The 144,179-nt window shown below is 37.3% G+C and overlaps 1 protein-coding gene and 1 long non-coding RNA gene across 2 annotated transcripts; one reads left to right on the top strand and one right to left on the bottom strand.

The window, feature by feature from the left end:
* Positions 1–33,933: 33,933 nt before the first annotated feature.
* Positions 33,934–53,497, bottom strand: LOC126649621 (uncharacterized). Its single transcript, XR_007631091.1, has 3 exons — positions 53,336–53,497; positions 42,009–42,140; positions 33,934–34,041 (listed from the first exon to the last, which is right to left on the bottom strand). It is a non-coding gene; the product is annotated as an uncharacterized LOC126649621 (long non-coding RNA).
* Positions 53,498–56,166: 2,669 nt separating this feature from the next.
* TRPC6 (transient receptor potential cation channel subfamily C member 6) lies at positions 56,167–143,478 on the top strand. Its single transcript, XM_050333942.1, has 12 exons — positions 56,167–56,309; positions 107,305–108,079; positions 114,893–115,078; positions 116,643–116,807; positions 121,020–121,233; positions 123,066–123,293; positions 126,236–126,500; positions 127,287–127,482; positions 128,848–129,051; positions 135,694–135,777; positions 138,165–138,240; positions 140,129–143,478. Exons 1-12 carry the CDS (start codon positions 56,167–56,169, stop codon positions 140,278–140,280), a joined length of 2,688 nt encoding a protein of 895 aa, XP_050189899.1. The 3' UTR covers positions 140,281–143,478.
* The last annotated feature ends 701 nt before the right edge of the window (positions 143,479–144,179 follow it).

Genomic DNA, 144,179 nt, shown 5'->3' with positions numbered 1-144,179 from the left:
GATTTCTTTTTGGAGTTCAGATATGGACTTGTTTTTCAGGAGTTCAAAAAAGCTTGTAGTTTGTGTCATTAGGAACTATACTTGTCCAGTATTTTATAATGAAGTAATTGTATCTATTACAATAACCTTATAGTTATAATTATATATTTAAATATAATTATGACTATAAATCAGGCTAAAGGTCCATTCAAAGCTGAAGACTCCACATTGCAGCTAAAGTTTCTCATAAACAAATTGACCGTTATACAATTTGGTGTATAGTGGAATCTTATACTTCCATCAGAAGTACTTTAGTCGCAGCTGCAATTGCAGCTCCTAGAGTAAGTTTAGGTCCTTCTCTAGTAGTTTTGTGCTGGTTTTTCAATCTGTTCTAATTTGCAAAGTAATAAGTATTTTCTCTAGAAGCTATGGACCCTGAATAAAAAAATTCAGTCCATAATAGCATATACTTATTTTTCTTAGGATGTAGTTGCACTGATTTTTTTTTTCCCAACAGGAAAAATGTTGAAGAAAACCTGTACCTCTCCAATAACTTCATCTTTTTTCTATGCTGAACACCAGTTAATCACACTCCTCAGCTTTTTTTATATAGCAGATTGCTGGTTCAAGCAGTGGCATAGTTAAAAAATAATCCTAGTAGCAGAGAAATCATAGAATCATAGACTGCTTTGGGTTGGAAGGGACCTTAAAGATCATCTAGTTACAGCCCCCTGCCATGGGCAGGATCACCTTCCACTGGACCACCTTGCTCAAAATAGGCAATTCAGACCTTTGTAACTAAAATGAAAAGACAACATTTGTAACCAAGATACAAAAAAATCCCCATAAAACCATAAAAAACCCCACACTCAAAAAAAGAAAAAAGAAATTCCAGTTTATTGTGAGTGCTGCTAATCATTTACTCAACAAAACTATAAGTGTTCCAAAATAACTGATGGTAGCCAGCTGCTGTTCCTCAGCTAATTGCTGAGTTAATGTACAGGCGATCAGGCAGCCTGTGATGGTGTAGAGCAGGAAAAGAGTGAAGGAAAAAGCTTTCCAGGCAGCTGTTTTTAGCAATCACTAACTTACTCTTACTGCCATGTGTAGGCAGAGTCCGCCTGCCTGTAACTCACTAAAAGGTCATGTAAACACCTACAAACACTTTTCATTTAGTGTTTGTGCAGTCACTTGCCGTATAATGAAAGGCTAGATGAGCCAGTGAAATGGGAAATCAGGTACCTGTTTACAGAACAAGTGGTTCATTGCGACAGGCCTCACTGGATCCTCTTTTGCTGCCCTTCCCTCCTTCCTGTTGCTGCCCAGGGTGTCAGCTGGCATTTGTATGTCTGCACTGTCAGTCAGACCGGAAACAAATCTAGTGTTTGTTTTTCCGGTGGGTTTTTTGTTTGATTGGTTTTGATTTTTTTTACAAAATATTTTCAAAGGTTATCTTTAAGGCCATGTCCCAGGCTCAGGGTCAGAATTATCAGACAGGAGGGAGAGGGATATAGGCTATCTTATACCATCATCTTTATCAGATGCCTGACTCAGGCATAAAGACACAGATTTTACAATTCCTTATTCCCCTTCCTCCGAAAACCATCACTTTCTTCCAGGCTACTCAGTTCAGTATTATGACTTTGCAGCCTGAAGAGGCAATGATAATAAAGAGCGGAGCTTTTCAGAAAAGCTGGGACAAGAAATAGGAAGAAAACACATTTGTCGAGTTCATAGAAATAGGACTGATTTTGGTTTCATTCTTCCTATTTGGGAATATGTTTGAGTGCAGAATTAATTTGCAAATAAAAATACTGAGTTGGTAGATGTAGGCATTTTTACTGCTGCAAAGGGCAACTAGAATACCGAATAGTTCCCTTTATACATAACTTGCCATTTGGCTTCCCTTTGAAGTATGCAGAGAAATATTGAGGCCTTTGAATTACTAGTATCTCAGAACAAATCTATCCAGTCTCAAAAACTGGGCTTATTCAGTATTTAAGACACCAAGCTCAAAAAAGCTTCCCTATGTTGAGCATTCACGAGTTCAGGTTTTCAGACAGCTAAAAATGCTAAATTTGTGTTGACAGATAAAAATCCACTGTATATATATGTAAACTATGCAGAGAGAGACAGACCAGGAAAATTTATATTTATATATGGATATTTATAAAAGAAATAATCCTCAGACAGAGGAATGAATTTTCTTACTGTGAAAGAAAGAAGTAATATCTTATAAATGCTTTCTTGTTAAAAAAACAGGGCAACATGTACATTCAGAGTAGGAGATTTTTTTCTTTTGGGGAACAGTTGGAAACATTGGTGTTATAAAAAAGACCAAACAATTGTCCAACTATTTAGGTTCATTTGCAGCTTTACAGCTAAATAACATTCTTAGCACTCCTATAATTGATTACCTTACTCTAATTTTGGGGAAGATGGAAGATTCATATTTAATGTTGGCTTTGCTGAGTCATCTCTGTATGTTGGCATCTGTTTTTACTATACTACAGCTTTCATTACTCACTATTTTTCACTTGATGCATCTGCATAAGTTTCAATAACATTAATGAAAATTCCATTTGTGTCAGATGGAGTCTAAATCTCCAAGACTGGAAATAAGAGTTTTAATATTTTCTGCAAAGATGTCTGGAAAGAAGACAGGTTTAGTTCTAATAGCTACTTCTTCCTTCCCTGCTCATTATATCCATGTATTTACCTCTTAATATAAATTATTGTTTTCAGAGCTACTATACCTTTACTCAAGGATAAACATATTATATTTAACTGGAAGTACAATTTAAATTCTAAAAAATGAAACAATTTATAATGTCCTTTGGGAAGTCTTAGAAATGTAATTTAGGTTAGATAGATCTAGAATGATTCTATAAGAACATAGAGACACAGATTTCTCAGAAGCGATTACAAGGCTTGACCTATGTGGCATGACAGAACAGGTCCAGGTCTTGTGATGCAATTGTGAGTTTTCTGGCTTCTCATTTACTCATACCCACAACTGCTCCTGACCTTATAATCCTTTGGGCACAGGAGATCAAGAATTATTAAGAATCTGCATTGCATTTATTTATCATTTACCTGTATATTCTTGTTTATCATCTTAGACTTAGCTAAAAATTCAAAAAATAATTTAGTTTTAATTTACTGTGGAAAGTTCATATTTAAAAAAAATTACACATCAACAGGTGGCAAAAATATTTTTTATATTCACTCTGGATAGGAAGCAGGATGCCAAAATCTCATCTAATTTGAGACATAGATGCCTAAATCAAAGCTGTGTGCATTTCTCCTAGACAGCAACCTAGACTCGCAGCTTTCAAATACTACCTTAGTCCTGTAGGCACTTACCTACTTAGCCTGAAAGACCTTCAGGTATCTAGCTTTAGCCCCTCAAACATGCTCCAGAGTGGAGCAAACATGCTCTAGGATGAGCAGCCACATTTACATCCTAACCCAGGTTTAGGCAGACAGCCAACTAAAGTCTGGCCAACTCTGGAAGAAGAGGTACTACACATGGTTTTGCACAAAACATTTAGTGGATAAAGCCCTCATTAGCGTGTTAAACTTTCTCCCAGTCTGCAGTTTCCACTCACTCCTCAATCTCTTAGAAAATGCTTTCACCATAGCACTGTGGCATGTTGGACTGGGAATGCTTACCACAGCTCCTCACAGAGCTGAGCCTGGGATCCAAGTCATGGGGCCAAGGGAAGAACAGACACAGGGAGTCTGATTTAGCCTGGGTCTAGGCACTCCTGAGAGGCTAATACTCTGAGTCTGGATTTAGATCCCAAAGGCAATTTTTTCAGTAATCCACAATTTCTTTCTCCATTCTGGGTGAGATTTGAAGGAAGCTGGATGCTGCATTAGAATCTGCTGGTGAAAAACACCTGCATGCTCAGCCTCCCAGTCTAAAGGGTTTGAACAACAAAATCTGATTCTACTGAAATGGCATTTCAGACATCTGAAATTCTTCATTGAGTTCAGGCTCCATTTTTAAACATGCTGGTGATAGTTCTTTGAAGATAAAACTGATTTTTTTGTTCCCTGCCTTTATTTGCCAAGGTTTATGTTATTTTTGCCATGATGATTTTGCAATAGTTCAAGTGCCACCACTACAGGACACAAATCTGTGTTATTCAGAGTTTAGATGTTATGTATAGTGGTGTGCTTAAAGACAGGGTTTTTTCTCATAGTTTACTTGCCCTTTACTGTTCTGTCACTGTTATAATTATTACTGTAAAAAAAAAAATGGGATAGCATTTATAGAAACAAGAGTCTCCACTGCAAGTTATGTTTTCTTTTGCTTACATCTTCCCATTTAATCTTTTCTTTCCTGAACGGTAGAGATTTGCATTAGTTAGAAATCACTATGCCTACATAACTCATGGTTCCTGATTCTACCTGCTTTTTGTAGCAAATTCTCTATTGTATTCTTCTGTTCTTCCACATTTTTTTAATCCTATCTTCACTTCCACAAGAACAAAACCAACCAACCAACCAACCAAAAAGAAAACCCAAAATCAAATAGCTCAACAAAATTCACTGGCTGAGCCAAGGACAAGATAACATGATCTGTTTTTCTGAAAGAAAGATTATTTCTAAGTAATGGAGAAAAGCAAGAAAACCTCAAAGCATCAGTAGTAGCCAACACTAGCTACTAGCCCTCTTCTCCAAGAGTATAGAACCGAAGTTGTGGAAATACTTAGACTAACATGGATCTAAATTTCAAGGTCCTCTTTTCTCTTTTGAGCATACTTGTCATTAGGCTGTGAATCCTATGAGTCTATGAATGTGTTTTTATTTTGGTTTTTTTTGTGGGTTTTTGTTTATTTGGTTTGGTTTTTTGTGTTTTTGTTTGCTTTTGGGGGAGGTGTTGTGTTTTTTGTTTGTTTGTTTGTTGGTTATTTTTTTTTAAAGTAGTAATGACTAGATTTGTGAGGACCTGAACCAGTTATGAGTCCCAGAGCAGACAATATTATTTCTCCTAGTTTTTGCATAATGATCAACAGCAGGCAGGAATTCAGAGTCCAGAAACTTATTTCAGAGTGTGCTGATGTACAGGATCCTGAATGTTAAGCGAGGGGCATGCAGCAATTTTTGATGCTTTCAGAATTAGTGAGGCACTAAGTAAAGGCATTTAGGGCCTTTGGATCCAGAAGTTCACACAAATGCTTTCCCAGAGTGCGATAGCCGTTTGCTGTCTGTTCCCCAGTGCCTTCTTTTCATTCTCCTGTACCTGAAACCTGCTTAAGACAACACTCTGCAGTCAGGAGTCCAAAGTACTTCAACCTGTGGCTATGCTCATGCTGAGTTATTAATGCCTGCCCTTTGCTTGCTCCACAGCCATGGCACATTAATCCTACCTTGGAAAACTTTCAGCTTTCTGTAAGACTACAGCAAAGCAGTTTAAATAAAAGAGACATGTTCAGAAGCTGTGATCTGATCCATTTTGGAGAAGCAGTTCCAGCTAGCCACAGGGTGGCTATTATCTTCCACCACCTCAGCAAGAAGAAACAATTACATAAAAAAGCCCCAAACACAAAACCCAACAAACTGGTAATTAAGTACCAGTAATGTGATTTAAAGAAAAGCAGCTCAGCAAAGATTAAAGGGAATTAAAAGCAGCAGGTCCTACCTGCTGTCCAAATTTATGTCAAAGGTTTGTGTGGTACTTGCTGCTGAGATTTGTGGATTTGAAGTCTAGACTCTGGAAGAATATTGCTCATCAAATTGATGGAAGGTGTTATTTCATACCTCTGGAATTAAAGGCATGTCCATCCCCAAACCCTGCAGCCATGAGTATCTGACAGTGCTGAGGATGTTCTAGCATGAACTGCAGAACTGTCACCTTTCTGTCCCTGAAATGAGTTGAAGATGTTTTCAGGGACTGCCCTGTGCTTCATGCTCCAGCTGGACATGAGAAAAAAGTACGTAGGTTAGCTTCTGTCTACATGTGTCATTGCAGACTGTTTCCTTCTCTTTAATGTTTATAGATAAATAGGATTTACAAAGTTATGGACTATGCTCAGAGCTGATGAAGCTTTACCACAGGTACAAATGTAGTACAAAATCAGGTGACTACCAGTTCTGAAACCCCACAAACATCACAAGGAAAACATCCAGGCCTAATAGGGGTGTCACTGAAAAATGATACCCTGTAGACTTAAAACCTTCTCTCTCTCCTCCCCCTCCCAAGTATAAATAATATAAATATTTCTATGAATGATACATTGTGAACCTGAGGCTGTATCTCAGGAGAAAAATCCGGCTCATAACTAGAGATGCAGAAGTATGTAATATCAAAATTTCTTTTGAATTTATTAAAATATATTTGTTAAGATGAATTTTCTTTACCAGTCATTGACAAAGTAAACTGCAGGCCTCTCTTCTGAATTATTGCTGCTGCTGTAAAACCCACACAGCTCAGTTACACTTGTTTCTGACTTGACTCATGATGACACAAGATGGGAATTCTCTGCTGGGTGCTGGGGCAGATCAGTATGATGCTGCCTTTGGATGCTTCTTTCCCTCTGTGTCAAATTTGGCATTTACAGTTGCCTTGCTTTTTGCTGGATGGAACTGGATCAAGTTTTGTTTAATTGATATGACCTTCTGAAATCAATATGATTTTTATAGAAAGGATCAGGAGCTATGGCTCTTCTTTTTAGGCTGTTACTCATTTATCATCCTCATTTCAAAGTCCTAAGTTATCTTGAAATTGTGTGGCACACACTGTTCAGCAGTCATTGCTATTGGGTGCCAATGAAACTAAAAACCTGTTAGGGTTTAAAGGGCATTTAAACAAGGTATGGGGGAGATGAGGCAGCTGAGGTTCCCTGGGGTGGTAGGGCAGGGCCTGGCAGCAAACCTGGGCTTTTTTTCACCACTGTACAGACATTATTTTTCCTCATAAGCAAAAGAGGTTACTTGAAGATTTTCTAAATAAGTTCACTGATGTCAAGTATTCAAGCCCAAGTGCTTGTGGTATTTCGTTTTAGAGATAATGGTAAATGCATGTTCCCAAGATCAGACAATGTGAATTTGACCTTCATCTGCAGACAGAGCTTAGCTTCCCCCCTCATTTTTTTCACATTTGTCCTTCTGTTGATCACAATCAATAAACAAAGCCTCGGGCTAAACCAAAGTTGCCAGCAATGTAAAAGACAAGATGACAAAACATAGTAATATACCTTTAATTATTTTGCTTTATGGATTCTTTTGTTTAATCTCATGTTGAATTAATTCTCTAAGTAAACTTACTCAAGGTTATCCAAAACTGATTCCTAGTAATTTAACTTGACTATTATTAAATTTTATTGGAACTAATAAACTAATTTCAATCCAGTACTTCCCTGTTTTGAAGAAAACTGGAAAGTCTATTTTCACAAAATATTGCTTATATTCTCTATTGGACATACTTCAGTACTTATTACAGAATTTAGCTCAAAAGACTCATAAGAGCTCATTAAAGTACTATAAGAACCTTCTAACTTTTTTCTCATGCTCCCAAGGAGAACTGGTTCCAAATGGATCCCCAAAGAACTGTTGAATCACTTGTTTAATAGCAAAGAGCTGATGGCTCAGTGAAATCCAGATATCTGTAAAGTAATTACATTTCTATTCTGCACTAATGGATTTTTGAAATGTAACAAATTACATCTCTTCAAACACAGGCTCAGTTAAAAGCTCTTAGTGATTTAATAAAACATAAACCAAAAATTAAATAGTATGCTTTATACAATCTATCAATTTTTGTGTTGGCTCTACACCTTTTTGGAGTTGGTACTGACAGTTTATGGACAAGTATTTCCTCAGTTTCCATAGTTCTTGATCATCTAGTGAAATGTCCATTGTCTCTGCTGACTAAACAGTTGTCATTGAAAGCTCTGGAAGGTATAAGCAAGAAAATTATGTGATCTGTCAAAAATTAATGAATTTGAATTCTGATAACTAATATTTGACTGTAATATTTTTACATCAGGAGACTACAAAAATGTAGCACCAACAAAACCTGAACTGTGTATCAGTAAAAGTTCTTATTCCACATGATGGTAAGCAGCACTAGAAAGCCCATTGTCCTCATTTATCAGTAAGCCCCAAAGACTGAAAGCTCTAGAAACCCAAGTTCAATTTCACAAGCTCCACATAGCATGCCATGGTTTGCTATTTGGAGAACTGGCTCAAAAATGAGTAGTTTCTCACTCTTTTAAGACAGAATATGGAAGAATTTAAGTGAATTGGGCTGACTGTTGTCTATTAACGTTTGATATCCCCAGCCATGTAGATAAACTTTAATGTGTTGGCTGAGAATGGCGGAGTCACTTGAACATATCTTCCAGTCCATCCTCTCTGCACTGATACTGCTTCTTTGCAGGCAGTGAAGGACCAATTCTCACTTTTTTGAGATGGCATTGGAAGGATATTTGATTATTTATAGCTTGAGGTTTAGACTTTCAAAGACTTGCTCTCTGGGAATTATAGGAAAACTTGATTAGTGATGCATGGGGACAATTTTATGGTAGCAGGTAGAAAGCAGGTCTTTGGGAGTGGTTTTTTTGAGGAGGTAAGAGGCAATAATTGACTATGTTTTAAAATGCTGCCCAGTTCATCTGCATCAGGGCATGGGGGGCCTGTTTAAAAAACATTAAAAGTTTTATTTCACTAAATCAGACTGCATGTCTTGAGTTGATTTACTTCGGCAAGTTGTACAGCCGAGCCTGGGCTACAGTCAGGGAAATAATGCACTGCTCAGAGATGCCAGAGTTGCAGTATCTCCTCTAAATATTTTTCTTGTGTTCACTTTGGGAAACAAATATAAAAATCCACTCCCTATTGAACCCTCTAGGCACTGTTAGTGCCAGAATTGGAAGTGTCAAATGTGGCTCTCTCCACATGGCACTATTATATATCTCCAAGGCTTTCAGATATCTGGCTAAATAAGATGAATCATTGTCATCCATTTAAAGGGTAGAGAACAAAGAGCATGTCAAGGATGGTGTGAGAGCCTCTCTAGCAGTTACCTTTGAGCTGAAACTGTTATGGGCTCTGTAACAAATTGCTTGCCTACAGGCAAGGTCACTCATATAAATTTTTATGAATTGCCCTCAGTTCCTTGAATCTATGAACTATGCAACCAAAGGCTAGCAATAAGCATCACTAAATCAGTATTTCAACCTTTAATGATAATATCCACAGACTTTATGAGATCATCTCAGTTTGAATTAAAGCTTACTGAAATTAACACAGAGCAATCCTGGAGAACATGTGTCAATAAATAAGGACTTTAAAGGACAAAGATTTACAAAAACTCTAAAAGAGACAGTGGATCACTGGATCTATATCTTGTCATTCTCTGTGCCAGGAAACACAGTTTATTATTCTTGGGTTGCATCAAGGAGAATTTCATGGGCTCAGCCTCTCTAATTGTGAAATTTCAGGAAATACATGTTTTCCTAAATGACTGTATTTTCTCTTGAGGTTATTTTGATCCCCTTTTCTCGTGTTTTTGTCATTCTCTTCGTGATTGCTGCATATGTACATGTGTCTGACCGAGCCTTAAATTTTCTAGTGTAAGCTCAGCAACAGTTAGCTCATTGTGGGCTGCAACAGCTAGCCAGATGTATCTGAGATGGCCATGTACTTGACCTCTAGGTACCATTGCTGAAAGACTCCAGGCTCTGACTCGGAGTAATACTTATGTAATACCAGCCTGCTCTGTAAGGCTGTCTCAGAAAATTGTGGTCTCAAACAGAACAGCCTTTGTGTTCATGTAACTGAGTTGAGCTCAGACTGTTGAGGTAGCTGCTGTTGAGCCTCACATATAATAATGGCCAGGTACCTGGAAGTGTAAGAGGTAGATTGTGGATTCTTCCCTTTGTTTAGGGAATAGATGACTCTACCTTAATATTTGTAAGAACTTGCCAACACTGAAGGATTTTTAAAGAGGGACTTAAATGGGATATGTGATAAAGTTAGGTTTTAAATGAAAATTGAGCAGTTAATGTCAGCTATTGACTTCATTTGTTAGTTATGTAGTGATGTTGATGCTTTAAGGGACAGATAATTATTTTCTTGCTCTAGTATTTGCTCAACTTCATATGACATAGATTTTCTGTACTTATACAAAGTTAGGTGACGTTCTGTTATTTACTTTCTTGCAATGATACCAGTAAAGTTAAGCCATATAACACAATCTTGTAACTTGTCCCCATATGATCTACCTATATAAAGAAAAACTGACTCAGGCCCTAGAAGGCTCTTAAACACCAATTTAGGAGGAAGCAATACATGATGTTTTGTTACTAGGGACTTCGGCAAGGCTGAAAATGGAGAGTGACTGTGTTTGGATGGTGTTTCTTTTTACTTTTTAAGTAACTAACTGCTGGCATTATGACTGAAAGCAAAGGTGGTCTAGAGATGATGAATAAACCAAAACGTAGATTACACGTGTTCTGCCGCAGACTTACCTTGAGTAAGTAATTTTAGCTTGAGGAGAGATTTTACAGCCTGGATCTGCTAAAAGAGGCAGTCCAACTACTTTCCCCTGTCTTGGCTGTACTTTCCTGGCACTGGCACACAAGATTCTGTGATAAGTTGATTCAGCTCCTGAAACTGGCAGAAAATGATTGAGTTGTTTCTGGTGGGTTTGTTCTTTGCTGATTTAGTGAGCAGAATTCATCCTGATGATGACCAGAGTGGTTTCAAGGGTGGGGCTGGGATGTGAAATCAAGAGAGCTGAACAGAAAAGGGAGAAGAAAGAAAGGAAAGAGGAGGCAGACTTTACATTTTGGTAATAACTGTTAGAACTGCTTGACCCATTTGTAAAACTTCAAACCCAGCATAGTGTCTCTTAGACCTTTCCCTTTCCATACTATGTGAAGAATAAGACATCCATTTATCATCTCTTCTAACAGAACTCCTCTTTGTCTAGGAAGCTGAGGCAGAAAAAAGGCAGAACATGGTATACAAGGCAAAATATGACTCATTAACATGACTAAAATATAAAATAGGTATACAGAATAGAAATCCCAATGAAGAAGTAGTTTGGAAAGTGAGACAGGAGCAGCCCAGAAGGTAGTATGAGCAAGAGAGTTAAAATTAGGAGGGCTTACAGAAAGCTGTGGGAACAGCCTCAAAAGAAAAACCTGAGGCTGATGTTGAATTATTTTGTATACAGGATGAAAGCCAAGCTCTAGCAAGTGAATATGTGAGCAGATATAAGGCATGTAAGCCTAAGGCATGTATCTGTTCAGTGGGAGACAGAATTGGGACAATGCATGTTTAGACTTTTTTGCTTTCTCACCTATATATTATGCTTGACTTTACAAACTGTCTCCACTTGCAGCTAATGAACTAAATTTCATTTAATTGTAAACTGTGTGAAAGAGGGAATACAGAGTACAGGAAATTTTAGTCCTGTATTTTTTATTCCCGTGGATGCAGTTGGCTTTCTAGCATTTGTAACTACTAGTTGAATGAGGATTTTTAGGATCAGGTCTAGTAGCTTTATAGTATCAATTTTGCTGCATCAGTTTGGTGAAAAATATTTGGGCTTTTCCCCATTTATTTTGTAAATTCAGTATTTATATCTGCAGCAAGGTTAGATATTGTAGAATACACAGAGGCCAGAGTGACAGTTCTGAAATTCCCCTGAGCTTGCTGAAAGTCCTTTTGGCATTCTGCAACTCTCACTGACTAAGGTAGATAATGTATTCTGCAAAACATTCTGTGTGCAAATAGCACCTCAATTTCTTCTCAGACAATAACAGATACGTAAGGCTATATTTTCAATCAAATATCTCACTTCCATATACAGTTTAGTAAAGCAAGAGGGTATGAGATAAAGAAAAGAGACCATCCTACACACCTAGGGATATAAATGGAAGGAATCTTAACCAAATAAGTCACTGAACTACCAAGGGCTTGTAATGGGAAAATGAGTCAGGTGTGACTGTTTGCTCAACTTCTGCTCATATTTGGCCTAATACCTAGCTCATACTAAGGCTTGATATGTGCTAGAAGCAGTACCTTTAGATCAAAGGAAGGACAACATGTAGGCAGGACACCATGGCCAGAAACAAGTAAAGGTCTTCATGTAGCCATTGTAACCTACAACTTGCTGTCTCTTGCAAGACCAAATTTTCAAGCTCAAAAGTATAAATACATCAGCTTACCTAACAACGTTTTTGAAGCAGATCCAAAAGTAGCTGGACTGCTGAGATTTTCATGCTTGCTGGTGTGATAAAAGAGATGACTGTGCTGTGACAGAGGATGGAGTATGAACTCTCTCACTGTTGACCAGTACCTTGTGTGTAGGTGCAGAAGTTACAGTTGTAAGTTATAAATTAGAGAACTTTTTAATTAGAAACATCATGAATTAAGCCATGAATTACTGTATGACTTGTTAGACTAGTCTCTACAAAGAAGATAGAGCCCCTGTTTGTCTTATTTGTTTCTTTTTTTTCTTTCCTACTATGCTCATAAAAGTATAGTAAACTTGAGATCCTGATGGACTGTGACAGTGAGGCTCTAGGAGGGCTGTTTCCAAATTCTGTCACAAAAAGCTAATGCCATTACTTCTTGGAACTAAAGTTCAGTGTGCACTGCACTGAGGCTTCTCACTATTACTTTAGCCAGCCTTATCATAAGTAATATATGAAAATAGTAATGGACTTACTACTTGAAACTGTGAGTTTCATAGATGAAAAGATTCAGACCTTCTAAGGTTCATGTTTATTAAAAGACCTTCTGGTTCATGTTTATTACAAAAAAAAAGAAACAGAGGATCACAGTTTAGACAAATTTCTGACTGAATCAAGCATGGGCACTGAAGTGGTGGAATTTCCTGAGCAGCCAGAGAATTTTAAAAGTCTTCTGGTGGTCTTGAAAGCATTGGGCAATATTGGTGAAACAGCTGTAAACCTGTGAATATGTGTTAGATAAAACTTCTGTACGTATGAAAAATGCAGCTTTGCTTTTGGCATGTCACTCCAGTGACTCTCATGTTTATTTTTTGGTGAAAGAGAGTGAATGACTTCTAAGTGGTGTGTCTATTTAAGAAGGCTGTATCTGGTTCCTAACACTTGGCTGACAGATATAACAGCTTACACATAAATTGTAGTTATGCTAGTAACTCTGCTAGGCAGATGATCCTTGAGATGTCAGGTTTCATGTAAAGTGCCTGAATTTTGTATGTTTGCATGCTATGCATGATTCTCCAAAAGACAAAACTAGATAGAGGGATACAGGAAAGGAATTCTGTAGTCCATGCAGCCCTCAATACTGCTCCCTCTTCAGGAGCTGTACCAGAAAAAAAAATTAAAAAGTCACCATTAGAACATAGAAAGAGACATGCTAAGAAGTTACATTTTTGGGAGATGGAAGCTGAGTGGTAATCTCTGCTCAACAGTTTGATATAATAGATAGAGAGCCCTTGTTTTAGAGCATATTTGTTCTCCCTATCTCTCCAAATCTCAGCTCAAGTTGTCCCCTTTCTGCTGCCCCTCACCTGTTGCCAATTTAGCAGAGCTGGTTGACACCCCCAGTCCTTCCCTATGGCCCAGCTGTGCACATAATGGCACACACAGCTGCATAGGAGACTTCAGTGACTCAGGTTTGTGTTAAAGGAGATTTTAAAAGTTGCTGATGGTGCTATGAAGAAGTTCCTGCAATCTCAACTAGTGTGTGATTTCTGTTCTCTGGGAAAATAGCTAAATTCAGCACCAGGCAAAAAGGAATATAGAAAATACTGCCATAATGGCAGTGAAATTTATTTTGCATTGGCAGAAGAATCATAAACTATTGCTAGAAATGCTACTTGCTGATTATACTCTAAGCAAACACTTGAAAAATTCAGCTCTTAATCAGTGAAAAGTAAATTATCATAAATAATAGTGAACAGTAAATAAACATAATTATAAAATGTATAATTTGAAACTATTTATGCATGAAAGGTAAACAAATAAAGAAGCAGTTGTATCCTACAGGATTTGATCTCAGATTTCAGAACATCTGGAATTCCTTGATACTTTCTCTTAGAATATAAATGACATTTCTGGAAAATGAGAAGGAGGACTTTGCTGCTGTCAGAAAATGATTCTCAAGCTGGACTTGTGCTTTCTTCTGTTTCTCTGATAGCAGAAGGCATCAGCACAGTAAATAGCAGAGAGGAAATACACAAGGAGAAGTTTCCCCTAGGTGAATTGATAGAGTAGATAAGAAGAAATTACAAAATCCATATACATTGGAAGTGTTCTCTGCAAGTGTTCAAGTTCAAGTTGAATGGGGCTTTCAGCAACCTGGTCTAGTGGAAAGTGTCCCTATTCATGCAAGGGAGGTTGGTTTGGATGATCTTCGGATGCGTTTTCAACCCAAACCATTCTATCAATCTATGATAATATTGAATATTTCTCTCTGTGAAGATAAATTAAGGTCTAGGTGCTGTTATAATATATCATGTTTTTATATAACACTGGCCTTCATCCTCTCAGATTAATTAGGTTGTGGGGTTAAAATAATTTGTTAGTATGGGGTTTTTTTAATCTCAAATACGCTTCCTTTTACTAGCTTAACTTTGTTATAAAAGTACTTGTGATTGCTTTTTTCCAGAGATTTTTTTCACCGTAGGAGCTTAAGATTGAAGCAACACTAAAATTCTAATTGTCCCAGATTATTATTAAATTGTGTGCTCCAAACAACCTCTTTTCCCCACTATTTGTTCTATGACCATGCTGAGAGCAGTCTACCCCACAGACCCTTCCCAGTGGACAGTTCAGCTTGCCCTGCCTGTTGTAGGGGTTTCCATGTAAAGATCCCAGGCAGCATCCACAAGACTTTCATGACTGGCTGGGGTAGAACAAGCTAAGGCCACCTCTCCTCAGTTTTCTCCCTCTTCCTGCTGCAGAGAGAAATTTCAAACTAAAACCATCTTTGGGGATCCTGTCGTGGTTCCCAAAACCTAAGCTTTCTGGCCAGTGATCCAGGAAAGACTCAAAAGCATTTGTACTCACATCTCTGTACCCCTGTAAACTCTCTGCTGCCTGAAAGATAAAGGAAGGTGGTACCCAACCCTCTGGAGTACTGGTGGCTGATCACCCTGCTCCTCACAAAGCATTAGATTCCTGTGGTAGGCCATTACAGGTGGATCTTGGAGGGCACAAACACTTTTGCCTAAAAAGAAATAATAAGAGATTTGAAGTCAGAGCACTTGGGACAGTCTAAAGGCTGTTATCCGAGAGACACCAGCCTTGATCCTTGCCGTATATTTGTTGACATTTCAATAAATTTCTCTAGCAGCTTTCCAGAGCAGACTAGGGATATTTTGGACAATTCTGTAAAACTTGGTGTGTTTTTCTGGGAACACTAGACATAATATTAATCTTGGAGGTAGTAGGAAACAAAATCACTGTATAATTGTGTGGTGAACAGAATCTTTATTTCCATTTTAATCCATTGGCTGAGTACCTGAATCTAGTAGGACTCGTTCAGCTAAGCCTGGCACCACAGAGTAGCCAGGGATTGGCCTCAAGACAGTCCCCATTAAGTATCTGTTTAAATAGAAGATGTATTCTATAAGAGTAAATCACATTAACATCCTGGTTACATATATTGAATAAACTATTTTTCATGTACTAGCTTTTAATCTTTTGCTTCTGGCGACTCTTCTCTGTGACAGCTGCTGCAATTCAAAGCACACTTGCTAGTGAAGTGGTGAAAAAAAGATTAGAGAATATGCAGGTGCAAGCTGTTCAGGACTGTGAGGCTGTTTTCCAAGACAATTTCAAACCAGATGATCCTTGTAGACAACTCTGAAGCAAGAGTGAAATGGGGTAACCAAAGGAGGGATTAAACCGTACCAATAAAAGCTGAAGACAACCAGTCTTACAGGGCTTTAGTATGGATGAGAGAATTTATCTATCTGTCTTTGCTGTGTTCCTAGTAATAGTAATGGCTGGGAAACCACAGTGTTGAAACCAACATCAGATTTTTTTCCTGAACTTTAGAAACCCATATGTTACAAGAAGTAATTGGGTGAGAATTAATCATCCACCACTGCAGTATGTAGGAAAAAATCAGCTCCTACTTGACATCTCTGCATATGAAATGGGCTTTAATTGCAGTGACTAATATTTCTAGCACTGTTGCACTGTATCCATGCTTTTTGAAGAGATGCTTCAAGGACTCCAGTGTTAACAACTAAACCTCCTTTTGGAAAATATACAGGCACCCATGCTGGATGTTGCTATGAATGGTGGTTTTAATCTTCCTAAAGCCTCATTTGTGCCCCTAATTTGTGTCCAACTATTCTTTGGTTTGGAATAAAATTATAGCAAAGCCTGGCTACTGCCCAGTAATAATTTTAATGAGAAATTACTTCCGACTGAACAAGCAGGTTTGTTTAAAGTTAAGAGAGTTTTCAAGGAGAACTGTTGTTCAAGCTGACTTGAAGAGTATATTTGAAGATAAATGTGTTTAATCATGAAAGCCATGGTTCATTATACCCTGTACAGTGCTTCTGTCAGCACCTGACTAAGCGAAATGGGACAGGTTTATATTTAAAGAGGTCACTGCTAATGTGCTGATTTGTGCCTCCCAGCAAAAGGTGAAAAAGAAAAATTAAACTAACATTTTGGTACTAAATGAGGTAGTTTCCTTCACTTACAAACCCTAAAAATTGGTTTAAAATAGTTTTTATTAAAGGGAAGAAGAGAAATTGGAAGAGGTGGACGAGCTCTCAAGAGTTACTCTCACAGCTCATCTTCTAACATCATTTGTGTTGCTGTTTTTTGCTGGTGTCACTCTCCTGCTCCACACTGCCTCTTCCTCTTCCCCCTCATAACCACCCCTGTTCATCACAGTTGTGAATTCTATCAGGCCTATTCCATAACGCCACCACCAAAGCACAGCTTTTCACTGCAAGAATTTCCAATTCCTTCTTCCATTTTTCTTCTGAAGGGCTTCCTTCCTTTGTCCTGCAGTGACTGTTTTTGATGATGCTATCTGATGCCGTTGTCCTAATGCAGTGTCCAGCAAGGGGGCATTCAGCTTAGCTCTTACACTGCTGTAAGGGTGTTGTTCTGCAGGCCATCTCAGTTGCCTTCCTAACAACAACAGCATGTCCAAAATTCATGGGGTTTGGGTCTGTCCTAGAACACGATCTTCACAACACACAGTTTTTTAAAAGTACTTACTGATTTTTCATTTTGGATTAATGTCTACAAAAATGTTCTGTAAATAACAGAGGAAGAAGGAAAGGAACTACTAATGGTGAATTGTTTCACTAACACTAATATGGTTATCTTAGATCTGCATCACCTGCCCTGGACTGACTAAAATACCCAAAGGGATTTTAAATGTGATTTTTAATCTCTGTTGCTATATTATGTAATAAATATGAGAAACATATTTTAATGAGACTTCACCATGCTTCATCTTGTGGCAAATTATTGCCTCCTGTACTTCCTGCACAAACTGGCAACACGATGCCTCAACATAGAGGTGCTTTTTGGAAACAGAGGGCTGCACACCAGGGCTTACATACTTAATGGGGGATACAAGGGAATGACATATCATCTACTACATCCTCATCAGGGGATGTAAATCAGGTGTATAGTCATGGGAGAGTGGAGTCTAATCAGAAGACAGCTCTTAAATGGATAGATAAGTTAACTGTTCTATTAACTGATATATAGTCACTGGTAAGTGAAGTCCAACTCTTATAATTGTAACAGCTCTAAAGAAATACAAACAGGATGATACTTGTGATTTACTTCACAGGGTCTGCAAGCCTGCCATGATAAAGCTTTTAAGAAATTCTGTCTGCACTTTGTGGAATTAACAGCCTGAAAATTTTTTGCAACAAAATATCTCGATATATGTACAGGATAAATTATTTTAGATGGAAATTAATCATGCTCCTGCAGTGAAATGCCTGTCTAAAATTGCTCAATAAGAAATAATAGGCAGTCAGTTTTATGGTGATGAAAACAACACCCTGAGAGAAAGAGTGGTAAAAGCACTGCTAGATTTGACACTCATGAAATGTGGAGAAGATTTACGCACACATCACTGAATCTGCAACCAGTGGGTTGCAGCATGAAAGCACAGAAGTCTGAGGGCAGTTATACTTCTGGTGGTGGATTTTTACAATTATTTTTAACAGCACTCAGTCATCAGGACAGTGTACTGGTTAAATAATTAGATTTGTTTTGGATGCCAACAAAAGAGGCAGATGTGCAGATTCACACAGCGAAATAGAATTAACCCTTCAGAGTCATTAGTGTTTGCCAAGAAAATTAAGACACTCGACACTCCCACCCCTCCCCTCAGACTGAAGCTGATGAGGAATGGAGAGGGCTCTGACACTGTAGGTATGACAGACAGGCAACATAAAATAGAAGAAAAATAATCCAAGGTGAAAAATTGCTCAGAGCCAGGCATGCATTTGCTATGTGTAGCTCCAGAACTAGTTTAGCATTTTTACGGGGAGGGAGATGAGATTGGAAGGGAGAGAAGGTAATATTAGCAAAGGATTAAATTATGTGCCTGGGCTTTGCAAATGACAGCAGTGTGCACAGCATGGACTGGGGGATTGAAGCCCTGCCTTAATTCAAAAGAATTAGAGCTAGACACAAAAGATTACACTGCAGCAAAAGTCAAACTAGCAGCCCAAAAGCACACACAAACCTTGAGTTGGATAAAGAAAGGTGAAGAGGCAAAAGCTGTGCCAGACACAATAATATTAACACTACAAAGAAGTTAAACAGATAAAAGCTGGGCTGTGTAACATTGGTCTTACAATAGAAGATGTGATTATACAATACAGGATGTTACTATACAGGTAAATACCAGCTGGAAAAGAATCTGTTGTGTAACAATGCTGAGGAAAAGATGGGTTAGATGAATGTGAAGCTCTTAGTTTCATCTACAGCGTTGCTGCTGGAAGGGTGTTTAAGTGACTGAGGAAGACACTGAGGGCAGTAGACAGGACACAAACCTACAGACTAAAGCTGAAAAGCTCAGTAACCCAAGGCCAAAACTCTAGGAATGCTACCATTGTCCTAGAGCACTATAAGCCATGGAGGATGAGATTCAGGCTGCAAATAGAATAACTCAATTAAGAAATACATAAATGTTTGCTTATGCAGAAGTTATCCAAGCTCCTAGTAAAGTCAACAGAGATTTGGAATTAAGGTTGGTCACTCATATATAAGCATCTAACCCTCTCTAGCAGAGACATGGATTACTTACAGGTCATGTGTCACATGTTTCATATGAATGTCCCCACTACCCAAAGGAGATATTCAATGGGCAGCATATGTTTGCCTAATCATGAATGTTTAATGTCTTTGTAGGTTGATGGCTAATTTGGCTGAGCCTCCAGTGGCTGCACCAGCAAAGTACAGATTTCTATTGGGTGCTTCATCAATTTGCCAGTCCTTTGTGAAGTTTATTTGATATCACTGTAGCATTTCAGATGGGACTAGGTACCCACAGTTAGGAAAAAATATTTCTGACTCTAGCAACTGATCGTGGTGTTGAGGAAAGAACTTTGAGCAGTATGTGTGTTCTGATTCACCAATCCACCTCAAACAAAGAGTCAGGTAATTAGTACAACAATAAAATATTTGATCTTTGTATGTCAGCCAATACTGGTATTCTGTTAAAGAGTTATACTACAGACACTTTTAATACTTTTCTCTAATATTGCAAAAAGAATATGTAAATGTCACCATGCCGATTTTAAAAAGTCTCTGAAGAAAGTCTATGTTTTAGTCTCCTTAGATAAATAACTGTGCTATAGAAATGGTCAAGAGTATTTAATAGCTCAGGAGTTGGATGGCTGGAGCAAAACAGACTGGGGAGAAAACTTGTAGGAATGACACCCCATTCCCAAAATAAATTTTAAAAAATAATCTAAATTCACCCTTCCTGGTACAGCCCTGGCAGAAAACATGGCAGCTGGACAGAGCCCTGTCTAAAGGAACATACTAGACATGTCACTTATCTCACTGACCTCATGTTGTCTCTGCATTTCTCTTTGCCCTAATCCCTAAATATGAACGTTGTGTCTGTTGGAGGGAGGCAGGAGGGAGCCCGCGAAGAGGAAGAAAGCGGTGCCTGCAGAGGTGTCCCCAATGTGGGGTTGGCCCTGGCTGCCCCTGAGGCCCAGCTCCCAGCCTGGCACAGCATGCACATTGGGTGGCATGAAAGGAATGGCTGCCTATGACCTGTGTCACAGTTCTGTCCTCCTCAACAGAGGCAATGAGCTGACACTGCTGCACGTTGTACAAAATCCTGTTAATGCCAACTGGAGGATTTCTTCTGCATCACGAATTTGCTCTTGCTGAAGTCATAGCAGTAACTAAATGCTACTCCACTGATGAATGCAGTTTCAGCAGGGGGATTAAGAAATGAGGCAAGTGAAGCTTAACATATTAAAAACATAATTTCTTGTGCTATGGAAATTGCTTTCATTTCTTAGGTAGCATACCTGTAATTATTTCAATGAAAAATCCAGGTGTTACAAATTATCAGCTTAGAGAAATTTGCACAGTGCAGGAAAGACATTCATGTTGCTCTCTGGTACTTTGTAATTTATTATAAGCTAGTCTATTGCTATTCTTTCAAATAAAACACCTTTTCTATACCATGACATATTTCGTTGCACTTACTGGGACCACACATGAATGTGTCATGTCACTTCACTCACTTTGAGTTTCTTGAGAGGAAATCTGGGTATTTTCAATCCTCTTCTCTTCAGACTTCTGAAATGAACAGCTTTTGGCTAATTCCTGCAATTAAGTCTGTAAACTAGTCTTAGTTACAAGTTGCTATAAATAATGACCAAAATGGGAATGAACTGAATTTGTCAGTTTTAGTGAACTTAAATAGTTAGGAAATACAGTTGTCAAAAACTGTACAAGTCTAGAACGAGCTTATAAGTTTATTATGATAGAGTAGAAACTATCAAGATCATCACATATTTATTTACACTAGCAAGTACATTAAAAAGCATATTTCTGCAGGTATTAGTGCTCATATGATTTTAAATATATTTAAATATTTGCCTTTAAAATCGACAATGGATTTCATGGAAGTGAGTAAAGAATGAGTGCATTTGGCAGCTGCAAAATTTTTGCCTCAAAATTTTTGGCGAGCAGTTCTAAGAATCCTAACAAAGGAAAAACCCTGACAACCTGAAGTAAATCTCCATGTTATATCTTATGCCAGTGTTACCTGCAATCTGGAGATATGTGGCACCACAGAACAAAAATCTGAAGAGAACTCAAACTAATTATTTAGTTCTGAGAGCCACATTATTAGCAAAGGTTTTCTAATATCTGACATGAGTCTTTCTAGCCTGTCTAACATGAACTTTTCAAGCCTGCTACTACTGGAATCATTAGGCATGAACATGAAAAGCAATTTCCCACCCTTCCCTTTACATAAATCATTTATCATTTTCTTCTCTGAAGTATTCCTAGTATTTAGTGTTTTCCTTATAATGCAGTTTCCAAAGCTGGGCACAGTATTAGAGCAAAATCTTTACTAATGTGGTGCAGAGAGTGAGAACTGCTTCTTGTGTCTTGCAGGCCATATTCTAATACATACATTCTTTTTAACATTAAGGTGTTTTTAACTGCTTTCCAGCTTGTGATCTCCCTTGAGTTTCTAATGAAATATTTCCAATGAATTGTTTCCCTAGGCATTTGTAAAATTCAGTATCCTTAAATAAATACCTTGTACTTATTCTGGTTGAATTTTGTCCTTGTTTTCCAGAGCACTCCACAGTAGCTCATTTTGTATTGCAATTCTGTCCCCAAGGTAATTCTTTTTTTCTCAGGCCCTTGTTATCTGCAAATTTAATAGCATGTACTTTCTGTTCAGTTGCCCAGGTAGTAAATGAGGCTATTGAGTAATACAGAATCCAGGACATATCATAGAGCCTCACACTGGTTTGGGTTGGAGGGAAGACCTTAAAGATTATTCAGCTCCAATCTCTCTGCCGTGGACAGAAACACTTCCACTAGACCAGCTTGCTCAAAGCCCCAACTAAACTGGCCTTGAGCACTTTCGGGGATGGAGCACCCTCAGCTTCTTTGGGCAATCTGTGTCAGTACTTCACCAGCCTTACAATAAGGAATTTCTTCCTGTTTAAACCTACCCTCTTTCTATTTACAGCCTTTATCTCTTGTCCTATCCCTTTATCTCTACTAAATAGTAAAACCTTCAGTTTTGATAATCAACGAAAGCTAACTATTATCTGAATGAAGTTTTCTAACTGATGCTATATCCAACCTATGGTGGCTGTATCATATTTTAGAAAAGTGAAGCCTAATTCTAGTTTTGCTAATGAGATTCTATGTAATACTTGACAAGCACATAAAGGGCTTGTGTGAAAACAAATGCTTCTGCCTGACATGCAGTCATGGAAAAACCTATATGGGTTTCAGAGTATTTGTTCATAACAAATTTGTGTTAGTATGTCTTAATTTAAGTGCTTATTTAATCATTTTTAGCAGAATATCTATGATAAGCTAAGATAGGTTAGTTTATAAGTGTTTGACTCCTTTTTAAGGAAAGACACTGTGTTTGCCTTCTTTCTCTGTCCTCCACAGCTTCTCAAATAGAGCAGGCACTCCTCTGATGCTGCTTTGACCAGTTCTAAGGTGTCGTTTATCAAGCATGCTACTTCTCTGCTCCACTCATTGTAAGCTGTAGTTACAGACTAAGAAACTGAATGTGTGAAAACATTAGTTGCATTTTATTATAGCCTGTCTGTAAATAGCTTTTGTCAGGACACAGAACAGGTACAGTTATAGTGTTGGCTTGTGGTGTAGGAAAAAATGGGTTCTACATTCACACAGGTGGTTTTTGTTTGTTTGTTTGTTTTTTTCTACGTTCTGTGGCTTGAAACATGCAACTAAGACATACTGATGTAGGATCTAACACTTTGTTCCAAACTCCCTTACTCTTAAAAAATAAAAAGGAAAAGAAAAAAGAAGGCTAAAGGAAACCAGGAGAATGTTACATTTTGCACTTCAAGGACAGCTTTTCAAGTGCCAGCTGGATTCCCTTCTGAATTGGGAAGTCTTTAATGTAATTACCTGAAACACCCTAATCTAACTGTGAGTTCCTTACTGAGATTGTAAGAGGGTAATTAGAAAGTAGTTTGATTTTATTTATATAATGTGCTACATTCACTATTCCCTGTTCCAATAAGATTACGTCCAATTAAAATGCAATTAATTCTAGATTTCCCCAGAAAAATGACGGCACAAGGGACCCTTTTTCAGGCTTGGGGAACCCTTTCTTGTCCCCATTTACCCTTTCATTTTCAGCCTCCCTTCTCTTCACCTTCTTCACCCTTACACAGCCTTCTATGCTTTCGTTTTGTGTAGTTTCCATCAGGATAAGTTTTTGTTCTGCTTGTTTTAAGGCGTGATAACAAAACCAAGGTCACTAATAACAAGTGAAAAACCATGGCAATTCAAATTGAATTGGTCAGAGAAAACAGCCAGGTTATGAAGGTCTGTGAACTTTGTGCAAAGAATGGTAGTGCTTTTCCTCTCACCAGCCTGTGTATCTCCTCTTCTGGAAGGCCTTCTCTTAAAACACTTGAAGTTTGAGGGGACTTTGTGAAATTTGAGATTTCATTGTTAATTTGGGTTCATTTTGCAAACAATACTTTTACAGACTTTTTCTTGTATTCCATATTGTCCATTTTCAACATTATTAAAGTTATAAATTGATCCTAGGCTGAGGAACGTTTTGTCCAGAAGCAACAGGAGTTATATGCAGATTTGGGTTATCTCCTTCAAAAAAAACAGGAAAAAACTCTGGAGAGGAATTGCTTGTATATTGAAACAATTGTCATTTTCAGAGGCTAACTGCAGTCAGGTGACCTTTAGCAGGATCATACTCAACTAGGTCTGAAAAACAGGAGGAAGGATAGCATCTGCTCCCAAACAAATGTTTAAATCTATGAAACAATTTGCTCACCAAATATAGGAACTGTCTGTCTTTTCCTTCTGCATCACTGGCCATTTGTGTAGCAAGCATGAGATTCTCTGCCAATGAAAAATATTTGTGACATTGGCACATGTGTCATCAAAGGCCTAAAATAGACAAAACAGGCTGCCCTTCCTCTGCAAGACATCTAGACAAGGCTGACTTGCAATGCCAAACATATATCTAAGTGAAAAATTGGCTGTAATGTGGATTTTATTTTTCCTCTCCTTCCAAGGAATGGTATTAGAAACATAACCATGTAAATTCATGAAGTTTCATATTTTGTATGTGAAAAGACTTGACAAAGGGAAAGACAGATATTCTAATGAGAGGGGTCTTCATTTGGGTGTGCAAACAAACAGCCTGTTTGTGTTGGATGAGTATGGGCATGTGTGGTGGACATTACTGGCATTTGTAAAGTTAAGTCTTGGGAAAGCTTAGAAGATTTGTATTGCCTTTCACATGCTCTTGCAAAACTCTGGGTGAAACTTTCATTGTATCTGTAACCAGCTCATGAAGCACAAGATAAAACATCTATCAGTTAATCTTGGCATATCTGTATCTGTTAAAAGAAACATCATAGCAGCATTCATGAGCTTTAAATGCTTTCACTTTCTAATGACATGGAGAGTGCCCCTGAGAAGACGTAGTTTCATTTAAGTACAGTCAAAAATATTTTGAGGCATATTAAACATTGTTTCTTTGTTTTAGAAGGAAGTTCTACTTTGAGGAAAAAACTTCTTGTGGCATGGGAATCAAATGGACATCTTAAAAAGCTGCAGACCTAAAGGAACAGTTTCATTAATTCTTAAATATCAAGTTGAAGAAACATATTCTTCTGTTGGACTCCATTCTCTTCCTTTTCATTATTATAGTGAATGAACCTAAACAGGTACAAATCCCAGGAAGCATTTCAGATGCCCAAGCATCTGTGACAAGTGGAAAATGAAATTATGTCTTATTTAGCTTCTCATTGTCATTTGTATTTCAGGCATGATCAATTATCAAATACATAATCCTCAGGAAGATGTCTCAGATACATCAATGCATTGCCTGTGAGCCCATGATGACTCAGTTATCAGGACTTCTGTTTCTTTGCAGAAACACTTTGACTGCTGAAGTCCAGAACGATATTCTCTCATGGTTATAAAGACTCACCTTCCACCAAGATTTGATTTAGACAATTAGATCTTTCTCCCAGTTTTCAAATTCCATCTGAGGTGCCCTGCTGCTGTACAAGTCATGTTTATTAACAGTTCTGTTCATGACTTGGATGTTATAGAGCAATATTTCATCCTGTTCCTAATACCCTCATCTTTGAAGTACCTGGTTTTCCTATATCTGATATCCCATGCCTTTTCCTCATTAATAATGTTACATTTCTCATCAGCCTAGTGGCTATCTCTCAGTCTTCTATCTCTTCTTTAGTTCTTACAATAAACTACATCTTTCTCATCTTTTTTTTATTTTATTTTTTATTTTACTTTTTAATTTATTTATACTCTATAAAACACTTATCTGACATTCTGGATAAATCAAAACTACAATGCTTCTTTTGTTTGGAAAATAATTTATCTAAACAAGAAGTGTCAGATTAGACTCGTGTACTTCTTGCACACTTCTTGCAATTTTTGTGGTGGAGATGATTACCATAACATTCCATAACAAGTTTAATAACTGAGCTTCCTATACAACTGCTATAACTATTAGGTTATGTCAGGATAATCTTCCTGAAGTAAGCTAATAAAAAATCTCCAATGAAAAGAACTTCCATAGAAAACCAAAGCAGAGAAGTAGTGTCTGTGACACTACTAGGCTGTGTCCAATAAATACAACCAAGAAACATATATTTGCTCAAAACATGTGATTCAGATCCATAGATGATGCATAAAGTACATGTGAAAGTTAAGAATGTGTTTTCATTTACGCATTCCATTTTTGGTTGAGGTCTGACACTAAATTATTCAGCAAAGATATCTCTCAGGTTATCCAGCCTGGCTAATAGTCCAATAAGAGAATTATTTCCTCTGATAACATTTGGAACATTTAGATGATACTTTACTTTTAAAAGATAAAGTGGCTCTTCTAATTAGCTTGTAACCCAAAAGAACAGTTCATAACCTGAAAGATTATAGAAATACCCACTTTCAAGTACTGTAAATTGATGCATAGTTCAAACATAAATGCACTATGATGAAAACAATTGAGGTTGCTAAGAGACAAAAATTCCCTGAAAAGTAAATCACTAGTTTTAACTCAGTTTATTCAAGCAGTGAAGTTGAATATGTTCTTGTATCACTATCTCATATGTGCATACCAAAGTCTGAGATTACACCCTGAGAATTTACAATTCAAGTACATATATTCATAATAACAATGTTCTTTCACATAAGCATTTCACAGCTTGAAAAAAAGCTAAGGTTTTCAGTTATAGGAATTCATGTTCTCCATAGATCTCCAGTATATCTCTCATTATGCATTGAAATGATGGACACTTTACTCCAATGAAAAAAAGTTAATAGGTCCCTGTGCCTTATGCCTGAGGAGTAATTGTCAGTTATACAACACTATTTTTTCCCAAACAGGGAACATTTTACTTTCAATCTGTAATACTGCTATGACATAGGACCATATTTAAAAGGCTGTAAATGAAGCTAAGGCCTAGTGAAAACAATTAATGAATTAAAAAAATCAAATATAAGAATCAAATATAAGTTTCTGGATAACATGTTCATGTATTAAAAATATTAAACATCTAGGAGAAGAAAACTGTAATGGTATTTTCTGCTTATTTAACTTTAATCTGAATTTCTGGGTGCTAAGCATTGACACAGAAATGACAGCTGCAGTAACTTTAGGCAGAGACAAGTTCAGATGCTTCTAAATGAAAGGAACTGCAACTGATCATGCCTTGATGCTCTTCTGCAGCCTCTAACCATTGGGGTTTCTGAGGACCTACAGTGTTTAATGGTCTGTCTCTCATAATGCTGCTGTCCTTCATGAGATGGGAAAATAGTAGGACATTTAATTTTTTCTGGTGCTGGTGCAACCAAATGTTCAGGTGTTTTCCTGTTGCACTGAAATTCTCCATCCCTGCCTATATACTTAATGTCTTCATGAAGTGCTTGGGAAGGAAAAGCAGTGCCCAGAGCAGGGAGTGCTCAAAGATTAAAGCAGTTAAAGCAGATGCCTGGGAAGCCGACTAAGCTCAGCCTGTGGAGAAACAGTGAAAATAGGATATGTATTAAATGTCATTTCTCTCCAGGGCTGAGGTACTTCATGCAGGGTGGCAGATAAGTGTCTCTTGAGACTCTCACCTCTGCATCTTTCAGCAGGGCTGGCACCTCCACCACTTCTTTCTAAAGCAGAAGAAGGAACAATTTTTTCTTTTAAAACTGGAACTTGAGTCTTATGCTGCTGTTCTGGTGCAGTATTTTAGCACTTGCTCAGAACGTGGCATCCTCACATTTAATTACTTCTTGTACCCAAGTGAATTCAGGCTTCTTGTGTCCCTGGAAACATCCTAGCTTTAAGTTATTGTTGGGTTATGACGTTCTCCACTTCTCTGGGTTTTGTACTTGCTGAACAGCAACAATTCCCTGTTGGAGGTGGCATAAAATTCAGTTTCTGCCCTGCTCAGCAGGGTGTGAAAGGCAGACCTGCAACTGCCTCATGGCTCTATTCCTACAGAACTAAATGACAGAAAGAGCAGGCCCTATAATTCTATAAACTGCAATTCACCTACATGATTTTTCAGCTTTGGTTTATCGCTAATTACAATCTCCTACAAACACAATTATAGGTCATTATATTTTAGCGAGGCAGCAGAATTTTCCATGAGCAACAGGCTACACTTTGCGTGGTGCAACTCGGATCACAATGTCCCACACAGCATGGCCGTGTGAAGTGCAGAAAAATGGTACATAGCAGAGGGAGGAGATAATTTTAGACCTTTGACTTGGATGCATGTGTTGGGACCTCAGAGCCACTTTGTAGTAAAGGCAGCCTTTAGAGAGTAATTGAGAACAGCTGAGCTGGGAGCCTCCCTCACTCCCACATGGGCTCCCACCTTAGGCAAAAAGTTAAATGCCTCAAGTAAGGAGAGCGAATGTTGCCATTTTCATTAAGCTTAGCAGACAAGACAAAAAGGCCAAATTATCATGTGCTGATGCCCTAGCAACCTTCCTATGTAGTGTCCTTGCTATAAGAGCAGAGAATTTGGTCCCATAAGATTCCTTCACTGTTTGCCAAGAGAAAGGTTAGGAATAGATGAGAACAAATATCCTGAGAGAACAAAATCTTTAGGATTTTGCATTGGATTATTCCTTAAATAGTGAAAAGCTACATGGAAAGCCTGAAGCTAAATATTTCAAATCTCCATTTTGCTGGTGGAAATTAACCCCCTCCTGAAAAGCATAACCCAGGATTCACTCTACCTCCTCAATGTGTGTGTCTCAGCTGCAGAACTTACCACTCCAGTAACTTGGGTGCTTTTTGAGACACCAGGTGTGTTTATGAAATTCTGAGTGGCTCCTGCTGCCATTCACAGTCCCAGGGCTACTGCACTTCTCTCAGTAGCTCAGTCGAACTGGTGTGTTTCAACCACCTTCACTTGCAGTGGCAATGGACAAAGGAACACACGAACCCCTTTTAATTCTGCAGTTTCACATTAATGCAACTTATTGCAAAAATGCATGGATCTTTACTGGGGCTTTGGAGGGTGGCTTCTGAAACTTTGTGTATAGTAGCACTGCAGAGGAACTTGAACTAATGCTAAAATGCGTTATTGGGGAACTGCAGGCTGTGCCCATACTGGTACGGTCATTGTGGAAACAGAATTAGTTCAAGTTAGCTCAGATGATAAGTAGGTGATTTTCTTATAGAAAGTCCAAATGGGATTTGGGATCCTCATTCACACTGTCTGCTTAAAGATCTTGCCATTATAGGCTGCTTCTGCTATGCAGTTTCTGTTAGAGTTGCCATAAATTATGTGTTATCCTCAAGATTTTTGGTTGTTCTTGCGGCAACTTTTTGAAATAGAGCTGTGGAAATGCAGAGGTTTGTTTAGAACATCTTATCTGAGATACTGTAACACTTCTTTAGGTTATAGCAACAACTTTGGTTTTGAGGATAGTAAGACTACAGCAAATGCACAACAAGCATAGGAAAAGGATGCACAGGTAAGAAATCAAAAGTAATGCTTCCTATCTACTGTTGAAATTGGTAAAAAGTGTGTAATATTTTTCCTCACACAGAATTAAAAGTTATAATATTAAATTATTGAGTGCACAAGGAAATAGGAGTAGCACTGTAATATATTCATAATTACTTTGGAAACACATGTGCAGGACTTGCAGAGTTTCATTTGACTTTGCCATATTACACTCAATGCTTCCAGTGTGTCAAGAGTGGGTAGCTATTAAAAACTTAATACTAGATTTTATGGTGTGTGTATATATATATATATATGTAACAGACTATATTTCAAAATACAATACTGTTTAGATTGCTTAATTCTAAAAGAATTAACTAGAACTGGTGATTATTGAGTAACGCAAGTACAAGAAAGTCTGTGTTATCCTTTCCTTTCTTAGTTAACATTAAGAAACATGTTATATATATGACCTTACAAACAAGCACTGAGATTGAATTTTGGATTTTACCAAAAAACAGAAATATCAGAAACATCTCAGAGGAGTCTGAAATATGTTTTGGCCTTCCTCTCGTTCAAGAATGTGTTGGAATGTTCCAAAATCAAGAGAAATGTAAATATACAAGTAAAAAACCAAAATTCTAATGTGTGTTTTTGTTTTGTTTCTTTTAATCAAGGTGATATCAAACAAACAAAATAAGCAGATAAAGCTACTGTAAGTAGAAGACTAGACTAGATGACCTTCAGAGATTCACTTCAACCAACATTCCTGTGAGTAAATTGAAATGTATTTTATCAACCTTCAATATATTATATAATTTTGACTTTCATCTCATTAAATCAAGAATTTTTGCCTCAGTGTTGAGCCAGCCTGGAACTTCATTGTCCTGGATTCAACTTTGTGCTCTGTTACAGACTTCCTATGAGAAGCTTTCTGGGATTTGAAAAGCCCTTTAGCTCATCTCAGGGTGTGTCTCTAGAGACATGTAAACACAGCACTTCAAGATGTGTTCCCTCCCTGGTTCAGAAGCCTTTAACAGTATCACCCCTGAACCGAGTTCAGGATAAAGCAGAGTCATTTTCCTCCTGCATTATGACCATGACACTTCTGGAATAGCACGGAGGAAGCATATCAGCATGGCGTGATTTGATTTTTAGTCAAACATACTCACACAAGTGGGTTTTCACAATTATTACAGAAGGATTTCATGGATTTACTAACCTCAGCCTTATATAGTTGGTGACAAAAATTAGGGTTTTCCTTAAGAAGCAGACATATCTTAGCACAAAGGTTTTTCAAAAGCTCCCTGAATGCTGATGTATGAGATATTTGAATAGAATCATAGAATGGTTTGTGTTAGAAGGGACCTTAAAGACCATTTAGCTGCAACACCACTGCCATGGGCAGGACGCTAAACCATTTAGCACAGAACCCCATCCAACCTGGCCTTGAACACTGCTCTCATGGAGATTAAAGGTAGGTAAAGGGAAAAAAAAATATTACAAGGGGTGGATGTTCTACTGCACTCAGTGCTCTCATTATTCTTGACTTTTTTTTTTTAGCAAGAAATTTTCATTGAAAGAGGATTGTCACTAAAAATTTTATTCAATACATATTTGGGATACTGCAAACTAATGCTAGTTTAGAAGAACCACACTCTGACATACCAAATGCAGGTGGGATCTGCGTAAAACTTTTGCATATTGTACAATAGAGTCACACAGGTATGAAATTGGCATATTGTGGATTGTGGATTGACAAAACAGAAACATTGAAATGGTTGTAAAAGTGAACTCTGCAAAGAGTGGATTGCCATAGCAATACATACCAGCTTTTAGCAATCAGGACTGAAGTGTGTCTGGTCATGCTTAAGAAATCTCAGCTTTGATAAACACATTCAGGTTTTCAAGGTAACCCCCTTGTAAAAGAAAAGAAGAGGAAAAAAAATTACCATGGCCGATAATAATTTACACATGCTAAAGATATTTGAATTAGAAAATTATTTTAATCTCACAAAATAGTCATGCAATATAATGTCTAGCAATTTGAGTCATAAAGGGTTGAGCAAAGGAAAGATTTGTATAAAGCTCTCACAACAGATGGTCAAGAATGTGATCAATTCTTTCTCTCTTAGAAACTTTAAATTTACATTAAATGTATTTGAAGGCATGCTTAATCTAAGCATGCACTGCTAAGGTGGGTGTATAAATTATTGAGCAAAACTGTGTGTTATAATTTACCTAGAAAATCAAATTAAATTTCCATGAATTATGGCTTTAAAACATATGAAATGACACACAAAAAAAAAACAAAACAAACAAACAAACAAAACCCTATAACCCTGATTGAAAAATACTGTTTCAAATCTATTGAGTGACTTTGAAAAACGTGGCAATACAAGAATACTTTTAATTTGTTCTCTGTGTTTCAGTAAGGTTAGTAATGATCAGTATTATGGGACAGGTATGTATTATCTGGTGGTTCAGGACTTCACCATTCACTCCAATCATACTAAACAGCAACATTTATTCATTACAGAAGAAAAGTATTCTTGTGAGCCATTGCTGGACTACCACATTCAGGTATTTAGTAATTATTGTTCATATATTCTGAGACTGATGCAGTGGGCTATTTGTAGAAAGTTGCATTGACTCTTCTTTCAAGAATTTTCATAATGATTTTAAGTTTTCTTGTCAAGAACATGCTTTTCTTGATAATTTTCCTCATTACTAGACGTTAACACGCAAAGAAAACATCTATCTAGATATATATGTATATAGAAAGATGTATTTGTCTACTTTATTTTCAGAGCACTTAAAAATGACAGAAACACATAAATGATATTAAAATAATTGCATGCACCATGAGATTGGATGGTTGTGTGTTTAATCTGTATTTGCAGCTATTTGTATTTGCAATTTTTCAAGCGACTCCATGAACACTCAAGCTGAGTCACTTCAGTGCTGCATTTACATGTGCATCAAGGCACAGAATTTGTAAGAAGGTGCACATGCACAGACATTGTGAAATGGGAAACATTCTCCCTGGCACAGAGCAGAGCAATGAATATTGGCTGGCCCCTGTGAACGTGAGCGTTGCTCAGAACTACTGTTAGAAAGCTGATGGAGATGGTCTGTGGCTTTATCCCTCGGTAAAAAAAATATGACACTCTTTAGGATTAAGAGGGTAGTTAAAGAAGGCAGATAGTTGGTTCAAGTGTACCTTAAAAATAATTAGATCGTGTTCTCTTTGTTAAAATGTACAGACCTGTGCTCTGCCACATCTGTCCTGCAGGTGGTTATTAGACACTGTATGCACAGATGAGTCACTGGGCTGAGAGTGGGGCTGACTGGAAAACATTAATATTATGGGGCCACAAGTTTCAAGAATTTATATTTAGTTTTAGCTCTGTAACAAATTGGAATTAACCTTTGCTTGGTTTTCTTTTTCTTTTTTTTTTCTTCTTTTTAATGAAAAAACAAGGGAAAGCCTAATATAACTAAAAATCTTCAGTAGTGTTTTTTGCAGAACAGGAGAGTATGGATCTGGTGAATGATTTAGACTAGTGATTTCAACATAGATTTTGTTCCCAAAGAAAATAAATATTAGATTATTGACTCTTATAAAAATGTGACATCTGCCATTTTTTCTCATTTCCTATATCTATCTCTTTCATTCTCTTATTTTAACCAGAGTTTTCATCCAGGAGGTAATAAACATTTTCTGAACAGAAAATGGTAAGTTTCAGGGAAACACTTTGGTTTCAATAAAGAACATGTTTTCTTCAGGTCTAGTTGACATTGCAAAAATATATTCTTCCTGTAACTTTGGAAAAAATTAATAATCTAGTTTTAGAGAAATACAGCAGAAGGATTAATCTCTATGTGCTCTTGACTCACCCACTGATTGGTATCTTCAGGCCACTTTGCTTCTGCTTCTATTAATGTCACTACTTGCACTGGGAATTACTGAACAAATAATTTTGCTTTGTTGAGACTATTTTATTTTCAAATCAGAACGAAATATATGTTTTAGGACCTATTCACAACAAGAAGTAACATTTCATTTCTTCACAACAAGTAGTAACCTTTTGCCGTTATCAGGCTGAAGTTTTTTGGTGTTGTTCAGTTTTTCATGGTGGAAAATACCAAAATTTTGGTCATGCACTTCAATTTGAAATTTAATTTGAAAGGTAATTTAATCTTGAACAAGCAGTTCTCTCACCAGAGGCAAGTTAGATCAATGTATTCCTGCTGTAAGAGATCAACATCTGAGAAGAATTTACCAATAAATCTGCATGAGTAAGAAACAAATATTTTAGGAAAAACACAGGGATTTGCTTTCATTCTAAGATTTCTGAACAAGTTCTGAAAAAAGATCATAACTGTTGTTTACTCAGGTTGATTCCTAGGGCAAGATTTTCCCTGTTCCAATAAAGTAATTTCTGGTGTAGATGGTTTTTTACTTTTATTGCTTATGATAAGATCCAAGATTCAGCTTATTCACCCAACAGGAATCTACATATAGATTAGTTTTCTGCCAGCCTGTTGTGTTGGATCAGCTCACAGAGGGACCTGCACAAGGTGTCAGAGATAGCAAAAGGCAAGCAGAAGATGAATGGGATGGGGGAGAAGGAAACTGAGATGAGAGATGAAAACTCTTCTGTTTGGAGACAGTGAGTAGCTTGGTTAGTTCATCCCCTTTTGTGAAACAGCATCTACAGTTAGGTGAAACAGATGGCTCATGCCTACAAGTGGATTTATACCTTGGTTGTCTGCATCTGAACAAGAAAGTCCAGACAGGCTTCAAAACTGCTGTAAATGGTCAGTTGGTGTCCAGTGACTTGGTAGATCCTGTAAAGCAGACTTCTGGCTCAGCTCTAAAGAAGGGAAGAAATGACAATCATTTCATCTTGATTTTGCTAAAAATCAGGAAAGCGCTAATTATTAAATTCTGAATATTCATCTATAAGGGTTTACTATTACTTTTCAGGTACCCCTAATGATCAAATGAGGTTCCACAGAGACTTAATTATTGAGCAGAGAAGGTTCTAAAGGGCTTTTGCACTGAGAGTATTGAAAAAAAGTTATGCATGTATGTCCATGACCCTTTCTTCACATCTGAAGATTGAAACACTGAACTTCAAGACAGGGACAGATTTGTAACAGCTATTCAGTTTCATTAAACTATAATAATAATAATGTTTCAAACTTTCATTAGGCATTATGCAGTGTTGGGGAGTTTTGGAAGGGTTGTCTTGGAAATGTGCTCAGCAGAAATCTGACAAAATTCATCATAAAGATGGTTAGTAATTACATGTGATACGGGTATGAAATGAGATAGTCTTTGGCTCCTCCATCCATGTGCATTTAAATACAACAGAGCAAAGGCAGGAATCACCTTGCATTGAAGGTTCTGGGACGTGGGGATGGTACTTGCACCAACCCTTTGTTTAAGGCAAAGTCCCCACAGACGTTAAACAGCCCAGCACAGTGGAGATGGGACGAGTGGTGCATGGTGAAGGGGCTGTAGGCAGGTAGAGCAGGAGAACTGCTTATGCTTCTGAAGAGATTTTTATTGCCAGCTAGCAGATTTCCAGACTATGCTTTGGGACTGGGAGCTATATGGTTATACAGAACTGGCTTTGTCCCAGGGAATTTAATCTCTGCTTTTCAGATGTCATTGCAGACTTGAGCATTTCATGTAAATTTGTCCTTTTTCAAAGGCAAACTGCTCCTGTGACTGGAGAGCAAGGTCATACTCATACTGTGACGTACTTGGTAAAGACCCACTGGCTAAATATTGTCCTGTCTCAGGCCTGAAGTAGTTCTTTTCTTTGTGCAACAAAGTTTTCTTTGGTTTTTGCCAAAGAAGTGTTTCTGTCAGAACTACCAGAGGCATGAGATGGGCATTCTCAGCTCTCTCAGCTCAGCCCACCCTCTTTGGATGGGGTGGGATGTGCCATACTGTCTGTAGAACAGGGTGACTTCACAAAGATGGAACATAAATCATGAGTTCTAAGAAGAACAAATCATTTTGGGTTAATCTGAAATTAAGTTTCCTGGAGTTTTAAAAAAGTGCTAAAATATTTCCAGTTCATAACAACTTTGTTTCAGCCGTGGTTTTTTTTTCCTCTCTTCATTTGGGCATGAACTGAAGAGACATTATTCATACAGCTGTAAATTTTAAGTCTTGCATATTTTACACTGCACATGCCATCATTGAAGATAGAGGTTTTTGTCTTTAATCCTTTCAAAACATTATATCATTCTGTGTTTATAAAATATAAGTCAAGGAAAATAATTCAGAATTTGGGTATTACATTTACAGGATAAATTGCTATTAGTATCTCTGGGTTTTCAGGAAGAATTCCTGAAATCCCGAGAGATTAATACACTCACTCTGGGCCACACAAATAGCCCAAACGGGATTCTGCATAATTTTTCTGGTTTTTGGCACAAAACAGCATCATCTGCGTTTCCTTTGCTATAGGAAGTGTAATTACAGAAGTTTATGCAGATAAAACTTAAAGTGCATTTTATCAAATTAATTTTTTTCTGAGGTATTACTCTGGGAAATCAACCAAAACAAGCAGTAAATAGCAATTGATTTACACTGAGTTTTTACTAATGCTTTCCACGGTTTTTATATTATAAATCTTCTTTATTTTATGACACTCTTCAACTTGGTGATTTGGATAAGAGCACATGCATAGTCAATTTGGCTCATAAAGCACAAAAAGCAACAGCATTTCATCTTACTCTAGGAAAAGATTATTATCTGTTTTCAAGCAAACAGAGGCTGGGGATGCATAGAAGGGGCCTCATACATTTCTCTATTCTTGTTAGTTTTATCTTTCACTGTAGAATTTCCATGATCAACAGTTTGATTTATATCTCTCAGTTGCTGCTCTTTTCCTTTACAGGCAAAAACAATGTTTAAAGGTTCTGTTCACTTTACGTGTATTACAGCCTGCACAGTTCTGTCTGCGGGATGCGTTTTAAATTGTCAGATAAAAAAACATTTCACAAAGTACTGAAAAAAAAATTCAGACATAAGGAAGCCTCTGTCAGCTTGTGAATCTTCTCATTCGGGGAACATTTGTATGAAAATATCGCATTTGAACTTTCAAAAATACCACACGATTAATTGAATTGTGAGCATAGCCTGCTACTCTTTCAAGGCACCATAGAACCAGAAGGAGGAGGGAATAGGCCTGCCAGATACATTCCTGCTTAAGCATGGGTAAACCATGGCACTTCGCTCTTTCTCCATTCTTGGTTATAGACTGCAGATAATGTGGATCTCATAAATACTTGACACACTTAGAAATATTTCCTTGTAACCCTTTCTTCAAAGTGGATATTGAAGAGAGCACAGATGGAGTCAGGCGGATTTTTCACATTAATTCCTCTTTAAAAAAAGAAAACAAAGCTTTTTCAAATTTTATTATTCTTTTCACAGGAATATCTGTGATGTTGTACACAAAAGTTTTAATATGACCTTACCAGAAACCTTTTCTCCCCCGAATGCCAAGCTGTAGACAAACCAAAATAAGATTTGTATGGATTGCACATTTTGCATATTAAAATTTATATCATGATATGCAAGTCTCACTTAATTTTGAAAGATGGTTTGCATATATAAAACAACATTAACATTAGTAAAACCTTATGAAGGTTAAATTTCTGATTTTTTTTCTTCAAAAAAAGATTTTAAGAACAGCAAAAATGCTCACTCACATCAGAGAACTATAAACATTTCAGGCCTGTAGCAGATCTGCAAAAAAGTACAGAACATGAAAGAGTTTCAAGAAATCTGCTGAAAAGTGTTCTAAGGCACTGAATGCTTCATCATTTGGGCAAGTGGTGAACAATAAAGAATAGTTAGTTAACTCAGACTTTTGTATAATATTATAATCAGAAGGCTGAATTGTTGCACAAAATCAGCGGAAACAAACATGTTCTTATCACTCCGTGCTTGAGTTGATGATGTCGTGTTGGTGTGTCATTTGCAAGTCTGTGTGCTGAAAAAACAGGGCTGATGCTTCTGCATCAGCCAAGTAAGGGAGTTCTCTGATTGTGCTGCTGTAAAGCCCAGAGACGGGGGGGGGAGGTGGTGAGGAAGCACTAAGGACACCAGAGGACAAATAAATCTGTCTGGAAGTGGGATATCCCTTTAAAAAAGTAGTCTTACACCAGATAGTGGATATCGAGCCAAGGAAAAATTGCTATTCTCTGTCTTTTATTGGGATTCACTTCATCCAGCTTCAACTGTCTGATTTGTGCAAGCTGAGTAGTGTCAACAACAGAATCAACACAGGAGAGGAGAGGAGCTATGAGAAAGCAATGGAACAGAGCAGTCATAATCTTTGTACACCTGATTGCAGCCCTTAGGACATCCAAAAGAAAAAGCAAAAATGCTTGAATGAAGTTTTGATATGTACTATTGGAAGGTTCTTCCATGGCAAACTGAACTTTTAAGGTTCCTTTAGTGAAACAAATAAATAAACAAAAGTATGGTGTCCTAGGAATTGGTAGTGGTTATCTATGTCTATGTATGTTCATGTGCTTGTGCACACAGACAGTCATATAAACACATGGACAAAGCTCAGTGCTTCCCTTCAGTCTTTTCACACCCAGAACTGAGAAATCTCTGAAGTGAGTATCTTGTGTTTGAAGACCTGTTGCCAATACTGCTAAGCATATCTTCTGCATGACAGGAAAAGAACACTGCTGTTCCATACAGGAGAACTTTCTCAACACGCTCATTGCTCAAGAAAAGGCAATGAGCCTTTCTAGAATTGCTTTACGAGGTGGCAATGTTGTTGCATGTATACATACAATAAGAAAGGAGATTCTTTCTCAAGAAAACCTCATCTAATGAGTAAAGGCATTATGGACTTGAGAAACTGTAATGAGATCAGACTTCTGCTCCTGAGTTTGAATTTATTTTTAATGACACTGCCAATTTGAAGACTACAAAAGGATAGAAAAAGCGTCATTCAAACTAAGGTGGTCACATCTCATGAAAGGGGTATTGCTGTAGCTTTTACTTCCTTCTCTCTTTTCAGGATGCACTTACCTTTGTGCAATAGTTTTTGCAGTGGGTTCATTTTGGAGCTGGCTGGCATTGTCTCTGTCAGACAAGGGGAAAAGCCATCCCTGTAACTCCTCCTGCGCCACCCTCCCCCCCCCCCCACAATCTCAATACAACGGGGAAACTTCAGAGAGAGCAGGAAGGCAGACTCACAAAAAATAGCTCAGAATAATATAATATTACTTTAATAGGGAAACTCCAGCTAATATCTACAAAGACTGAAAGATATAAAAGCCATGATATTATACTACCAAAGGGTTGCTAAATAAGTATGAAGCATAAGCTGCCTAAAGAAATTGAATCCAGACTTGCATAGGATTCTCTTCAAAAGCTTAATGTTTCCACAAAGGTCACTGAAAATGTTACCCTTGCAGGTTTTCAATCAGTTATCTTGTCAGAGTCCAATTAAAAGTGTCTTTTTATTCCATACCTAGTTAGCCTTACTCTCATTTGCCCTTCTAACCGGGCTATTGCAATGCCAGCATAGGCTGTAATGATGTTCAAAGTCCCTTTCAAAGAGTTTTACATTGCTGAAGTTGTGGGAAGAGCTCTTCGGAGGAGAATCAGGCTTGGCATGCCTGTTAATGTTTTGTTACCAATTTATCATGAAAGACATTATCACTGGGATGGGTTTCAGGAAGCCCAGCCAGAATGTGCTCACATACAGTTAAGAACTACTGCCTTTGAGAGGCTTTTCAGGCAGGGACTCATATCTAACACAAACGATTTTAATACTGCATGGACAGTTGTGGTAAGTCATGCAATAGAAGGCACAGGGGAAGAGTTAATACACATAATAGAAACAGAGGAAATTTGTTTGGGTGAGTTGCAAAGACAACCAGGAATCTTGATGCAGACAGTGCTGTTCTTCTTTCTGCTTCTCATCTGTATTGAAATTGATAAAATCAAAATTCTTCTGTGTCTTCATTTATCCATAATTTATTCTTGTCTCTCAAAGTTGCTTCAAAGATTCATTAATTGATTGGTGTTCATACAGTAATTAAAGTACTTCGCTGAAGTAATTTCTAAGTGCTGACATGATAGAAAAAATACATTTTGAAACCTATAGAAACTGAGGAGGGAGTTCAGTGGTACTTCATTTTATCAGGTATCAAAATAAGAAATACAGGATTGTTGGTAGTTTTATGATTTATACAGCATGAGAATGGGACTGTAAAATAAAAAAATGAATATAAAATCAAGCAAGTAATTGTATATGATAAAAATTAAACATAGTAGAATATTAGAATTGACATTTTTTTAATACAAGAAATCTATGAATGCTAATTCCCACAAATTAACACAGATGGTTGAATTTTTCCAGTTTGACAATACACAAAGCCATGCACAACAAAACCTGTTATGTGTTACACAGGAGGTACTAAATCCTCTGTGAAAAGCGCTGAGATCTTTGTTCAGCCTTTGCTCAGTACAGACTCTTACAGGAAACTTCTAGTGGAAATTTTGTTGAGTGAGGGTAACACTGGAACACTCTGTGAGGATCTCACAGTAGCTGAAGAAGGTTTAGGTGAAAATAAGTATCAATTGTTTAGGGTTTGATGATTAAGAGAGGAGAAAACACAGTTCTGAAAACTACTCAGATCTAAGGATTTCACTGGGAAATTAAAGCTTGGCCAGGCTGTTCTTCTAATACCCAAATGGTAATTAACAATTAAGAGTTTAATGTGTGACAGCTTTAATGTGCATATGTAAACTGTGATGCAGCACTAAATCAGTGTCCAAAAAGACTGGAACAGACTCATAAAAAAGGAGTGCATAATAACTCCATAATACCATGTTTCAATATCTTCAGAAACAGACTGCATAATAGTGAGTTATTGCTAATGGATAATTAATCAGGAACTTAAATTGCCTCATTTAAATTTGATATGTCATGCACTCAATTGGGACTGTTGAATGGGTTCCGTTTCTACTGTATACCAGCAGTAACATCTAATAGCTTACTAAAAAATGGTTGATACGTTTAGGAAATGGTATGGTGCTGTGAAATACCACCAGGATTTCTATCCTTTTGTCACAGCTTCAGAACTGCCAGCAATTTCTGCCTAAATGATACAATGAAATAGCTAGCAGTATTTTAAATTTTTAAGGATTCTCATTCAGATAAACTTTCACACCCCCTTTCCTTGATTAAGATAAAATAAGCAGTTAGCTCCTATTCAACATTTGTTTTTGGCATGCCTGAGAGTGCTATCTGTGTCATACAGACAGAGAATGTAAGGCATGGGGAAACAGAATAATATAACATCATACAGCAGCTAATGGCAGAATTAGCAACAGGTCCCAGTCAGGTGCCTACAGGTCCCAAGCCTGTGTTCAACCCAGTAGATTGTGTTTCATCTGTTACTAAACTCCTTCATAAAGTCAAAATAAATGGCTTCAGTGGGACTGAAGATGAGAATGGGAATCGTTTCCATAATTCTTTGGAAGGCTTTGTAATTCCTCTCTTGCTATTGTGGTAAATGAGATCCTGTGCATCACATGAAATAGAAGGATAAATATGGTAGTCAGAGATTCCTTTGTACTGAGGCAGTTACAATACTTGCACCTGAATGTTTATGTTGTTATTATCTTTTTCTCTTTTGATTCAACATGGTCACTAGGCTTGTCATGACTTATCATTCTCCAGATGAGAAAACATCTTTGCAGTCACAAGGTAGAAGGTCTTTCAAATGTATCATATAAAACCTAATACTACCACCAAAGTAGCTTGGAGAGCTGCCATAGGCCCATTTAACTCACTCCTTTGCTTCAGGAAGAACTGCTACAAGAAGTTTTGCAGGTATAAGGTTTAATTCCAAATGTAAAATGTAGAATATTTCACTTCAGATACAATTTTCAAAAGGTACCATTTCAAAAACCAAGCAGCAAGAAAAATGAGCCTATCACTATACCTTCACTGGTACCTGAAGTAATTTAAAGCTAATGCCTATAACCCTTTTCTACTCTGTCATTAAATAGTTGGCTGATAATACAAGAGATCAGGGTGCTTTCATGCATTGGTCTATGTACATAAATTTATTCCACCTTCAGTTTGACTTGGGCTCAAAAAGGCATTCATCATTTTTGAACTTGTGTCTTGAAAGTCTACATTCACTTGTTCTGAAAATCTGTCCAAGATATATTTATCCAGGAGGGAGACAAGATACAAAAGAGAACTCCTGAGGCATGTCATCCAAGTTCCATCAATACCATACTGGTTTTTCTCATAAGGGACAGTTTTTTTCAGCTAAACAGAGTTTAGCAACATATGACATCTAAAACTGAAATGAGACTATAAGTAAGGAGCAGCAGGGAACTAGGAAAGGAACTGTGACTATAGTTTAAAATAGAGATTTTCACCAGATCTTATGGTATTCAAAATAGTAAATAGCTGTATTAGAAATCATTGGTGTGAAGAGATTTAGCTAGTATCTGTCTCTAAGGACAGCTTTAAGCTGCTACAAAGCCACAAGGTACCCAACCTTGCCACTGGAGCCCAGAGCAGATGGACTGTGAGCAGGGACTCTGGACGCACAAACTCAAAGCAGGCACATCAGCTTGTAATGCAAGTTTAGCACTCGTGAGTGTCCAGGCAAAGGATCAGGACTAAAACTGTTACACCTGACCTATTCAGGTTTTTCAGGTAACTGTTACAAAACAGCAAGCAAGTAAAAATGGGTTGACAAAGCAATCATAGCTATAGGAACATATCCCACAGTTGTAACATCTCTGTTAACTCCTTACCTTGAGGATGAACTTGTTCCAGACTCTGGAGCCTCTTTCTGCTTATGATTCTATAGGTTGTATCCATTTTCTAGAACAGGTGAAGTTTGCTCTCAGTTACAAGGCACTGGGGGAGGGTGTGTAACCTCCCAGCTGTGGAACAAGAGCACGGATGACACCAGCAAGTGTTAATCAAAGAGAATGCTGCACCCTCAATTCCCCTAGAAAGTAGTTCTGGACTAAATTATTATAGTTGTGTTTTAATCACAATGAGAATTGATAGTGTAGGGAAAAATATTAGTATTTCTAAGAGTAGAATTTGGAACATATGAATTGTGGACTACTCAGTTGTCAGAGACATATATTACCTTGTATTTTGTTCTTATATTTTTCTTTTGCATCCTATGCAATGTAGCAATATCTCTGTGTTTGGAAATTTATACTTTCTCATATCCTTGAGTAGCTGCTGCCTGTTCTCAGCAGGATGGCAATGGATGCTGATTAACATATAATTTTAAACAGAACTATGTAATTGTATTTATTACAAATAAACTATATGAATTTTCTAAATCTATTATGACTGGTTGTCAAAGGCCAACTTTAAGACTCCTCAGTTCCACAACTGTAGATTCAGCTCTTCCGTTTTAAATCCTGAAACCTGCCAAAAGAGCATATCAGCTCTTCTCAATTGCAATGTATGGTTTTGAACACAACACTTCATAACTGAGTGTAATTTAATGCTAATTTTAACCTATGTGAAGAAAAGAACTTCTTCTAGAGTTCTGTTGCAAGTGCTTGGAAAGGCCCTTTCATTGCTGTTTCAGTGGCTAAGAACAGAAGATACAGGCAAAAGGAACTTCGCAGAACTGTTGTCTCTAAACTGGGAGGCTACTGAAATTATTTTACCCTTATAACTGGAACCAATTCCTATTCTGCTTGAAGTCAAAATTATTCTTATCATTAAAGCCTGAGAATTATTTTTTGACATTATTCCCAAGAGAAATATGAAGTGGATTTTTCTCTTCAAGTCCATCTTTGCAACCCAGAGTCCTAGAAGCTTTTTTCACTGAGAACCCTCATGTAAATAACATGGTCTCAAGAGATGATAAGTGAAGCTGAGCAGATTCCAAAGACTTAAGTTTCCAAATATCAATTTACAATAGGCAACACTTTACTCAGAGACAAATAACAGCAGTCTTGTGGTTCAGAAAACAGTTCCATGGGAGTTTCCTCCATGAATTTATTAAATAAATTAGATAAATCACATCAATTTAGTGTCTTCAGTGAAAATGAACTTCTGAAGCAAACCATTGCTGAAAAATCCTCTTTAGAATGTGATTGTGGTCTCGGCAACCTTAGCAGTTCTCAGAAATCTCAGTGTTTCAGAAAAAAAAATTAAGGGAACAGAACCTGAGGATTTATTTTTTGCAGGTTGCTTATTCCCAGCCTTATAGCTTGCACATTCCTTTCCAATGGAGCAACATAGACTCTCAGAAAAGTATCACAGTGGAAACAACTTACCAATATTTATCCATGATAAGTACCTAAACACAGAATATTGGTACAATCCATTATTACGGGATTTTAAGAATAATTCCAAAAGCCTTCAGTCCTGCACAGTTCACGTATTTAGCCCTTAACATGCATATAGTGCCATCAAAGTGAATAAGCTTGCCTACATAGACCTAAAAAAACCTGCAGGATTTCAGGATTTACTAGGTATAAAATGTCATGATGTAGCAACCCACTAGGAATTTGGTGGCTGGATCTATAGCTGGTGATTCTAAATGCATCCATCAAACATTCATGATATAACAGACTATAAAATTGCAAGCACAAATAATTCATACAATGACAATTTTCAAAGTAATTTTCAACAATTCCCAGTAAGCAAGACCAAAACAATAAAACGTAATCCCTGACTCATAGTTGTCAAGAGTTTTTGGTGTTATTTCTAAACATTAATAACATAAAGATGCTGATCTAGCTCATCCAGACAGATGAGATTTGCTTAAAGTTTTTGTCCTAGTTCTGCTAATAGTCAGGTTATAAATTCTTGGTTCTGTTGTAGTTCATTGATGACATGATTTCCATGGATTCCAGTGGGATCAGAATCTCATATCAGTAGTTAGCTTTCTGGTGGACTATCTATGGGGGCTAACACCAGTACTTTGTCAGTAATTCAACAGTGCCTGAAAAAATAGAAAAGTCAATTAATGGGAAAAAAAAAGTTTATTTGGCTCCTTTAAGTATTTAACTCTGATAGTGTTTTAAGTACTTTGATCTGATTTCAAAATTTCAAGTGTTATTACTAAAATACAAATAAAGTAAGAAAAAAAAAAAAAGGGGGGGGGATGTGTTTTGAAGTTACCAAGAATGATTGTTTTTCAACTGGGGATTTAATTTCTTTCCCAGACAAAAAATCCTCTCAAGTAATAACTGAAGATTTTGGCAACTCTGTATCTGCTAAACATTGCAGAGAAGAGCTTTGTGTGAAAATTTTCATCAGCTGTAATCAGAATATAATTAGCATTATGCAGGTTAGCTCATATATCTTGGATAAGATCCAACATTTATGTATTTTTGAATTCTTCAATATCGTTCCTTTCTGACTTTTCCTTAGAATTGTTTGCTAAAGGCACAAATTACTTTGGCAGAATAAAGTAATGCCTTTTAAAATTAATTTATTGTTGTTATTAATCAATATGAAGCAAAACTAAGGGCGTTACCTACTTGGTACAATATGAATAGTTATGTGTGTACCATGTATTTCAGGTAAATTTTTGATTTGCCCTTGCTATACACTTTTGTAAATATAAATGTGATCTACCAAAATGATTCTGTGGAGACCAGCAGAATATTTAGTTAGTGATATTTTAAAAGACATAGAGTTAAAAATACAGTGGTTCATCTATTTATATTGATAAGGAGGATTTTTCTAAGAGGAGACTAATTGATGATGTAGTTTGGAGGACACAAACAAGATTAAAAATATATCATACAACTCTGGACCCATATAGGTGACATGGAACATCACAGGATCAGTGCAGGACAGTCACATCATTTTTATTGCAAATATACTCCCTTTGGAGTAAAATCTCAGTAACATCTCAGTAACATCTAATTTAAGTTCCACATAACTGACACGTGTATAGCTGTGTGCAGTAGATCACTGCTGTAGTTTGCATATAGTTAATGTACCTTTCTCAGTCTGTTTTCTTAAGCTCTGGGGAATCAGAAGACTGGTGAGAATTTTAGAACTGTGAAGTCTGGGACATGATGATTTGCAACTGCCAAGTTGTTTAGCAACTTCACCTTGGTGAAGAAAACAGAGACCTGCTGAATAAACATTCAAAAATATGTTTAACTTTACCTGGAAATATTGAGTGAATAGCTCATCTCTCAGTAGGCCTGCTTTATTCAAATTTATTTCAATATATTTCAAATATTAAAAAAAAAACAAACAAAAAAACCCCAAAAAACTTCTTTATTCCCAGACAAACTTTCTTTGGGAGAATTTCTTCAATGTAATAAACATAAGTAATCTTCAAAAATTGACCATGTCCCTGAGACTTAACTTTCAGTCCTGTCTTATTTTTTACATACATATTTATCCATTCCCCATTAATCCTACTTGTCAGGAATGAATTGAACATCCCAGATTCCTTTTGTGGTGTTTGTGCATATTGATAATTTGCAGATTCTCATTACACATCTACATCTGGTCTCAGAAGATAAAGGTAGATCCCTGCATTTTCACTGAAAGGGAAATGAGCATAACAATTCAATGCATTCATCTTCACATTTTACTTCTTTGCTAGTGTTATTTACAAATACACTAACTATGCAGATATTTTAAAAGCCCAAATAAAAGTATCTAACAATATTTTAATATTGCCATTTTAGTATTTATTACTACCAAATGTAAGAGGAGTGTATTTTGGAAAGTCTTACTACATATCAGTTTTCATAAGAAAATTGAAAACCCCCAACCTTTCTAAAGATGTAGATTTTCCCCAACTCTTAATGAATATTTTTAATCAGAAGGGGAAAACAGTATTTCTTATAGCTACTCTTTTCTCCCTCTGCCCTAACCTCATCCCACTCCTTTAGTGGTCTAATTTTATGTTAAAACATCTCTACTAAATTCTAGAATTGTTTTTCTCTTTCCTTTGAAGGTTAAGTGGTCATGGCATGAAATGCAGATACTATTTCATCACTGCCATTTGCAAAAGGGGAGTCTGGAAAAATATTCCTGTTTAACATTTTCCCAGTTTCGTTTCTCATGCCTTCATGGGATGTCCATACATCTATTACTACAGATAAGGCTTTGCCTTTACTTCCTGGAAATATTAAGGAAGAAAATCCTCAAACAATTAGACTTTGCCAGAGCTTATGATATATTTACATCAAAACTACAAGTTGCAAGTTTAAATCTATCCATCAGTTAAACTAATAATACCAGGGTAGAAAACACTTCAACACTTGAAGTTGCTTCTTTGTATCTAACAAAGGACTATGAGCCATTATATTTTTTTAACTAAGTGGTTTGTTCTAGATCAAAGAAATTTCACAAGCTATGTAAGTAGTGACCAACTTTCCTGAATGGCCATGTTGTAAAAGGCATAGGTAAGTGCTATGCATTGTGGCGTAGACAAACTTGTGGCACCTGTGAATTACTAAAATAGTGCCATCAACATCTGCATAAAGTATTTTTTGATACTGTGCTGGCATAGCCAGACACAATGAATAAGCATCTTGCTTATGTCAGTGATTTAAACTCTGAAGGGGATAATAATATTTTTAGAATGATCATGTTTGACAAGACCAACTAATCTGTCAAAACTAGTGTCAAAACTGCATCTGACAGTAACAGATGCCCAAAGACAGTGCAAAATAAAGCAAACATAAAATGATACCTCTCTTTTGTTTTTTTAACTAAAGGTCCAGTGAGTAATGTCTTAGAAGCATTTCTGGGGTCAGAGTTAATATCCTTTGCTTACTGAAAATTGGTATTAATGCATTGAACTAAAAACTCTGCGGTCAGGGTAGCAATGTTGTCTGACTATAAAGGCCAAGCTTTCATCATCTGGCAACTCTACAGTGCCCATTCACTATCACTTACACCATTGCAGGGATGCCCAAAACAGCAAGGCTGGTGCTCGTGGAATAAAAGCACAGGGGTTTGCCTCCCAGAGGTGCACTAATTGCTAGATCTGTCATGCCATGAGCAGAGAAATATTACAAACACACATGATGACTCCAAGCAAACAAAAAGTAAAAGCTACAGAAATGCTGCATGTTTTCTGTCCCGAAGTAATGCCATTTTTGCCCCAAACCAATAGTGTACCAGTCTAGCACTTCTGTAGAGACCAGCAGCACCTAACACATTTTACCATCTCATATCCTGGAGTTTATATTTGTCTGAATTTTAGAAAGCAAGACTAGCACTTTAAGAACAATGTGGTGAACGAGACCCTGCCTTCTTTGATAACTGCTACAAAAACTAACAAATTTCCCAAGGGAGATCATGAATGGAAATGTTATGATGTAAAGCTGAAGGGAAGGAATAACATGAAAGTCTTCTATTCTCCACATCACAGTTCATACACTGCTAGCACATGCAACTTCAGTTTCATAAACCAGAAGTAAAATGTAATTAATACCAGGCTTAATTAATTCATACTACCACCCATGTGGTGGCAGGACACAGAGAGACTGCTCACTGAGGTCTGAAGTCATGATGAGTAAAACTGATTTTTGAAGAATGTCTTGGTAGATGCCACCACTGCTCAAACTACTAGATGGCGGACATATACAAGGAGAATATATTTATAAAAGACTTATTCAGAATATTGGGTAGAACTTCTCAAATTGTTTTTCACAAGCCCACTATGTAGCAGATTGAGTTGTCTTACATTTTCTGCATCAGCCCTGTTTTCTTTCTCAAGATATATGTATAGCTATGTTATATATAGTAGGTATTACATATTTTATAATTTAGTTCATAGAATTCAATAATTAGGCAATATAAACAAACTTCATCCCAGAAATCTGTTTATGTGTTTTTTCTAAAGTTTTGATAAGCAAATAATGATTCAAATTTTATTATATTATTCCTTCTTTATGAATGCATGGTGGATCTTTAAAAAAAAAAGGAAAATAATAGCAGCAAGCAAAGGATAGTAACTGTCTTTTCTTGAATGATGTCAGCCATATGTAATTGTTGATGTGTGATTACAGACAGGAATTTTCTCTCAAAACAGTTATTAAAACAAACACTTACTAATCTAGAAATATGTGAATGACAAATAATAGAAGGAATGAACATAGAAGAACCAGAGAATTAGTCAGATGGGCTGTTGTGCACCAAATAACGGAGGAAAGCCTACAGCAAATCAGAGATTATTTGTAGATAACTTATAAAAGATATCTTTGACAGATAAACTGTTGTGAGTTATCATTTTTAATACAGCAGGATGAAATCAGTGGGATATCAGTGATTACAAATTCTACCTTGAAGGCAGAATGGTGACACTAATATCCATCATGCTAGGGTCTCTAAACAGTCTCTAAACATGACATAGCAGTGAGACATTCAGGAGGTACTCATTACAGTTAGTCTGCTTTTAATATAACGAATCTCTTCCCTTGGCTTCCTTTCAACATATTTTTCACATTTTGTGTTTTTATCTGTTTCTCAAAGGAGGCAGCAAATGCTAGTGTTATGCTGGGCAGATAACTGATAACTGTTACATGAGTATCATTAATAAGCATGATATTTGATTTGAGAACTAGAGTAACTACTGGTGTCATCTCTTAATATGACATAGAGACAAATCTTGACAAGGCTGACTCAAGATTTCTAGTATTCACCAGAATAAAAACCAGAAAACATTCTTTTCTCATTATTAGAAGCTTCACATCTTCAATTTGCAAAGAAAACCTAAATTAAAATTAAAAGGAAATATAAAATTTGGCAACTGTTATGAACCACATCATTGTCATGGCTGTAGGTGATCATGTCAAGTTAAAATATATATTAAAATATATGTCTTTGCCAGCAAAGGTTACATATCAGCAATAGTTGTTTGAATGTTTAAGAACTTATTTTATAGAGTTCTAATTTATTTGTCACTATTTATGGTACTTGTTTATCCTTTATACATTGGTAGGTCTAAATATCAAATCTCCAAGATGAGCACCACATACTGGTTCTGAAAAGTATGTATGTGAAAGGCTTCAGTGTATCATATACTTCACTCCTGTGATAAATTTAGGTGACAAGTAGAGATGCTTTGAATCACTTGGGCAGGACACAGAAGTTAATATAGTGTCTTGCATGAACATGGAACAGACATTGAAAAGCTCTTATGTTACTCATTAAAAGGGAAAATTGAAGATATTTTATTTCTTTCTATAATGAAAGAAGGTAGAAAAAAAAGAAAAATCTAATTTTGACCTCACTTATGCTGTAAGTCTATTGATTTCTGTCAAATTAGTCTTGCTTTTCACAACACACATGATCTCTGGTCCAACATTCCTTTCCATACTCTACTAATTGGAAGGTTAAATACTTTTCCATTTCCTTGAAAACTTGCAAGACATTTTCCACTTGATTCTATCTAGTTTTGACTTCAAATGTCCTCCTACTCACTTGTAACAGAGAAAGAGTATCTTATTATCTGTAATGGGAAAGAGGTTTGATGACTAGTAGTGTTCTTTATCTTTGAGCAATAAGCCTCAAACTGGGTTGAAAACACAGTATTTATTCAAAACCTACAAATTTGTGTGCAATGAAACTGAAATGCATTTAATGACAATATTTCAATTTCACTGACTTTCACAGTGTAGATACAGTACAAGTGGGTGTTAGTGCATTTCAAAATTTTAAAATTAATTTACAATAATTAATGATACCATGTAAACCAGGGCAAATGTAGCATGACAGATCTTGTGTGAAGCTGTGTAGAGAACAACTGCATGTTTCTGAGAGCAAAAAAAGGATAATGGCTGAGTGGATCCTCTAAGGCGTGTGTGTGTACACATGTGTAAGAATCACTAGCAGTCCAGCAATAATGATGCTCCCAGAAATCTGTCTCCCCACAAACTAGAGTCCTGAATATAAATGTCCATGTAGGAATGCATCATTAAATCAGTTCTATCTCATTGCAGACCCTACTTCTCTCCCCTCTCTCTTACAGTGCAAAAATCCTTCAGTATCTCTGACCCCTGAACATCCCAGGGTCTTCTTAGCCAAGACATTTTGTACAATTTTTGAGCATGTTCCTACTGTTTCTATGATCCAGTCCTAGTGTTCTCATCTGGCTCACTAGTCATCTGAGCCCAACTCCTCATCAAGCTCTTCTTTGCAGAAAAAAAGCCCATCTGCAATTTTTGATAGTGATTAAAATTGGCACATCGGTTTCATAAGTGTTTCCAAGAAAAGGAGTACAGGTATGAGAGCCAAAACACAAAATTATTGAACAGTTTGTCTTGGAAGGGTAATTAAAAGATAATCTAGTTCCAACCCCCTCCATGGGCAGGGACACCTTCCACCAGACCAGGTTGCTCAGAGCCCCATCCAATCAGGCTTTGAACATTTCCAGGGATAGGACATCCACAGTTTCTCTGGGCAACCTTTTCCAGAGCCTCACCATTCTCATAGTGAAGAATGTCTTCCAAATATGTAATCTGAACATGAAACAGCATATTGGATCATGGCCAGAAGAGACTATACAAGGGAAGAATTTTAGAAATAGGGAAGATTTCTTGGTTGGCATAACAGGATTCTGTCCTTATTCACATTTAAACAAAGATTAATCACAGACATTAGATGTGATTGGAATTAGTAGTTGACAATGGTTATTCCATTTTTGTTATGAAGAGAACTAATAAAAAGTAGAACGGTTCAATTTCCAGGCTTTCTAAAAGCAAGCCTTGAGTTCTGTAGTATGCAGTAGGAAACAATTCCATCAGGCAGGTTACACATCTTTCACACCTCCAAGAAACTAGCATTCCCTTGCTGTATAGCATTGCTCTTTTCTTTTGAAATGAGACTCACACCCACAGCAGTGACACTGCTTAGCCATGACACAATTACACTGACTTGCACCTTTCCTGCTTTATTCAACAGTGGTTTTGACAGTATTCCCAATGCAGAATAGAAAGCCAGGAAACTGTGACTGCGGCATGTGCTGTAGCACCTTTGTTAGCACCGAACATCATTCCATGAATCCTTGAAAGTTTCCCTGAAAGTACAGGTAAATGTTTCCATTTCTTCTTGTTCTTGAACAGGTTTAGATTATTCTTCAAGTGAGCAATACAAATGCACCTATATATATATTGCACAATATAGAGATAACCTTTATGTAAGTTATTCAGTGAGACTGAATCATGTACTGTGCTGTTCTGCATGGCTTCTTTTGCAACTTTCATTGCCATGGTACCCAAGTGACTTCTAGTAGTGCATTAAGCAATGTGCCTGTCAGTCGTCAGGAGAGTTCACTCCATCCCTCATCCTTTCCCTTGTACAGGGAATAGGAGCTTTCAGCTTTTCTTTTTCATCTTTCTGAGTGAAGTATCTCAGTCACTAGACTTGATTGAGTGAATGATAATGGAATAGTTTGTAACTTACTGTCTTTAATAAAACCAATTAAACCAACTCTAAACTACACTTCCATTTCACATTAAATGCATCAGTTCTTCTTATCTGAGAAGAAAGATGTATTTTCAGATTATGTACTAAAAAAGGTTCACATAGGGGAGATAATAAGCAGGTAAAATGTTGCAATTTTTGTATCATCAGTCAGGGTTATATATTTTTTACTTCAAAAGAATGACAGTGTGTACAGGTGTACCTGAACATGTGTATAGGTCAGATAAAATTCAGTGGTGGGTTGACCCTGACTGGATGCCAGGTGCCCAAAGATATTCCACCACTTCCCTCCTCAACTGGAGATGGGATGGGAAATATAAGGAAAGGCTTACATGTCAGGACAAGGACAGGGAGAGATCATTCACCAATAACCATCACAGGCAAAACAGACTCACCTTGGGGAAAATTAATTTAATTTTTTACCAATCAAGTCAAAGTAGGACAATGAGAAATAAAATTAAAATCTTAAAACACTTTCCCTGCAGCGGCACATGGGGACAGGTAATAGGAGTAGCGATCAGTTCATCACATGTTGTGCTACTCCTTCCTCCTCAGGAAGAGGACTCCTCACAGTCTTCCCTTGCTCCCGTGTGGGTCCCTTCCATGAGGTGCAGTGCATCAGGAACAGGCTGATCCAACTTGAGTCCCCTTCATAGCCTCAAGTCCTGCCAGCAAAGATGCTTCAGTGTGGGCTCCTCTTCTCCCGGGGCCACAGGTCCGGCTAGGACCCTGCTCCAGTGTGGGCTTCACAGCCCTCTTTGGGCACCCACCTGCTCTGGCACGTGGTCCTCCAGGGGCTGCAGGTGGATCTCTGGTCCACTGTGTGCCTCCATGGCCTGCAGGGACACAGCTGCCTCACCATGGGCTGCACATTGGCTGCACAGGAATCTCAGCTCCAGTTCCTGAAGCACCTCCTGCCCCTCTTTCTGCAATGACCCAGGTGTCTCCAGGGCTGTTCCTCTTATTCTCACTCCTTTCTCTGGTCGCAGTTCTTAAATGGCTGGCCCCTCTTCTTGAATCTGTTATCCCAGAGGAGCCACCACCATTTTTGATGGGTTCAGCATTGGCCAGTGGTGGGTCTGTCTTGGAGCTGGCCGGCATTGCCTCTATCATAGATGGGGAAGTTTCTGGCAGCTTCTTATAGAAGCCATCCCTGCATCCTCCCCCCTCCCACTACCAAATAACACAAAAACTATGGGAAATATTGCTGTGAAGATCTGATAACTTTTTCCAGAACAGCAATTTCATTGTAATTCAATTTGCAGTTTAAATGTCTAATAAAATACTGCATAAATATCAATAGTGACTAATTAATCAAAATCAGCATATATTCATCTTTGCAACAGAGATACCAAGGCATTAGCAAAGCCAGAGTAATATATAAATTTCATTTTGGTGTTGGAAAGACCTGCAAAAAGGATAATGAATAGTTAAAGTAATACTCTCTGATAAGAATCTCCTTTCTTGTCTCTCACAGAAGGAAAGGACCACTCCTTGCTTCTTCATTCAAGCATCTTGGCATCACAAGTAATTCTCTTTAACCTCACTAGCCTTCAGATAGTTACAGAATGGATCACCACCCCTAGACTATTTCTCAAAAAAGGAAATAGATGCAAGTTCACTCCTCTGGCCTGGAACCATTCCAACACAAATGTATCAAAAGGACTGTAAGTACAATAAGACATACCACCTTTAGCCAGGGTTCCCATCATCTTGTGACTCAGACATCAGAAGACCTGTGCTTATCTGACCTCTAGTAGAAGTATGTCCCACTCTCACAGTGCTGCGTGTTTTTACCCTGTAAACAGAAAATGGAGACTAGACTGTTGCTACAGTATGTTGAAAGAGAACTTTTAAAAATATAAATTGGGTTGAAAAGATTCAGAATTTTAGCTGAGCATCCTTTTCTCTTTCAAGGGTGTTGAACATTTTATGTTCCCATGACTTGATCTGCCCAATGTTTCTGAAAAATCACACAGCTGTGTCATCACTGCAACTTATGAGTGTGGCTTCAGAATTTGTGAAAGGTTTGGGACCTGGGATATAGTAAGAGTACCTTTTGGAATACCAGAACATATGAAGCTGAAATAAGAATGAAGACCAAGGAAGGTTTGGGATCTAGGAAAGGTAGCAACTGAGAAAATGAGAAATGTCACCTGGAAGCTGAGAGAGATGCACAAGTATCATGGGGAAGATGGGAAATAATTCTAGGGGCACTCAAACAGTAAGCACAAGATCGAAGGAAGAAGCAGAATAAAATGGAGAAAGTGGCTATGAAGGCTCTGAAATGAAAGGATCTGATAACCCCTCAGCAAAGTAGGATGGTATTAGCTTTAAGAAAGAAGCAAATATTCCAGAGGGGGAGCAAAAGAATACAAGAAAGGGGGAGAAAAAGGTGGCTGGAAGAAAAGATTTGAAACATTAGTCTAATATCAAATAGACTAGTTGAAATGAAAGGGAGAAATAAAAAAAAAAACAAATGTCAAATATTTTGGGAATATACAAAAAACCATAAAGTGGAGAAGTACTGTATCTTCATAACAGAGTAGAACAAGTGAAATTAAATGGTTATGCACAAGAGCAGTGGAACACATTAAAATTCCTCCCCTCACAAAGTATTCTGTTACTGGCAAACAATTTTCTTACCATAGAAATGTGAGATATTATCAACAACATATTTCTCAAATGCAAAGACTGCACATAACTTTGTAATATCTGTTTTTATAGTAATGTGAAATAAGAATCAGCATGAGAACTATAAAATACACATGGTATCATTGGTACTATACCTCCTATTTAAAACAAAATATTCTTTAACAGAAAAAAATTATTTGCAAAGAAAGGAAGATTTCTAAAACCCATTAGAGAGTAATTTTAAGAGCCATAACTAGGAGGACAAAAGAAATTTCAGAAATTTGACTGCAGGTATTTCTGAACCTCCTCTAAAGACACATAAATGAGCTGTGGATCTCTTTACACACCTCCTCCTCTTGCAGTTCAGTAGGTGAAATGAGTCTCAGTGGCTCAGGCACTTGTTAAAACCATGGTCTGGGAAGGGCTGGTGGAGAGCACAGAAAATGTAAGCCTGCTTTGCAAATGACTGTACTGGGGTTAGTCCAGTTATTTTCTCAACACATCACCAAATCAGGGGAAGGTGTGTATGCCTAAAAAGTACAGGGCTGTGTGCTGTTCCAACACAAACACTGGCAAGAATTTCAATATGTGAACATGACCAGGAATGAGGGAGTGATTTTATTTAGATGCACTAATTTTTTAACTGTATTTACAACATTTAACTCTAAATATTCCCTTATGAAATAGCAAGTATTACGTTTAATGTGAAAGATGCCTATAGGTCATATGTTATCTCTTCAGTGCCTTACATTTCTTCCTAGTAAAGCTGCAGTTATGCTAGTATATTTCAAGTATTACAATGTATCTAAGTATAATATCATCGAACAAAGTGCGCTACTGGTGAAACAGAATTGAGAAATACAAGTGGACTGAGTTTAGCTACAGGTTATTACTGCAAAACTATTGGGTTTGGGGGTTTTGTTTGTTTTGTTTTGTTTTGTTTGTTTGTTTTTTAAACTATGATATGTGATATTTTGCCCCCGCACTTAACTGAAATTATTAGAGGTGATTCAAAACTGGTTCTTCACTGAAACAAGTGAACGGCATTTGTGAAAGGATGTTTCAGAGATGAAAGAAAGAGGCAAAGAGGTTGAAAAGGAAGCGGAATTTGCAGGGAAATTTTTCGGTTTCTCGGGAAGACTTAAAGTTGCAGGTTTTCTGCGTTTGCTAGATTAGCATTAATTTTCACTTACGCTCTTCCTGGACCACTTACACCAGAGCGCCAGCACAGCGCAGGCTGAATTGCCAAGCCACAACAGTTCCTGCTTCCCATCCGCGGGAGCCACTGTCAGTGGCGCGGCCGGTCCTGCCGAATTCCCAAGGGAGGGTGGTTCGGCGGGATTCACTGCAGACCACCGCGGGCCGTGCTGCAGGAGAGCGGCGGGAGGTTCGCGCTGTCCCCGCCGACACTGCCGGTGGGACATGGCCCCTCTCTGGGGCAGCGCTCCGGGGTGCCGCGCCGTGCGGGCGCAGGTGAGGCGGTGTCACGGCCAGCCCCGCCGTGCCGGGGAGCTGCGGGGCCGGCGGCCACCGCCGCGCTGGGCAGGGCCGGCCGGGAGCCGGCGGGGGCGGCGCGGAGGGGGCACCGAGCGCCCCAGGGGAGGCGAGCGGAGCCCGCCGCCCTCCCACCTCCCGCCCCTTCCCGCCGGCCGGGCACAGCCGCGCCAGCTGCCGCGCCACAAACTTTCCTGCTCCCGCTCCGGGCTGCGCCTCGCCTGCGGCGCGGCGGGCGGCACCGGCTGCCAGTGACCCCTCGGTGCCGGGGCGCGCAGGGGAGCGGCCCCGCCGCGCTGCCCGGGGGACGCGGAGCTCCGAGGGGACCCCCGAGCCGCGGTCCCGTGCGGCGGCGGCTGCCCCGGGGGAGCAGCGCCTCGGCCGCGGGACAACATGAGCCAGGCACAGCCCTACGGCCCGCGGAAGAGCAGCTCCCCCGCCCCGGGGACGCGGCGGAACGACAGCCAGGACTACCTGCTGCTGGATGCGGAGCCGTGCGAGGAGAGCGCCCTGCCGCCCTACGCCTTCTACCCCGTGTAAGTCCCGCCGGCCGGAGCTGGGCATCCCTCCCTCTCTCCCTGCGCGGGCGCGGAGCTCTGCGCTGCCTCCCGCGGGAAAGGGGGGAGGCGGCGGCGGGACAGGTGGTGGCCGGCGGGGGGCACGGCGCGGGGCTGGGGCTGGGGCTGAGCCCGCGGCGCTGACCTGTCATCTTCCCTTGCCCTCTCCGGAGGACGAGCGGGGTGTTTGTGTTTGGGAAAGGCGGAGGAGCAGCGTGGGCACCGCCGTGCCCAGCTGGCACCTGTGTCCGTCCTCCTCTGCGCAGCCCGTAGTGCCTGCCCCGCTGTAAGGGATGCGAAGAGTGGCTTGGGTTCAGCTGTGGAGAGTGGGGCCAGAGGCGTCGGTTGTACATAAACCCAGGAGATACCGTCAGTTTTAATATAATTACAGAAATTTTACTTCCTGCAATCGTTTGCTCCCACTGAGAGAGCTCACTTTGCAAGTGTATGCATGAATCCTCCCTCCATTACTACATTTTGTCAGTCATGTCTCACATAATTTGATTATGTTGGTTTTGGCAGGTAGTTATCATTTAAAGCGGAGTATAAGAACATATGCAATAAAAGCTAAGTTACATAAACATAAATTACAAAGGTTCCACGAACCGCAGTTTTTTAACATCCAGGTCACTTGATATTCAGTGTTGACAGTGTCCTTCTGGTTATGTGTGGTCAGCATGACTCCTGTAATTACCACTTGTTAATGCTTCTGAGGAGAAGCTATCCCACAGAGGGGGAAAATGGGTATTAAGCAATGCAAGATGAGTCCTAAAATCTCAGATGATTACCAGAAGATGTGTACTTTCTTTTGTACAAATTTTAATTTGTTACTTAACTGGTAAATTTCTATTATCATTCTCTCTAATACTTGCTGTTTTATCTTGAAGCAACTTATCAGCCACTTGCCAACTACCTGGGTATAGGAAAGGAATAAAAACAATGAAACTGGGAACACTCAAATAATTTGAGAAGTATTTGAACAAGAACAGCTAAGAACAACCAGAGTTTTCAGAATTCACTGCTGTTATTGCTAATCCTAAGTGTCTTTGTGGATCACTAATTCACTGTGCTCATGTAGCTATAACATTATGGCACATTGGACTTAAACCTCATCTCAAAATACATGAACACACCTGTTTAATGAATCCTTTCAGAAGAAAAAACCTTATGATGGTTAGTTCAGAGATTGGTTCTCCCTAGTTGACTTCTGCTTTGAACTAATATGGCAATTCTGAAGTTCCTTTACCATTTACTCATTCCGAATGGTTGTGCAGCTGTGAAAGGATAGATCTTGCATAAGTGTTTCAAAACCTTTCTTCAAACAAAATTCCACAAGTCTGTGGGGTGCTGCTGTCTTCACTTCAGGAGTATAAGCTCTTGGTCCAGCATATTCCCAGTGTGGAGGTTGCCTCTCATCATCTCACAGTGGCCCTAAGGAAAGCCTACATCCTAATCAGGTTGCTCTATAGAACAAGGGTAGCACTAAACACAGGAATTTATCTCCAGTTACGTCAAGTCAGGGCCTTAGATGACTGCTCTTGTGGTACAGGTAGGTTCAGTACCTTAGAGTGCCTCACTGATAGATGTTTCCATCAGTTTTTGAGAGAATAGACAGAAGCTACCTGGTATCCGAGGGTGTTAATTTGAGAAATGTGCCCCTTCTCAAATTCACTAATTAAAAAGGGTGCTTTAATAGGCAGTGCTTTTTTTTCCCCTGCATGTTAGGTGTGGGGAAGCTGTCCTTTGGGGTTTCTCTGGATATGGAAAAGAGCCACTTCACAGGCATCCATAGGCAATGCCTACGTGTGGCCGCTGCCAGGACTTCCTTGGCTGGCAGGGAATGAATGCAGTGAGGGAATAGGCTCCTCCAGGATATGGTGATTACCAAACACAGTTTTTGAGTTTTCCTGCCTAAATTCCACCTACATCACATTTGAAGTACATTTTGCAGATCTGTCTTTTCAGCCAGAAGACATTAGTTTTGTTAGTGGCCTTCATAAGGCCGAAAATGGGCATTGCCGATGGGCAATGTTTAGAATATAATCTTTTTTACTCTTTATCATGTACATTCAGTAATAACACTTTTATTTACTTTTTTTTTTTTAATCTTCAAATTACCAGTATTTCCTGATGTTATTATGGTGATTAATGCAGAGAACAGAACAGTAATGCAGAGTACAGCTGACGTCCAAAAAAAGCTGAGTTGTACCTCCTTTTAAATACTGCTGAGAGGGTAACATGCTTACTGGTGTAGTATGGCATGTGACTATTGCTTGAGAAGTAGTTTGGTACTAAGGAATAGTTTTTCTCAAGTGGTGATTTACTGCTAATGCTGACTGGGTGTGTTGTTTGTAGAATATGTTTTTCATGTCTTGTTTTGTGACTGCCATTAAGTGATGTAGTTGCTGGATAATAGTAAACACCCAAACCATTTATAAAGAACCATTTCCTGTAGTTTTAGCTCCTCTTTTTGGAGAATAGCTCTATTGTGTCCAAGGTAGCTGCTACTTTTGTTGCAAACAAGACTTCAAGAAGGTACCTTGAGCTCATCAGCTGTGCCAAGAAGGGTCACACTGTCTTGTAGCAGTGGATAGAAGGTTTTTACCTTTATTTGTGGTATGGTGCAAAACAAAATTCTAATGGGATTTAGTGCTGAAAAATCTTGCTTTTCTTTTGATTTCAGAACCTTTTATAAGAAAACCACAATTCGGGCAATCTGTAGAATTCTTATTAAGAATTTAATAATTATGTGTTATATGCAAGTAAACACTTTCTTTCTAATAGTCCTCTTCCATCTTGTCATCAAGTCTTGCGACTTATGTATCAAAAAATGTTGCAACATACATGTCAGAAGATTGACTCTTGAAATGCAGAAATGTGGATATGTTATTTTTTTCCCTCTTGTACAAGTATTTCATTGGCAAAGAGCCCCATTTTGAGATTTAAAACATGATGTAAAGTGCACTTTAAGGTCTAACCCCTAGTACTGATGTGCAGTGGGATTTGAAAGTGAGAACACTTGTATGTAAACTTCCCTGCTGAAAAAATGTTATTGAAGAACAGATTGTCAGTGTACAAAACTAGTGAGAAGACACTAATTCAGTCAGACATATGCTTATATTGCTCATTTATACTTTGAAGTATTTTGTATTGTGAAAAATAAATGTTTTCTTATACATGTGAGGAGGGATAATTGTGTATTAAAATGTCAGTTGTAAAGTAAATGAGGCACACAAATTATCAGATGAAAACGGGAAAAAAGGTTCTGTTATGCATAACTGTCTTGAGGCATAGATTATTCCTCAGCTTTTGTGGTTTTCTGATCAAGTGTTTCTTGGCATTATCAAACCTAGTACATCTAAGACCCATTGTTTGTTAAATAATATATTTCATTATTTCTTTCCAGCCTGCAATATAACAGTGTGAGCTATTGACATAATATAATTTTTATCTCTAGTCCCAACTGTCTTGCTTGAAATGACCTGTAAAATTATCTTCCAGAATCTTCATTAGACATAATCTCTTCAGGGAGTACTGTACAGTGTGGCAGCTGTGATTCAGATTGCCAGTCTCTTTGCCGAGATGCTTTGTCTCCTGAAAATATGTTGGTAGTAGTTTTGTTGAGATCAAAAAGGTAAAAAGACTTGATATGGAGGGGGGTAATTTCCTTTTATAGCCTAGTGTATGGAACACTTTCCTATGATTTAGGCTTGATGGATCTACTTCGTCCTGGGGACTGGAAAAAAAAAATCATGTCTGAATCTCTCATATTCTGGGTGTCTGGATGTAGTCCCTGAGGTCTTGAGTAAAAGAACACCACCATTATTTCCAAGCCCCAGAACATCCAGCTTTTAGTTTGCTCTGCATATCCTATCAGTATGAAGAAGAGAATGCTTCACTTTCAACGTTAAGCATATCTTTATTTCAGTTAAGCTTTTTTCCCCAAAATATGTTAATTTCTGGTGAAGGCTTGTGGAATTTCTTGGGTTTGGTTGTTAGGCATTTCTATGTTCACTGTGAACACTCACTAATTTAACAGCGAACCTCTTTGGTCAGCTACAATACGTGAACAGTTTCCTATGCTAACACTTCATAATCAATGCTTGAGCAGTTGCAATATATCTGTAAGTTTATTTATACACTAGCTCCTACATAGTTACCAAACAAATGAAAGTCACCTCCTTGTGGGATTTAATTTTATAAAACTGGAATATTTCCATGAAAATATAAGTAATTTGTTAAATTTGCATAAGGAAGGTGGGGTAGTGATTAAGAAATGTGTGGGATGTATATGGGATACTTTTCATTGTAAATGTTAATAACAAGCATGCTCTTTGTCAAACACTCTCCCAGCAGCATTTGCCACCACAGAAGCTGAAGGCTGTAATAACTGGCTACTTGGCATGGTGGGTCTGCGTCATCAAGCTGTGTTAGACTTTCCAGCTTTGCAAACATGAGCAAAAGAAAATTTTGGCAATTAAACTGTATTCATCAAATCCTTTATAACTTGGTTTCATACTTCAAGCTGTTATGCAGTCCAGGCAATGACATGGCAAAAAGCTTCAAACTTAAAGTGCATGCAATGAGTCTTACATCCATATTTGTGCACGTACTTGTATTGTAGTCACTCGCACACAGGGTCTACTCAATGGAAGGCTTAAAGGATTTGCTTTGATAAGCAGTATTTAAATGTAAGTTTAGATAATTAAATGTGGGCAAAAAGCTTAATGGTAATTAAATGACATGCAGTTTTCTACTGAATGGATTAACATTTCTATCTTGCAGTAGAATGGTTATTATTTGTTTAGCACTGACAAATACTCAAGCAAGTATACTATTTTTAGTGAAATAAGTTATGGAGTATAATGTGAAGATGACTGAATGAAATCTGGGTTTATTTTCTATATCCATTTCTATACAACTACAGTTTTTCCTACCATTAGTACAATTGTCAGCAAGGCTTAATTGTACCCCCCCAGCCTAATATGTTTAAATAAATATTTGTCACTATTAAGGGACAGGGTGGGGAAGCAGGCTTTGGCACTAACAAGGAAATGTGAGATTTACTACAAGAACCACAAGTAAGTGAAGTATCAAGTATTGTCATTTTTAGGTGTGTTCTCAAAGCTATGTGGGAAGTGTGAATAGCTTGTTTTCTGCAAGAGTTGAATGTAGCTTCCTTTTATTTAAAAAAAGTTACTGATCTGAACAAAATGCCAGTGTTGTAGATGTGGATTTGCTGAGTGAAAACTTCATTGTGGATGGGCCACTTTTTTAATGTGGAATTGTAGTGATGAAATAAGAAATGAAAAATAGTAATAATAATAGTAAAAGTGAATAATGAAGAAGCAGATGTGATGCCTGCCTCTTCGCTCAAACATTTCTTTGGTGGTGCTTTTAGTCATAACACTGTTCTCTTAGAGAAGTCATTAATTAAAAACAAAACGAACCTTGCCCACTGCCAGCTCAGAATAAGATGACTGGAGTTCTTTTTTGTCCTTAGAACTTGATTAAATACTGGTTTTGGTGTCAGTATTTAACTTATTGAAGAGATTTAAGAACTAAGGATATTAAAAAAAATATTTACTATCTGTGAGGCCTTACTATGCAGGTAGAAAGAAGGATCATAAACCAAAAGATTATGGTTGATGCACAGAAAACAGAATACAGACCAGAAGGTCTGGTGCTGCTGCAGCACTAACAATTTTGCAGAATATTCAGTCCAGAGGGCTTTTATGAAGTTTTGTACTTTGTTACAAAATCATAGTCATAGAATGGTTTGAGATGGAAGGGACCTTAAAGATCATTTAGTTCCAACCTCTCTGCCACCCACTAGATCAGGTTGCTCAGGGCCCCATCTAGCTTGACCTTGGATACTTCCAGGAATGGGGCATCCACAGCTTCTCTGGCCAGCCTGTTCCAGTGCCTCACTACCCTCTGAGTAAAGAATTTCTTCCTAACAGCTAATCTAAAATCTCTCCTGTTTTAGTTTAAAGCCATTCCCTCTTGTCCTATCACTATCTGCATGTGTCAAAAGTCATGCTCCCTTGTTTTCATAAACCCCCTTTAAGTACTGGAAGGCCTCAAGGAGGTCTCCCTGGAGCTGCTTCTTCTCCAGGCTCAACAACCCTAACTCTCAGTCTGTGTTTGTAGCAGACGTGCTCCAGCCTACTGATCATTTTCATGGCCTCCTCTGGACCTGCTCTAACAGGTCCAAGTCATTCTTGTGCTGAGGACTCCAGACCTGGATGCACCACCTGCTGGCCGTGCAAATCTGGAAAAAAACAGTGGATCTCTTACAAGTGGCACCTCACATTCTTTTGATTTAAGTCCTGGTCTGTTGGAGGGCCTGGGAGTTACGCTGGATGGCCCAGGCTTTCAGCAGGTTCACATTACAAACTGACTCAGTTGTAAGTGACCCCAGCAGCACCAGTCCCTCCTGACCTTGTGCACCCATAGGTGTTCTAATAGATCTGAGCTTGGCCCAGTTGTGGTACGCCAATAGATGTGCACATTTCAGGTTGTGGTCCCTGAGCTGCACAGAAGACCTCATATATTTCCAATCAGGGCAAATGTGGTTGAATTGCTTTTGAAAAGAGAGAACCTTGATTTCACCACACCACGTAGGGACCCACCACGTGCAAGAAGGCAGTGTCTGACTTGGAGCTGCACAGTAACTGGCCTGAGACCAACGAGTCATTGGAAAGACTTGGCAACCACAACTGTCTTGTTTCCTCCTGAAATGTTAATTTCAAGCTGATCAGCTTAACTAGCAAATAGGGATGTGCTCAGCAGACTGAAGGGGTGGACTACTGAGCTGGTCTGTTGCCTCCTATTGTCTGCTGTCAACACTGGTGTTGACTAGTTCAGATGGATGCTTGGTTGTGCTGATTTTCCTCCTGGACCAGTCTGGGTTTCTCCTGTTGTGCTCCTGATTTACATTTTCTTTCTCTTCAGTAAGCTATGTCTAAATATTTCAGGTTTTCTAGTCATGATTTTTGTCCCCTTATTTAGAATGGATAGCCAGCTCAAACTGGTAAACTTTGTTAGTCCTACTCTGTATATGTACACAGAGTCTTAGGCCTGTCAAGTGGTACTAACCCAATACTTGGAGCTTTTTGTATGGCTCTTGAAGTGCATTGTTAAAAGCCATATTTCACACAGTCCAGATGTCAGCCTTCCAGCTGCTGAGTGCTTGGCAGCAAAGAGCAGTTCTTACAACAGCAATGCTTTAAATCATGGATTGCATCAGTCAAACGCCTCTACAGCACCTGGCACGTCACAGGAGAATGTAACAGTGGTACCACCCGTGTGGTGGTGGTAATAGTTTTAACTGAGGTGCAGCTTGTGGGAGGATACCTTGGAAACTGGTGTCAGGAAACTTGGAAGGTCTGTACCATTGAGACACGTCATTGACTATCATTGCTGTGAATGTCACAATTAGCATTTCTATGCTAATTGGGAAGGTGTATTCCTTTCCCCATGTGCCCACGCCCAAGTGGAATGTAGCAGAATCCCACTTACAAGTCAGGACTTGTGTTGGGGACAGTGTCTGATATGTCTGATCATGTAGCAATGGGTATCTGTCCCACATGGAACAGTAGAGCTTGAGAGAGAAATAGTTTTTAACTTGCAAGTCCTGCCACACAGATAGCTTAGTGCCATGGATAATCCAGGTATTAGTTAAAATAATGGATTTTATGTTTTTTTCTAAGCATTTGCAGTATGTGCCAATGTTTACAGTCATGAGTTTCTAACTGTGTTCAGTGATTTATTTGGGATCAGAACCATTGTATTGATGATTTTTTTTTCTTGGTAATTCTTTCAGAAAACACAGTAAATTTCTATAAGTATTGTTCCTAACTAACTGTTTTTCATGACTGAAGACTATAAACCAAATATCCCTTCTGTTTTTCAATGCAATTTTTTACTTTCTATATTAATTTAATTCTACTCTGCTAATTTTTAGGTTTATGCTTTACCTCCTTAAGCAAATATAAAATTACTTTCAATTTTCAAGTGTTTAAAATTTTTCCTAATGAAATACCACATGCACTAGAAATTTCTAATTTACTATCTGCACTTGCTCTGTTTTTTGGATTATACATGAGTTGAAAATATGTCTCATTTGTTTTTTTCTTTCTGGATTTATTAATTTATAGTTAATTCCAGTAGAACTACAATGATCCAAGTATATTAAGTACAGAAAGATTTTGAAACCTTGGTCTGGTGGTGAGTGAATTACCTAATTAGCTTGACAAATCAGATGCAGAGGACAGGCTGGGGGAAGGCAGCAATGACTCTAACTCTTCCTCTCCCTAGATTCTCTATTCCTCTCCCTTTAAGAACAAGCTTCCTATTGATTTCTTAAGACAGTTTTTGAAGACTGCTGCTCTTGCACCTTTCTCAAGTGAGTGTTTGAATGGTACTTTTCACTACACAATACACGACTGTGTTTTCTCTCTCTGCTTAAGTGAAGAAATCCAAGATAAAAATGCAACAACTGTTGACAAAAAGACAACCAAAGTGCAGTAGTGCTTACGAAACTTAACTAATATGACTTATTTTCAAGTAGTGGGCATGGATGAAACTTTTCAAGGATACTAGATGTTTTTATATGGCTTTATGTTGGTGTTGTCACATCAGGATCTTAAAAACTGAAACACAGCATCAAAATCTTTAGAAAGCTTGGGCTGTAATCTATATAACTATTCAAGTCCCTTGGATGTTGGTGAGGCTGAGAGTCTCTAACAGCCTCTTACTGGCCAGGGAACACTAAGGAGTTACAGCAACATGGCAGATATGATGGAGCAAGAATACCAATATCTTGAACTGACATCTAAACAACAAATAAAACAACTAAAAATTAGGAGGGGAAAGAGACTTATGTTTCTGAAGATACAGTCTGTATTATTTGAAACATTTTGTAGGGCACTACTAATAAAAAAAACAGCAATAGGAGTATCTCTAGAAGGTCTGCAGATTGTATGTTGCCCATGATACAAAACTGTAGAAGTTGGTGTTCTCCACATTTCTTCAGAAAGGAATTTTAGAGGTTTAAATCATTTAGCAACATCTAATGTGAACACACAGCAAATGATGTGATAGTGAAATTTCAACACTGCTTTGTATGATAAAATAATAATGATCTTAACCTAACAAGTTGATATATAAAATATACAGTGGGATTTATTACCCCACAACCACTTCCATCCCAGAATCAACAACAGTGTTTAATGCCTAACAGGAAGAGAAACTTAAAAAAATAATCTAGACAGGGATTTAAAGAGACAACAAGGCTAATGCCTCTCGTCCTACAAAGCTGTCTGAGGATCTTTCATGACTTCATAGGTTTCTATGTTACTGATTTTACATCAAATCTAAAAAACAGCAAAAACTTTGCTAGTTATCAGTGAGAGCATTAATAGTGCCTTAAAGGGAAGGGATATCCTTTGTGGATTATCTAGTTTCATGCAGGATTTGTGACATGACTCCGTGGATGAACGAAGAAGGTGCTGCTGGCAGCACTGCTGGGTATCTGTGTGCCTTTTTCAACCTCTGTCCATGACAAGAGTTCTTACTCCCTGCATACAGGTATTGATATCTCCAGAGGGTCAGAAAAGGCATGGAGGTACACATCAAGGAGGAGGGGAAATAGAGAGACTCACTGCACGAGGCTATGGTGCAGTTTCTGTCTGTATTTCCTTTTCATTGAAACCTGAGTAGGGGTGGGAGGGATGGTGCATGTCCACGTTTCACCCCAAGGAGAGCATGCATGGATGTATGCAGGAAGATGCAGAAACTTAGGAGCACTTCTGTTATTGGTGGTATGTGCTCTTGATTACTTCATATTCTTAAGTTCACCATTTCCTGATTTCATGAGCTTGAACTTCTAGATCAGGTTCTAGGTATTCCATATTGTGGATAAAGCATAGTAGGATTGATAGAAACTCTACATCCATCCATGGTTTGTTTTCAAATCTTTTATACTTTAGTAAAAAGTTTCAGGAACTTTACAATTTTCTTTTGCTTTTGATTTAGGCACAGTATTTCAGATTGGAAAATAGAAATCTCGCTGGTGCCTGCTCTTATCTCAGAAGTGGTCTTCAGCCTTTTAGTTACAGGTTACTGCTCATGAGGCAGGAGTGGCAGCAAATGTAGGAAATGCCAAGAGATTTGTCTGAAACAAAACATCCATCATGACCTTGCGGTCTGGGCTCCTTCTCTATTACATGAAATTATCTATCACCCCTTCAGATCTCTTTAGGACTAGGTGAATAAAACCATACAGGTGAATAAAATATTGTGGAAGGAGTGTTGATGAATGGCAAATCTATGTTGCTCGACATCCAGATGCTCTGATGCTGACTTCAGTGGAATTCATGTCCATATACCTGTGGAGGATGTTATCTTCAGTCTTCATATCCTTGAATGTATATTTTGTCCTTTCTTTCACTGTTTCTGTTGTAGTGTAACTCACTGATTGATAAGTTAAATACGGAAGACTGTTGAAGGACTATGAAAATGAGAAATATACAGTGAAAGTCAGCATGTGTTTATTTGATTAAGGCTGAATTCTGACAGACATATGTTTATATAGAATGATTTTCTGACCTTGGACTACTGAACTATACAACATTTGGACTTACATTTTTTTTGAGAAGAGAGAGTTAAGAGGAATACTTTGTGTGTTAATCATCTAGTCTTCTGTACTGCATTAACAAACAAAGGGAGGAAGAAGAATATAATATAAATGTAAACCCAAATGGCTTTATCTTTTGACAAAAGTAATTCTGTTTCTAATTCATATTCAAATTTGAGCCAAGTAATTAATGCATAGTTTTCCATTTTTACTAAAAGCTTTACTTACAATTTGCAAAAGTATTGGATCTGATTTTTTGAAAAGAAATAAATCATAATGGTAGATTCCATAAGCATCACAAAAAATTTTGTAAACTTTTGGATATTCTTTCCTGATTTTCCAGTTGGTTGTGATCAATAAAGTAGTATCATTAATGGTGATGTAATTTTGTCTCAAAATAGAATTTCTTACAATTAAGCTGCTTCCTAATACTCTGTGATGTCAGGTTGCATTCTCTGTCTTGAGTTCCATACATGGCTTGTTGACATCACCTTTCATTAATTTACTGCTTCTGCAGTCTGCATTCAGGCTAGTGCAAGCTGAAGCCGAGAATGTACCTCGACTGTAAGCAAGATTTTGCTTTGCAATTATTTAAAATTTTAAAGCATTAATTGCATAAAATTTGCATTAAGTTTGCATAAAAACCAGGAATATTTCTGTTCAGGAATGAATTAAAATCTTAATTTTCAATGTCTTGGTGACCTGACATACAAAATTGTTTCCTTCCATTAATAAATTATTTACATGTATACAGGTTTTGGTTTTTTTTCCAAAGTGGCTAGTGACTGTCCATGGAGTTTAAGGAAGGATCCTACCCACTACTAATCAAAGGGGTAGCATAATGTTTTTTCCTCAGGCCCGAAAGACACCAAAGATAAGAGAGAAAGTAGGGATGTAAAAAATAAGAATGCTGTTTTTTCCACTTGTCTCCCAGTCATCAATCAGCAGTTTTCTAAATATTCAAAGTAGTTTCCAGAAAAAGGGAAGCCATGTGAATCTACTGCTGTATATTCTCATGCATTGGAGCTGGATGTCACAGAGTGGGGGAGAGAGGCAGTGAAACTATTTTCATGACACATTTCATGTGCAGCATCTAGAGAAATGATATGTTGACTAGACTAGCTGTATATCCCAGAATATTATTGCTGCATGAGAGCATGATTCTCTGTTCCTCACACTTCTGCACTTACTGCTGCTGCACTTACTCCTGCTCCAGAGAGTACATAGTATAACACTTACAGGAGGATCAGGAGGGGAAAAGCCCAACTTCTAAGTAAAAAAAATTGTAAGTAAAACCCTGAAAGTGTGTGTTTTGTCTTTTTTTTTTTCCTCCTTTTTTTTTTTTTTTTTCTTTTTTTTTTTTCTCTTTCCATTCTTCTAGGGTGTAACCTTACAGGCTTGGCAAAGCAGAACAATTTCATTTTTCTGATAGAGAATATATATGAAGGCTATGTTCCCATTTCCCAACTCCTATGTAAAAATGAAAGCTGAGTTAAGTTTGGAATTTCAGTTCATGTAAAATGTTATTGGTTTTGTATCTGTTTTCATGGTTAAAAAAATTAGTATTTCATTTTTATTTGTCCAAGTAAGTCTTGACAGTGCTATTCTCAGAAGTATTCACCTTTTACTTTTTGATCAAAAGCGTTTCAATATGTCTGAAGTAAGAATGTTTACATATGGCTTGTGGAAGCCACCATAAATCATACATGAGTCAATTCAATGTTAACTGCTTTTGAATTCCCCCTTGGATGATTGTGTAGCGGACGTGACTTGACTCCCTTGAACAGTATTCAGGGTATATCTGCTTGTTTGTGTTCAGCTGATGATGTTCTCTCAAGAGACCAGCTCAGGCAAAGCAACTGAGACCAAAACTACAATTCTGTTTCCTTTAAGTAGGAAAATATAGCTAATTGTACTGTGGAGCTGATGTGCAAAGGAGTACATTTTATTTTGAGTTACAAAACAACCATATGAATGCTTTCTTTTCCTCTACACCATGAAAGTTTGGATTCAAGTACCAGAGCTTCTCCTTCTCTGCTTCATTTTAATGTATTTGGTTAAAATATTATAAGTGAAGTTAGACCATTAGACAAGCAAGAAGAATTCCATATGAAAGTTTTTGATGTTCAGAACCTGTGTTCGCCACCAAATAAATGAAAAAGCCACTTCAATTCTCATTTTTTTCCTGGTTTAGTGTATTTCTCCAGTAGAAAAGTTTCCTTCCATCCCAAAGAACTGCTGCTGGATGGGTCCTAACTCTGCTAGTGTACATACAGTTTTATGCTAAAAAATGCTGTGCATTGTTATTCTGCTTTGGTTCACTGAATTCTCTGGATGTTAGAATCATTATTCTTTACTGCTTAACACTATGTAACTAAAAAAAAGTTTTAATTCATTTATAGTTCTCTGGAGTATGTTGCAAAATCAGTATAATTTGCTAGCAATTTTACTTGTTTTTTACATTACTGGTTTTGCTTGTTATTTACATTACATTTGAATGTCAGTGCTCCAAAATCTGTGTTTTTGCGTCAGTTTGAATAAATACCCCTTAGAAAGATTTCTCATTTCATCGTAGGGAATTAGAATTACTTAGTGGTAAGGTACGTTTGTGGGGTATCAAAGACCAAGTTGCAAGACCTGTTTCAAGTCAGGAAGAACAGAAATCTCAATCCACAACTGCTACCTGCCAGAAAGATGTTGGCAAGTCAGAACTGTTCTTCTACCTGTTTCTTACGGGTTTTTTCTTGAAGATAAGGGTCTCAAGATTTTCTCTGTATGTTCTGAAACTTTATTTTTACCCTGTGAAAGTGAACCCCTTGATTTCATTTTAGCTATAATAACAGTCTTAGTCAAGTGATTGTAAAAGCTTCTCTGCGTTATTCTATTATTATTACCTAACTGGAGAGCAGCAACAGCTAATGATAATGTCACATATGCTAACTAGCTCATGGATTTCTTCTGTTCTGTGGGATCAGACGTAATGTGGTGTTCAGTGGAGGCCAGGGCTTTTTAAGTGGTGGGGTGTGGAGAAGGTTCTTTAAATTTTACAAATGTCACAGGAAAATAGTCTGCAATTATGAAGTAACAGTAACTGTTAAAGGTCTCATTTTATGTCTTTGATCTATCAAATCAGACCACATCTCTCTTTTACGTTGTGCCATGTAATGGAATCACCATTACATGTCAGGTCTTAGAAAGGCAAATGATCTTTTTCTGATGGAATTTCATGAGTTGCCACCAATTCTCTTTTCATTAAAAGTGTCACTGAGTTGATGATATCAAGTACTTTATTTGTGCATAGCAGGGAACAATAAACATCATTGTTTCTTTGTTCTTATGAAGTAATTATTTTTTAATAACAGTAATGATAAATATTAGAAGTAAACCAGAGTAACTCCTTTTTTTAAATTGTTTTCCCTTTTATGTAAGCACACATTGAAATGCTAAGCTTTTGAGCAGGAGTTCTTCTTTATCCTGAAATTATATTGCGCCAATTTATTTGGAATTTTTGCGTGTGTGTGTGTGTGTGTGTGTAGAAAGTACATTTCTTCAACCCACTTTGCAACAGATAGTGCAGAAATAACTCTGCTCTCTCCTTTTTAATGGAATTCAGTTCCATCTTTTTAAACTCTTCTTAGTTTTCTTCTGAGTCATAGCATTCATGTTCTTTTTGTTGAATACTGCTTTGATTTTTAAGCAATTTTAAGGTAAATTTAATCACATTGCATGGTTTCTCCCATTTATTTAGTAATACATCACATTTACATAATGCAAATGACTTATTTCTAACACAGATGCAGGAAGAGTGTGGATAGGCACATTTCATTATTTTCCCCACAGAGGAGGAAAAAAAAAGATTTGTTGTACATGAACACCGTTTATTGTACAAATCTTTATCTAGTAAGGAAAAATTTATTTAGATCTAGAGTTCTCTTTGAAGTTGTTAAAAACCAGAACTGGTAGTTAGTGCCAGCATTTCATCATTGGTTGAGTTACAAATGCAGTGAATTTTTAATTTTGTAGAAATACGTGGTTAGACCAAGATTCATATTAGGTGATGGACACATTTCATAGTGCTACAGAGTATAATGAATGAACAAATGGATACACGTTAAGTTCCTGAATCAGTCAAATATGACTGCTAGAATAATCTTACCCATGACCTTTTTTCAGTTTTATTTGATATATTATTGCTTATCTGTGTTATGGGAAACACAGTTATCTCTAGGTTAATTACTGTCTTGCACATAGTTATACTCTGTTCTGCTTTTTTTTCAAAGGAGAGACAACTTACTGTTTGTTCTTCCTCAGGTGCAGAGCAGAAAATGTACATGCTGCTTCTGCAGAAGGGAGTTCTCTGTCACTAGACGCTAATCATTCATCCAATTCCAATAGGTTTTCCTGTTGCTCTTTTTAGACCTTTAAAAGATCTTTAGTGCTTCTTCCTGGCAAGTGATTGCAAACATAAGCAAAGCAGTTGAGTTAGTATGGCGAGTATGGCATTTTTCAGACAAGGTGCTACAGAGCTAAAGACACACATATTTACTGCTTGATCTTAAATCTGTTGTCTGAAAGAAGAGAAGATTCTACAGTCTTTCTGTTGGCCAGGCATATAAAGTTGAAGGGGAAAAGCGAGCGCTAGCAGGCATTGTCACAGATGGACCTTGTTTGCAAGGCTGAAATCAGTTTTACTTCCTCTGTTTCACTGTATTCTGGCTAATAATTTCATACTTCTTTGTGGTTGCCAAAACCAAGTTGTTATGGTGAGAAAAAGAAAGAACTCTGTAAAGCTCACCTACTGCTGGTAAATCATGATATTAGTAAGGCAGGCAGTTAAACAGTGTTTAAATATTGAAAAACCAGAATATGTTGAAGAGGCTGAGAACTGAAGAGTAAGACTTACAGCTTGTAAACTTTTTTTAAGAGAAATGTACTAAACATGTGACACCAGCAATCCAGCAATCCAGCAGAATGTCATAGAATCTAGTTTGACAAAAGGAACAGTAGCTTTATAATGCAAGTGATAAGATGAAAGATGCCACAGTTCTACTTCTGGCTTGCCCAATTTCTTCATTCTGCTTAATCACAGCTGCCACCCAAAGCAATATTTGTGTCCAGGGAGGCAGAATCCCAAGTAGTGTTACAGAAGCTGCTGCCTTGTCTGAGTCTATCTGTAAGTGTGGGGGCTCCATTCAAGCAGAGTAGTTACTAATTTGTGACCAGGAATGCACGAAAGAATTGTTGTTAGTAGTTTAAAAATGAGCAGACTACAAGGCACTTGATAACTATTAGTTTGTTTTGACAAATGTGATTCTATGGACTTAAATCACAGTTCTGTAAGCTTTTGAATTCGTCTGTACATAAAAGGTGTAGGGAGCAGTGTAAGTAATATGAAAATGTAAATTATTTAAGCGTACCCATAAATGTGTATTCAACTTTAAGACCCCTCCAATTCAGAAAGCACTTGACCTTGTGATTGTCTTAATGACTGTTTTTCATGGAACTAAGGTGAAAAGCACCGTTTCTTTTATGAACTTAGAAATCAGTTACAGTAAAGGAAATTCAAAGAACCTATTCAGATATTTTACTACTCTCATGCTTCTACAAAAATATTTTTTTCTAGTTTCAGATGTGTAGTATATTCATTGTACAGACCTTAAACAAAAACATAGCTTTAAGTATATTAAAACAATTTGTTTAATTTTCCTAGTGTGTATATTATATCAGATTCCTGAATGTGATTCTGGCATTCTGTGCTCCTAAAATATTTTAATTATGCTGTTGTTTATTTTTTCTATGATTTATTACATTTGGAAGCAGTAAATTAAGTTTTGTGTAGTATTTATTTGAACATTAATGAGTAATTTAATCAAGTTGATAATAATATAAATTAGAAATTTTGAAAGATGTAAAAATCTGCTTAAAGCATTTGACATTAATGAACAATATTCATATGATTTGATAGAAGAATGGGTAGGCATGGCAGTATTACACATATATTGAGCTAACCTGTTTCTGTATGGGGATATTATAAAGCATGTTATAAGGCTTTAATGCACTTGTCAGATTTGGAGATTCAAGGGGGTTAATACACGAGTTGATTTGCGTAAATAGAGATTGACAATTGATTTGGCATAGTTGAGCAGTAGAACTTTTATCTGCTAAGAGGTTTTATTGATTATAAAGTATCAGAATGAGAATTAATTTAACACTGATGCTTTCTTTTTGCTACCTGAGATGATTCAAACATGTCAGCACTGAGTAGTGGAGAATCACAATGATTCCTGCCCAGCTGAAGAACAAGAAATTGAGAATAAGGACTGCTGATTACAGGAAAAAAAAATTGCCCATTCGATTAATTTCAAAGAGCAAATGGGAGTATTTCAGCACTAAGTAGCAAACCTAGATATATCTGAGAAAGTCTTTAGAAACACAATGTGTCTTGGCAGTAGTCAAGTTGCTGAAGAATCTACTGGCAGAACTTCAGCTTTTCTTACAGATAATGGTGGAAATGGCAACACCAGTGCTGTAGTTTTATAGTTCTCCCAAAGTAGCCTTGAAACTTGTGTTTTATAGAGAAGTAAGTTTCACCTTAATTTAGCCATCTCACATCTCTGCAGTTTGTTTATTGCAGGTAAACTGGATTTTACTGGGTATTGCTGTACTTATGCAACACTTTCATTTTTAGTTATAAAAATAGTTATATTTTTTTTCTGCACTTCTTCAGATATTTAGTGGTCGACTTTTTCATTTGCAGGCTGAAAGGCTGTGTGAATTCTCGATTACCTGGATGACTTACATTCTTAGTGATTAAACTACCTTTTGTGTGTGTGTTGTGAGGGGTGTTTCCTTTCAATTTGAGAACCTTAACAATTTGCATTTTTAGTAGTTAAGTGTGACTGGATGATTTCTAATTTGCAAAACTACAAAAATTAACTTTCTGTCATCCACTTTCTTTAATGACAGTTCAGGCCTCTTTATGGTTATCTTTAGAGTTCCTGTCAATTTATAAAAACAGTTCTGTAGCATAATGTTACAGGCAATGTCATCAATGCAATAAAGCGAGAGACAGATGAATACCATGGTCATAATGGGACATTTAGGCATGTCAGCATAACTGGGAAAAGTTCAGTGGTTTTGCAACAGTTCACACCATCTGGAGATCACCCTTATTTATGGCTCCATTCCCTGTGGGAAGGGAGCAGTGTTTGACAAGGTTTATATAAATAGACAATATTGAGAAACATTTTAAGACCAACTTATTATGAAATTTTAAAAGCCATTTTTTCGTACATGCAAAACCCTCCAATTAGTAGATTTATTTTAAAATTATGAAGATTAGTCTTTCTGATTATGGATATTCGTTTTGTAACACCACTTCTAGAATGAGTAACTTACTGTATGGACAATTATAACTACTGCAGAAATAAATGTCTTCAGTTTTTTGTATATGACATTGGATTTACAAGATTCTGTGACTTTGTAATGAATTTCCTAAGCTTCAAGGTTTGATAAAATTGCCTGTGTATGATTGTGGCAGTATGTTTTTACGTGCATTTGGTCAAAGTTTATCCCAGATTTAAAAATTGTAATTACTAGTCTGTCAGCAGCTCACTACTACTCACTTAGCTATATTTTTTCAGTTACAAGTGTAATAACTTCAAGGAAAGTTAATGGTGACCTTCAAGTGTGAACAACACTGAAATATTATTTTGAAGTTACATCTCAAGATACATAGTACAAATACAAGCTAGGAGCTTTCATTAGAGATTTCTATACTGTGAGTTAATCTGATTTTGATTTTGGGAGTTTCTGAACCAGATAGAGGCCATTATTTGTTTTTCTGCAGTAGGTGAAGTTTTTCAACTCAGGGCAGATGTATATACTCTTTGACAGCCTTCTCTTAGGGTGAGCTTAGTGAAGCAGATATTATCTATGCTTTCTTTACTTTAAAATGTACATTTCAATATGACTAAAGTTCCTGTATAGGGTCTGAAGGCATCATCTCCCTTGACACAATAATTAGAAATGGAATAATGCTATATGAATGTATCTTTCCATATTTGACATTTGCTTAAAGTTTACAATATTTACTGCATGTTGCAGGGAAACTGGGGCAACTTTCAATTAAAATAGGTTATTCTTCTCATTCATGAGGGTAATTGTGATCTTTTTACTTATGTTGGGAATACCCAGGCTCTATATATGCCCACTGTAATACTGAGCAAAATGTTTTTTTGCTCCCCAGTTAAGATGTTAGGTACAATATTTCTAAAGGAGCTTCTTGGAAAACGTTGGAAATACAATTGATATTTCAGGGAGTTTCAGAGCAGTTCTCTGATTTGAACTTTCATCATCACTGGACATCATTTTTGTCACCACTTCCCTTAAATTCACAAGTTGCAGTGTATTGTACATATTATACATATTAATTAGACCATGGGAGTTACCCTGAGGTCTGTTCAAAAGCAGTAGAAAGAAGTATTAATTTTTACTTCATAGTTTACATCAACCTGAATGTAAAACTCTAGGATGTCAAATAGTGCAGAACAAGTGAGCTGTACCCCAGGGGTTTCTGCTTCTCTCGATTACAGCATGAGTGTGTGGTCTAGCTCATGTACCCTTTTCCACATTGTACTTACTATGTATATTTTATTTAGATAACTGCAAAGAAATGAGAGCACAGCATATCTCAATGGTGGTGTAACACTCAAATGTATACATCACTTTTGTTTTGAATTAATCTTTCAGGCAATTTCAATGGATTATCTGCACTTCTGTGAATTTATGCCAATTTCACAATAGAGAGCCTCTGTAATGTGTTCTTATATAGGCACTGAAATGTCAAAGAGTCATGTAGAACAACCAGCTAGAGAACCCATTAAAATTAAAAGCTCTTTCAACTTGAAACAAGCTTGAACATTTTAAGTATGTTCAATAACTAGAAATTTATGAAATATGACCAATAAAAAATAAGCTACATTTCAGTCAGACAAACACTCAGAAGAATTAGAGGAATGTCTCTTAAAATGAAATTTTGTGTTTGTAGAGATGATTCAAAGCATGTTTTAAAGGGAATAGGGAAAATATTAAAATAATATTTTTCAAAGGCTAACAGAAGCTTGCAATTTCTAGAAACAAATAATCTTTTCTTTCCCATTTCAGTTTTTAATCGATTTGTCTAGTAGGGGTGGTATTTCATTACTGGTGAATGGTAGATATACCAATCCCATTTTAAGAACAGAACACAAAGTTTTAGACAAAAAGTTGAAGAAATGAATAATTAGACAAAATGAAAGGTAATACATTGCCAGCTACTACAAGATCAATTGTATATGAGTAAGAAGGACAATAGAATTAATACACCCGAGTTCAATAAAGCATTGGAAATAATGTCGTGTGGGCATTTATTTTTTAAGTTGGGAAATATTGTTGCAATTGAGGAAATTGGTTTGGTGGAAAGCAATAGTGTGTTGAATTCTGATTTCCAAAGGTTTAACTTATACAGTTTTTCATGGTGTTACCTAGTTCAAGGAAATGGTTTTTCCTTTCATCTTTGAAGTGCTATGTATCTAAAAATTTTTTTGCATAGTGAAGGTCTTCCTGGAATAAGAATAAACAATCCAATTTCTTCAGTCTTTTGTCAAGAACTCTTTCCTTGACTTTTAATGATTTATTACCCCACATTTGCTGGTGATGATTGGGTCCATATTCAATCATTTGCAAAAGAAATTGCCTCTGAGAAACAGTTCCTGTTTCTTGTATTTCTTTACTTTCAAAATATACTTATTTATTTATTTTATGTGTGGAAAGGGAGGCTGCCTTTATAATGGTAACTAGAACAGCTTTTGGAAACATTTGTGAATACCAGAATGCAGTTGTCTATAGTATTAAACTGTTCATGGAGTCACCAAAACACAGAACAGTGGGAGCTGAAAGGAACCTGTTTAGATCATTTTGACCAAGTCGCTGCTCACAGAAGGTGCAACTATATCGTGTTGCACATGTTCAGCTGAGTTTGAACAATTTCAGTCACCAGCAGTGGAGATTCCACAAATTATTTTGCTGGTTTGTGCCACAAGAAAGAATTTTTTTTCTTTTAAACCAAATCTGTGTTGCAACTTCTGCTTATTGTGTCTTGTCCTTTCACTGTGCACTTCTGAGATGAGTCTGGCTTGGTTATCTTCATATCCTTCCATATCCTTCCAGAAGGTCTTTGTAGAAAGCAGTAAGATCTTCACCTCAGCTTTCTTCCCTTCAAGATGACTAAGCACAATTTCCTCAATCTCTTCTTTCATTTCTTGTATCCCAGCACCCTTGAGCACTTGCTGGACTTACCACATGTATGTTCATGTCTTATTTTTGTCCTGGTGAGTCCAGAACTGGACACCATACTCCAGATGTGCCCAACAGAGTCTCAACAGTGCCCAGTGAAGGGGAAAGGTGACTTCTGTTGTTTGCTGGTAGCACTGCTGCTGATACAGCATTGTACATGGTTGATTGTCTTTGCCACAGGGGCACATTGCTGAGTCTCCTTCACCTTGAGGACCTTCAGATCTTTCATGGAAAGGTGCATATTCTCCAGTTGTCCTTCCACTTGTTGCATTGGTTATTTTGGACATAAGACTTTATAATTACCTTTGCTGAAGTTTATGATGTTACATTTGGCCCATTTCTGTGGTTTACCCTTTGAATAGCAGCCCTGCCCTCCACTGTATTGCATGCTCCCACTGTCTTCCTAAAGTTGTGCTCTATCTTGTCATCCATGTCCAGCATTAAACACTATTGGTATTGTTCCAGGAGGGATGCAATGGTGACCAGCTGTAGGTGGACTTTGCAGTGCTTATCACTACCTTTAGAGCCCAAATGCCCTGTCACTTTTCTACCCATGTTACCATGTACCTTTCCAAATCATATCCTTCCAATTTGTCTATCCCACTGTGGGATCATATTGAAGACCTTGCTAAAATCAAGGTAAGTGATGCCATCACCTTGGTGCAGTGAGCCCAATGTCTTGTCATAGAAGGCAGTCAAATTGTCAGGTGTGATTTCCTATTTACTAAACTGATGCTGACTATTCCCAGTCACCTTGTTTTCCTTCACATGTGGAAAATATCTTCCAGGAGTATTTTGCACAAACTCCCCATGGTAGTGAGTTTGGGCTGATTTACATGTAGCTCTGCGTAACCTACCTCTAGGGAAGCCCTTCTCTGAAAATGGATCCAACATTTGCTACCTTCTAGTCATCAAGAATCAGGAATCTTTCCTGATTGCCAAAACCTTTGAAAGATAGTAGATGACAATCTTGCAATGGTGTTGGGAAGGTCCCTCATCAGCTTTGCATGTGTCTGATGTGATCAGTTGTACTTATATGCAATTGGTCTAACTTAATCTTCTACTAATGTAGATAATGTTTCGTTCCCCCAGACTGTGATAGGTGGCTCAGGAGCCTGATGACAAACTTTGCCCTTGAAGGTTAAGAAAACACCAAGCACCTCTGACTCACTTGTGCCACTAGTTTCACTGCCCCATTGAGTAATGGACCTGTTTTCTCTTTAGCCTTCCTTTTGCCACGTGGTATCTTTAAAAGCATTTTTATATCCTTTGCTAATTGTAACTTTACACAAACTTTGGTTTACCTAGCTCCATCCAGATGTGGTTGGACGGTATCTTTGTGTTGAATCAAATAGCTTCCTCCTCATTCCATCATCCCTATGCTTCCTTTTTACACCTGCACTCACTCAGGACATTGTTATTCATCCATGCTGGCCTCCTACAATGCTTTTTTGACTTCTGATATATCACAAAGGGCTGTTCTCATGCTTTTGAGGAGGGTGTCCTGAAGACCAAGTTCTCTTTGACTTTTTGCCCTTCTAGAGGATGTTGCCGAGCAGGTCTCTGAACATTTCTTCTCCTGAAGTTCAAGACTAATTCCACTGTCTGTCTTGCTACCTTCTTTCAGGATTTTGAACAGTACAACTTCACAGTCCCTTCTGACAAGGCTGTTGTTGACATGTTGACATCTTTAACCAATTCTTTCTTTGTGAGTAACAAGTTGGAAAGTTCCCTGGCATGCTTTTAGCCTAATCCATCTACAGTTTCTCAAGCAATTCCCTTCACAGTTTAGGAATTAAGTGTTGCTGGATCTGTTCCCTGTTGTTGGTTTTCATGCAGCCACCCTGTTTTCAACAGTGAAAGAGTTTACTGGAACTGAGCAGAGGGGTTGTAGTTGTGGGGTACTAGAAGCCAAGTGGTATTAGTGAACTGAAACATTCATTTTAACCTGTGTAGATGTAGCTGAGGGGTAGCCTCACAAGCCCGCTGTGCAAGCAGTGGACTAAAATTGTGAAATACTCTGTACCAGCTAGTGCTAATTAAAAAACACATTTCTTTATTCTGTAAAGAAAGACTTCCTTTAGGTCTAAGGTGGGGAAAGATACAGAACAAATGATAGAGAAGTTTAAGTGTTTGTATGTGTTCCCCCAAACACTCAGTCAGTCCTGACCCAGGAAAGTTGTAGAGAGCTTGTTGATAGTAAGAGACAAGTGGTCTGTCTTATCCCTCCCCCCCCACACCGCCTCTGTTGTTATACTGGTTTTCCTTGCTCCAAAAGTTTCCCATTGGACTTTAGTCTGCTCCATGCTGATTCTTGAAGGAAAGCCTGAAAGAATAGCTGATGCTCTCTTACTCTGTCTAAACTGGTCTGTGGACATTTCCAAAGCTCTACACCTGGCATATGCCCTTGCAGGTTCATAGTGTGCTTTCCAAATTCCATCCTCCCCAGTCCCCTCCTACCTCCGTCTGGCTTTATAGGAAAGCAGCTCTTATATGCAGGTTGGAGGGAGCCACAACTGGAGTTTTCTCAATGCTGTTTGACTTAATAAATAAATCTTCTTTGACAGTTTAATTTAGTTGCATATTATAGCCACAATATAACCATTGAAAAGAATCTTCTCTGACAATACGCTGAAAGGTAATGTATTTATAGTTGTACAATAGAGGTTTAAATGTGTTCTCGAATCTCTCTAATAAAATGTGTCACAGTAAAGAAAAAAAGAGAAATTGACCAGAGGAACAATTACAAATTTATTCTATAATTTTCTACTACTATTCTATAGTATTTAATTGAGAAGTTACTCTGAGAGTTCTTGAGAGAATTGACAATTTTTTAAAATTTTATGTATATGCTTTCACTGTTTGTGGTGTGCAATGTAGTCGATGTTTTACTTCCATGAACTCCTCTATACAATACTTCTGTATCGAAACTAATTGTGAAGTTTTGTATTTGTAGCGCTGAAATTTAAATCTGTGTATTGACATAGTTCTGCAGTGAGTGACGTCTCATTCTGGATGGAGATGCTGTGACTTGTACTGAATTGGAGCTCATGAGCCAAGAGAGGTCAGAACTGGCTCCTGCAGAGTCACCATCTCAGCATCAGTCAACATTGCTGCAGACATGTAGTAGCTCTGTATTGCAGGGTGTGTCTTTACTGTACCATGTTTGCTTCAGTGCTGCAGTCGTTTGTTTCTAATGTATCCCAGAGTGCCAGGACACTGCAAGGAGTCCTACAGGCTCAATAATTCCATTCTTCCCAACATGGTAGCTCTAGGCTGGCTTTGTGGAGTGTGAGTTCTGTGTCTCTGCAGCACACTCCCACTGTGGATATTGTCACAGCTTCTTCATTACCTTCCTAATCCCACAGTTTGCAGAAAATGAAAATTGCTTCTGTTCAAAGGATCATGGAATGAGATTTAAGTAGCAGCCAGATCATGACTGAAACAGTTATCCTCCACAGCTCAAGATGTATATAAGGCTCATAAATGTTTCTTTGTGCTGTGAAAAATTTTCTTATGGGGAATTTTTGTTGTTAAACACAGATTGTTTTCTTACTGTTGAGTGTGATATGTACATTCCCCTTACTAAAAACAGATAAACAAGAAAATATTCTGAAAGGAGTTGTGGAGACAGGACATAACTGAAGTCTGCAAGCAGTTGCAGAAGCAAGGCTCAAAAGCCTAAAGTTTAGTTGGTCCTGGAGGATAGAAAAACTTGCTAGATGAATAATAGTGTCTTAGAAATCCCCTCACATTTTATCAGTATTATCTCCAACATGAGAAGCCACCTAAACCCCTCTTTCAAACCCCGTAGAAGAGATTTGCAAATACTTTATAAATAATTTTGATTCAATTTTTAAAGTTTTCTTTAATTTCAAACCAGAGATTTCAAAATTAGTTTTTTTAGTTTACAATTTTCATAGATATTTGTGATTGACTATCTGAGAACTCTGGTTTCAGCAGATAAAGGATTCCCATCAGAAAATTGTTCGATATTCCTCTTTTTGCATAAGTAACTTCTATTTCATGAGGCTGGATTTGAATATGTATGTCCAATGTTTCTTAGTAATGTAAGAATAAGCAACATTCCAATGAAGTGTGAGAATGATAAAGTTAAGAATTTTTTCCTCCTCCAGTATATTCACACCTGAAAAGTGAAGGCAGGTTTCTTGAACCTCAAAAGCATTACATAGGACCAATGAGATTCTGTGGTGACAAGATACAAGGAACTATAGTCCTGTATAACAAATTCAGATCCACTCTATGCTGTTAAAAATGTAGGAAAGATCCTTGCTTAAATAAAAATGTCATACTAAATTGAACCTCAAAAATCTAACTTCAGAATTTTTAGTAGTCTCTAGCTCTGCATTCATAAGAAATTACTTTGTATTCTCATTTTAATTTCATGGATGCAATCAGCATATATGCACCTAATATTTTTGTCTGTCTACAAAATTAGGTATTTCACATGCATTATATAAATAGCTTACTGTTGCCGCAGAGAACCTGTAGTTGGTTACATATGCGCAGACCACGTGCATGTCAGCTTGGCCTGAACTTGCTGTTAGCTCATAAATGCCATCGGTATGGTGCGGCATTTGGGTTATGCGCTCAGCTGGAAGGCAAGTGGCTCAGACTGAACTTGTGGATTGGCTGTGGTTACTGAGCTTTGCAGATGGTGGGGGTTCACATCAGACCAGCTTAGAAAGTCAGCAGAGTGAAAGCTCACCAGCAGACAGAGGTTATACCCATGTCAGAGTGTAATTTTTTATGCCCAGTAGTGTATCTGCCCAGGAACTTCAATGGGGCCTTTTCTACTGCATGAGGAAAAGGGAGAATCTGCAGTGATTACATGTGTATGATCCATTCTACTTCTACCATTACCTTCACTATAATCAAGACATACTAAACTGTTACTTATCAATAACGTATTGATTACAATCTTTTACAATCTTTTGCTCCACCCCAAAACATTCCTTTCCTTGCAGTTTTGTTTTGATTTAATATTTAAGAACATTTTGAAAGCCTTTCTTTCTTTCTACTGATCTATTTTTCCACTCATCTTGGTGCTTACCTTTACAAATGGGTGAAAGATTGCAAATTACCTACATAGAAGGATTTGAAAGACCCAAATGATCCCTATGTGGTCATTAGTTGTGATGAAATTGCTGTGCTGTCCATTTTGAATGACTTTTCCTCATTTTGTTTCATTTTCTAGAAAATATCTTAGTATATCATAAAACATTTGTATTCTTAGAGATACAATTGAAATTTCAGTTTCTTTCAATTGTTTTAATTTTCCATTCTTCACATTCCCTCCTGTTTACAGATTCTGCAAGTTTCATATTAGTGTAAATCCTTACCAACTGTCTTCTAATTGTAAAATAATATTTACATTTTAACATTGCAAACAGCATGTCCAGAAAAAACAGATGGCTATCTGTTTTTCTAATAGATGTAAATCTAAATTGATTAAAAAGGAATTAAGGAAAACTGGAAAGAAAAGCTGCTGCTTCTTTTATGAAGGACTTTTTTGGGTTTAGAAACATTATACATTTTTAATAGTGGGAGACCTCAGTTTTTTTTGTCTCCCTCTCCTCTCAAATCCATCAATAACTGCACAGCATTCTTTCCTTCTCTTTGTTTTGTTTCATCGCTTGTCCTTGGAAATATATGGGGGGAGGGAAATCTTGTCATTCAGCTAGTGATGTTTCCTGGGATATGCAAGGTTTATTATTTGTTTTGGAAACATAGGAGTTTTATTAGGGTTATTCTTGGGCATGTGCTCTCTCCACATTTTTCTTTCACAATCAAATGTGCCTTTTTCAACTTTTTGTGAGTATCCAGGAGTTTCACAAAACACCTGCAAACAGAATCAGTAGGTAGTAGGAATTAAAATTAACTTTATATTTTTGTCTTTCTTTTTAACCTGTTGATCAAAAAGGTGCTGTGTTTTCTTATGTGTCTGGACAACATCTCACACAACAAGTTTCTGCTAGAGTTCTTGGACCGTGTCTGCATGAATAAATGAATAAGTGCCAGGGAATGTTCCTGGGCAGCAGAACTTGGTCATCTGTATGGCTAAATTGTTAGCATGGTGCCTGGTGTGTTTTTGGGCTAAGCCAACTAGCACTCCCAAATATTCCCACGCACCACTCGGGAATAAACCCAGGCCATAGAAAATTTCCATTAGCTCGTCGGAATGCTGCCACCCTGTTTTCATAAATAACAGAGTTTAATAAGGGGTCAAGGGTTGTTCAGCACCGGTTCACTTCGGTGACCCCAACACACCTCACATTTTAGGGCAGGTACAACACCAGTTCCCAGATGTGTGTCCCACCCATACTCTTTAACTTCATGTCAGAAAAAGAGCCAAGAACTCCTAATTCTCTTCAGCTTTCCCTCCCACGTTTTCAGACTTCCAAAGAAAGAAAGTGAATCTTCTGGCTGGAAGGCAACCAAAGACAGGATGAGGACAATGCTGTATGTAGCAGAAAGCACCTACCATTCCCTTTCTCTATAACCTTACATAATGTGTCCCATTCTGAGCACAAAACAACTATTTCAACTCGTTTCCAGCATTAAAAGTGTAGAGTCTGTTTCTTCCTGGGAAATCACTTGAGGTGCAGGAACTTGAAGCCTATTCTTTTCAGGACCCCCGTGATCCAACAACTCATTGCATTTGGTAAATGAGGCCAAGTGTGAATGAACACAACAGAGTGGTAGGCTGAAAGCAAGAGAAATGAGTGAGCTTCATCTTCTCTTTCTGGAACATTTGTATCTTAATTATAGGGTTAAACTCAAGTACACACTTCTACCAAAAACGCGATATGCAAAACTTGTAGTAAACCAAAGCAGAATACGTTTGTCTTTTAAGAGTTGTCATTTTGACGTTCAGCTAAGTCATACAGTGAAATCCCAGACTCATTAAAGTGCACAGCAAAAGTTCAATTGTCTTTGATGGAGTAGGAGTTTTATCCCTGTTCTGGGTTTTCATGGGTGTTTGTTCATTTGTTTTGTTTGTTTTACTAACGTTGATGTTCTCATACAGTGTGGTAACTAAAGTAAGATGGTGGCATATTTCAACAGTGATTCATCTCTTCCAAACAGATAGTATTATTTCATCTAATCACAGGACTTTTCAGACCTTTTTTGACCAGTTCCCACACATATCAGTAACACTTGGATCAGATCCAGAGAGATGTTTGGCTTTATCTAGTTTATGCTGCCATGGTACAAATGCAGCTGCCTGGGGAATTTTCACAGCATCATTTGATCTTTTGCAAGAGCTTAAATTGAAAATCAGAAAACTGTTTTTAAGAGGACACTGGTTCCTATATAAACCTCTGGGATCCATGTGTTAAATCTAATTTCTGGTACAACTTCAAGCATAATTCTCTGCATTCTGCTTTACAGATAAAGAGGCACAGTTTGAAAAACTAGTATCTTTCAAGTTTCATTGGCTGTGTTATAGTCAGAATAATTTAAAGATGTTGGCAAGATAAGTTTTGGGAACAGAGGCGATACCTTTCTTTGACCAATTAGTGTAGACTTGAATCAGAACATGAAAAAGGCTTAATCTTCTCAGATAACTTTAGTGAAGTATATGGAGGTTTCTACATCTCAACTAGGTATACTTAGCTGTTTTACAGTTAGTGGAGATAAATAGGCACCTCTAATGTGCAATTCAATTTGGATGTTTACTTGGGGCAATGAATCATGCTGTGGAAGGGCTTATTTCTGTCCATCAACAGTGTTGGAGGTTCGGGGTGCTGAGCTCAATTGCAGATGTCTGCATTGTGTACATCTATATTTAGTCAAATCAATCGTATCAGATTGTATCACACATAATGGATATGATTACATATTATCTCATTTTCCAAGTCAGTTCTGCTGTCAACATGACTATACTTCATTAAAGCCTCAGATTATTTTCTACTGTGCTGAATGACTAATGTTTAAATTTTTTTAGAGAAAGCTACACCATACTGACATACAGTGTGTTTCTTACTAGTGGATTTGTTGTGCAGCTAAAGTCAGAAAAATCTAGTAGTGACACAGACTATGCACAGCAGGAGGGAGCCTGCTTGACAAAAGAGCTCCCTCCAGATCTCATTAGGAGTAGAAATGTGAATGAGTCAGCATTCTGAGTCCTATCAAGGAGTATTTGGAAATGCCAGGTGTGTTGAAATATGTGTAACAGTATGAGGATTAAAGGCTAATTTGATCCTTCTATACAGAGTTGCTGGCATCCAAACAGTCCTTCAGAAATTCTGCAGCCATTCAAAGGAAAGTGATCACTTTACTAAATTCTATTAAAGGGCATTTAAGAATTAAAATCAAAAGAAGAGGTGCTAAGGAACTTATTGCTCTCTGAGTTGTAATAATAAAAAAAAAGGCGGCATTTATTTAGAAATAACACTTATAGAGTTATAGACTTAGTCATACCAAGCACTACTAAAGCTTGAATTTGATGATATATTTTGATATTTCCCCCAAGTTATTACTCAGTATCTGGACTTCAGCATTGGGAACAATTACAGTACTTGTTCTTATACAGTACTAGTTTTAGCAAGGAACCTCTAACAAGCAGCTTGATGAGATATTTAGAGAATATGAAGCAGAGATGCTTGTGGGGTTGCCTTGTGTTGTGTTGGCAGGTGCTCGCACCTGGATGCACCTACCCAATCTGTTTTTACTCTCTGAAGTTAGACAATACTAGGGACACCTCCAAGATAATAAAATTAGAAGTGTGTTACTAAAGAAAATTTGAGATCTGTACAGGTCTCCCCTGCTCTGACTCACCCTGGGCATCGCAAGGCTGGGGTAAGTGGCTGCTGACAGGAGGTGTCAGCAAGGCAGGTCATCCCAGAAGGAGCAGTCATGTGTAGGGCAGACGATTTGAATTTTGTCCCTTTATGAGCTGAGCTAAAAATTGAGCTGGGTACTTTGGAAGTGAGATGATGCAACACTCTTATGAGAAAATGTTCTCTGAAACCTCTCAAAATGAAACCTTCAGAGAGTCAAGGTCATTAATGGTCATATAAGCGCTGTATTTTCATAATATGCTTCCTTGTAGCCTTGTCATAAAATGGATCGACGTGACAGGCATGTATAGGGGGCCCAGAGACAGCTGTGATAGGTAATGACTGGGTCTGATTGTCAGTTTGTCATCTTTGAAAAAATGTGACTATGACAGATCATGCTAATAGAGGTACAGATCAAGATTCCTCTAATCTTGATAATCTTCCAAGATTTCCTGGGTGTCTGTGGAGCTGCCAGCAAAATAAGAATCAGGTGAATTAGGAGTTATATCACTAAATAATCGTTAGGGCAAAACCTTTCGCATAAAATGAGTGATATTTATTTAGTTTTGCATATTATTTTCAAATAACTCCTGTTGCATCATTGAACGTAGTGCACATGAAATGGATATGAGATTTTATTCAGGCATAGCGTCAAAAGTGGTTTTGATGTGTGCAGGCATGTACATCATGATATGAGTACCTCATGCAAAGAGGTGTTGCTGCCCATCACAAAAGCAATTTCAGCAGCTCAGGAAATAGAGCACAAAAAGGTGATGTTTCACAAAACACAGGACATTTATTAGTTCTTTACCAAGACAGCATTCAGGAGATACTTCTTTAGTCGTAATAAAACAGGCAATTTGGGAATATTATTTAGCTTCTAACAGTGTTCAACAAAAATTTACCCTAGACATAACAATGCCTACTGCTGCATAGATGTGAAAGGTTGTATTTTACTCCAGATTTGTTTTATGATATATGTTTTTCAACTTCTACTAGTTTTGCTTTGCAAAGGGCCTGAGGAAAAGCACACTTGCTCTGGGATCTGGTGACACAATTACATTGTTTCCAGAAGCAAAAGCAGACAGAAATTGATTGTTACATCTCAGGGCCAGTAACACCAAGGATGTGACACAAGACTTGTTTTTCCTTTTAAGGCATGAAAATGACAATTTAGCAACTAGCTTGTGACCTTGAAGATCAAGATTAAAACATGTCCTTTTGACACTGAGCAAAGCACTTAAGACCTTCTAAAATTTTGCACTGATGAGCCTGCAGCAAATCCCAAGTTAATATTCAGATTTTGCTCCATGCCTGCAGTAACTAAAACCTTTTCTTTCCTCATTAATGAAGTTCAGAACACACAAAAAACCAAAACCAAAACCAGGTAACAGATGTAAAGTCAAGTAGATTATGGATGTTCCAAGTTCCAGGTAGTGACATCTGCAAGTTTCATTCTTGGAATTTAGTTGCTTTCTTTTTATTTCCTCTGAAAGACTAACTCAGCTGGCAGGGCTACTTGCAAGTTTTCAGCAAGTTTTTGTGGAATTTGTAATAAGTGTAAGAAACCTTTCCTGGGTACTAGGTAGCATGACTTTTGGCAGTCTTAGAGAGCAGTGTGTTCAGACTGCTTCCTTATATGTTACTGACATTGCCCATGATTTCATGTGAAAATAATAACTAAAATGCTACGCCACCTGCTATTTGACTGTTTTTGTTTTCATTGTTTTTGGGTTTTTTTTGTGGTGCACACAGAGACCCTAAATAGTATCACTACAACTGTGAGTAGAACTGCTGTCATCCTGTTATGCTAGACCAAAGCTTCAACCAGGCTCTGTTGATTTTATGATGCAAGAGGAGAAGGGTGACATGCAGCCAGAAAGTGTGTTTTCTTGGAGTGTGTATAATCCAAATTCCAGCTGTCTCTGACACCCATGGACTTCAGTTTTGCAAAGAAGTGTCCAAGACAGTACACTGCTTCAGGAAACTGAGTTTGTATTCTTGAGTAATTTCCTGGCCTGAGGTCCTGGTTGTTAACTTTTCCTTTAATTTTCTCATGCTCTTCCCTATTTAAAGAACATTTTTTTCCCTTTGAATCAACTGACTGCCATCTTGTAATTTTTTAAAGTGCCTTAAATAATCCAGGTGCCAGCATGAGAAGTAAGTTTTGAGCCAAATTTCTTACACTGTATTCCTTCTTGTCAACAGGGTTTCCTGATAGAGTTATGGTAAGAAAACACAACCCTTTTAGGTCAACCAACCAATTTTTTATAGGCCAGTTCAGCAAGTCCTACTCAGAAGACTCTCAGACTTCATTCAGGGTTTTTTTTCTCTAAGAAAAGTTTTTTTCTGTAATTTTTTTCTCTAAGATGTTTCCATGTTATTCTTTGATATTTGATATTATTTATTGTGATTGTTTATTTTTTAACTAATTTAAAAATATTTTCCCTGCCTTATTTCATGTTTGCTTATCTTTTTTTTTTTTATTAATGAAATCAGTAAAAAACTTGAGAAATTATACCTCAGAGTCAGCAGAAGTGAAAGGAAATAGATGGTCTCTGTCTTGAGATTGTTTTTCTTCTCTAATTAATTTGTAATAAATTTTGCATCCTTTTAACAAGTTCATTATTGCTCAGTATTGCAATATCTCAGTTTAGTATTGTAAAGCTGTCATGATTGCTCTAGCAATTACGGTAGGCTGCAGTTTCAACAGAGGTGCAGTGAAAAGTTATGCAGAAGATCAGTGAAGAGTTAGAAGAGTTAGACCATGATAAATTGGCTGTTATGTTTGATGACACAGATGTAACACATTAAGCTTATTTTCTCCCTGCCATGGCAATGAAAACACATTGATTTTCTTGGAAAAGATTAGACAGACACAGCAAATAAGCATACTTTCACTATTACTGACCTGTGTAGAGAGTGGAATAAACTAAAAATAAATAAAACAAATTCTATTAAAATCTCTGGCCTAATTTTCAGAGTGTTTGTAAGACTCCAGTTAGAGACCAATGTAGAAACTGATGAATAGAGGACAGGAAGAAATAATATAACTGAAATATAAAAAACTGAGAACAAGGTCACTGGGTTTTCTATTTGTGCATAATTCTGTGCCACTGAGCAATTCTCCATACAAAATGCATTAATCAGGGTAAAGGTAAAACTGAATGGTTTTTATAAGGAACAGTGAGTTGTCAAATCTTTACATCTGTTGTTTCCACTGTCTGTACTTTATTTCATCCTTTCCTTTTGTTCAGTATTGAAGTTGGTTTCAATTTGCTCTGAATTCTTTAACTGTTTCGGAAATTTTTTTTGTAATGGGTGTTAGAAGACTATTCTCTTCTGCATGATTTTTCAGACTCTCATAATGCCTTTCCTTTCCCCCCAGTAGTCTTTTTTCATTACTGTCTAATGCTGTGAGAAGTAGAAAACACAATATCCAAAAGCATGCAAACCTCAAAAAGAAAATCCTGAGATAATTCACCTTATTCTACATAAAATTTTTCACATACTTCTCCTAGTGCCAGGCATTGCACAGCATCAAGGGGACGCAAATGGTGCTTCAGTAAGAAATTAATCTGTTCTGAAACTAGAGGTGGCACTAAATGGGTCTGCTCAGTTTTTGGATAGCTGAACTAGTTTGTGTACAGTGAACTTGGAACAGATGCTTCATATCACTATTACTTATTTATAGGTAAAATATAAATTATTTTTAGAAAAAAAAGGAAAAGCTCATTCTTTACTTACATGAGTTCTTTATTTAGATCACATGAAAAGAAAGGAGTGGAAAATTTTATATATACATTTTATACATATATTCATTTATATACAATATAAATGAAATGTGAATAAGGTAATGTAGTTTTGTCTGTATTTCCAAAGATACCACTCTAGTTTTAAGCTGCAGTGAGACTTATGGCAAAGTAAGGAAAGGATAATAGTTACACCAGACACAAGCTACTTTCAGCTGGAATTCAGCACACCTCTAGGTGATCAGAATTACTTTTTCTGCTTCTGAAATGAGATAATTGGATAGTTATTTGCTATTTAGTATTGAGTACTGGAATGCTTTCGCTTTGGTTTTGGGAGTAGAGATCATTTTCCTGTTGCTTGCCTTGTATGTGGAGATACCAGGTATCTCTATAGAAAAGTTTTCTTTGGGCAGTGTGCACATAGTACTTGAAGAGATTTTGTTTATTGCTGTAATAAACCAAAATTCAGGCTTCAGAATGATAATTTTCTCTGCTTACTGCAAGAGAAAGCAGTTCAGGGTGAACCTGGACTAGTGAACAGCTTGACTAATGTTGAATAAGCAGTTGAATAGGTTATTAGATAAACAGCCCAACACATTTGCTTAATATTCTCTATCAGTGTGGAACTGAATTATTGCACAAACACTTAGAGGAAAATGACAGGATTTTTTTTTTCTCATTCTCTCCTACTTGATATTCCACTTTATTATTTTATTATTGTTATTTGTATATCTGACATCCACTAATTTTTCTTCATGCAAAAACCATTGTACTAATGAATCAATGAAAGTCAAAGCTCAGTGCTCAGAAAGGAGGTGGAGTGGCCACTCCACTGACTTCTGCTGCAGCAAAGTCCTCTGAGTCATGCTCTTCTCCTTAATAGAAGATTTCTAAATGTTTTAAAGCCTTTTTGATGACAGCTTGTGTGAACATGATTGCCTTACTTCATCCCAGTCTGTTACATTTTTTCTGAAGTTGGGAATTTATTTTCTCCAAAATTGGCTAAAGCATAATTTTTTTTAATTTATTCCTGAAAGATCAAGACTCACATAGATTTTAGGTAGAATTATTGTTTTTATTGAGAGACAGATTTTTAGTACAGTACAGAGAGAAATCTCCTCCTAAGCAGAACAGAGCTGGAGACAAACAGCAGTGGTTTAGTTGTTCTTAAATACAATTTAAGCCTGAAATACTTCAGCATGCCTTTTACTTGCAGAGGCAACTTCAAACTGGTTCTTTTCAGTCTTCATCTCTGTATTCATAACAATGGCATGTTCATGAAGTATATTCAGGATGATGCTGGGTAAGATCACGAATTTGCATCAGGAAGATCCAGCTAGAGATCTGTCATATTCTGATTCCTCTGCATTACTAGTAATCTGTGAAAGCTCAGCCAAAAAAAAGAGCAAGAAAATTGAATGCTCTAAAAGGAATAGGGAGTGGATGTATTTTTTTACAAGCTTAATTAGCAGTCTTCAAAACTAATTGCTTGAAGTGGTTAGTAAATCTAATGAAGAATAATGACTCCTCTTTTTACTCTGCAAAAAAGTAATGACTGGGCTTAATATAATACCCATGTTGTTACTTAAAACCCACGTTTTTACTTAAAAAATTGTTAGTAGTGCTAGAAGATGACCTGCTCTTTGTACAGGTTTAGCCCTGTTTGCTCTAAAATACGTGAATGGAAATTTGGCATTCTTGAAAGAGGAAAGTAAATTCCACCTTTGTATGGCAAGTCCATCTAGACTTACAGCTTGTGTTCCTCCTGTGATATTTCCAGGTCTTTTACTTCAAAGGCCATCTTTCATTCTGTTGCTGAAAACAATGGTTTGGTTTATGGGAAAGGAGCTTAGATACACTGGGTATAACTATAATATTTTAATTGGATAAATGGTTTGTTATATGAACACTGTGAAGTTTCTATGGCTTGAGGAATTGGAGAATCACTGAAAATAAATTGTCTACCTATCAATAGCCAAGAGAGTTTGAAAACAAGTGAGTATGCCTTGTTAATTTTCTGAAGTCCTTTCTAAGCACCATAAAAATGTTGCATGAGATAAGTGATATGCCTTAGAGGTAACATATTTGTGTTTCCTAAATAACTTGACAGGATTCCTTGATGGAGATTATGAGCTGTGGTAAAATGTTGTTGAATGAAAGATGAAATAGAATATTGGTTCATTTCCAGGAGCCAGGTACATCCACAGATGGATCTTTTCCTAATGGAAAGGAGCTAAGGTTGGAGTAGTCCAGCAGCCTGTTTCCATCAGAGGGAGATTTTATTATACTGCTTGGCTTCTCTCTGCCTCAGAGGTGAAAGACACTTGAAGAGTGGTAATAGCACAGAGAGGAGAGACAAGCACTGTCCTACATCATGAAAAAAACTGTACTATGTGCTCTGGGAAAGTAAACATATCATCTGTATTTTAAAGTATCAGAAACAGAATTGGTAGATGATCTTCCCACCCCCAAAATATAATTGCTTTCAATTGTTGGAGTTTAGGTGTAAAACCTCTACATTTATTTCTTACAATTACAAGGCAAGAGATTTTGAGCCCTGATTACCTGGGTGGATAGTTTTCTGTCTGCCAGAATCTGGTGTATCTCCCTGCAGTGTTTGTGGAGCTGCTTCTTTGTGTGTATTCCTTGGGGAATTTCTAAGTAGGGTGCCTTTTCTGCATGTTCTGATTTGGTTGATTTTTATTAACAACTATTTTCTAGATTCAAACCGTGTAAAGTGCAGCCCATCTCTGCCTTAAATACCTTTGATGTTACACACAAAACCAGAACCCAAAGTATTGGGAAAAATGGTGCATAATTTTTAATTTTTTCTTGTATTTTAGTTTTATTGTATATTATTATTTTCAAACAATATCAGCTGGCAGGTTTTGAATATGGATAAAGTAGGTACAATATTGTCTCTAATAGTTGTTGGTTCAAAAATGAGTGAAGGAGTTAAGAAAGTGCTTGGGAAGAAGCATTTCACAAATTAGGTTAATTACCACGTGTCAGTAAGCAGAGCACAGTTTATGAAAAAAAAACCCAGCAGAATGAACAAGAACTAGTAAAAAGGCACAGTTAAAATAAACTGAAGAGAAACAATGCTAGCAAGTTCTGAAGTTTCTCTGCTTTTAAAATGTCTTCCTGAATGTGGCATCTTCAGCATTACAAGCTGAAGATAAATTAATTTTTAAACAGCTTTGGATAGCGGCTCCCCTGCTATCAGAAGGCTAATGCCTCAGGACATCATTTCATATCTGAAGCATGACTTAAAAATATCCTTCCCTGGCATTGCTTGAGTTTTTTCTCTGCTTTCAATTTTTTTGGTTAACAACATTCAACCAGGACCTTTTTTGTATCTCTGTTCAGTCTCCACAGTTCTGCCTGTTCTACCAAGCAAAACAGAATACTGCATTAAATACTGTTCCTAAAGGCTGCTAAGTTAGGCTTTCCTGTTGTTTCACGGATTTAGGCAGTCTTACATGCTGCACCTACCCACAGTGTTCAGCTGTGGCCATCTGGAGTCACAGCCCCTGTGGTTCCACAGTTGGGATTTTGGTGGAGATCATAAATGCGTAACATTACTCAAGGGTCCTACATTTTCAGCCCTTATTCTTTGCTTTGGGGAATATGAGCTAGTGACTACAGATTGTATCATTTCCCTGACTGCAGACAGCCTGAAGCCATAGCTCCAGTAAGTATGAACCTCCCAGTTGCCTTAAATGAGATATCTGAGGTTTCCTGCCTTTATTTCAATATCACCTGCTCCCAGCAGCATCAAGCTTTACAAGTAGTAAAGCACTGTTAAGTGGGATTAAATGTATCTCACTGAAAACCCATGCAGTTGCCTCTAGTGTTTTTTCCTCACTAAAGGTCAATATATGCTGTGCAATGTATGTTTCATTCATTATGGTGTGTACTATTCAGAAGAGGGTAACTGCTTTTAGAAGAAGGTTCTGACTGTGCTGTCAGGTACTTTAAAGGACTCAAAGGACTCGAAGTTCAAACTAGGGTTGGAGAACATGGGGGAAGATTTTCCTCAGATTTTCCTGTATTTTTTGCTGCTAGTTCCTCTTTTAGGTAGAAGTTGAACATCAGAATCATGAGGCTTTACATCTTCTCTAGCTGTGAGCCATAGTTGTATAAGATTTTGCAAAGGCAAGAGGAGTGGGATTTAGAGGATGATAGATGATCATCCTCTAGTTCATCAATGTTTTCGCAGAGTTTACAGGGTGTTACTGCAGCATTGAGAGCTCATGCTGTTGAACTTTTAACATTTCAACCCTGGAACTTGCTGATAAAGAGCAGACTGCACCAGAGATAATCAGTTAATGGTTGATCCCCCATCATTCTGATACATTGTACTCAGATGTTAGGGTCTTTTAAAGTTGTTGTTTAATTTCAGACATTGATATTTATTAGAGAGGAACCTAAGTCAAGAGCAGCTGTCTGAATGCTTGAGTTCTTCAAATTCTCCAGAAACATTGCAACTCAGGACAGTTTCTAATCCTTACATTTGTTTGCACTAATCTCTTGAGTGTATTTTTTGTCTTAGGAGGGAAGTGATTTTTATAAACATGAATCCATTAACTCTATATTACCACTTTACTAAATCAGATTCCATGTCTTTCTGACAGATTGTGGCTTTAGAGGAGCAACACAAATGTAATTTTGTATATATACGTAATAATATATTATATATATATAAATAATGTATATATATGTAATTTTGTCTGGTTTATAGATGTACTTTCCTGTTGCCTAATTTAATAATCTTTATCCATACTCAAGTTTAGATAACAAAATGTTCATACAAAAATGAACTATTATTCAGCTACATTGTTACAACACACATCTATGTGATACTTAAAAATAGTAAATTTATTGGACTAGCTCCAAAGCTATTCAAGTCCTGGTCAGAGAATGAGAAAAGAAACAGTCCTTTGAAGAGGCTCCTGAGGTTTTCTTTTCTAGGAGGCACAAATATGAAAACTGTCACCTTTCAGGATAAGCTCAACAGCCTCAAACCCCTAGAGGGTATGCCGCTGCCACGTGCTTGTAGTGGGCTGTCCTGGGCTGATTGGTAGGTTCCTACCCAAGCCACTCTGTCACTCCCCTCCTCAGCTGGATGAGAAAGAGAAAATACAACAAAAGACTCGAGGTTTGAGATAAGGACAGGGAAATCACTCAGCAGTTATTGTCACCATTGCTGATGGGCTCAACTTTGGCCAGCGACAGGTCTGTCTTGGAGACGGCTGGCATTGGCTCTATGGGACAAAAGGGAAGCTTCTGGCAACTCCGCACAGAAGGTAACCCTTTGTCCCACCTTCCCACTATCGAAACCTTGCTACGCAAACCCAGTGCAGTGCTCTTTGCTGCCATGGGGATCAGAACAGATTATAACAGAAGTTGCTGGAGTCTGCAGTAGGCTCTGCAAACAGCTACAGGCATGGGAGTACCTTTACTGAATCATTCTGCCCAGTATAAAGGGTTATAAAAACAAACTAGTAATTTTTCTCAGTTCTACATGTGGTTCAAGAAAGCCTTTTCAGTCAGGAACCTGTATATAGTTATATATACAATTATGTATGCACATGATTCTACATATAAAAATGTATATAAAAGGGGTAAGTTACAGACCTCACAGTATCCTTTCTCCAGCAGGGGCCAAAAGCAATGTCTGAAAGAGGTTATGAGACCAGTGAAGTCAAGAAGCCATACTTCCCTAGCTCCCTGCAGTTTACTGCTCAGATACTTCAGAAACTTGGTATTTAATGCCAGCAGTGGATTTCTGTTCCCTGAATTTGTCTAGCTGTCCCTTGAACCTATTGTTAGCTTTTAGCACCTGTAGCATTGTGTGGCAAGTTCCACCTACTAACTGCACGGTATAGGGTTGCACCTCCTTTGGCTTGCCTCAAACCAGTTGTCTGCTAATTTACTTGCTACCCTCTCAGTTTCTTTTGTAGGGAAGAGTTACAGGCTGTGCTTGTACTTGTTACTGGGGAAAAAAAAAAAGAAAGGAGAACAGGCAGTATAAGTCATCAGTGCTATTTAAAAACATGTCTATGTGTGGTCAAAATCAAAGAAGGCATGGCAGAAGGAAAGTACACACTATAGAAGCGTAACGTTGCGTTACCAGATAATTTTAAATACATTGTTCTGTCAGTTCATTGGCATATGCTCTCTAGAGAGAAGGTGTGTGTATGCATGTGTATAAATGGGGCTTTGCTCTTTATAAGCTCCTGACAGATCTCCTGGGGCCTCAGTAGCACTTCAAGTAGTTGCCTTAAGATGACTCAGAGATTGGAGCAAGCGAGCTGTGCATGAGCAGTCCTTGGGGCAGAGAATCAGAGCAGGGCACTGACTGCAAGCATCCCATTTGTGAGCTATAGACAGTGAGCAGACAGGCATTAAATGCTGAGAAAATAACCTGGCCCTTCTAAAACCATAGGTTTCAGCCTGTTTCCTGTTTAGGAATCACTGGAACTAGAGATACAGTTGCTTTCAGGGTTGCTTTTTCAGGTTTTTCAGCTGAAGTACCACTATTACTGATTTAAATATAAATAATATGCCCAGGTTCTGTTTATATGGTTGTGACATGGGCAAGCACAAACCAGAGCTTGATAGAGAAAATCCACATGAAATTATGTTGTCTATTCTGCTTTCCACCTGTCTTCTAGGTCATCTATCGAGTCACTTCATCATCATCATAGATAGATCACTTAATGAGTGAATGCAAAATATTGATTGGAAAAAACCCACAATTTTTTGCATCATAGCTTATTGTTCCGAGTAAAAACTCACAATGAGGTGATTCAATGTAAAAAGGGAGAGCACAAGGAAAATACAAAGTTGTACTAAGCAACTTGATAGACAGTAGTCTTTGTGGTACAGACCAATATTACTGTAGATGTTTAAGTAGCCTTAGTCTTTAAGTTTCCATACATTTTGGGGTGACTTTAACAGACAATATTACCACAAGAATCAAGTATCCCTCTCTCCTTGCTCCCTGGCACTGTTTCCTCTCCTCACACTATCTCCTACCATGCTCCAGCACGAGGGTTTACATCTGTATAATAAACTTGGTTGGAGATCTGGGCTTAGAGTAAGCACTGTTTTATTTATTTTTTCGGGGGAGGGGGTGGGGGCTTATTTCAGAAATGTTATTGTTCATTTAGATAAGTTCCTTGATTGGGGTCAACATGGAGATGCCCCAGTACTTCTGTCAGAATATCAAATGACAGGGTCTGACAGTAGCAATGAACAGACAAAGCACAGCAGAGTGTTGGGAGTGTTTCTGCAAGAGTGCACATGAAACAACATCCTGACCTAATTTACTAAGCAGTTAGCTGCACCATGTAAATTGTGACAGTACAGAAATTGACCTGTCTAGGTGAATAGAAATTTATTTTAATCCTTTTGAAGGTAAAAAAAAAAAAAAAAGAAAGAGATTGTGTTTGTCCCTCGATCTCTATGGGATCAATGTTTTATGTAACAAGTTTTGACTTGGAGAAATAAATCGTTGAACCTTGTCTGTAATTTATTGTTTGAAAGACAGTTTCTCTTTAAGAATTTTAGAGTTTCCAACAGGGGAGTTGCTGTATATAATAAAATTTTGCTTTGTTAGTGTCCAGTTTTAGCATTGGTACAAGTATCCACGCTCTATTTTAAGTGCTTTTATTTATAACCAGCAGGACGTAGCACTAAAGCACATGCTACATGGTAGTGTAAATTTCCACCTATCTGTAAGAGAAATGGTTTTTGCTTTTGTTTGAACTTCTTGTCATTTTGTTCCTAAGGAACTCACAGAAAATAACAAGGGCTATGGTGTAGATGTCTGTTACTTCATTACTAATGTAATAATGTTCTGTTTATAGAGGCATGTTTATCATAGACAACCAGCTGTGTTTGTGTTACAGCCACTATATTGATTGTGATCCTTCTAACTGAACAATATTTTAGCTTCATTTTAAAAAGCATGACCTGTTAGCATTAGTAATTTAATCTACAACTTGTTGAGAATAGTCTTATGATAGTAGTAATGATAGGAGAGTTATGGAAATTTCAGTGGAGGATCTTATATGAACTAGATGTACTTTTCAGGGGGCCCATATCTAGGTAAACAAACGGATCCTAAATTGCCATGTCAGATGAAGTCAGGCCTTGAATTTTTAGATTGCTAACTGCAGTGGCTTATTAACACAGAAGCCCCAGTGATCCGTAATGAAAAGAAAAAGCTTACTTGAGGTGACCAGTCACCTGGCAATTGTTATCTACAGTAGTCTTCCTGATAGTCAGCTCATAATGAGGTAAGTAATGAAAGCCAGTAACTCACCAGAGACTGTGAACACAGCAGACTGCTTGCACAGCACCTATACTCTACAGTATTAATAGCTCCGTAGAAGATGGCTTAAAATGGACAGCAAGCTCTAGACTAGAAGACTGGGTTTCTGAAAGAGGAAATACTTCCAGAACTAGCAGAAATAACCTTGAAAAGAACCATCAGCTGCAATAGCTGCAATGACAAAGTTAGACATTGCCAGGTAACTGAGGAGGACTTTAAATTTTATAAACATACAAGCTCAGATAGACCTTTACAAATTGTTTTTAACCTCAACTTCAAAGCCATATAGATACATGCAGAATTGGATAATTATTTACTTCATCTCAAAATGTCTATGCATAAGACTGTAGGAATACAGAATTTAACATAACCCTTGGAATACGCTGTAAGTGGGATACCTCTGTAAAAACCTGGCAGTGAAGATTGTGATGTACATTAGGTTTTCCAGATAAAAACTACAAATTAGCAAAGCAACTAGCTGTTAATTTGCATCTAAGTCATACTTTGTATATAATTTACTTCTAATTTTTCTTTTATTTCCCCAGTCTTGTAGATAAAATACTAGCTTTAATTTGAATTAGTAAGACTGCTTGATCTTTGTTTCAGTGTTCTGAAACCAGTAAACTTTGGATGGTCTGTCTCCAGAAAGGTATAGGATGTAACAACACAAGTTATGCAGTAGGTACTAAGAGGAACTTCTTGGAGAACATGTAAGGAATTTGGAACTATAGATTTTTCTTGAGATGCTGAGTCTAGCAGGGGACAGTGGTGTTATCAGGTGCCAAGCTTAGTAAGGTGTTCCCCCAGTATTCTTTGCCACATTCTGCAAGAATCAGTCCAGAAAAACAAAATGCTTCCTATCTTTAAACAACCTCAGAGTACCACGTTGATCAAATAAACTGTGGAAATAGGCAATTACAATTAAGATAAAGTCTGTTTAAAAGATGAATGCATTCAGTGTTTTTACAGTTGAGGAAAAATATTTGAGCAGGTGTTAGATAGAAAGGAGCTAGTTTTGCAGAAATAGCTAGATACAATTCTGAGCATGATCAACTACTGGAAAATAGGAATTCAGTTTTTTGGTAATGATACTAAAATTAAGCTTCAAATATTATGTTTAAAGTTTACTGTCAAATGTTTTCAGCAGCCAACATGAAATTTTGCATGTGCTCAGGTACAACATGATCTTCAGACCTACAAGATCCAGTTCCATAGTATTTTATGGAATTTTCCATAATTTTAAAGCTTAAAATTATAGTAATCTTCAAAGAAAGGGATAATAAAATAAAAAGATATCTTTTGACACTCCATACTAAGCAGTCTCAACCCATTTCTTCATATAATTTACCTTGCCTTACCATCCTATGCTGTTTAATCTGCTCTGTTTTCTTTCACTTGCAAGTGTGGTGTATAAGAGCCTCTGGGCTGGTGAAGCACTCTCTTGTTGTATAATTTTAGGAAAGAATTTTAAATCTTATTTCTCTGTTTAAAAGCTTCAAGCAGTCTTGTTTCTGATAAATCTTTAAAGCAGACTCAGTTACAGGTTTCCAGGTTACCTTTTCTCCTTGGGCCATTTTTCTCCATACACTGTTTTTGTAATTGTTTCCATGAATATTTCTGTTTACTTGTCATTCCCATTTCAGTGGTTGGCAGCTACTGATTTTATTACTCGAGGGTAAAAATTAGGGTGAATGAATGACAAGTGAAATGAGCCTGGGAAGTGCTTGTTTGTCTTATTTTGGGTGCTTCACTGCATCAACCATTAGATAGCCCTAACTTACTTCCAGGGCAGAGAGAGAGAGAGAAAAATCTTTTGTTATTTACTGAAGAAAATGTTAGTCAGACCACCACCCTTTCAGATTCATAGACTGTGATTGATGAAAGAATCTCTAAAACATAATTGTTTTTAATTGCTTCTGTATATTAGCATTTGTACAACATAATCAATCAGCTTGGAGAAAACACTTCTCGGCAGCCTGTAAATAAAAACCTTTGACAGTCCAGGTCTCAGAAGAGCCTCCAGGGCAGTCACAGAAGACACATCAGTTTCCACCAAGATTTCAAATACAAGTCTTAAGAATGACATATTTAATACATTGTATTAGATGTGCATCTTCTGATAAAAGCCTCACATGAGTAAAATTACTCTTATTTGTACCTTTTGTCTGCTACAAAATTAAATACTTAAAGGATATTCATTACAGGGTTTTCTTGCTTCTAACACAGTCACTGTCACTAAGTATTTGTAAATTTTATTGTAAATGTCCAGAGATGGTTTTCACTTGTTATTTACAGCACACTTACAATTTACCACCAGATTCTAAGGGTTAAGGGGGAACCATGGATCCTCATGCAAAAGGATGGAAAACCTAAGCGTTTTCAGGTACTTTTTTCAAGATGTTCACTGTCTTTACATTTACAATTTCAATCTAATCTTCCTTTCTACAGACTGTCACTTTCTGTCCCATAGCATAGAATTGTATAGAGGTTGAGACCATGTGTCTGTCTAAGCTCCATCCTGTCTCTGGTTGGACTAAGTATATATTACTTAATTTTATATATGCAGCTGTTATTTTATATAGATCAATATGTAATTTTATAAAATACATGTTTTGGAAATAATTTATAATACATTATTATGTTATCTACTACATATATATTTTTTTTTTATTCAGGTGTATAAGAGTAGAAGAACAGAACATCCAAATCCAAATGATTAGGTTGTTTCAAGCTAATTTATTCTTGGGTGTTTGGTGCTGATGGTCTTGTTTGGTATTACTTCTTAAATGTTCTCCTAGCTAATTGCTAATTATCAATAGTTTACCAACAGCATATGAGAATTAAATTTGAAAATTATTAATTTAGTTTACATCAGCTTTTTCCTTTTTTTCTAAAAACAGGTTCATGGCCTTTCAAGTTTTACAGAAGCTTGCACACACAGTTGGTTGAGAAGTGATTGCTAATGGTTTCAACATTGTTTCAGCTGCATACTTGAGTTTGAACAAGGAGTGGATATTATTGTCACACTTAGTGATTGGCCGATACTCAAAATTCGTGACTTTCACAAGATTGAGGAGACTGTGATTAAATCAGCATGCCAAAATAGTTCTACTTTCTCTATTTAGTTTGCTTTGAGAGCATTTATCCCTCAGACTTTTTTTTCTGTAGAATTCTACCAGGAGTCTCAACCCCCTTTTTTCCTTGCTTGCTTCCAGCCTGTAGATTTGCATTGCTGGCAGTCTACATGAGTACACATTTATTTTCTCTTCATGAGAACTACAGGCTTTATGGGTTTGCATTACTATACTCAAGTAAGGGACTTCAGTGCAGTCTCTTACTAAAGCATGGTTTTTATAGATAGAACCAAAGCTGGATTTTGTGAGTTTGTATGTTCTGATATCCTGAGAAGTTGTATAGTCTTCTTCTAAAGGTAGTAAACTTTTGAAGGGAAGCCAAACATCAAGTTTAAGTGTTTTAATGGAGTACTCTTATATGGTAAGTTTAGAGCATAATAAATTCTTCTATGTGAGTAAAGGAAGAAGAGGAGGAGTCTGTGCTGTCCCTGTGCAAGATTGTTCAGCTTCTAGCAGCTACTGCAAACTCTTCTAAAATGTTTTTTACTTTGGATTATAGTGCCGTGGATGCTCAAAGTTGTTTTCCATGTCCAAACTTTCCCAGCTCCACAACTCTTTGTAATGACAGTCTGTGTCCTCAAAGGGAGCTCAGTGTCAAAATCAGATCTTTCAGCACAGCTCTTTCAGTTCATAAACCCAAGACTCACTGTCAGACACCTGATTAAGGAAAGTGAGCAAAGGCAGAAGACAACTCTGGCTCATAGAGGAATTGTAGCGCCTAAATGATTTATTGGAAGTAAATCTACCAGAGAGATAACTAAAGATGCACTACGTTAAAAAAAAAAAAAAAAAAGGTGACTGATCATTTTACTGCAAACACTGACACAAGGGATTACTGTATTTTAAGTTTAGAAAGTTCTACTCACGCAGGTTTTTGTTCTGTGGCAGATTTAACTGCATGGATGTAGCAGAAAAGGAGATGAGCTTAATATAGCTCAGCAAGATGAAGGTTGAGAGAGGATATGATTACTGTGTGTTTGTGTGTTGTAGGTAACCACTGTTAGGGGAAAGTGCTAATTAATATGAATAAAATAGATCTAAATTGGTGATTTTTAAATTTTGGCTAAAAACTAGATTAATTCTGAGTACTAGAACAGTCAAATTCAAGATTAGCCTTTCAGTGGGATTAGTGAGAGAAAATAAAATTTCAGCAAGACAGCAATTTCCTTTAAGACAGAATCTGATATTTTAGTGGGAATTGTTTGAGGTGGTATCTGTACTTGTAAGGACTTGACTCCTTCTGTGCTCTATATTGCTGCTAAATTCTATACAGTAAAGGAAGCCTTAATCTCACCTAGCACTAAATAACTAAAATTCTTTCTTAAACAATGGAAAAATATAGATGTTCCATTTAAAAAGGAGGTAGAAGAAATGTCTCGCCTTTATATATGGAGAAGATCAAAATGACTAATTTATACTTGAATTGTACTGATCCTGTGGTGGAAGTGAGATGAGTACCATCCTGTATAATTCACAGAATCAATCTTATTATGCTTAAAGTGGAAAATACAATAGAGACTGTGTGACCTCTGCTGCTCTTTTGCATTTAATTTCTTGTTTTGTAGAACTCCTTCCTGTATTATGATATCCAAAATGATGACAGTATTCAAGGTTTGGTCATACTAGCTCTTCAGTAGTAAGTGGAGATAAGTACAGTCATTTAGATCTTATCTGCCCCAAAGTGCAATAATAGAGTGCAACATTAATAATGTTGCAACCAGCAGTTAAAGTCTGGGAAGGATGAGGTTTCAAATGGCTTTAAGACTTATGTGGCCACGATCTGTGACAATCGATGCTAAGATGGGCATCTTTTCAATGAAAAATGGACTGGAAGGAATTTAGTAGTGTTGAAATAAATGTAAGAACATCAGAATATAACAGGAGTGAACATAATCTTTTGGATAGTCAAATTCCTTTCCCTGCTCTTGGAGGCAATCAAGTGTCTTATAAAATTTGGCTTTCTTTACTACAATTAAATATATTTATGGTCTCATGCTGCAAGAACCAGTTTTCATTACAGACTGTTAACTTTAATTAACTGTAATTGCAAATGGACAAATCAGGAAGTTTATTTCATACCTATAAAATATATTGATGCAAGGAAAGTGGATTACACTGAGATTCTAGAGGTCTGCATCAGACGTGCATTACAGCACACATGTCCAGCAAATAGTGCAAAAATCTTGTATTTCTTTCTACAATAGGTTTTAATCCAGAAGATGAGCTACTAAATAAGGAATGTATGTACTCAATCAATTTAAGCAATGATTTTCTTCTAAATGAGAGCAAGGAAAGGGGAAGTGCTACTAGACAAAGAAGCTAATTCTAAGTATTCTTCACTAGCAGTGATTACTCTTTGTTTTGATAAATCATACTGAATGTATTGCTAGAATAGACATATAATCTGTTTCCATTATTTAAAAAATGAAAGTGCAGTTTTTGTCTATGCATTGAGTTAGTTCACCACCACAGGCTAGTTATTGCTGGTGGACCCAGTGACAACGGGCACAGGTGAGACTGAGGTACTCAGTGCTTTCTTTGCCTCAGTTTTAAGCACTGCAGTTGGTTGAACAGTGTGGGAGACTGCAGGAAATGATCACTGGCTCAAACCAACTAAAGTGAGGGTGGCGGGGTGGGGCAGGGCAAGTTCTGTGTAGTGGGGTGGTGCACTGCTCCACAGCCTGCCCCTGGCAGCCTCTAGTTCAGCCCAGAATGGCTAATAGTCACTGGCACACCAAAAACCCCACCTAGGGGGAGGAGCCCAAGAGACCAGAGCAGATAAAAGCAATTGTGGAAGTATACATGTGTTGTGTCCCTATTATCTTGGGTTTTATAGCAGCTGACACCACACTGGAACCAATCTCCTGAATCACATTCTCTGTTGCACCTGCCTCAGGGAGTACCTAAGCCCCCTTTAGGTACCTAAGCCTCCTTTAAAAAACCGAGTGAGTTTGGGGCTTTGCAAATGGTGGGTGCACATGAATTCAATTAGTCTTCCACTAGTCTTTTAGTATGCTTTCAGAAAGCTTTTCTTGCTGCTCTTCGTGTTCTTTGCTACTTTTAACTCCAGCTGAACTTTAGGTTTCCTAACTCCATCTTTGCATGCATATGTATTGGCTCACTGCTTCTGCCAAAAGTGAGAATTAGAAGGATAAGGATAAGCAGTACAGTCATGTGATTATGAGTTGAGCAGATGTGAGGAATTTAGGCTATTTATCTGAGGCTAATACAAGCACAGTGTTATGTTGATGATATTAACCATGATATAGGCGGTTCCTTATGTCCAAAGAAATGGAGTTCATGCTCTGAATCCTGATCTCATGTAAAGGCATCTCAGTTTGCCTTTACTGACTGTAGAAGTTCCAGAGATTAACCTCATTAAACTAAACTTAGTCTTAAATGCAGATCCTGAGGGCTGTAGAAATGGAGCACAGAAAAAAAAGCTATTTGCTTTCTAGTTTATATTTATCCTAAATTTCCCGTATATATGTGTTGAATCTTGTAAGCTTGCTATATTTTCACAATTCAGAGTATTTCTGTGACATCACATTTGTAGAAAGTTTTAAAAGCAGTACAAAGTTTTGGTATCCATATTTTATCAATTAGTTCTTTTGCATTAGAGAAACTTTAATTTTTATCAATTAAGCTCTGAAATCCAGTCATGCATAATTAAATTTGGTAGCAACATACATGTACAAGACTCATAACTACACTATGCATTATTTGTTTTTTCTTTAACTGTAGTTAATTTCACTATGAAAATTATTTTTCCCCCATACATTGCACAATTTGGATAAACAAAGGCAATGGTGAATGAAAATCAGTTCTGATCAGTTGATCAGCATCAACTTGATGGTTTTTTCTGAAAATTTTATGACTGTTACACTGAGCCTATTCTTTCTAGGAAGCTATAAAACTCAAGAAACATACAGCCTAGTTAAAACCCTTGACTGTAAGATTAACTTAATTGGTGTAGTTAAGTCCTTTATTTTTTGAGCATTGACTCTCTTACAGAAGTGAGGGAAATTGTCCCCTTATCTCCCTGTGATGTTGCTATGGTCATCTCTTAAGAGTTGTTCAGTGCATAAATCTTAAAACCCATAAAGTTTGAAAATTTTCCCTTGCATTCTTTTCCCTCTCATTCCCCTCCTCCCCGCACCTTCATGCCTTTAACTTCCTTCTCTTTCCTGACTCCCAGTTGATTTTCACCTCATCCAACACTGTCATATTCTGTGTGTGAAAAAACTGTTTACCACGTTAGAGTTCTTTAAGGGATAATTTTCAAAACCCTGGTGTCTACTTTCTCTTCGTGATCTCTCCTTCCTAGCATTTCATCCCTGTTCTAATTTAGGACACACACTTTCAGTCAAACAATTGTAGATATAACAACAGACTGGTTTCCACTTAGTGAATTTCGGGTTTTGGCACCAAGAGTGTCATGAATGCGAGTAAAATTTTCATTAATTTAGTTTTCATGTTTTCTATGAAACCTCTCGAAAGGCTGAGATATTTTAAAATATCTGGAAATATGCATAGAAAAATTTCAGCCAGCCATATAGCATATTCATCGGTAAGACATTAGCATATATTCATGCTCTCTCATGTGCTCTGAACCTGCAGTAACTGTGACAGCCTTTGCAGAGATCTTGAGGAGTAGATGAAGATGGGATCTAGCATTGTTCCATATATGAAATGACAGACATAGTCCAAATCAAGGCTGTAAACTTGCCGTTATAGCACAGTATTAGTACTGTTACGTTGAACATTATTCTTGTCTTTTGGGATATATTCCACATTCCATACCCGTTACTATCTTGCACAAAAATTGTCCTTTTATGTGTAAGGTTTTGGCAGTTTGAAACATATCCAGTGCTGCAGAGGACTGTATCTCTGAAACTGAGAAGGCAAGAGGAAAAAAGGAAATTTATACTAAAGTTAAATATAGACAATTAAATTCATATTCATTAGTAAGTAGTTAATGAATAAAATATTGCTCATGGTTAGTATTTTATGGGAAATACTGAATATAGTGAAGTGTGTTTGAGCATATGTATGTAAAGAATCATTAAGCTACTATTCAATGAGAAAAAAGATGAAGCTGTGGTGAATATTATGTAGTTTAGCAGAGTAATTCTAAAAGAGAAAATTGTTCACAATAGAGTTTCTATTCAGGATTGGGATCTTAGTTGACTGAAATAATAACAGTTACGAATTAGTTTTCGTGTTAGAGAGAATGTAACATACTCTATAGCATTCCTGAATAAACTTAACTTTGATATAGTTCACTTCATGTTTTAATCATTAAATAATTATTAATGAAGTAATTAATAATTAATATAAAATGTTAGGAATGGCTGAGAGTTTCGGTAGTAGCAGGCTGGACAACGTTTCAGAACAATCATGAATCAGGAATTGGCAGGATGTATTGGCAAGCTACTGAGTGAAGGAATAAATAGGATATCAAGGTTATGAATTGCAATAATGAAAAGGATGGTGGAGATGTGGAATAAGAAATGTCATAGAAATGTTATAATAGATTCAATCTATGACTGAGCATTCAATTATAGATGTCAGAAAAACATCATCAGGGTGAAGAGGAGAAATCAGAGCCCTGCCATCCTGAGCCATCCCTCATTCCTCATCCCATGACTACTGATTCCTTTCACATTGTGGGTTGTTTTCACTCTGAGCTGTGAGGACAAAATAATGAAGAAATTGTAGTCTTCAATGATGATTGGTTAGGGCTTTCTCTTCTCATTGAAATAAAGTAGCTGGCTACTGTTTCCAGGGCTATGTAGTGACTGCGGTTACAAACTGCATGAAAGTCAGGGTTTCTGGTCTTCCTGCTGCATTAAAAAATATGCAGAAGATAAAGGTTTAAAGTATTTGTCTTAATTATTATTTAAAATGGGTATGCCCTTGCATAACACTGAACTGACAATTTTTCTATTTCCACCCAGCCGAGGCAACGAGAACAGACTAGCGCTACGAAGACAGACCATTCTCCGGGAGAAGGGGAGAAGGCAGGCCAGTCGAGGGCCAGCATATATGTTTAATGACCACTCAACAAGTCTTTCCCTTGAGGAGGAGCGCTTTTTGGATGCGGCAGAATATGGAAATATTCCAGTGGTTCGCAAAATGCTGGAAGAATGTCCCTCACTCAATGTGAACTGTGTGGACTACATGGGACAGAACGCTTTGCAGCTGGCAGTTGCCAATGAGCACCTGGAGATCACAGAACTTCTGCTGAAGAAGGAGAACCTGTCTCGGGTGGGGGATGCCTTGCTTTTGGCTATTAGCAAAGGTTATGTTCGGATAGTGGAAGCCATCCTAAACCATCCCGCTTTTGCCGAAGGCAAGAGGCTTGCATTGAGTCCTAGCCAGTCGGAGCTCCAGCAGGATGACTTCTATGCGTATGATGAAGATGGCACACGGTTTTCCCATGATGTTACACCAATCATTCTGGCTGCTCACTGCCATGAGTATGAGATTGTCCACACTCTGCTGCGAAAAGGAGCTCGGATCGATAGGCCACATGACTATTTCTGCAAGTGCAGTGAATGCAATCAGAAACAAAAACATGACTCTTTCAGCCATTCTAGATCCAGAATCAATGCCTACAAAGGTCTAGCCAGCCCTGCTTATCTGTCTTTGTCCAGTGAAGACCCTGTAATGACTGCCTTAGAGCTCAGCAATGAGCTGGCTGTGCTTGCCAACATAGAGAAAGAGTTCAAGGTGAGTAGTGGGTTACTGATTCCGACAGACATAGAATTACAAAGTTCAATCAACAGTTTTTCTCCCATTCCTTGAGCAGTAAGAGATCAGCATTATCTTCATAAATCAGCAGAATGATTTGGGAAAAGATACAATTGTTTAATCAGTGGAGGGTTTAAATCTTTGGGAATCTCTTATTGCTGTATGCTGAGTGTAATTCTTGATCCTTGTGTAGAATGTGCCAGTGAACTAATTTTCTACTTCCTATCATGCAGGATAGTAAAGGAGGTCCTTCAAATCCATGCTGAAGCTGTCTTAGGGCAGGGGAAAGAGGAGGCTAAAGTGGTACTCTTTGACACTGTTTAGCAAGACAAGTTGCAAGATTCTATTAAACACTTGCAGATTCTCTTTATTTTCTCATAATTGGACTGGAAACTTTCTCATTCCTCACAAAGTTTTCACTTATTCACAAAAAGGACTCTAAAGGACTCTAATCTCCTTTTTAATATCCTGCTTTCTTTTTTCTGGTATTTCTAGTGACTTCTTCCTCTTTTTAACTTGCGCTTTGTTATATGTGAACTCTCTAATGTTAGAGTTTTTCAGTGTTATAAAGAGTTTTTAATATTTTACAAATGCAGGATTTAAAAAAAAAAATTGATTAGTTGAGACTTGAAGCATGAGTGTTCTTTGGTTTTTTTTTTGTTGTTGTTGTGTAGATACAACAGTGCACAACCTGCAGAAATATTTTCCACAGTTCATTTGTGTTAGGACAGTAAGAATGTAACCTTCTGTCTCTTAGGAAATGCAAAGTCAGGCTTGGTGCAAACATTGCCATTGTTAATTATGCCTTAGGTTAGCTAAAATCACTTAGACTGGGTTTGCCTTATGGGACCGTGTTGAGAGCAGATGCCACTGTGACAGAGCAAGATATGTAGACTTCACTAGCAGGAGATAAACCTCCTCCAAAGCAGTAATAGAATAATTTTCAGCATTATGTTAGGAAGAGTTTGAAGTCGTCATGATCAATATTTAATGTTCATCTTATCAGTGGCACAGTGCACAAGGCCCTGAACCTTTCTCAACTCAGCCAACCTGAGCTGAGATGCTGCAGTTCTGAACGAATTACTCCTGAGTTTTGTTCATAGGTGTATCTTTAAGGCACCAATCTGTTATAAGAAGCAGGAATATTTCTTGGAGAGGGAAAATAAGGAGAAGGAATGTGCAAGATGTTCTTAAAAACGACACCTAAACATCAGGAATTGGAGCAGAGGAGAAAAAAAAATGGTGAAAAGACCATTTCAGCTTAACGCAGAGGATGCATATCTGCCCCATGAAGTCCCTGACAGAAATCCTTAGGACCTCAGCGGACTGAGATTTCATCCAATGCTTTCATGTACAGTTCAGAGGAGAGTATTTAAACTACACAGTCATTTCTTTCTCTTTAGCAGCTGCTGATGGGAACAAAAGGAGTTGATTAACTTAAAGAGGAGTAAATATAGAACAGAACACAAAACCATTTTTCATACACCATAAACGCAGCCTGTTAAGTTCACAGCTATGTTGAGATAAATAGCATGTCTAATTTGTAGGAACTGTATAGCTCCCTTTACCACAGTTGGAGTGACACAAACTAAGATTATTATAAAGATAAATAAAATCATGATCTGGAATAGTCAGCAAGAAGTGTCTTTCAAATATATGCTGCAGTACACAATCAGTGAGATGAAATGGGAGTACACTATTTGTCCCTGTCACCACCAGGCAGGGAATGGAGTACACAGGTGAGAACAGGTAGGCTGTGTCACAGAACAAGCTTTTACAGCCTGCTCTGAAGTTCCACAAGGAGGTCCTTCTTCAGGGACTTCTTTTTTTCTAGTTCCTCTTTTGTTTCAGTTGCTTTCTCTAAAATTAGAGCTTGACTTCTAGTGCAGTGTTGTATAAAGAATTTCAACAGAGATTTTGAGGTACTGTCCCTCAGCAGAAACAGGAGGCTAGATGAGAGACAGAGCAGCTCCACGTTGCTGGGCATTAATCATCCAGACTCTTCTGGGAACATACATAATCTTTGAGTAGAGAGGAGGTGGATAGGAACTGTGAGGAGCAGGAGCAGTAGGCAACACAGAAATTTAACTCTCCCTTAATTTATAGTTTCACCAGGAGCAGGCAACGTAAGGTCTTTTGGGAATGTTTTTATAGGTACTAAAATCCCGTGGTGTTCTGGGTAAATATTAAAGACCATGGAGTACATTTATACGTGAATTATCGAGAGTTAACATTTACACTTTCAATAAGTGATTAACATTTATAATACCTAGACAGGCTAAGGACTTGACTGCAAAATACCTGGCTTAGTTTCAGTGGAGGCAGTACAAGAGTGTGCAAGTTACAGGAAGTGGATGTTGTCAGCTTTACTGAGTGTGAGCTAACTTGTGCTCCTGCAAGCTCATATCCCTGCTTGCAGCAATTTATCTAAAAATTGTTAACCTTGCTTTATTTCAGGAGTTCACTATAGATACCTGGATAGTGTAGTTGTTGCATAAAAACGTGGGTTTCATAAAAATGTGTTACACATGTTAGTGTAGTCAGAACAAGTATAATTTTAGTGCATAGGTTTAGCTGGGCATGGCAAATCTTTAGCTCCACCTAGGGTTTGCCATAGCTGTTTGAAGTATTTCAAGTGGAAATTGAACGTTCTGTAAAAGTCGCCTATTTTATAGTGCTTATGGGGTATTGTTGCAGGGTAACTTTCAAGTGAGTGCGGTGTCCCAGTGCTGTTCAAACTGGGTAAGATAAGCATTTAGTACAAATTTCACTGCAACTATAATGGCAGCAGACGGGTTTATTGTGTAATGGGACGGACTGGAAAATATATTTTTAAGTTAAATATAGATATGCTACTGTTTGCTCTAAATTAATCCCCCTAATAAGGTTATCTGAATTGCTTTTCTGATGAGAAGCAAAATTCAATGTATCAACTCAAAGTCTGATTTTCTGTTGGTTTTGTTTTGTTTGTTTGTTTGTTTGTTTTTTCATTTATACAACCCCCATTACAGAAATTGGATCCTAGTCTTCATTACGGCTATTGTCATCTTTCTTAAAAAAAAGGTAACATCACCTGTTAGAGAAGAAGGACTGAAGCACTGAAGGAATAAGGGCCACCTTTATAGGGAGAAATAATGTGTTTAGCCACCTACTGAGATGCCTAAATCCAACATCATGTCCCACTTACATTCACAAAGCACTTTGAAATCCTAAATCCACTAGATCCTAAATTCTAATTCTATTAGACCAATTTACTTAGAGGCCCATCTGGTAAACAAAGCAGTATCCACATTTCTGATCTTGGCCTCTACAGTTCTGCTAAGCAGGGGCTGGACATGGACAGAGCACTGTTCCATCTCATTCGCGGGGTTCAGTGTCAGCTTGGATCCTGAGAGCATTCTCATCCTGGGCACAGTCCTGGGGGGATAGTGCGAGCCTGTGACTGGTCACAGGAGACTGTATGAAGAAGAACCTGTTTTTCTGAGAGAAACAGTTTTGGTGATGTTCTACTCTCCTGGCCACTAACGTCTTGTTCCTCCAGTTCCTCATCCCCCATAGCACTCACCCCAAATCATTTTGCAGGGTGAGACCACCTAGTGCTGCCCCCTCATCCTTAGTGTGACAAAATTTGGCAAGATTTGTTTTTTCCTGAACTGCTGAGGAGCCCTGAACCAATGTTTGTCACATGCATAAAATAAAGCACACATGCTTTGTTGAAGAATTAAGGGCAGATTCTTTTTAGAACCTCCAACTGTAATCTAATTTTTAACTCCCTTCTCAAGTATCTTAAGAATGCTTTTTTTAAAATTCACTAAGTTTACACTTTTGGGTAAAGGAGAACTCATGGAATTATCCATGACTTTGGCCATTTTCAAAAATAAATTCAGCGAAACAAATTGCCACATTCCCTTGGATCACATTAGTGGTAGGAGACGTGAGACTCTGGGAGAGGGGGAACTTTCTGTGCACGTGTGACAGAGAGACACTGAAGAGTGTATCAGTCATTTTTGCTGTCATTACACATTTAAGTGGACTAAGGGAACAAGGGGAAAAAGGTGGCCCATGTAGTAATTTCTGCAAGTGAACACACATGATTTCTTAGAAACAAAGTTCAGACTCTGACAAATTTTCCTGTAGCAGTTTAAGACATTATCATCCCATCTGTCCTCCATAGCCTTCCCTGAAAGGAAAAATTCTTCATAAGGAAATAGGTCTCAAGACAGCAAGCTGTGAACTGGAGCAGGGAGGGCTCAGACATCAGCTGACTCTGCCTGTGCCAAAGCTGAGGTGGAGGCGGTGACGGGCAACACTCAGTTCCCCTAAGGTCGTTTGCCACAACCTGACTGCCTAGGACATTTCAGCACAGCTGTGGCAGTATTTCATGAAAGAGGAAGCTGTTTTATTGCATTTACAAATGAGAATACAAGCTGATGGAGTTTATGGAGGAATTTACTGGGTGCTAATTCATACTGTGCTACTGTGTACAAACGTATGGCAAAGTATGAACAGGGAATCTGGCTCTACCTAAGAAATGCCCCTTCAGTTTATATTTTGGCAAACAGTACTACACTCAGAAAAAAATCATATTATTCATTAGAATAAATTACCATATGTGATATTTTGAGGCTACCCAAAGACATTGGACTCCCCTGTGGAGTTCCTCACATATTGTTTTGAAACTCCATGTCAGGTCTCGCTCATTTGAGCTGTTAAATAGTGATGAAGGGTGTGTGTGAGTGTGGATGAGTGTACATATCTCCTACCAGAAAATATGCACATACTAATGTATTACAATATTTTGTAATAGTTATTATGAAGGCCAAATGATTTTGTTCCCATATCTATTGAAAATTATTCTTTTTTTTTCATTTGATGTTCAAGGGTCAGATATCAGTTTGGAACAGCTGGCACCTAATCATAGAGGGGTGTGTAGTTGCCTCTATGTTTGTCCTTTGTCTGTGAATCTAAAATGGCTAATTTTCCTTTCATTTCGAAGAGGACAGTCATGTATTAAAATTTTTGAATACTGAATGTTAGCTTCTGCCCCAAAAATGAAAACCAAAAGTAAGGTGATATATTACTCCCAAAGAAATGTCCTTCTGCAGTGCCAAAAAGTCGGGATTTCAGTTAATCCCTCTTGTTATTCTTCTGAAGAGAGGGAAAATAAATAATGCTATACTAAATTATACAGCATGGCAGGATATGGTTAGTTTTATTATTTATCTTGTGTTGTCTTTGTAGAGAAATGACACTGAAGTGTCTTTCTCTTTTATGACAGATCTGAACTATCTTGTTTATGTTACATTATTAAAAAAGTAAATCACTAGCAGTTTTATGTAGATATACAATACTGTCTGTAACTATATACCTGGGAATGTTTGCATCCATCTAAGCAAAGTGAAGTGCAAAACTTGGATGCAATCATTTAATATATCCAAGTAATAAACTGTTATTATGGTGGTGTGGTTAATAAAGCACAGAGATGCACAAAGTACACCCTTGGAAAATAAATTAGGGTATCTTGACTCAATAATGGTTTCTCTTCCAGGATGAAGCATTAAATGCATTAGATGACATTTAGTATGAAGGAAGTAATTTAAAAAAAGGGACTAAACAGAGACTACAAGTGGGAGAAGGGGGAATGCTATGAAGAACAGACTGGAAGAGGGGGAAATGTGTAACTGTAATAAAAGCATTTGTAGAAGGTTACTTTGAACATGCAATGGAGACTACATGAGCAGTCCTATAGGGTGTGAGGTAGTTGGAGGATTTTTTTCATTCCTTCGTTTAGGAAATATTCTACATTAATTTCATCTTTTTAAGACATTAAAATTAGCAGAGATCACAAAAATAGAAGAAGTTGTTGGCACATGCATGAGTAAATCTCTCATAAGACAAATTTTTTAGCTTTAGATGTACATCTGTATCTATATCCAACTCCCTGTCTGTCTAGCTATATTCATCTTTTTATAACGCAAACACAGCTGCATGTAAGGATGGTTAATGAACTGTGCATTGCAATGATCAAAATACCGTTTTCTGTTTTGAGTTACCCCTTTTGGAAAACAGTGACTGAGGAGAACACTTGGTAGTTAAAGCAATAAGCAGCAGAACCTGCAGTTGCAGTGCAACATTTTGGCTCATGTGGTGAAGCCTGTTGTGAAATATTTGAGCAGAGTTGCAGTTAGAGATGTGGTATCACCATGCTAGCTGTGGCAGTGCCGACAGTGTTGCTTGAGAAAGGCAATCCTGTGTTTCCAAGCTAGAATAGATGCTGGAAAATGAGAAAGATAAAGTTTACAAGAATAAATCAAGGCCTAAGAAAATTCGGTATATTTGTGCAGTTCTCAGGAAAGTTGGGATTTTGTTTAGATATGTTCTGTGTAGGATACTTGTCCAATTGAAATCTCTACAGTACAATTTTGTACACCTGAGTTCGATGCTTAGAATTCTGTGACAGTGAATAGATAAATTTTCCCTACGCTGTTCATCTCAACTTGAACTGGCTATTAAAATGTGTCATACAACATTTCTGAAAGTGTTTTTTTTTTTTACTTTAATTGCCTCGAAAGCAAATCTAGAGAAGTGACTCAGGTGCAGAACTTGATAATGTAGATGTGCAAGGTAACCAAGGTGAGACAAACCCCACTCTGAACATTTTGTGGGGAGGGGGAAGCGCATAACAAGATGCAAAGAAGCTATTCATGTTCACAGAGGTGTGGCTGGGATGTAGAACTGTTTCTGTCATGGTGGATCTAAACATCAAGTCTCCTTCTTTCTTCTATTTTCTAGAATGATTACAAGAAACTGTCTATGCAATGCAAAGATTTTGTAGTTGGACTCCTTGATTTGTGCAGAAATACAGAAGAAGTGGAAGCTATTTTGAATGGTGATGTAGAGATGAACCTCAATAATGGAGAACACGGTCGCCCCAGCCTTAGCCGCTTAAAACTTGCCATTAAGTACGAAGTTAAAAAAGTAAGCAGTTATGTTGATCAAACAGACATGTCATGATTAGTGGTATTAAATTGTGCTATTATTCAGTGTTTATGTTTTGGTAGCCTATGACAAATGAACATTAGGGCCCTTTTGCACAGTGTATTTTACAAACAAAAGAATCCTTGCCCCAGATAGCTTACAATATAAACAAGAAGCAGATATTCAGGGTGGATACTGGTCACAGTGAGTGTGAGAGCAAATTACTCTAAAACAATTTGTAGCTATGTGCAAAATAAAAGAATGGCAGGAGTTATCATCCCTTCTTTGTCTCGCTTTCATTTCTACTGTCAGTTTAATACTCTGGTCTCCATCTGAAAAGCTCTCAGTGAAACCAGCTGAGTTAGTAGCTGCACAAAGACCCTTGAATTACCCAGGAAACTTGGATAATAGAGGTTGTAAAATTCTAGGTGGCGAACCAGGGAGAAATTTTTTGTGTTATGAATCTTATACAAAGACGAAGAAGATACAGATCAGGAGAATACTTCAAATGCATGTTACCCTAAAGTAGAGCCTTCTTTACAAAAATTGAGTTCACATCTCTTACATGTGAGGTGTATTTATGTGTTCATGGAGGGAAGAAAAGAAGAAAACTATTTTGGCGGAGCACTCACCAGCAAATGAAAACGCTGCAAAACACTTGGCAAGTTATGGTCACTAAAGAGAGATGAAGCAACTGCTGAAGAGAACATATCACAATGAGTTTGTCCTACATAGTATTTGAGTCTCAATCCGTCCCTGAATGGGAACTTTCTTGCGGTACTTTCTCTTATCTCAATAAAGACATTTCTTGCACCTTCAGCCAGTCATCCTTTAAGTATAGAGAAGATTACAGGTAAAAACAAACCTAGGTTCATTTAAGTTTTTAATTCTATGTACAGGTCTGCATATAAATATATACAGTGTATAAGGATCTACTATGTATTAATATCTGTCTTTGTAAGGTGCTTCTTATACTATCCAAATGACACAAAGGGAGTTATAAGGTAAACTCAGTTTTGCAGAGTTTATCCAAAATATTCCAGAACCAAGTTACAAACAGTTCTTATCTGATTTCCTGCAAATGTGGCAGCTGTTTTCTTATGTCAACATATTAGCACATGAAAATATGACAAAATGTTTTGTTCACAACTGAAGATGATATAGCATTTTTTGCAGAACAAAGAGACTTAAAGTTTTGGAATTTCGTAAGCAGTAAATTTAAAATTGTAAATGTAAGAAACATACAGAATTTGGCCAGATAAATTTTATGTTCAATTAACCTTAGATAAAATTATTAGTTTGTGATTGAATCATAAATAATAAATGTGTTAATAAATAATGGTTTTTTAATCAAAGTATTTATTATTGCTGATGGCAACATTGCTGTTTGCTGGGAGATTTGTCCTGTCAAAGTAGTTTTTCTTATGCCCTTGTTACTTTTCCTTTGAACAATTCTTCTGAGTCGTTGCTGTTTCAGAATTCCTAATGTGCTTCATATAACTGTATTTTAATACAGGTTGTTCTGATGGCAATATTATTTTTGTTCTCTTTTTCTTTATTATAGTTTGTAGCACATCCGAACTGCCAGCAACAACTTCTCTCAATTTGGTATGAGAATTTGTCGGGTTTACGGCAGCAGACCATGGCAGTGAAGTTTCTGGTTGTTCTTGCTGTTGCAATAGGACTGCCATTCCTTTCAATGGCTTACTGGATTGCTCCTTGCAGTAAGGTCAGTCTGTGAAATCTCGTAATGGCCTTTTATTAACTCCTGTATCATCTGTACGTAGGGTCCTATCTGACAAAGACGTGCTTAAATAATAAAAGTTATTTTAAAGCCAAGTTAGAATGGAATGGTTGCAAGATTGCATGTTCAGACAACTGTAATCAAGACAGGTGTATGTGTTGTGTTAAATGTAATGTATGTTAAGTGACAGTGATTGAGCAAGAGTTGCCTTATAGAAATCCTGTTTAGAAACAATTAGTCAAATTGTTATAGTTTAGTTCTTACCTCCTTAGGCAGATACCAAGGATACTCTTTTTCCATTGTTTCAGATTTAGACTAAGTTCAAGCTGTGGGTTGATTCCAGTTACCTCAATGCAATTTTATTTTTCATTATTAAAAATAAATAAAACCACAGAAATATGAATGCCAGAAATTAACACAATCATCACTTTTCTAGAAATCAAAATTAACTGTGTTGGCTTGACAAGACAGTGCTAATATTCATCATATTTCGTGAGGACTCCAAAGCAGTTACACAACCTGCCCTGCATTGATTTACAATGCAGTGTCTGGATTGGGTGACTCACTGAACTTTGTGTTGAATCTTTGTTTCACTTGGTCACTATCCATTTTGAGTGGACACTGATGGAAAATTTCCCTTGAAAGTATGTTAGAGGGAAAAAAATGGCATCGTATAAGGATCATTCATCATATTGCAGTATAATATCCACAAGTGTAGCAGGTCGAATCCTTTGCACATACAATGCTTTCAGGGGAAGAGGAAGGCTGAAAGAGAGGACTGAGGTATTTGTGTGGGGTTGTTGTGTTTTTTGGATTTTTTGTTTGTTTGTTTGTTTGTTTTGTTTTGTTCTCTGAGAGGAGAAAAGTGGGCCTTTTTTGCTTTTCCATAATTCTTCATTTCTTTCAGTCTGGACAATAAAAATGAGTTATATTATTTTCACTTTTCTGTATAGTGACTGGGTTTTTATGAATACTTATTTCTTAAAACACTCCTTGAGATTCAACACACTTCATCATAGAACATGATCTTTATCAAATGTCCATTCTGTGTATGAACTGATGGAATTTTATGTCTTCTTCTCCTAGCGAGATAAAGTACCCATTCTTTTTCCAGGTTTGACAGTATAAGGCACATGACAGAAGAGAGAGAAAATGTTCACAGTATTTCTGGTGAAAATAACAACTTGCAGTAGAGTTCTGACACAATTCTTTATATTCTCATGCCACCACTGTGAGAAAGGCAAAAATATTTTTATGACATTTGCAACATCTCAGTCAGTTACCAGTAATGCTGACCAGTTTTCTCTTTGGGAAAATGTTAATTTGAGTTTGGACTACAGATACGGAATTAAAGGTTTCAGATGTGAAAAAAATTTAATGGAAATATGTGGTCAGTCCTGTTGATTCGGAAGGAATTCACCACTGTCAGATGCCAAAAGGAGTTAAGATTGCCTCTTATTTGAATTTCAGCCATCAGTCCTCATAGAGATATTTCAAAATTTTATAAACTGTTTGCTCTGCATTTGTAATTGTTAATTCAGTGTAACTACTGACATCATTAACACAAATTTCTAGAATAGTATTTTATTACATGACATGAAAGAGTAAAAACTTTTTTCAGTTATCTGCAAGAATCTTTAATGTCTCTGCTGTTCAGTTGTAGTAATAGATTTTAGAATTTTTAGCTTTTTGAACTCGTAAGTAATTCAGTTAACCTCTGGCCAAGATGAGGGATCTAAATTTGAAACTGAGTCATCTCTTTTTGTTCCCAGTCACTTGAAGTTGGCATTTCTAAAGAAGTAACTTCAAAAATTACTAAATGCTTTCTAGAATCATGTTCTGAAAGTTATATAGATTCCTCTTTTGCATTGTGGTAGAGGAAAAGAAATTGAACATTGTGTCCAGTATATGAGGAGCTAGAAATTAGTTATTACTAAAAAAGTATGTGCATAATCTCTTCTTTTTCTTATCAGGCCTTTTCTCCTTTGCGATAGCTGTGCTACCTGGAGTCCCATTTTATAATTTCTTTATCAATGCCATACTCAATAATGGTACAATACTAATTGTTTCTGCAGAGTTACAAGGGGGGAATAATGTGAATCACTGACTCCAGACCCTGGCAATTACAGGTGACCCTGTATACAGACAAATAAGTGTCAAAGTGTCCACCATGTAACTACTGTATATCTTTTCCTAACCTAAACCAATATATAAAGCACTCTCCAAAGCTCCATAGCAAACAAAAAAAACATAGTATAGAGTATCAGGATCCAGAAAAGAACCCAAAACAAAACTCCAGATCACTTAAAACACAGAGAGATTCAGAGCACTTAGAAAATAATGTCCTTGGTCTCTGCAGTGGAAGGGAATTTATTATGTCAAAATGCACAGTGAAAGTGTACGAGAGGGATTCTAGTTCAGTAAAAAGTCCAGAGTTGCAAGATTATGGCCTTGGCTTTAGATGCTGCTTTCTTTCCCCCAGTTCATATTTTCTGACCTGTATCTTCTCTGTAAAGAGATTCAGAATTTTAGAAGTGTAATTTCAAAATTTTATTGGATCATTGTTGTATAGCAGTGTCATAATAACTTCCAGCAGTTTTGTAATCAGTTCAACCAAAATTCTGCTTCCAGAGAGATTTTGCTATATATATGTAAAAAATACCTTTCTGTTTCTTTAGAAGGGGTGGGCGGTGGGGTGCTAGGAATTCACTCTCTTTAATTTTATATTTTTGATCAAGGGATATGTTAACATTAACCTACTTCAGTATTTTTTCTTCTTTTCTGGTTATATCTCTCTCTGGCAACTGTCTCCTAACTCAACTTTGTGAATACAAGAATAATGCATTTAAAAGGACACTGTCAAGGTACTTTATAATTTTCCAGCTTTGCTTTATTGTGTGCTTTTTACAACTGTACCTTCCTAGCTTGAAATAAAATTTTTCCCCATGACAATTACCTGTTCTCTTTGTAGTTCATGCAAAATAATTGGTTGTTGAAGTTCATCTCATGAGGCTGACAGACTGTTTTATTTAATAAAAAAGAAATTATTTTGAGTGAGAAACATAGTAAATGGCATGGGTTTGAAAAGTAATATAACAAATCTTATGCCTGCTAACCTTGACAGTGTTCCTTTAACAGTGTCTTATATTTACATTTGTCTAGTCCTCCTAATGTGATCTGTATTTCAGACCTTACCATTGCATCCTTGGCTCCATCTTCTTATTCATGTTTCTGTAAAAGCTGACTGCAATATTCTCATTTTCTGTAGCAAAAATATGAATACCAATAACATACCTCTCTGTTTCCACCTCCTTTTTCCAGACCACAAATTGTTAAATGTTTTAGCTTTCAGTCATTTCCAAGGAATTTTTTTAGATACAAATAAAAAAAAAAAATTAAAAAGTATTTTTCTGGAGCTACCAACTAAGTGGACAAGCTAAGACTTTTATTTAATATTAATACAGGCACTGTCTAAAATAAAGTAAATAATTGCTAAAAGTTCAACCTTCTGTGAGCTTGTATGGAACTTTTAGGTTTTTAAAGTGTTGCACTAAGCCATTTTAAAGTTGTTCTTAGTCATGACAAAGCTGAGAACCTTTTCATTGTAGTAGTCAGGAGGAAATTAGGGCTCTACAGAACTATAAACATAACTTTTTGAGGCCTCACAACTTTCTTATTTTAAAAATAAAGCAAGTTGGGAAAACGGCAGAATAATTGTGCTAAACTGAGTATCACCTCAGTCAGGAAATGAAATTCTTTAGTCATAATTCATTCATGGTAATAATGCTTTTAGTAAGTGTCAAAATCTTGGTTTCTTTCTTGCCTCTTAAAGATGACTGGTATGTAAGAAATCCAACAACTATAATAGATTTTACTCTTGATTGTCTGTAAGAGACATAGGTACTGCAAAATAATTACAGAATTATTTCAAATCACCCAGTTAAAAATACAGATTTTTTTTTTTAAATTTCAGTATTGTATCAGTGAAACTGATAGATTATTCTTTGAAAATAGCAAATCAGTAAAAGCTTCTAAAGGCAACTGTCAATACAGCATCATAGTACACAAATTTTTATAAATATTTGTTCCTTTGCATTATTGAAATATATGACTTTCTGTGTTACTGCTCTTTTTATGTATTTTTCATTTTGAAGGAAGTCAATGCAATATCCTTGTGTTTCGTAATCTCTGTTGCAGCTGGGGAGGATAATGCGTGGACCATTTATGAAGTTTGTAGCCCATGCAGCCTCTTTCACCATTTTTCTTGGTCTGCTTGTCATGAATGCAGCTGACAGGTTTGATGGCACCAAACTCCGACCCAATGAAACAACAGACAATGTAAAACAGCTGTTTAGGATGAAAACATCGTGTTTCACATGGATGGAGATGCTCATTATTTCTTGGGTAATAGGTAAAAAATTTTGCTTAAATTTTGCTTAAATTCACTATGATTTCAAGTGAAGCTGAACCCAATTGAATCCTTTGCTATCAATGTTTTGTGTAAAAATTGCAACAAAGGGAGTTTTTCGGTTGTCTGCATTCCCACATGGGCCTCATTTGATGTCAGCAGGATTCACATGTGCCTAGTTGATCACATTCAGATTAAGGATTTAGGTGAAATCTACGTCATCTGAATACAAATTAATTCAGTTTTATGAATACCAAAGCAAAGTGTCTTCCAGTTTTCTGGGGGTTTTGAATCACGCTGTGCCAACTACGAAGGGGAAAGATTTGCACATAGTGGGCATAGTTTTTTTGTGTCCAAGTGTCTCTTTCTGCTAAGATTCTCTTTTTTTGCAAGTATGCCTGCAGAACTAACAGTGTTTAGCTGAGTGTATTATTGACAAAAGGGAAGAATATAGACCCCTGAATATTTGGCAGTAAATTTTTTCATCCCAGCATAGGGATGCAATGGGTGCTATGAGCGCTCTGAGCTGACCCGTTGAATCCTGTGATTTAGTACTATTCAGCATCCGAACCTGAGCGCAGGCCCTCCAAAATATTTTGGCTGTCAGATTCTCATTTACAAGCCTAATACCTTTTAATCCAGTGAGGGTTACATGCCCAAATATATTAAGGGTATGGATTCTGGTTGTTACTTAAGACAGTAATGTGTGAGAGTTAACTTCAAGCTAAGTAAAATACCTTTCCATTCAAGAGCTCATACATTTAAAATATTTTGCTTTTATGATCTCTCTGTGATTGATATTTTTACATGGATTCTTAAAGCTTTAAATGACATTGGCAGTCTTTATTTAGTTAATAGTAAAGCTCTTTATAAATTAATATAATTGTGTATTATAGGAACAATATAGCACTTAGATTTTCAAAGTCTATAAATATCAATATTTTCACCCAATATTAAAGGAGGAAATAATAGTTTCCTAATTTGAAGTTCTAGTTTACTAATTTATTCTATTTGTATTTATTTCAGTGTCATGCACAAGACAGTTTATGAAAAATTGATTCAGTGCATACAGAGGCAATACTAAATGTAGTTACTGTAATTGACATTATTATATTGTCCTTATCTGAAAATTATTAAAAGTCCCTTCAGACAATTTGATAAGTGCAAAAATTAGTGACATTATTCCATTCAGCTTTTTATTAAAGATTCTTTTTAGAATCCTAGAAATGTAGTTTATATTTTTTATCTTGAAATGAAAAAAGATTTTCTCAATAAAAAAGATGTCATAAATTAATACTGTACTCTTATATTTTATTACTAAGGAAGAATAAGTGGGAATCAAACAGATATTTTTGTCCTATTGAAGAAGCATGAGGTCTGAGTCTTGCTTTCTTGCTCATTAGGCACATATCTTTTCAAGTTTAGTAAATGAGACTGTACCCAGGGTTATTCTGAAAATAAAAAGATGTAAGTTTCTCTATTAGCTCTACCACAGATCATGCCAGAGCATTTCTGCTCTTTCCATCTCTTCCTGTGTCTGTCTGTAACAGATGGTAACACTCACATCCCATTCCATTCTTCTCTTTGAAAGCTTTTACAGTTGTACAGGAAAAGGAATTTTGAAAGATTGCTATTATTACTCACATGAGAAAGAAGTCTTGCAATCTATATGAATTTTCAGATTCAAGGATTTTATTTTGTGTTTGAATTCCCACTGATCAAAATTGTTTTGAGTTTGACTGCAACCAAGACCATGTTCTATATATAATGAAAATTTAAAATAAAACAATTGTGAAGATAAAAGAACACTGTTTTCTCTCTTCTGTCTTATACAGGCATGATATGGTCTGAATGTAAAGAAATTTGGTCTCAAGGTCCAAAGGAGTACCTTTTTGAGTTATGGAATATGCTTGATTTTGGTATGTTAGCAATTTTTGCGGCATCATTCATCGCAAGGTTTATGGCATTTTGGCATGCATCCAGAGCCCAGAACCTTGTTGATGCACATATGAAAGATCTGACAAGTCCAACACTGGACCCCAGCATAAAATACTACACCTTGGGTGAGTTGATTGCACGTGATTAAGATTTACTTCTGCCACCAAGATGAACTGATTTTTCTATTAATAAGTCTCCAATACCATAGTTCCACAATATACTACTTAAGAAATTCCCACTCCTTCTCCTTCTCATCCTTATGGTAAATTGAATATGAGTCAGTGGTGCCCTGGCAACCAGGAGAGACATCTGTGTCCTCGAGTGCATTAAGCATAGCATCACCAGACAGTCGAGGGAAGTGATTGTCCCCGTCCACTCTGCACTGGTGTGGCCTCACCTGGAGTACTGTGTGCAGTATTGTGCACCATGTTATAAAAAAACCCACTAAACTATTAAAGACTGTCCAAGGGAGGGTCACAAGGATGGTGAGGGGTCTGGAGGGGAAGCCGTATAAGGAGCAGCTGAGGTCATTTGGTCTGTTCAGCCCAGAGAAGAGGAGACTGAGGGGAGACCTCACTGCAGTCTTCAACATCCTCATGAGGGGATGCAGAGGGGCAGGTACCAATCTCTTCACTCTCGTGACCAGTGACAGGACTCAAAGGAATGACATGCAGCTGAGTCAGGGAAGGTTAAGGTTAGATATCAGGAAAAGGTTTCTCACCCAGAGTTTGGTTGAACATTAGAAGGGTCTCCCCAGGGAAGTGGTCATAGCACCAAGCCTGTCTGGGTTCAGGAAGTATTTGGACAATGCTCTCAGGTGCATGGTGTGATTCGTGGGGTGTCCTGTGCAGGGCCAGGAGTTGGACTCGATGATCCTGATGTGTCCCTTCCAACTCAACATATTTTATGATTCTATGATTCTACTGTTTGATCACAGTTCCCTTGGCTATGCTCATACATCTTTTGGGGGAGTGTTATAAACAGCAGGCATTCACACCTTTTCTAGATTATTTTAATCTATTCCATTACACAATACTTATCTGCAAACCAATCTCTGTTTGTGCAACTGTGAAGGAATCTACTGTAATGTGGGGACAAAACTAAGCAATGAGATGCATGAACTTCTTAAACATGCTTTGTCAATATAACCAGTATGTCTTTTATATATTATTTTCTCAGAGACTCTGTTATATTACTTTAATATTTTTCAATCCACTCTCTTTACCAGTAAGAGATGAAAAATGTTAGTAAACTTGCTTGGCATATATGAGAAGTGACTAGAAGCTATTTTACCCAAATGAGAAAAAATTAAGTTCCGTTGACTAGTGTTCACTGTCAACATCACCACTCTGTCTTACCTTTATTAGATATTTTTCTCTAGATACTGAATTACATCATTACATTTCTATATCTGTTCTGTACCTCAGATACTATTTCTCATAAGGTAACATTTCTGTGTTATCCAGGCTGTAGAAAAGCAGAGCAATTAATATATATATTCTGAAACACATTGAATTGTAAGTCTTATAAATTTTACTGGAAAGTTACAGGTTTTATGTAAGTCCTAAAAGCAGCTGGTTAAATATTAATTCAGTTTTCAGAAACACACACTTGAAGAATGTACAAACAGAGACTATTGTTTATGTTCACAGTGTCTGCGTATGACAACCACAAGTCTTGTAACTCATTTATGCTACACCATACTGCATTATTTAGCAAGGTAGTTTCCATTCATATCAGTCAAGGGTTGTGACTTTGTTATGCACTGAAGCACAGTTGAGCCATTTTTTAGTGTATGCATGTACACTGAAGTCTGCTTGGAGAGCACCTGGGTACGGTAGTGCCAACACGGATAATGTTATTTAGTGCTACAGTTTTTTTCATAGGGTAACAAACATAACTTGATGGACACCATGTTGAACATGAACCAGCAGTGGGCCCCTGTGGCAAAGAAGGCCAGTGGTATTCTGGGCTGCATTAGGCAGAGCATGGACAGCAGGTGGAGGGAGGTGATCCTACCCCTCCACTCAGCACTGGTGAGGCCACATCTGGAATGCTGTGTCCAGTCCTGGGCTCCCCAGTACAAGAGAGATGTGAACATATTGGAGAGAAGGGCCTTTACAGTAAAGTAGACACAGATAACAACACTCTCCTGGGACATAGGTAACACATCCCAGGTTAACCTCTTCTCTTTGCCTGAAGTAAAATAGTGAATGAATTTAAGCCTGCCACATCATGAGAGAATGCCTTGACTTACAGCAAGGAAGTATTCTGGAGGGTATTGCTTTGGACTTCTGACCCTTTTCTATAAATATTTATTTAAGTAAAAGTTTAAATTTTAATGTTCTGCTCTGCAGTTGAATGTGTCACATTCCCTATTAAAAGACATTCAAGTAATTCACATGAGTACATTAGCTTCAGCAGAAGAGACTGATAGAAATGATGGTAAAAAGGTGATGGAAATGGGTGTTTGCTGGGAAAAGACCATAACAATTTCATTATAAGACAATAAAAGACAGAAAATATACAGAAATATTATTGTTCATGTAGTTTTGGAGTTGTGAATGGCATTTAATTAATTCAGATTCCCACATCAAAACAGTTCATTTTGTCACAGCTCAGTTTTCATCACCTAACACTATAAGCTGAATTTTACTTATATTCCATTGTAGATGAGGATTCAACTCCCAAAAAGTTACCTTAGTGATCTTATGGTCCACTTTTATAATTACTGGTGATCTAATCAATACAGTCAGTGGAACTATGGAAAGGTTTTAGAGTGAGTTACATGGCTCAATTCAGTCAGCTAAACCTGAGTGACTAGTGCTGTTTGAGTTGCCCAGGGTTTCTTCCCTCAACTTGAAATCACAGAATATCCTGAGTTGGAGGGGACCCACAAGGATCATCGAGTCCAGCTCTTAGCCCTGCAGAGGACATCAACAAGAGTCACACCATGTGTCCAAGATGCTGTTCCGACTGCTGTTCCGATTGCTACTCCAAAAAGACCCCCCCCATAGATGCATACAGTTATCTTGAAATAATGACAGTTCTCATCTTTTGTTTCTAGCCAGAATAAACTGGGATCCCTCTGATCCTCAGATCATATCTGAAGGGCTGTATGCAATTGCGGTTGTATTAAGTTTCTCAAGAATAGCCTACATCTTACCAGCTAATGAAAGCTTTGGACCACTGCAGATATCACTTGGCAGAACCGTGAAAGACATCTTCAAGTTTATGGTGATATTTATCATGGTGTTTGTAGCTTTCATGATCGGCATGTTTAATCTCTATTCCTACTATCTGGGGGCGAAACAAAATGAAGCATTCACAACGTAAGTACAACTGATTAAAATGTAACTTTTTTTTCTTAGCAGTAATGTAATGAAACACAAAATGTGCTTTGCAAAGCTACTACTTTTTTGAACATGGGGAACTGAGATATCTTTATCAAAGCAAGGGAAAATATGTCTTCAAACAGGTGGAGATAGGAAAAATTACCTCAGAGATTTGGACTACTATATATGTATAAACTGATTAAGAGGAAATACATGTATTTAAGTGAACTAACTTGAAAAAAAATCAGAATGCCAACACCATGGTTTTACGTGGAATAGTAAAAATTCAGCTGGAGGATTATGGTCTGTGAGACTCATTTTTCTGAAAATTGATGATTTGCCATCAGATATCCTGTCTTCTCACAGTTTCAGAATCTTTGTCATAATAGTGGTGGAATAATTCATACAAAGTGAACTAATGGTGCAATTTTAATAATTTACAGGTAATTATTTTTTATTTACATTAATTTACATTCAGCAGGCTGTAGCATGTAGATTATTTAACAAGTAAATAATTGTAATATTCTTTCAAGGATGGGTACATAATTCCTAAACTGAATCAGATGGTTTTATTGTCAGTCCTAAGTTTTAGGAATCTTATATTATGAAACAGCCTGTGGCCATGAAATTAGTCAGTCTACTGTTATGCACTGTGGTAGAGTTCTACTTTATGATAATGGAAAAATTGGTACACCATATAAAAATGGTAACTGACAAATTATGCAGTGATAATATACAGCTTTTCTTCAGTATTATATGCATGTGTTCAATTTCTCCTTTTAGTGTTGAAGAAAGTTTCAAAACATTGTTCTGGGCTATATTTGGACTCTCAGAAGTTAAATCGGTTGTCATCAATTATAAACACAAATTTATTGAAAATATTGGTTATGTCCTTTATGGAGTCTATAATGTTACCATGGTCATCGTCTTACTGAACATGCTTATTGCAATGATCAACAGTTCATTCCAGGAAATTGAGGTAAAAACTGCTTTTATGATGAAGTATCACCACATTTACTGTTACAAATAATTGTATAAATCTCCCAGAAAATTTTCTTGTTGTCATCTTGTTTAAGAAAAGTAACACATAGGCTTTTGGAATATATTAGGAGAAAATACTAATTCCACTGAACTTTTTTATTATAAAATACCTGGAAGTTACCTGGCTGCATGTGCTTGCATTAGTAAGAATCAGACTGGAATAAGAAAATGCTGCTGAACTCTGTTCCTGAAGAGGATGGGCTACATGGTGCGACTTTGTGATCTTTCATTTGCTTCATTTGTAATTATTTGAGAAATTTCCCTCTTGCTCCAAGGATGTTCTCATTCCTATGCCTTGGCCTTGCAAGCAAGTCTCTAACATGCTGCATTCTTCTTTCATTAAAGAACTGTTGCTCTAGAACTCTGAAGTGAACAAAACTTTACTTGACAAAGTAATCAGCAAGGCTACTGAAAATCAGCATAAACTTTTGCATGACATGTAAAACGGAGGGCTAAATCATTGTCATTGTTTTGGAAAAAAAGTAAGCAGATCTCCAGGAGCTAGGCCATCTCAGACCTTCCCAGATGATGTCCTTGCCACACAGCATGCTCAGGTTTGACGCCGCTCTGGCCCACTCTTCTAGGCTCTGCTTTGGGGCTGTAGCATTGTCTGGCTTGAGCAAGAGCAGCACGTTCTCAAGGGAGGCTCATATTCTTCTGACTTGGGAAGCCACAGAGCAAACCTATGAGGTTTAGAGAGTTAAAAAGCAGTCTCTTATCAAAAAATAAGCTGACTGGATAAAAACAACTTCTGAAAACAGGCACAGCAATACTGAGTTATGTCCTTGGACATGATGTCAGTCCTTTCTGCAGAAAAACCCTCTTAAACTTTGCAGGGCAGAATAAAGTGATTGTTTTGATGATCCTAAATGTTAAACATAAACCATGGTGATGGTAGCATATCTGGTTTAATCATATGTTCCAGCAAGTGAAAGGAATTATCTAAGAATCACCTAATCTTTTTTAACTTCATGTTTAAAGTAACAGAGTGATAGAGTCTATAGACTATTAGCAACGTCTGTCATTGTAATCTTATGTTGCAGACTATTAGTACTGACCCTGGAGTAAGCAATGTTTAAATTAAATCTGTTCTGTTCTTCTGTAATCACATTATTTTAAATGGATTAATAAGAATCATTCCATTCATTGAAAATTGGGTTTCATGGATCATAAGCAAGTTCTTGATCTGTTTGAGATTAACTTCAGCCCTTACATTCAAAACACACATAAAGTTTAACTAGAGCATCTTTAATAGTCAAAGTGGTATTAACAGTGTATTAACATCTGTGTTTTCATTTTACAGGATGATGCTGATGTAGAATGGAAATTTGCAAGGGCTAAACTTTGGTTTTCTTACTTTGAAGAAGGACGAACTCTTCCAGTACCCTTCAACTTAGTGCCAAGCCCAAAATCTTTGCTATATCTCCTAATCAGAATAAAAAAATGTATTTCTAAACTATTTCTGTGCCAAAAGAAAAACTTTCAGGAAGATGCGGAGATGAACAAGGTAATTTTGGCATGTGTATACTGACTGCTAATTTTAAAAGATAAAAACAATTTTAACTTCATTTTTGTTGTTACCCTGTTTTACTCATGAATTTCCTAATATACTTCATCCATCCTGAAGTCAGTCACTAACATGGGTACAAGAATATTCTAGAATACAGTGTTAAAACCCTTGCTAAAGTCAGGTCAGGTGACATCTCCAGCTCTCCCCTTATCTGCAAGTCATTTTATCTCAATGCCATATGATGGTCAGACAGATTTTACTTTTCATAAATCCACACCTACTTTTTCCAGTCACCATCTGTTCTTTTACGTACTCCAAGAGGATTTGTTATTCGTTTCCAATTTTTTGCCAGTAACAGAAGGGAGGTTGAGTGCCCATGTTTGCTCAGATCATAATTTTGACCTTTTTTGAAGATGGGTTTGACATTTGTCTTTCTTCAGTCTTTGGGGACCTCTCTCAATATCCATGTTTTTTCATAGATGATACCGTATTTGCAAGGGGTTCATCTGCTCTCTCAGCACCTGTGGATGAAGCCCTTTGGGTCCAAGGGACTTGCCTGGGTCAAGTTCTCTCAAGTAAGCCCTGTCCCCTGGAATCCCTTCACTAAGCACAGAGGCCTAAGAGACTGTTGATGAAGCCTGAGGCAAAGAAGGCATCAAGTCCCTCAGTCTTACTGTCATCCACTGTCACTTAAATCCCCTTTCCCACTGAGCAACAGACCCACATTTTCCTTGTTCTGCCTTACATTGCTATTGGAGCAGTAGAAGTTTTTCTTATTGCCATTCCAAATGTTAGTTTAAGGCAAGCTTTGTCTTTCCTAACACCACACTCACATACCTGGACAGTTTCTAAATTCCCCTTGATAGCCTGTGTCTACTTGCACTGAAAATGCAGCCTACTTTTATCGTAAATCATTTTTTATCTGTTTTATATATGCAAGTGCAGTAAAAAGTGCTTGAGTTGATTCACTGGGCTTGCTTAAGGAGTTTGTAGTCAGTGTATTTTTCCTGCACTGTCTTGGCATAAATCAAAGTAATTGCTTTAGGAGAATATGGAATGTTAGGTGATATTGGAAATTTAAAGACTAGCACTATTCTAGCATACAAAGAAAAAGGTTAAAATTTGTCATGGTAGCGGAAACAAAATTGTCTTCTATGGAAATTTAAATGTGGAAAGAATTTTGTTAAAATGTGTGGTGGTCCGAGCGGAGGCCTGTTAAAGGTTATGAGTTCTTGAGTCTGTAGTCAAGAGTCATTAGCTATTAGACTGGGGACCACTAAAGAATTTACATGTGTCTGTCAGTTCTTTGTCACCAGTGTGACAAGCACATTTTTCAATACAGAGTTGAAGAGTAGAAGAGAAAAACTGGTTTCAATCCTAGATGGAAAAAATGGAGTTTTAGGAAAAATACTATGCCTCTGACAAACCTCTGCCTTTGGTTAACTTTATAATAGTTTATGAGAACAAACACAGGTACTACAGTGTCACCAAAGTCAAGATTGTTATTAACTTCAAATGTCTTGAGTACTATTGGTAATTTTCCTAGTGTTTCACAGATCTGTCTTCATTTTACTTGGGAAATCTAATCCTAAGGTATTTAAGACCCAACAAAGGTGATACTTCATTTGCTCACGTTTTTAATGACTAGCATTTGCAAAACTTGGTTTTAAAACCTCTGTGAGTGATAAAGTCATCACTGAAAAGTCATGCATAAGGGGATGCATGAGATATAAGGAGATGCATATAAACTTAAAATTGAGTGATGGTGAGAAACAACAAATGGTTCTTTTTCTAATTCCCTTGTGACTTTGAAAATCACATAAGTAAGTTAGAAGCTTGTTTGAGTACCTTTTTAGCATGAAATTTATGTTCTTTAAAACAGGTACTCTTAAAAATCCCATTTATGCACCCTAAGGAAAGAAGCTGTATTTTTGTCACTCCTTTGAAATCTAGAAATTCAACTAGAAGGGTGCAAAGTGTAATAATTACCAGTTCTAGATAAAACAGTAACAGGTGTATCAGCTTTTACAACAGTCCCTCTGAAAGACAGCTGTAAGAATGTAAACATCGTTTATCAGATTTTTTCCTAGCCCTGAATTAAATTTTAGTCTTCAAATATTAATGCTTTACACTCACTGCAGATTGTAGTGTAACTAATCCTAAATGAAATGTGCTTACTCCCCAGCCAAAGCAGCTATAAAACTGCAAATCAAATTAAAAAAAAGGCTTTTATGTTGATAAACATAAAGCATCTGAGTTGCATTTATTCATTCTTCAGCTTTTCCAGCAGGGTGATTGCTATCACCAGATGATTACATTTTTACTTACTTTTTGAACCACTACATGCTGTGGAGCTGACTTTATCTGACTCTATGAGATGCTGCCATCCTGTGCACTTCCAAAAAGTAACTAAAATGCTTTTGTGTTACTTTTTGACCCAGTGTTTATGATTCGTTGTTGTTTTGACCAGTTTATGGCATCTTCTCAAAGGCATTCTCAGGCTTTTGGATTTTGACTTTGGATTCCTGAGAGTGCTGTTGCTGCTGAGCAAGGAGATATTTACACAAGGAGCTACTATAAATGTGATGATCTGTGCAAAGATAAGAAAAGATTTGACAAGACCAGATGCAAGACCCTAGACTTAATGGCTGTGTTTATGCTAGTGAAATGTGAAGGGTAGCTTGTCTGGGCATTGAGGCCAAATCAGGAATGGCTTGCCCCTATTTAAGTAGTTTTCCTTGCAAAGGGTTGCTGCAAGCTCTTGTCTTCAGACCATTCCAGTTGCCAAACTGTGCCTAGGAAGGTAGAAAATCGTTCTGGGGCAAGTCCTACCTGGGAGGAGAGTAAACGTTTATTGGTAGAAGACATTGCATTGCAGGGCCAAATAATGTTAACACACACTTGAGTTTACTGATTCAGATCCAGCCTGTGGGTCTTTCTCCTGCACAACCAGCATCTTCTCAATGCAAAAGCAACAGCAGCTTCACGGTGAGTGTAAATACAAGACTTAGGATTAGAAGGGGGGGAAATTTTGCTCCTAGAGCCAGCTCTGCCCTGATTATTGTTGGCAGAAAACAAAGCCAGATGCTGTCAGTGCTGTAATTATGGCAAGTAATTTACATTGCTGTGTTCAAAGTGTAGCACACCAGAAGTTAATTTCTTGAGACATATCTGCATATAATACTAATGGCTGTGAAGTTGTTTTCTTTCAGGCTGTTGATTAAAACTCGTAGATTTCTTGTTTCAAGCTAGAATTGGAGTTTTAAACATAAAATGAACAAGAAACTCAAACTAAATTAAGGGGAGAAATAAATTAAGAAAAAGGAGAGTTTTAAAGAAACCTACTTAGTTTTTTATTCTAAATTTTAAAATTGCCTTGTGATTGAGAAAGTTTGTTTTTTTAAGAGTCACAGAACTTGTTTATCATCTTCCTGAGCTAAAAAACAGTAGTTGCAGATCATGTATTTAAACCTTGTTCTTGAAACCTGGCCCTTCAAGAAAAAAATAAGGGACAACCATTTATTGAAACTGCTTTAAACCTCCATTCAAATAAGAAAAATATTTCAGCTTTTACTTTCCTAGTACAAACCAATGTTTCTGAAATTTTCATGGGTGGCCTTTGGTTATGGGAGCACAAACTGATTTTCTGTGAATTCTCCCTTCTGGTCCAAGCATGTACAGTTTTTTGGCATGCCAAATCATCACCTGCTTCTGAAAAATGGGATTTAAGACATTAACAGAGTGGTAAACAAAACAGCTACAATAATTACATTACTATTGTGATTGCATTCAGTTTTAAGTAATACTAGAGAATGACGAAATGAAAAGAAAGTTTAAAGACAAAGGTGTTTTCTAAGAGGAATGATGCATATGTGCTGCATGTCATCTCTCACACCACACTCTTGGAAGAGAGTTATTTTGTGGGGTTTGAATCATTGTTTTATTTAATTTACATTATTTCCCTTCTGATTACTCATGTTCAAAAAAAATGTTAACTTGAAAATAGGAATTCTCACTGAGTTATCGACATGACAGGCTGAGTGTACTCCAGTAGTAATTTGGGGGAAAGAAAAAAACCATAGGCATGAAAATTAAAGAGAGTTTAACAATGTTATTTGACGTTATGATGAAATCTTGGCAATCTCTGCCACCAAGTGGTTGTTCAGCAGCACACAGTAGATGTTCTGTCCTGTTAGTGTTACACATAAGCAGATTTAATGAAGTTACACACTTTTGACTTGTCTGCCAACTTTAAGGTGCACTCTGTAGCTAAGTTCATTATTCTGTCCAAAAAAGTGCTGAAGGGTAAAAGTTAAGATAAATTTGTTATAGTGTGCCTGATTTTACAAATTTGCAGTGTCTCACTTAACTGATTTTGCCACATAATACCAGTTTTTCTATTTCAAGTGAAAATCAAATTGTAGTTAAGCATTTGATTAATATTTGAAGTGAACCAGTGTAACTTAAATTTGAAGCTGGTAACCAGCATGACAGATTACTTTAAAAATATATAATAAAATACATAGTAAATACTAAACATTTATAAGGAAAATCTGTAGATTATATATAAACTGGTAAGTAACAGGATCATGAATGATATCACAGCTGCAAAGTCAGAGATCCAGGAGTGCTGGGACACCAGCCACACAACTATAGCCCAAGCTCTTGGCCTAGGGCAGTTTTACTCACAACAACTTCCCTCTGCTGCTGCAAAGAAAGCATGCTTTACCTCTTATTCTACTATATTATTTCCAAAAATGGTGCATGGGAAGTCCAGGAGCTTAAATAGCAGGAAGATTGTTTTTCTCTTTTAGCCTAGTAGTAAAGGTGAGGCCCAAGACAGTATTAATAGTTCTAAAATCCTGAAAGACATAGTGATTGCACAGTTGAGTAAACTCACTAGCCATTACTTTTTATCATAAATCAGATACTTAGTTTAAGTTTAAGCATTTAGATAAACTTATGTTTTCTAATATATATTCAAAGCATTTAAAGTAGCTTTACTCAAGCAAGAAAAAACAACAACTTGCCCTTTCTATACATCTTTTATTTAACTTCCGTCCAAATGTAGATTAATATGTAAGAGACAAATATTAATTATTTTATATTTATATTATTATATATCTTCTATCATTATTTTTGGTTATTCAAATAAACAGTCTGAATAGAGAGAGAATGTTTTTTTCAAGAATGTACATATAATTCATGAATCTTTCTAAAGAAAAAAATCCAAGTTCATTGTGAACTTTATATTAATTGCAAATGAATGTATTTTACCAGTAGGTGTCAACTTTTCTTCAGGAAAAAATGTCAAAATACAAACCTGATCTAGTGGAAGGTGTCCCTGCCCATGGCATTTAAATGGACATTTAAAGAACATGTAGTTCTTTAAAGAACATATGTTCTTTAAATGTCCATTCCAACACAAACCATTCTTTGACTCTGAAATGCTAAACAAAATCTAAAAGTATTTAAATTATTCCCAGTGTACAGCTGCATCTAACCCTTCCCTGCTTTCCTCCATAATGACTTATATCCCAGCATATCCCACATAGTACTTAACAGGCTTCAAAATGGTCCAGTTTACTTATCTGTAGGTGCTCTATGTGTTAAGACACAACATAGAGGATTTCACTGGAAGGACAACACAATCCTGCAGGATCTGAGACACTGCAATGATTGCCTGGTTCTTTAAAACAGTAAAAATTTTACTGGACCATGTAAAATTTCAGACTTTCTCAAGTCCCACTTACTCCTCATCAAGATCAGTCATGATGTATATTTCACAATCTTTATATTACTTGCACTACTTGTTGAACTGGCCCTGTTATTTATGTAAAGTAATACTATTTGTTTTGACAGCTACCGTTCACTCTTACCGCAGCCCGGTCATTCAGCTTGAGTCTCAGTTCACCATTTTGTGATTTTTTAGTCCTTCTCAAAGATGTAAATCAGTAATGAAGCCTACAAATTGCATCCTCCATGTTTCATTGGGGATTTATGCCCTTTCAGCATGTATAATAAAGAAGATGCAACTCAAAAGTGTCAGCTGATAATCTTGTTGTCCCTTGTGTGAATTGCATGACCAATTAGATTCAACCAGTGAGGGGAGAAACAAACTCCTTGTGTGTTTTGTGGTAGTGGAGGTCACATTAATTACAGGCAAGTGCTATGAAAAAAAATGGAAAGGGATAATGCTGTCACCCTTCTTTCCTTGGCTTCTCCCACACCTGCCCTGACCTTCCCTCATCTGTTGCCTACAAAGCTGTACCACACCAGTACTGCCTTCCTCCTGACATGGATTTCCCCTCCTGTGCATCAGAGGAGCAGGAGAAAGCCCAGAGTGACGTGGCCACTCTATTATAGTCCCTTGGACATATTAGGAGCAGGTGAGAGGCAGAGTAAATGGAGAAAACCTACCAGTTATCACTTTGCTACATCACAGTCTGAAAGTGTTTTTTTAATCTTGTAATGAAATTCTGTACATGTATGAGGACTTTACTGCAATAAATTAACATTTCCTGGTTGAACTTAACAGTTAATGTTCTGTCACATGGTGTATATATGCATGATTTATACATGCTATATATGTATTTTTCTTTTATTTATTTTGAATTATAAATAATCTTTCCATTTCAGCTTGATCAGAGGAAGCAATCAAGTATAAGAAGCTCAGATGAAATCCACTTAAACAGTTTAAACAATCCTCCAAGACAATACCAGGTAAAACCCAGTTTATTTTTGAACAAAATCAAAAAGTAGTAGAACTGGCAGAATGATGTCTTGAGGATAGTTTTGAATTTATTCTAAACAACGTGAGTCAGGAATAAATTCACTGGCCTTGTATGTATCTGAAATAAATTTAATGATATATGTATTTGCAGAACTATCTGAGGGTATTTTTCTCTCCTCTTTGTTTCTTAAATGCTGCCCTTATAGTGTAATATTTTAAAGTGCTTGAGAAATAATTTTAATTTTAGAGACAGGATGAGTCTTCAATTGCACAATGGGAACTAAGAAAACCAAAACAAACCCTCAAAATCTTCCCATTCCATCTGCTGAAGTAGCTTAGCTTATTGTTCTACACCTCTGTATACAAATACCTCAAGCACTGCAAATGTCTGTCAACCTTTATGCTTTCAATATAGTCTGATATTTCTTTGTCTCCTAAACAACTGCAGTGAGCCTTTGTGCAGTTAAGTATAAAGAGACCCAGCACAGTCCACCAAAGGACCAGCTATTCTGATCCAGAGACTGCTACTTTCCTTCCTGTAGTACCATACAGCAGGTGGAAAAGAAGAAGCAAGAGCTGCCTGGTCAATAGAACATGACAATCTGAATGAAAAGGGTATAGAAAACAAATATACTTTATTGACTGTAAGACAGAAAAAAAGCTCTTCCCCCTGGTCAGGCAAGCTCTGTTCCGTTCTTATATTATGAAGTCTGCACAAGTCTGTTCCAAAAACTCCCTGACTTCTTCACAGCCAATTTCATTAGGATGCAATGATAGATATTAAAAATAAAATTTTACCCCATAAACATGAAGGTGTGTGGCTTTGTATTTTGAAACATTCTTGGATTATTAGAATAAACAGTACAGCTGCTGACCTTGCAAGCATGACTGCAGTGATGATCTGGAACCACTAATCTGGGATGACTCACCTCACAACCAGCTCTGACCAGGTTTATTACTGTGGAGACAAAAGCAGATACATAAATCTATGTATGTTTTATATCTTATGGTGAAAAACAAAAAGTGTTTTGTTGTCATGGACTACACCATAATATTAAACCCAAAGACAGAAATACCTGTCCTAAAAGGTGTTTGGATACCTTGTTCTTTTTCAAGTAATTTGAACTAATGGGAGAATCAGGGCCAGAATTATTTTTTCCTCAGGGTAAAATTTACAATAGATTTACTACCCTCGGTTCCCCTTATTATTAGCAGAGAGTTTAGTCAATCTCATAGTGTGATCTATTTGATCAATTTTAGTTGTCTGAGATAAACTGTGCTCTCAGGTTTGCACTTTTTATCCATAGAGGGAATTAAAGGTGACAGATATGAATATTTACATTAGAAAGTATTTGGTTAGATAAGTCCCAACTGAGATACTTAAATGACTCTTAGAATTGTGGGTCCCATTTTCTCTAAGCCCAACATTGGGAAAGCATAACTTATTAAATATAATATCAAAATAGATTAAAATAAACTGATGACAAAAGGGTTTGGCAATTAGCACTGCTAAGCAGGGTCATTGTCACCTTGTGGTCGCAGTAAAGGCCAGATGGTTTCACCTACGTGGAGATCAATTGATCATTCTTAGAGACTACAGTAGTAAATTAAGCTTCGTGAATTCTGACATTTGTCAAATGTGTTTAGTTTTCCAACTTTCACCTACATATATGTGCAGAATCATAAAGTTGAAATATCTACTACAGATGAAAGCAGAGATTTTTACATTCTATTTGTTTAACCTGACTAGTCCTACACTGAAATGTCTGAATGCAACAGAAGGTAACAGAGCTGCTGTAATTTAACCCCAGCTGTCAACTAAGTGCTGCACAGTTGCTCACTGACTCTCCCCATACCACCCCCAGAACGCTGTGGGATGAGGAGAATTGTAAAAGGTAAAACTTGAGGGTTGAGATAAGAACACTTTACCAATATAAATAAAGTAAAATATAATAATAGTAGGAGTAGTAGTGAAAAGGAGAGAAAGAGAGAGTGAAAGCTCAGTGATTTGTCCTTTAAGGCCAACTCCCCTCCATTTATACGCTGAACATAACATTCTGTGGTATGGAATATCCCTTTGGCCTGTTTGGGTCAGCTATCCTGACCGTGCTCCCTCCCTTGTGCACCTCTTTACTGGCAGAGCACGAGACACTGAAAAGTCCTTAACCTGGGGTAAGCACTGTTCAGCAACAACTGAAACACGAGTTATCAACACTATTCTCATAATAAAACCAGAAGTCACACTGTACCAGCTAGTAAGAAGAAAATGAACTCTGTTCATTTTCCAGCTGAAAGCAGGACGAGAGCTCATATTTTGAAATGTCATAACAATACTAGTCCAACAAAGAAAACTTTTTTCTTTCTTTATTCTCTTCAGAAAATAATGAAACGTCTAATTAAAAGATACGTATTGAAAGCTCAGATAGATAAGGAAAGTGATGAAGTCAATGAAGGTGAGTATGTTGATAAATTGTATGTTTAATCAAAGAACCAAAACAAATGAAAGTGGTTACATATGCCACTCGAAAAAAAATGTTTACAAAATATTTAATTCACTTGACATATTTACAAGTGCTAGATGTAAAATTACCATGAAATTGAAGTTAAAGAAGAGATGGGATTCCTGTATCTTGTCTCCCATCAGAAACTATCAGTGATCTGACAAGTTGTCAAAAGTGTTGCTATTTCTAGTAATAATAGAAACATAGAATCATTTGGATTGGAAGGGACCTTAAGGATCATCTAGTTCATTAAGGATCATCTTCTTCTAACCCCCTTGCCATGGGCAGGGACACCTTCCAGTAGACTAACTTGTTTAAAACCCCATCCATCCTGACCTTGATCACATACAGGGATGGGACATCTGCAGCTTCTCTGGGCAACCTGTTCCAGTGCGTCACCACCCTCACAGGAAAGAATTCCTTCATAATGTCCAATCTAAACTTAACCCTCTTTCAGTTTGAAGCCATTTCTCCTCGTACTATCGCTGCATGCCCTTGTAAAACATCCCTCTCCAGCTTTATTGTAGATTTCCTTTGGATATGGGAAGGCTGCTGTGATGCCCAGGCATTTCCCATGGTGAGACTGCATTTAATGCAGCAGCTGGTTTGAGGCATTCTCGTATGACTTTTGATTTGTGTCGGTATGTGTTCTTATTGTGAATTCATATATGGGGATGTACATGTTTCAGCTTCTTTTGTGTGTGATTTATTAGCTGGAAACAGCTAGCAAATGCACTTCATAGGGATGTTCTTGTGTGTTTGCACCCCTCTGATGCTAGAAAGATACTCAGTGCAGCAGGAGAAGGAGAGAACTGCTCTCCTTTGGACAGTGAGAGGCTTTGTTGCTAGCCAGGAGGACTCAGGCAACCCCAGTCTGCATGATCTGCAGAAAAGGACCTGAGGGTGTTGGTCACCAGGGTCTGAACATGAGCCAGCAGTGTGCCCAGGTGGCCAAGAAGGCCAATGGCATCCTGGCCTGTGTCAGCAATAGTGTGGCCAAGTGTGGACAAGGGCAGTGATTGTCCCACTGCACTCAGCACTGGTAAGAACGCACCTTGAATCCTGTGTTCAGTTTTGGGACCCCCACTACAAGAAAGACATTGAGGTGCTGGGGGATGTCCGGAGAAGGGCAGTGGAGCTGGTGAAGGGTCTGGAGCACAAGTCTGATGTGGAGAGGCTGAGGGAACTGAGGATGTTAACCTGGAGAAAATGAGGCTCAAGGACAGACCTTATCACTCACAACTACCTGAAAGAAGGATGTAGCAAGGTGGTGGTTGGACTCTTTTCCCAAGTAACAAGTTACAGAACAAGAGCAAATAGCGTCAGGCAGAGGTTTAGATTGGACATTAGGAAAAATGTCTTTACAGAAGAGGTTGTGAAGTGTTCAAACAGGTTGTCCAGCCTGGTTGAGTCACCATCCCTGGAGTTATTTGAAAGACATATGGATATGGTGCTTAGGGGCAAGGTTTAGGGGTGGGCATGGCACTACTGGGCTAATGATTGGACTCAGTGATCTTAGAGGTCTTTTCCAACCTAAATGTGATTCTGTGATTCTATGATTTTATGATGTCTCCTGCTAGCAGAACAGCAGCTTCCATATCGTTTGAGTTTTGTGAATTGATGTGGCCTCTCACACTTTTGCCTTCAGATTTGTTTGATTCCTGAACTGCATCTTCATATTCCTGTCGTAAACCACCATTCACCAACAGGCAATAGAACATCTGCCTTTTCTGTTTCAAAACAGAAATACAGAGAAAACCTGTGATAATCGGGACATATTTGGATACGGTGTTTTTTTCTTTTGTTTCTTAATCGTGTGATCTTTTAACATTTGTTACAGGTGAACTGAAGGAAATTAAACAGGACATCTCAAGTCTCCGTTATGAACTCCTTGAGGAAAAATCTCAAAATTCTGAAGATCTGGCAGAACTTATAAGGAAACTTGGGGAAAAACTGTCACTTGACTCCAAGGAAGAAGAAAGCAAGAGATAACCGAAATGTTTAAGAGATGCAACAGAATGTTAACAATTCACTTAAAGCCATATTTCTGTTTTTTCTCAAGTCTAGCTCACGTTTATACAAAATATTCAGAAATAAATCATTCCAATTCTTTATTGAAAAACACAGTGGTACATCCTCTGGGTCTACAGTAGGGAGGGGATGCCACTTCAGTAAAGGTATTTATTCTTTACCTGCTGAAGAAGAGTTAATTTGAGATAATTTAAATACTCAATTTACCTCTTTTAGAATTCCAGTGGAATCTTGATAAGGCCAGTCATGAAAGATTAAAAGCATAGATCTAAAATTTTCCTACATTACTGTTTATTTTTTGCAAATTTCCTTTTGTAAAGATTCTTACATATATTTTAGTGAAACAAAAGAGAAAAATTACAGGCTTTTGCATATATATGCATGTGTACATGTATATATATATATCAAAAGATATTTAATTTTTCCATCATTCCCCAACTAGGGTGGGAAAAAAAAGTTAACTGTCTTTCTTAAAAATGGACAGGGTATTAAAATAATTTAGGAATGCTTCCTAATGCAGAGGTAAATTATCAAGGCACACATAGCATGTTACACTTCTCGCAAGTTATCCCTGTCACCACTGGACTGGACAATCCTGAAAGATCCCTAAGTTCCAGTGGTAGTTAGTGCATTAATGAATAAGTATTTTTCACCAAGTTTATTGAAAAGCTATTGCTGAGACCAGAAGAAAAATTTCTTTAATCCATAATTAATCCATAATTAATCATTGATGTTCTAATCTGTTTCAGAATTCCCAGGTTCTCCAGCTTTTATGTCTTGAGCTGAACCTCCCAAACTGCAGGGTGGGGGATTGAATGTAACATTTTTATTTAAAGTGGAAGATACTAAAACGTTAGGTGAAACCCCTCTCTGAATTCTGGGAGTAGCATGGGGGACTTTGTTTCCCCATACTCAAACCTCTGTAAATCATACCATTTCCTTCAGACCTATCCATAGCTAACAAAAGCGTCTTGTTCCAAGAATTCATCAAATCTCATCTTCTTTGCATCCCTCATCCTTTTTTCCACTGGAGAAAGCTCAGCTCTTGTGCTGTGTTCTTTAGGACTCCAAAGAAGAATCTCTACGCCATCAGCAGAAGCCTCCAGTGCTTTCACCCTGCCCACTGCAATACTTCTATGCCTCTTTCTGTTAAACTGGAGATGAGGTGTCTGTCTCTGGCTGTTTGTTGTATCACTAGTATGTCCAGGCAGGACAGTCAGCTAGTTTTTGTCTCTCCAGGTTGATACAGCATAAATTCCAGGTAATTTTTTCCTCAGTTAATACAATAAATTTTATTTCTCTCTTCTGACAGTCACTGATTCTGTGACTGTTATAAATATATATTGTACTGGGCATCTCTCTTCTCTCTAAACTTGGTTGAGATTAGTGAAAGGGCTGTTAAAAACTGTAACAGGGACATCAAGGTGTAGAATGCGCTTGTGAAAGACTTGTATGTTTAAGAAACAAGGATGAAAATATCAGTAATTGCTTTAAAATTAGCTTTGTGAAATTTATTTATTGTGGAATGTATCTGAATGTTTCTGCCTCTTCCTTTTAGGCTGAGGTTATTTTTTAATGAGTTTAGATTAGTTTCTAGCTGAATTTACTGTTAGTCCTTTTGAAAAAAAAATTCTAGTGGGATCACTGTGTATTATCAGGGAAAAAAAACCCAAACCAAGTATTAAAATGGGTTTTGAAATCAGATGGAGACAGGTGGAGCCAAGGGGCTGAAGTCGACCTGTCCTGAGGGTATTTGTCACGGTTTGGGGGAACTACTGGGCACGTTAGTTTAGGCACCGGTGGAGCATGTGGGGCAATCTGTGTCCTTGGGCCTCAGGCATAATGAACTCAGGGTTTATAAAACTTCTAATGCTTCTTCCTCTGAGGGAGAAGAAAGGAAGTGAGGTTTTCAAAGATAGAGCATGGGGAGTTGGTGTGACCTCAGGCTGGGAGGCAGTGTGACCATAACTTCACTGTCTTTTGGCTCTTGGATGGTTCCCAACCATCTCCCTTGGGCAGGACTGGCCACTGATTTTGAGTTCCCACTTGAGTGTTTTGGGCCTGGTTTTCCAAAGCAGTGAGCAGTTAGTTCAGCACCATGGAATAACAGTTTTAGAGGCCATGCTTGCTCAAAGCACATCTTCCACCTGTGACAAGCTCCTCAGAAAATCTGTTGGTCAGAATTTGAGGTAACAGGGACAGTCAGCATTTGCTTTTGGTAATCAGAAGTCTTTATTTTTGGTCATTGTAATGTGCAGTTTGGATCTGCTCTAGTGCTGGGTGATGGTAAACCTTCACTCTCCATAAACCCACTGAAAAGATGTACATGAACACAGTTTAAGATCCAGGCACTTTTAAAGTGAAGATTTCTATTACAGAGGTAAAATGTACACTGTGAATTTGTTTAAGCCCAAAATTTGGCTTACATTAAAAAAAATCAGATCATATTGTATATATTGTATTTCATTAAGAAAATACATATGGATTTTTTAATTCAATGAAGATATTTTATATGTAGTTATTACTCATGGAACAATTTGTTAAATATATTTGAAGAGGTCTATTACCAAATGTAGTGTGACAAGCAATGTAGTATTCAAAATGAGCACAATACCAAATATATTATTCTGTTTAAAAAAAAATTAAATGTATCTGACTCAAAATATCTTTGTGATGCATTGTATGAACAGGTTGGTATTTCACTGGGAACCATTGGCTGCTCTTGCCTGGAAGACTAATGTGATAAAATACTTTCATTTGCTAGCAACAATAATACAAAAAAAAAGTTTCAAAGAAGGAACAAGGGTCTTTTCATACTTGATTATATTCAAGGCCAAGTATTTTGTCTGCTGTGACTGTGACTGATGCTAGATGTTTCAGAACATCTGCAGTAGGTAACAGATAATTTCCACCTTATATAGTTCTCCTTTTGGTTTCCAATAAAACAAGATTGATATAACTTTGATGAGAAAGTATTTCCAGATTTATCTGTGAATTATTAAGATAGCAAGATAGTCTTGCTACCTACGTATTGTTTCTTGAAATTTTTTGAGCTCAGCAGTTCAGTTTCTGTAGCAACTTCCACATCTAAACCAGACCTGCTGTGAAGAAGTATTGCCTTTATATATTTTCCCCTGAGTATTTCTTAAGCTTGAATTATGAGATACAGTGAGTAGAATCTGTTATCTCTTAGACATTCTCCTTTCTGTTCATCCAAATGTATTTCACTAAAAGATATAAAAGGGCTTAAGAAGTTCTGAAGAGAAGAAAATACAGTAAGAAGATCCACAACTAAACAAATCTTTGTCCAGTGTTTTCTCACACTTTTCTGGATGAAACAGAATCATGTCTAAATATTGGGAAAAAACTTTATGCATTCTGGAGAACCATGAATTTTATCAGAGAGCAATACTGTAATGCAAGCTTAAGGTACTCAAGATTTACAGTGAGGTCATGAATAAGAGCTACTAGATTTCACATGAAAATTCAGATATGACATCTAAAAATCTGCTGTATTTTACCGTATCTTAGAGCACTTACAGGCCAAGTCAACGAATCCTACTGGTTCTAGAAGTGGGATCTACAGGTTCATCTGATTTTAAACACCAGCTATGAAGACTTCTGCATCTGAGCTTGTCTAGACTTTCTTTGTGTTCAGTGGATAGAAGTGGTCAAAGGCATGATTTTGTGTGATCTTAAGGTAGACAAGTATCCCAGGTGAGTCACATTGTAGAAGTGACCATTTTTCTCCTGTTACTCCAAGAAGCCACTGTGACTGTTTATATGGTAGCAATGTTTATATTGAAGTGTGAGAAGTCCCAGCTTGACATAAATGATCACTTCAGCACACTGCAGGGCCA

Source organism: Myiozetetes cayanensis, unplaced genomic scaffold (assembly GCF_022539395.1).
Source record: "Myiozetetes cayanensis isolate MyiCay16 unplaced genomic scaffold, myiCay2020 scf5-8, whole genome shotgun sequence".
In the NCBI taxonomy this organism is placed as follows: domain Eukaryota; kingdom Metazoa; phylum Chordata; class Aves; order Passeriformes; family Tyrannidae; genus Myiozetetes; species Myiozetetes cayanensis.
The sequence above is the reverse complement of the archived record's forward strand: the minus strand, read 5'-3'. Positions and strand labels throughout refer to the sequence as shown.

Excerpts from the sequence above, each read along its gene's own strand:
- TRPC6 (XM_050333942.1), top strand. The coding sequence starts at position 56,167 with ATGAGCCAGGCACAGCCCTACGGCCCGCGGAAGAGCAGCTCCCCCGCC. Across the intron at positions 56,310-107,304 it reads CCCTACGCCTTCTACCCCGT|CCGAGGCAACGAGAACAGAC; the intron begins GTAAGTCCCGCC and ends ATTTCCACCCAG. Across the intron at positions 138,241-140,128 it reads AAGTGATGAAGTCAATGAAG|GTGAACTGAAGGAAATTAAA; the intron begins GTGAGTATGTTG and ends CATTTGTTACAG.